General features: G+C 45.7%; 7 protein-coding genes across 9 annotated transcripts; 5 read left to right on the top strand and 2 right to left on the bottom strand.

The window, feature by feature from the left end:
- Positions 1 to 4,312: 4,312 nt before the first annotated feature.
- On the top strand, positions 4,313 to 9,160 carry LOC117374690 (keratin, type I cytoskeletal 13-like). Its single transcript, XM_055223423.1, has 9 exons — positions 4,313 to 4,463; positions 4,986 to 5,305; positions 5,538 to 5,620; positions 6,241 to 6,397; positions 6,650 to 6,811; positions 7,033 to 7,158; positions 7,240 to 7,314; positions 7,909 to 8,054; positions 8,874 to 9,160. The coding sequence occupies exons 1-9, from the start codon at positions 4,325 to 4,327 to the stop codon at positions 8,980 to 8,982; spliced, it is 1,317 nt and encodes a 438-aa protein (XP_055079398.1). The 5' UTR covers positions 4,313 to 4,324; the 3' UTR covers positions 8,983 to 9,160.
- Positions 9,161 to 9,468: 308 nt separating this feature from the next.
- On the bottom strand, positions 9,469 to 19,674 carry si:dkeyp-113d7.1 (uncharacterized protein LOC407709 homolog). Of its 3 annotated transcripts, XR_008648758.1 has the most exons (6): positions 19,526 to 19,666; positions 16,947 to 17,009; positions 15,419 to 15,723; positions 14,296 to 14,586; positions 12,896 to 13,666; positions 9,475 to 12,805 (listed from the first exon to the last, which is right to left on the bottom strand). XR_008648758.1 is itself a non-coding variant. In XM_033970486.2 (5 exons), exons 3-5 carry the CDS (start codon positions 15,713 to 15,715, stop codon positions 12,965 to 12,967), a joined length of 1,290 nt encoding a protein of 429 aa, XP_033826377.1. In that variant the 5' UTR covers positions 15,716 to 15,723; positions 16,947 to 17,009; positions 19,526 to 19,674; the 3' UTR covers positions 9,469 to 12,964. The 3 variants fall into 3 exon arrangements, 2 of the variants coding, with proteins under 2 accessions (XP_033826377.1, XP_055079400.1); XM_033970486.2 differs by having other exon boundaries at positions 9,469 to 13,666; positions 19,526 to 19,674; XM_055223425.1 differs by having other exon boundaries at positions 9,475 to 13,666; positions 19,429 to 19,538.
- An 11,690-nt stretch (positions 19,675 to 31,364) lies between these two features.
- On the bottom strand, positions 31,365 to 52,127 carry si:dkeyp-113d7.10 (uncharacterized). The gene is made up of 9 exons (XM_033970874.2): positions 52,032 to 52,127; positions 49,709 to 49,952; positions 48,384 to 48,908; positions 37,961 to 38,111; positions 36,877 to 37,010; positions 36,297 to 36,468; positions 35,696 to 35,868; positions 34,302 to 34,525; positions 31,365 to 33,227 (listed from the first exon to the last, which is right to left on the bottom strand). The coding sequence occupies exons 1-9, from the start codon at positions 52,125 to 52,127 to the stop codon at positions 32,988 to 32,990; spliced, it is 1,959 nt and encodes a 652-aa protein (XP_033826765.1). The 3' UTR covers positions 31,365 to 32,987.
- Positions 52,128 to 57,254: 5,127 nt separating this feature from the next.
- ube2m (ubiquitin conjugating enzyme E2 M) lies at positions 57,255 to 66,433 on the top strand. Its single transcript, XM_033970507.2, has 6 exons — positions 57,255 to 57,651; positions 58,602 to 58,696; positions 63,065 to 63,103; positions 63,289 to 63,392; positions 63,747 to 63,810; positions 65,161 to 66,433. The coding sequence occupies exons 1-6, from the start codon at positions 57,537 to 57,539 to the stop codon at positions 65,299 to 65,301; spliced, it is 558 nt and encodes a 185-aa protein (XP_033826398.1). The 5' UTR covers positions 57,255 to 57,536; the 3' UTR covers positions 65,302 to 66,433.
- Positions 66,434 to 68,250: 1,817 nt separating this feature from the next.
- LOC129456420 (uncharacterized) lies at positions 68,251 to 84,899 on the top strand. Its single transcript, XM_055223399.1, has 10 exons — positions 68,251 to 68,280; positions 70,013 to 70,159; positions 70,652 to 70,780; positions 71,528 to 71,610; positions 71,803 to 71,962; positions 72,744 to 72,893; positions 73,301 to 73,396; positions 75,639 to 75,982; positions 76,960 to 82,943; positions 83,272 to 84,899. Exons 2-10 carry the CDS (start codon positions 70,025 to 70,027, stop codon positions 83,343 to 83,345), a joined length of 7,155 nt encoding a protein of 2,384 aa, XP_055079374.1. The 5' UTR covers positions 68,251 to 68,280; positions 70,013 to 70,024; the 3' UTR covers positions 83,346 to 84,899.
- Positions 84,900 to 92,981: 8,082 nt separating this feature from the next.
- Positions 92,982 to 98,152, top strand: LOC117374390 (keratin, type I cytoskeletal 13-like). The gene is made up of 8 exons (XM_033970488.2): positions 92,982 to 93,460; positions 94,346 to 94,474; positions 95,764 to 95,846; positions 96,182 to 96,338; positions 96,630 to 96,791; positions 97,232 to 97,357; positions 97,477 to 97,697; positions 97,863 to 98,152. The coding sequence occupies exons 1-8, from the start codon at positions 93,224 to 93,226 to the stop codon at positions 97,966 to 97,968; spliced, it is 1,221 nt and encodes a 406-aa protein (XP_033826379.1). The 5' UTR covers positions 92,982 to 93,223; the 3' UTR covers positions 97,969 to 98,152.
- A 16,230-nt stretch (positions 98,153 to 114,382) lies between these two features.
- On the top strand, positions 114,383 to 118,533 carry LOC117374392 (keratin, type I cytoskeletal 13-like). The gene is made up of 9 exons (XM_033970490.2): positions 114,383 to 114,605; positions 114,946 to 115,141; positions 115,360 to 115,442; positions 115,509 to 115,665; positions 115,947 to 116,108; positions 116,715 to 116,840; positions 117,202 to 117,276; positions 117,992 to 118,131; positions 118,322 to 118,533. The coding sequence occupies exons 1-9, from the start codon at positions 114,424 to 114,426 to the stop codon at positions 118,440 to 118,442; spliced, it is 1,242 nt and encodes a 413-aa protein (XP_033826381.2). The 5' UTR covers positions 114,383 to 114,423; the 3' UTR covers positions 118,443 to 118,533.
- The last annotated feature ends 2,328 nt before the right edge of the window (positions 118,534 to 120,861 follow it).

Genomic DNA, 120,861 nt, shown 5'->3' with positions numbered 1-120,861 from the left:
ACCAATCACAGAGCAGCGTGAGCCCCTCCCGCCGCTCTCGTCCAAGCACGTGTCTCTGCTCAGACCTGTTCAGAGTTATATAAAAGTGTGGCGCTCCTCTGCCGCCGGCCCCCGTGCTCCGCTCACAAACCCAGCTGTCAATCAAACCTCTGCAGGGAAAATGTCAAGTAAAAAAAAATCAGATGCCCTTCCCCATGTGTTAGATGCCCTGCAGGTGTCTCCATGGGATCTTATTCTGTGTAAAAGACATGTTCTGAAATGTCCCTGTGTCTCCATGGGTTTTACTCTGTGTTTAGACTCTACAAACATATTCTGAAGTACTTGAGATTCTTGGATTAGTTTAAATTCTGATTAAAATTTGCATTGTGAACCAAATCTGAGCTCACTGGTCGACCACATTTCTCTGACCTCAGATGAGTTTAGTGCTTCACTGATTCTGCAGAAATCCTCCATGTTTGAATATGTCATATTTTTGTTCTTTCTTTATTCCTCATGAGCAGCCGTTTCGTTTTGATACATACGACACATCTCACAACATTGTTACACCTGGTGATGTCATCAGGTGGTATCCAGAAGTGCTCCTCTCTGTCCATTCACTTTTGCCTAATTTCAACTCAACTGTCATATTCACAGCTATTGCTCTGAACCTTATTTAAAGTGCCCCGGTCCTTGCGCCCTCTCACAGTGGTGTTTGTGTGCACAGAGGCACATTTACTTCTCCCGTTTTACAAACTCAGACATAAAGACGGCAGGAGGCTCAAGTGTCTGGCCCAAAGGCACAATGCACCTGCAGAGAAACTGTAACACAAGTCAGGACTCAAACCACAGCCTCTAGCACCTGATTCTACCGCTCCAAATCACTCACTGTGAGGGAGTCCACACGATAAGAATCTAACCAGCAACCTGCCACCGACAGGACAGGTGAAGAGTTCCTGTCACACACAGTGACAGGTGAAGAGTTCCTGTCACACACAAAGTGACAGGTAAAGCGCCCCTGTCACACACACAGTGACAGGTCAAGTGTCCCTGTCACACACACAGTGACAGGTGAAGTGTCCCTGTCACTGTGTGTGACAGGTGAAGTGTCCCTGTCACACACATGTACAGGTGAAGTGTCCCTGTCACACACAGTGACAGGTGAAGAGTTCCTGTCACACACAAAGTGACAGGTAAAGCGCCCCTGTCACACACACAGTGACAGGTCAAGTGTCCCTGTCACACACACAGTGACAGGTGAAGTGTCCCTGTCACACACACAGTGACAGGTGAAGTGTCCCTGTCACACACACCGTGACAGGTGAAGTGTCCCTGTCACACACATGTACAGGTGAAGTGTCCCTGTCACACACATGTACAGGTGAAGTGTCCCTGTCACACACATGTACAGGTGAAGTGTCCCTGTCACACACATGTACAGGTGAAGTGTCCCTGTCACACACATGTACAGGTGAAGTGTCCCTGTCACACACATGTACAGGTGAAGTGTCCCTGTCACACACAGTGACAGGTCAAGTGTCCCTGTCACACACATGTACAGGTCAAGTGTCCCTGTCACACACAGTGACAGGGTGAAGTGTCCCTGTCACACACAGTGACAGGTGAAGTGTCCCTGCCACACACATGTACAGGTCAAGTGTCCCTGTCACACACAGTGACAGATCAAGTGTCCCTGTCACACACAGTGACAGGTCAAGTGTCCCTGTCACACACATGTACAGGTCAAGTGTCCCTGTCACACACATGTACAGGTCAAGTGTCCCTGTCACACACATGTACAGGTCAAGTGTCACACACACAGTGACAGGTGAAGCATCCCTGCCACACACATGTACAGGTGAAGTGTCCCCGTCACACACACAGTGACAGGTCAAGTGTCCCTGTCACACACACAGTGACAGGTGAAGCGTCCCTGTCACACACATGTACAGGTGAAGCATCCCTGTCACACACACAGTGACAGGTCAAGTGTCCCTGTCACACACACAGTGACAGGTGAAGCATCCCCGTCACACACACAGTGACAGGTGAAGCATCCCTGTCACACACATGTACAGGTCAAGTGTCCCTGTCACACACACAGTGACAGGTGAAGCGTCCCTGTCACACACATGTACAGGTGAAGCGTCCCCGTCACATACAGTGACAGGTGAAGTGTCCCTGTCACACACATGTACAGGTGAAGCGTCCCCGTCACATACAGTGACAGGTGAAGTATCCCTGTCACACACATGTACAGGTGAAGTGTCCCTGTCACACACACAGTGACAGGTGAAGCGTCCCCATCACATACAGTGACAGGTGAAGCGTCCCCATCACATACAGTGACAGGTGAAGTGTCCCTGTCACACACATGTACAGGTGAAGCGTCCCCGTCACATACAATGACAGGCGAAGTGTCCCTGTCACACACACAGTGACAGGTGAAGCGTCCCTGTCACACACATGTACAGGTGAAGTGTCCCTGTCACACACAGTGACAGGTGAAGTGTCCCTGTCACACACACATGTACAGGTGAAGTGTCCCTGTCAAAACACAGTGACAGGTGAAGTATCCCTGTCACACACAGTGACAGGTGAAGTGTCCCTGTCACACACATGTACAGGTGAAGCGTCCCCGTCACATACAGTGACAGGTGAAGTGTCCCTGTCACACACACAGTGACAGGTGAAGTGTCCCTGTCACACACACAGTGACAGGTGAAGCGTCCCCATCACATACAGTGACAGGTGAAGTTTCCCTGTCACACACATGTACAGGTGAAGCGTCCCCGTCACATACAGTGACAGGTGAAGTGTCCCTGTCACACACAGTGACAGGTGAAGTGTCCCTGTCACACACATGTACAGGTGAAGCGTCCCCGTCACATACAGTGACAGGTGAAGCGTCCCTGTCACACACAGTGACAGGTGAAGTGTCCCTGTCACACACATGTACAGGTCAAGTGTCACTGTCACACACAGTGACAGGTGAAGTGTCCCTGTCACACACACAGTGACAGGTGAAGTGTCCCTGTCACACACACAGTGACAGGTGAAGCGTCCCTGTCACACACATGTACAGGTGAAGTGTCCCTGTCACACACACAGTGACAGGTGAAGCGTCCCTGTCACACACATGTACAGGTGAAGTGTCCCTGTCACACACACAGTGACAGGTGAAGTGTCCCTGTCACACACACATGTACAGGTGAAGTGTCCCTGTCACACACACAGTGACAGGTGAAGCACCCCGTCACACACACAGTGACAGGTGAAGCGTCCCTGTCACACACACAGTGACAGGTGAAGCGTCCCCATCACATACAGTGACAGGTGAAGCGTCCCTGTCACACACACAGTGACAGGTGCAGATCGTTTGCATATAAAGATGAATCTGATCTCTTGACAGCTTTTGGTTGGAGGTGTTTTGGAACAAATTTAAAACCTCAAATTATCACGTTCTCTTTTGATCCGCTCAAAAATCCATGTGAACATCAAGAATTTCCAGTTTTTTTGTCCCTCACAAAGCCTCTCTTCACCGGGTGTTGTGTCCTTGGGCAAGACACCTCCGCAGTGTAGAAGCCTGAAACATGAAGAATAATCCCCCAGCTAAGTACTCCAGACAAAAGCATCGAAAATCACATTCTAATTGATACTAAAACCGGTACCGAAACTAGATCCTCATGTTTCTCAGGTATCGATACTAAAAAAGTCCCATTGACAGAAATGAACCTTTCCTGAATATCTTTAGAATGATCTTGAGTTGAATCAGAACAAGTATAAGACACAGAGGGTTTACACAGATATAAGGCCACAGGGAAATAGAAAAGAAAGTACTACCTTTTAATGTGGAAAATCACAGTACATTGTCTAAAGAAAGAGTGTTGTTATTATCATTGTGGTATCGGTATTGAGTCTCGAGTCTATTCCTTAGTATCGAAATCGTGTTTAACTTTTAGTATTGTGAACACTGCAGAGAACACATTTCTCTGAAGACAACTATAAAATTACTTGACCTCTGGAAGATTTTGTTGCATAAAAGGCAGATGAAGCACCACCTGATGTCATCACAGGGTCGAAATAAGGAAATGACCCAAAGGAAGACAGAAAAGTGGGTCAAATGTGCTGTAAATGAGACCAACTGCAGAGCTGTCCCATAGGAGCACACGTACCACAGTTTGAGAATCTCCGCTTTAGGAGTTTTAGAGCAGATGTGATTTCTGTTCACCTGGGGCTGATGGGAGTGTCTCTGCCCCCCTCCCTGACCCCTCCCCCTCTCCTCCCTTTATAATGCGCTCATCCTTGTCTCCTGTCACACTTGTGGTGGCTCCCTGGTCCTGACACGATGTTGATGACTGCACGCAGCAGCTCTGGAGGCTTCAGTCTCGGAGGAGGAGGAGGACGGATGAGCGCCTTCAGTGTGAGTGGAGGAGCCGGCGGCAGCGGCGTGCGCGTCTCCTCCGCCTCCAGGTCCTTCTCTGCAGGTAGGTACTCCATTCCGGACTCAGACTGGGTTTAGAACCAGTTTAGTCCTGGTTTAGTCCTAGTTTAGTCCTGGTTTACACCAGGTCTGGGTCTGCGTTGGACCAGGTTTAGAGCTGGTTTAGACCTAGTTTAGACCCAGTTCACTCATAGATCAGACCTGGTTCAGACCTGCTTTAGTCCTGGTTCAGACCTGGTTCACACCTGGTTCAGACCTGGTTCAGACCTGGTTTAGTCCTGGTTTAGACCTGGTTCAGACCTGGTTCAGACCTGGTTTAGTCCTGGTTCAGACCTGGTTCACACCTGGTTCAGACCTGCTTCAGACCTGGTTTAGTCCTGGTTTAGTCCTGGTTCAGACCTGGTTCAGTCCTGGTTCAGACCTGGTTCAGACCTGGTTCAGACCTGGTTCAGACCTGGTTCAGACCTGGTTTAGTCCTGGTTCAGACCTGGTTCAGACCAGGTTCAGATCTAGTTCAGACCTGCTCTAATCCTGGTTTAGTCCTAACCTCTCTCTGTTCTTTCAGGAGGTGGTGCCGGGTTCGGTGCTGGTGGAGGTTTCGGTGCCGGAGCTGGATTCGGTGGCGGCGCAGGTTTTGGAGCTGGCGCTGGCTTTGGAGCAGGTGCAGGAGCCGGAATGGGGGATGGCGGCGTGATCGGAAATGAGAAGTTCACAATGCAGAACCTGAACGACCGTCTGGCTGCGTACCTCGCCAAAGTGTCATCTCTGGAGAAGGCCAACGCAGACCTGGAGCTCAAGATCAGACAGTTTGTGGAGAGCCGCGTGGGACCAGCCACACGGGACTACTCCGCATTCTACATCACCATCGCAGAACTGCAGGCCAAGGTGAGTAGGAGAGAGGGAGGAGAGGAGGAGAGAGGGAGAAAGGAGAAAGGGAGAAGAGGAGGAGAGAGGCACTCAGACTTTTTCAGTCCTTGTTTTAGCCCAGTTTGAGTCCAAACGTAGACTTGTTTTGGGCCTGGTTTAGTTCTGGTCTACTCCACATTTAGTATTGTCAGTATTAGTAGTAGTGTTCTTCAGCGTGTAACGCCCTCTGACCAGCCTGTCTCTGGTTCAGATCCTTGACGCCATCATCGCCAAAGGAGCCGTGGTCCTGAGCATTGACAACGCCCACCTCGCCCAGGACGACTTCAGAGCCAAGTGAGTACTTTGATACTGCGATACTACTAGTACTACCACTACTACTGCTACTGCTACTGCTACTGCTACTACTACTACTACTACTACTACTACTACTTATACTACTGCTGCTGCTACTACGACTTCTGCTACTAGTAATACTACTACTACTACTGCTGCTCCTACAACAACTACTACTACTGCATACTACTACTACACCCACACTGCAAGGTTTTTGACCCTTTCATCATTAAAAAATTTGAAACATACATTTGAGTAACCTGGCCAGTATGATGAGTTCTCTGATATTCAAGTCAAGCTCACCAGAATCCCTCCGGGTCCTGCTGCTGCGAATGGACATGGGCCACTAGGGGTTTGGACCAATCACAGAGCAGTATTGTGGTATGGGCGGAGTCAAGCGTGAAGTGCCCAAACGAACCCAAACAAACATGGCAGCACAGACAGACTTGAGCCTATTTTCACAGAAACACACTCTTTAGTTTGAACCAAACGCTTCCACCAATCAGATTCAAGTATTCCTCATGAGGTTCCGCCTTTTCCCGATCGCTTCCCCCAAGGTCATGAAGAGGTCAGGGTCTAGTCTCTGGTCTTGGGTCTCTAACCTGGATGCCCTCCCTCAGGTACGAGAACGAGCTGTCCATGCGTCAGTCAGTGGAGGCTGACATCGCCGGGCTGAAGATGATGCTGGGGGAGCTGGGAATGGCCAAAGCCGACATGAGTCTGCAGATCGATGCCCTGAAGGACGACCTGGTGTCTCTCAAGAAGAACCACGAGGAGGTACTGTACTACTACTACTGATACTACTACTACTGTTACTACTATGTTTTTACCTGGACTCTCACACCTGGAGTTGTGTTTCGTTTCATTTAGACGTTTAACTCAAACCTCACAAGAAGCCATTTTGTGTAAAATAAAACATCAAATGTCCCTGTCTTGCTTCTGTCTAGCTGCCCCTGCTAGTGCTCTCTCTGACCCTCGCTCTTACGCCTCCTGCTGGTTGTCTCTGAACCTCTCTTGTGCCCCCTACAGGACTTGCTGCTCATGCGCTCTCAGATGAGTGGTCAGGTGAACGTGGAGGTGGACGCTGCTCCTCAGGAAGATCTCACCAAAATCATGGCTGAGATCCGCGAGCACTACGAGGCCGTCGCCGCCAAGAACCAGAGGGAACTTGAGGGATGGTTCCAGGCCAAGGTACAGACCTGAATTTATTTCTGGTTTAAATATTGTTTAGACCTGGTTTAGTCCTGGGTAAGTCCTTATGTAGCCATTGTCTGCTTAGCTTATTCCTAGTTTTGACCTGGTTTCATTTTGTTATATCTGGTTCTTTAGTGCTAATTTAGTCCTAATTTAGTTCTGTTTTTGACTCATTTTTAACCAATTTTTAACCCACTTTTGACCCACTTTCTCCTCAGTCCGAGGTGCTGTCGAAGGAGGTGGCTACCACAGAGATGACCCTGAAGTCCTCCACATCAGAAGTCAAAGAAGTAAAGAGCACTCTGCAGGCCTTGGAGATTGAACTGCAGTCCATGCTCAGCATGGTGAGTCCTAGTTTAGTCCTAGTTTAGTCCTGGTTCAGTCCTGGTTTAGTCCTAGTTCATTCCTGTTTTTGTGTCTTGTAGAAAGCGTCTCTTGAAGCGACTTTGGCTGAGATCCAGGGCAGATACGCAATGCAGCTCAGTGGCTTCCAGATGAAGGTACCTGCCATGTCCTACCCCCTACCTGTTAACTCCTAACACCCAGACCATACTCTGTGTAAAGAAGTGGACTAAGTGATTGTGATGTCACCAACATCATTCAGCTCTAAATGAAGCTCAGAGTTCCATATTTGGAAGTCTTAGTATCATACCAAACAAACAGCCAATCCAGAGCGAGGCTGGTGAAGGTCCCCTCCCGCCTGCACTGTTGAGCAGGGAGTGGGCACTTAGCAACGTTGTCAATCAAACCTGTTGCTAACGCTAGCGGGAGCAGATAAACTTGTGAAATAAAAACAGACTTACCCAAGATCATGTAGAGGGTTCAAACCAACATTTTAAGTTTAGAATGACGAGCCTGACAGCAGCAGTTACAGAGAGGAGCCAGTTTTTACAGAGAAAGTGAATTGGAGCCAGAGCTCAAAGGAACCACTTTGCTACTGCCCATGCTCACTTCCTGTTTGGAACGCAGCAGTTAGCGGATTAGCTGTGTCCATTTATATATACAGACTATGGTCAGAACTGAAGACTGGTTGCTGTCCTCGGCCCGAGCTCCTTGTGTCAGATGCCCTCCCTCACCCTCCCCTCTGTGTGCAGGTAACGGGAATGGAGGAACAGCTGGTGTCGCTCAGAGCAGACTCCGAGCGACAGGGACAGGAGTACCAGATGCTCCTCGACATCAAGACCAGACTGGAGATGGAGATCGCAGAATACCGCCGCCTGCTGGACGGAGAGGGAGCCAGGTACTAACACCTTTCTTAAAACAACACTTCTGTTGATACTTTGCAGCTGATGTCCTCTGCATTCCCGGTAGATGATGCTAACTGTAGGCACTGCTCTATCTGAGACTTGTTAGACTTTAATCTGAGCTTTATTTTAACACAATCTGACCAGAGCTAGTTTAGCTGGAACTACAAGGCGAGCTGATTTTTGTGGCTAGACAAGTCCCTCTCAAATAACATTGGCTAGCTAGCATTAGCAAACAAACTCCTAAACAGGACTATTGCTAATGTGTGCATTGTGGAGTAAGAGAAGGATGGAGGAGGTGGATGTTGCGGAGGTGAAAGTGGGTGGAGCCTGTGATGTAATTGATGTGAGACGTGAAGGAGACGTCCAGAGTATTAACTTGCAGAAGGGAGAGATGGAGAAGCGTCAGTGGGACTGGAGAAAGGATTGATCTTGTTCAGGGTGAATTTGGTGCCTATAAGGAAAGGTTTGGTTTTATTGCTGTTGAGTTTGAGGAAGTTGGAGGTGAACCAGGATTTCACTTCATCAGGACAGCTGAGAAGGGAGGAGCGTTGGGGTGTGGAGTTTGGTTTGCTGGAGACGTAGAGCTGGTGTCCTCCATTTAGCAGTGGAAGCGGTGTTTTTGGAAAATTTGTGTGAAAGATTTGAGCTGAAGGACAGGAGTGGGAAGTACAGGAGGTTCAACGTGTGGTTCTGAAGTCTAGAGAGTTCTTTAAAAAAAAAAAAAAAGTGACATCCCATAGAGTTCTATCCACCCCTGAACAACATCTGAAACTATAACCTCTGTTTCTGACCCAAATGTGTTTCTTTTTCAGCTCTGTTAAGCTCTCCTCCTCCTCCGGTTTCTCCTCCTCCTCCTCCTCCTCAACTACAACCACCACCAAAGTTGTGACCACAGTGGTAGAAGAGGTCATCTCCTCATAAGGATGAACAAGAACCTCCACAGGATCTCCTCAGAACATCAGGAAAACATCAGAGAACACTGCAGAACATCTCCCATCTTGACGACCAAAGCCACGCCCAGAGGAAGCAGAGCGCCGCACTTCCACCAAATAACACCATCATGTTGAAAGTGTGAGCACCCCCTGTCTGTCTCTGAGAGGAATAAAAGTAAAAATGCAAAAGCTCAAGCGTCTGAGTTTGATTTGAATGAGCCCTGGTTGAGCCCTGGTTGAGCCCTGGTTTAGTCCTGGTTTAGTCCTGGTTTAGACCTGGTTTAGACCTGGTTCAGACCTTTTTTAGTCTTATTTAGCTCTTGTTTAGTCCTGGTTTAGTCCTAGTTCAGCCCTAGTTCTGTCCTGGTTTTGACCTTGTTTAGTTCTGGTTTAGGCCTGGTTTAGATCGTGTTTACTCCTGGTTCAGACAAACTAAAAAACACAAAGACGTCCGAGTTGTTTCTGTTGTTTTTTTATTAACTCTTTAGATACAAGTCGCTGCATCGTTTCCTCTTTTTTGCTTTTACTGTGAAAAGTGTGGAGTTATTGTAGCTCTTAAATTGAAAGGGTTTGTAAAGTCTTGACACAGTGAGCGATCTGCTTGTGCTGAGTTTGGTCCCACGAGTTTCCGGCTTCAAAATTCCAGATGAAAAACGAGGAATGTTCGTCAGAAAAAAACGTACAAATATAAAAACATTAAAAGAAAGAATCCAGAAACGAGCTCCACCCGGTCAGATCGTCCAGAGGCACTTTACACCACAACACCACAAACACGCTCAATACTCACCTTTTACTTCTATGGGGGTTTAAAGAGGGGGTATTTTACTTCTATGGGGTATTAAGGAGGAGGTATTAACTGTAACACATAACACATATTTTGCTCTCTGTGCTAAGTCACTCCCCTTTCAGCGCAGGCAACACATTACAACACAATCAGCTGCATCTCACTAATGAAACTACTGCACATCACATCAGGTTTGTCAAGCTGCTGTGTACAGTTTTTTATATTTATGGAGAACTGCTGCGTGAGAGCATGGGAGATGTAGGCTTGTGGGCAGAGCCTTGTACAGGGTTGTACTGCTAACTGTAAGGAGGTTTTGAATAGGGCAAATAGGGCAAAAATAGGACAAATCACTAGATTATTCAAACATGGATGACATCTAAAACCTCTTCATGTTTCTGATGAGGGAACAATATTAAACATGGAAGAAAGTTCAGAAAAGTCCATTTTGCAGAATACCCCCTCTTTAAACAATCATTTATGATAATACCCCCGCTTTAAACTCTCACTCATGATAATACCCCTTCTTTAACTTTAAAAAAAAAATCCTTTTGCAAAAAGTTACTGGAAATATAAAAACTCAGAACAGAATCAGAAACAGAAACGGAATCGTAATGAAACACCTCAAATGTCTACCGTGTAAAACTGATCTGAATTGAAATAAACCGTCCCTTTTGCAGCGATCAACGTGGAATGGTTTAAGTTGGTCCTATAGCGCCCCCTGCAGGTCAAACAGCAGAGGAGCAGACAGAAGCAGACAGGTGTAGACAGGAGCAGGAGCACAGGGCTAACCAGCTCTAAGTGTCCTGTGTGAGCTGCCAAGAAAGACAAGGCATTTCAACCACATTTACTCCTGTTTTAGACCTGGTTTAGTCCTGGTTCAGTTTTGGTTTAGGCCTGGTTTACTTCTGGTTCAGTCCTGGGTCTAGTTTAGTTCTAGTTTAGGCCTGGTTTAGTCCTGGTTTTCTCTGGGTTTTTGTGGTTGAATTCTCTGCTCCTCTGACCTCTGTTCTGCTTTATACAAAAACAGGTGTATAGCGCCACCTGCTGGTCAAACTTGAGCTCCCAAAAGTCCCATTAAAAATATCACATTAAACACAAAATGGTGGCATCTCTGAACATGAGTTTGGCTCAAACATCATCACTGATTCTGGTCTAAGAAATTTTCAAAAAAAACTTTTTGACCACATTAAAAATAAGTAGAAATATTGAGTAAAATGATGGAGAATATTTACAAATGAAATGTTTTTGATCAAACAGAAAGTGTTTGTTGTTTGTTTGTAGTGACAGCACCACACAGATAAAACTCCAGACTCTTCTTCATCTCTTTAAAGAGACGAGATTCGAGATTTTCATCTTTTAAAAACTTTTAACAGATTTAGCTTCAATACTTTGGAATTTTTACAGATATATCAATTTAAATCAGGACAATATTTGCTCTTTTTAGTGTATGGGATATCGCCCTTAAATCTCATAGAGGCCAATATTTAGTTTGGGCTGATTAGATGCCTGAAGAATCCACAGTGTAGCTTTAAATCAGCCCAGTGCTTACTCATCACAACAAAGCGCTGCATGCTGTCAGCGCCCCCTATGGATAGCTGCACATCACAATAGTGAGCAGCCCATTTTTTTTTCATTTGTACCAAAATTACTACGCAACGCTGGCAAATCCCACGTGTATTTTTTTAACCATGACTCAAGGGGCCTCACCAAACCAAACGTGGACGTATTATTTCTCTGGTTCAGACCTGGTTTTAGTCTGCAGTATTGTAACACACAGAGATGATACTCTTCTCATCTCGTTTCTTTCATGATCGAAGAGCCTCTGGATTAGAACAGACCAGTTTAACATGATTCTGGAGGAACTGTAGAAAAATACAAAAATAAAACTCAAATAAATCTGTAAAAGTGCTGGTCCTGGTGTAACAGCGCCCCCTGCTGGTCCTGGTGTGAGGTGTAACAGCGCCCCCTGCTGGTCCTGGTGTGAGGTGTAACAGCGCCCCCTGCTGGTTGTGCTCAGTTGAAAGTTCTTAGACGACACGACACAAACACTTGCATAAGTCTGGCCCTGGAGATACTGAGGGCCCCAAGATAAAAACAGGATATACTCAAAATACAAAAGAGAAGAATAATACTGCGCCACTCACAGGGAGCAGGGCATCATGGGCAAAACAGAGGGCATCATGGGTAAACTAGAGGGCATCAAGGGTAAAACAGAGGGCATCATGGGTAAAGCAGAGGGCATGATGGGACGTCCAAAGAACTCACCGGTCCAGGCACATTTTGTCCTCAAAGGGTTAATGTCCCGGATCAGATCTGAGACTCCGGGCTCACGCTGCATGTGGAGGTCCGGTCGGAGGTTGCGGTGGAGATCTCAGTGGAGGTCCCAGCAGATGCTCAGATGGAGGTTCCGTGGGATTTCGGCATCTCTCCTTTGAGTGTTATTTTGCCAAATTTCACTCTCTCAGATGTGAAGCTGTTTTTCAAACAGAAATCACAAATCTCCATCTTTTTAAAAATAGTGGAGCTGATTAAGCCAAATTGTGTTTTTTAAAACAAAAGCACATTATTACGGTTTTCTTTGCTCTTAGAACGGCAGTGGCTTAGCGGGAGAGTGTTCACCCTCTAACCTGAAGGTCAATGGTTCAATCCTGGCTCCTACAGGAGTTTTTGTACTCAGTCTGCTGCCCCCTGCTGTCAGACAGCATCCCCTGCAGGCGCTCTGAGGTAAGTCTGTGTCCTGGTTAAAGCTGTTGAGGCGTCACCGTGATTCCACGGTAAAACTGTAAACACTGAAACAAAGACCCTGTCTGTCCTGAAGGTTTGAGAAGTGAGTCTGGGTTAGGTTGTGCTGGCTTAGTTCACCCTCTGTATCAGATGACCTCTGACCCCTGGCCCTGGTTCAGATGACCTGTGACCCTCTGGCCCTGGTTCAGATGACCTCTGACCCTCTGGCCTTGGTTCAGATGACCTCTGCCCCTTTGGCCCTGGTTCAGATGACCTCTGACCCTTTGGCCCTGGTTCAGATGGCCTCTGACCCTTTGGCTGTGGTTCAGATGACCTCTGACCCTTTGGCTGTGGTTCAGATGACCTGTGACCCTCTGGCCCCGGTTCAGATGACATCTGACCCTGTGACCCTGTGAGTGGCCGCTCATGTCCGTATACTAAATGAGTATGACAGTGTTAGAGTCTAGCTGCTGTCGCTGCCCGCCGTGCCCCTCTTGTGGATTTGCTCGTGGGCGCGCAGATGCCCGCTCTGGCTGAACGTCTTGCCACACTGAGGACAGGCATAGGGCCTCTCTCCCGTGTGGATCTGCTGGTGAGCTTTGAGGTGCCCCAGGCGACCGAAGCTCTTGCCGCACTGGGTGCAGCCAAACGGGCGCTCACCGGAGTGGATCTTCTCGTGCGTCTTGAGCACGGCGGCATTGCTGAAAGACTTGCCACACTGCGAACAGGCGTAAGGCCTCTCTCCCGTGTGGATGTGGACGTGGTTACGGTAGCTGGTCTCCTTGGTGAAGCTCTTGCCGCAGTGGGCGCAGCAGTAGGGACGCTCACCCGTGTGGCTGAGCTGGTGAGCCTTCAGCTCTTTGGATTGGCCGAAGCTCTTCCCGCAGGTGGAGCAGAGGAAGGGTCTCTCTCCGGTGTGGAGGCGCTGGTGGGAGCGGAGGTCGTCGGCTTTGGTGAAGCCTTTGGGGCAGTGGGCGCAGACGTAGGGCTTCTGCCCCGTGTGAATGAGCTGGTGTCTCTTCAGGTTGCCCGCCTGGCCGAAGCTCTTTCCACACTGGGAACAGCAATACGGACGCTCGCCCGAGTGGATCCTCTGGTGAGTTTTCAGGTTCCCCAACGTGCTGAAGTTTTTCCCACACTGAGTGCACGAGAAAGGCTTCTCCCCCTAAGACACATAAACAAGCATTACTATCACACACACATGCATGTAACAGCCGAGTGCACGAGAACGCCACAGGTACTACTATCATTGGACTGAACGCACACATGTTAGAGCTGCGTTCGCCTGTGTGAGCTCATCTTTAGTGTAGCAGCTCCTTATGTTTAAGTACATCTAAGGTCTGAGACCACACAGTTATATCATTAGAATTAAGATTTCACAAAAATCTTGCCTGGTCTTTTCTAGTTTTGTACACAGCAGAAGATGTAGCCCACGTACAGGTAATGTATAGCAACTATAATGTAAACAAGGGCCCACACCTGTGTGAACAACCCACACCTGTCTGAATGACTCAATAGTTCTGATTAGACTCAAATAAAGACAACAGCTTCATTTAAATGCAGGTTTAAAGTGTCTCTTTGTTTGATGGTGGAGGTTTCTGTGTTGGTAACAGAGGCAGGGGGATTCTGTTTTACAGCTCACAAATACTTGTGTATTTTTGTACTTTTCTTCACAAACTGACAAACACTGAACTGAAGTAAAATTCTGATGAATATTTAGGTCAGGCTCTATCATCAAACCGGGTCAAACATGAATCTGTCAAATTGCTTCGTGTCTCTGTAGTGTAGTTTTACCTGCATGTTGCGGGGCTTCCTGGTGGTGGCGCTCTTCCCTGCGCGGCTGCTCTCCCCCTGGTTCTTGTTCGGAGGTTGTAGTTCATACAAACTGGCCTCGGAGCTACACTCTGGCTCCACCTTGAGGCCGTCGAGCAGCAGTGCATCGGGGCGGAGCTTGTGCAGTTCAGACCTCAGCTCCGCCATGTGGATCGACTCCAAACTCGGTTCAGAATAATCCGACCTCAGCTCGGCGTAGTAACACTGGAGGTCTACCTGCTCCGCCTTCAGGTAGTCCAGGGAGTCTGACACCTGAGGAGGGAGGCACATGTGAGACAGGTGTATAAAGGAGAAGGAGGAGGAGTCTCAGGACAGGGAGGAGGAGTTTGGGGAGCAGGAGGAGGAGTCTGGGAAGAGGGAGGGGGAGTCTGGGGCATAGACTCTGTAAAGAAGTGGACTGAGGGAGCGTTCGCTTCCACATGAAGCTTATCGAGGCGAGCAGTTACAGGGGCTAATCTGGAGCTGAGTTCCATATTTGATATTGTGACCTTGAGTATCATAGCCACCAAAGAGACAATCAGGAGGTAACGCCCCTTCCCGCCTTAGCAACACAGTCAATCAAACCTGTTGCTAACGCTAGCGGGAGCGACCTCGAGGATAGTGTCTGGTTGTTCTGCTATGAATGTTTATATCTTCACTTACGGACACAATAGTGAAATAAAAACACCAGGATTATTTAAAGCGCAGTAATATGAACATTTTAAAACCAAAATGACGAGCAGCATTTACAAAGAGAGGGGCCACAGTTTTTACAGAGAAAGTGAATTGGAGCCAGAATCAGTGGAGTTTGTCAAAAATATCGAAAATCTGATTCTAATCGATGCTAAAACAAGTATCGAAACTATATCCTCATGTTTGACAGGTATTGATATTAAAAAAAGTCTAACTGACAGAAATGAGTCTTTCGTGAATCTCTTTAGAATGATCTCGATCTGTATCAGAACAATTAGAAGACACATAGACTAAAGATTGTCACAGTATCAACATCAAGTATCGAGTTTAATCCTTAGTATCAAAATGGAGTTTTCAGTACAGTGACGACATTACTGAGGAGAGGAAGCGTCTGGGCAGGGGGAGGCTGTACCTGTGAGATGTAGTCGTACACGGAGCCGGTCTCGTAGTGGGACTTGAACTCATGATGCTCAGACTTGATGTAGTCCAGTCCACTGATCTCCATTCTGATTTGCTCGTGGGCCAGGTCAGCAGTGGACAGGGGCTGGATGGACGACAGGTCCACGGTCGAGTCCAGCTCCAGCTCCTCCGGCTCGGACTTTACACACGAGAGCAGCGCCAGCGAGCTCAGCGTGGGCGAGGGGTCAGAGGTCAGCAGGGCGTCCAGGGGAGGCGGGCCCGAGAGCAGGTCTGTGTCCAGGTCAGCCATCAGAGAAACTGTGAAGAGACAGAGAGATTGAACAGCTGAAGGAACGTGGAGATAATTTAACTGAGACGACAGAGGGAGAAAGAGATACAGAGAAAGAGAGGGAGAGAGGGAGAGAGAACAGCTGAAGGAACGCGGAGACAAGACAATTTAACTGAAACAACAGAGAGAGAAATACAGAGAAAGAGAAGGAGAGGGACGGGGAGTGAGAGGAAGGAATAGGGAGACAAAACAATTTAACTGAGACTCTATTGTCTTCCTCACAGAGAGATACATACAGAGAGACAGAGATAGATACAGAGAGAGAGAACAGCTAAAGGAACAGGGAGAGAAGACAATTTAACTGAGACAATAGAATGATAGAGAGATACAGACAGAGAGATAGAGAGATGAGAGACAGATACAGAGAGAGAGAAAAGCTGAAGGAATGGGGAGACAAGACAATTTAACAGAATGATAGAGCAAGATACAGAGAGAAAGAGATACAGAGAGAAATAACAGCTGAAGGAACGGAGAGACAAGACAGTTAAACTGAGACAGTAGAATGATAGAGGGGGGGGAGATACAGAGACAGAGAGATAAGAGACAGCTACAGAGAGAGAGGGGGAGAGAGATACAGAGGCAGAGAGATAAGAGACATATACATAGAAAGATACAGAGAGAGAACAGCTGAAGGAACGGGGAGACAAGGCAATTTAACTGAGACAACAGAACGATAGAGAGAGACAGAGAGAAAGAGATCCAGAGACAGAGAGAGAGAACAGCTGAAGGAACTGGGAGACAAGACAGTTAAACTGAGACAATAGAATGATAGAGAGGGGGGTACAGTGAGAGACAGATACAGAGAGAGAGAAGAGCTGAAGAAACATGGAGACAAGACAATTTAACTGAGAGTGATATAGAGAGATGAGAGATACAGAGAAAGATGAGAGTGAGAGAGAGCGAGAGAGAGAGAGAGAACAGGTGAAGGAAGAGGGAGAGGCCTGATTTGTCCATTATTAATGTTCATATTTTGATTTAGGGACAAAATAGTGAAATAAAAACACTAGGATCATGTAGAGTTAGTTAATACAAACATTTTAAGACCAAAATAACATGACATGACATGTTTGTACAGATCTGAGCTACAGGGTTAGATGTTTTTTTTATGGAGAATAAGACAGAGGATAGTTGTTGTTTGTGGAGGAAAGCCCCTCCCACTTTCACAGGTGTAGTGATGTAATCAGAATTGTACCTGTGAGGGGGCAGAGCCTGAAGGTCAAAGGTCAATCCAACAGCCTGAGGTCAGCACCGGAGCCTGAGGACAGAGAGACACTGAGCATGTGCAGACAGAGGTAGTAGAAAACAGAAGGGGGATGTGTTTGGATGTGACACATTAATATGGCTAAAGTATCTCTATGATCTGACTCAAAGTGCGCAACAAAGACCAAACGACATCCAAACCTCTTCGCTGATGTCCACAATCTGTACTTAATTTATTGTGACATTTTTGTGGAGGCTCAAACATTGCTAAAATATATAACTTTTTCCCTGTAAAATGCCTTGACAAGACTTTGGTTCTGTCATAATCCAAAGAACTAAGATTCAAAAGTGCTCAATAAGATAATTTATTCATTTAGTCTGCACTGAAACAGCAAAGCATCATGGTCTATGTAGTCCCCTGTTTTTTAGCATACTATACCAAAACAAAGCATTTACACAGAGACTAATAACTCAATGTATTAGTCCACAATGTTATTGTGAGACTTTCGATGATATAAGATCTCCATGTCATATATATCCATAACAGACAAAAATAACTATACAGTGAACAAAGAAACAGCATCTTCATCTGATTAAAGCCATGATTCACCCCCAAAACTCAAGTTGCCTTATCATCGAATAACAGCCAACTAATAAAAATGCAAACCAGGAGTGATAACATAAGATAATAATAAGATAAGAGCCTAATTTATCTGATGTAGTAACTGCTCCTGCTTCAACTACTACTACTACTACTACAACTGCTAATACTAACTATAATACTATTGTTTTTAATTTTACAAGTATGCAGGTTTGAGTAATGGCTAAAGGGTCAAGATAAAGCATGTACATGATAATCCAAAAATCAAACACATTAAAATTGTGATCCAAATGTCAGTTTATAAAGGTGTTGGTAGGTCCGTCAGAGCTGCAGATGCGCACAGCTGTTGTAATCCACTAAACCCCTGTCCCTCACCCGGGTATACAGCCCCGTGTGCCCGGCCTGTACCCCCCTCTCTCTCCGGTGTGTGGGCTCAGACTGATCCGGCCCCTGGAGCCGGACACGGGCCGCTCTGCTCGGTACAAAGACGGGGCAGGCTGCCATGTCTCTGGCTCCAGTACCAGCCGGTGGCCATCTTGTTTTACTGAAGCTAACGGGAGCTAGCCTCGGTGCTATCGGCCCGGGAGTGAAACATACGTGGCTAGAGAGAGGGGACACCCGGGGTACAGTGTCAGGGGGCGGCTGGGGGTCTGGCTGGAGAGTCAGAGCGGGTCAGAGAGGAGCCCAAACCCCGCGGCGAGGCTTTATCTGCGGGTTACTGCGGTGGAAAAGCGGGGAGATGCTAGCGGCGTTAGCGGGGAGCCCGGTGTTCTGGTGAAAGATGTACCCCGTGTGAAACAGAGCGCAAAGAGGAGAAAAACGCACTTTTACTGAAACAACACTGTCATTTATGTAATACACGCAGATTAAAGTTCACCTAAAGTCCACATTCTCTTTTTATAAACATTATTTTTTAAGTTTTGTGAGGTTCTGTGTGGATTCCAGTGCAGCACATCTGTGAAGCGTCCTCCACATCAGGGACAGAGACTGAGAGAAACTTATGTATATAATCAACAGTAAGATACATAATGTGATCAGAGAAGATGAAACCTGTCCTGTCCCGTGTGGAAGAATAGACATCATGAATGTATTAAAAGCTGTGATAAAAGCTGCATAAACACGTGATAAAACTTTCAAAATGGAGAAAAATCCTGTCTGCCGCACGTGATGCTTTTGTTTTACGTTAATAACTTACTTGAATTCAGTTTAAAGCACAAACTGTGTTCTTATAACGCTGTAGCGGATGTTCTAAAGTTGCACAGGTGTTGTAACGTTAAGCCGCGGGTTTCTTGCAGGGTCCGTCTCTTTGCACGTTTATAATACAGATGTGCCCACTCTGAGCAGGTCCAGGGCGCAGGACAGACACAGGCACGGGACACCGGGTTTGACCGGGTTTGACCGGGTCTGCTTCAGGTGATTCCCGGGTCCAGACTCGCGTAGGACCGAAGCGCACCCGCCTCTGGGCTCTACATCTCCGCTCCACATCTGGATCCTCATGCCCGCGCTCTCTACACACGCAGCGGTGATATAACGCGTTTGTTAGACTCTTCAGACGTGAGTGTCCGGTGCACGGGACACGGACACACGCGTAACACCTGGACACGGCCCCTGGATCAAAGACAGAGAGAGTGAGAGAGACAGAGAGAGGGGGGGGATTCTGCAGCGGCGCCGTTAGCTTTAGCTCCGGCTGCAGACCGCGGGGAGCAGGGCCGGTCAGCGCAGGCTCCAGCAGAGCTAACTGCACTTAGCATCGGCCACAGAGCGAAACAGACCCCGGGGAGCGGTAACAGTGGCGGTAGCTGCAGTTCAGCATCCGGTAAATGCGCGAGAGGCGCGGAGGCACGGACCCGTTAGCCCGCCGTGTTTACATTACCGAGGCTCGGAGCGGCGGGACGCGGGAGTCACGGGAGCGCACAGACCCGAGGCCCGGTGCATCAGCGCAGGTCTCGGTGATGACCGCGGGGTTTTACCTGGTGTTCCTCCGGTTCATGGCGCCTCTGCCCGCTGTTGTAGTCCGCCGGAGCCGCCACGTCCACCGGCCTGTCCGCTCCTCCTCCACGGCCCTGTCCGCTCCTCCTCCGCTCTCTCCTTCCTTCCTTGGGTCCTTCCCTCCTTCCTCGGTTCCTTCACTGAGGAAAGGTGCGTTTCCACGGTAACGGTGTGTCCACGTCGGTGACGCACGGGCACGCTCACGTACAGTCCGTGCACGGATCACGGGCGCGCGGATGGAGCGGTCTGAGCGCGCGCCTCTTTGTTCTGCTCGGACCAAAGTTCTGCAAAAAAACTGAACCCTCAGATCCACCCGAACTCAGGTCCACAGACACAGACCCGAGATCAGGTCCACAGACACAGACCCGAGATCAGGTCCACAGACACAGACCCGAACTCAGGTCCACAGACACAGACCCGAGATCAGGTCCACAGACACAGACCCGAGATCAGGTCCACAGACACAGACCCGAACTCAGGTCCACAGACACAGACCCGAGATCAGGTCCACAGACACAGACCTGAGATCAGGTCCACAGACCCAAAATCAGGTCCATAGACCTGAGATCAGGTCCACAGACACAGACCCGAGATCAGGTCCACAGACACAGACCCGAACTCAGGTCCACAGACACAGACCCGAGATCAGGTCCACAGACACAGACCCGAGATCAGGTCCACAGACACAGACCCGAGATCAGGTCCATAGACCTGAGATCAGGTCCAGGGATCAGAGCTTAAACATTCAGGAGACAAACCCTTTTAACCCAGAGACCCCCATTTTACCAGTGGATGTGCAGGTGACACCAACATCCCTGTCCCTCCTGTGGTGCTCCCTGTGATGCTCCCTGTGGTGCTCCCTGTGGTGCTCCCTGTGATGCTCCCTGTGGTGCTCCCTGTGATGCTCCCTGTGGTGCTCCCTGTGGTACTCCATGTGGTGCTCCCTGTGGTGCTCCCTGACAAACCTGTGTTATAAGGCAAATTAAATGGTTCATGGTTAATAAATGACAGTGATGTGATGACAGTGATCAATAAAACATTGTAACACTAACATTAATCATTTTGGACTTGAAGAGTGAGTGCTAACCAGGTCATCTGGGCCTTTCTGTGTGGAGTTTGCGTGTTCTCCCTGTGTGGAGTTTGCATGTTCTCCCTGTGTCTGTGTGGAGTTTGCGTGTTCTCCCTGTGTCTGTGTGGAGTTTGTGTGTTCTCACTGTGCCTGTGTGGCATTTGCGTGTTCTCTCTGTGCTTGTGTGGAGTTTGCATGTTCTCTTTGTGTGGAGTTTGCATGTTTTCCTTGTGACCAAAGTAGGAGCCGTAGTTTGAACTCCCACCATAACTATACTGTGGCTAATGGGGTTGTCTTGATCCCATCTCAAAAGTGTTGTATTGTGTCTTTGGGCAAGGCGCCTCACCTTATGTTTGAAATCGTCTGCCTTTGACCCATTCTTCAGTGTCTGTGGGTAAAGGAGGAGCAGAGCAGCACCTCCCATCTCCAGATCAGAGGTCTCAATTATAAAACTCGCTTATGTTGCATCTCTGAGCACAGATCTTCAGCTTCTCTGAAAGCACCACCACGAAAACTGATGAGATTTTGGACCAAACCGTGCATTTCCGGGTCAAATAAAGTCTTGTACTTGAGCTGTAGAATAAGGACTGAAGGCCGACTGGAGGAGGAGCCTATGGTGATGTTTTTAGATTTACATTTGTGTCTGTCCCTTTTGTAACAGGCTATTTGGATTTGGATATCATAACCGTATTACTACTGTTATTATATAAACTGATGAACAGGTGAGATTATTGAAAACATAATAAAATGACTTCCTCAGCAGCTGTCCCTCTTCTGGTGACTTTTTTTAGACTCACAACCTTCTAAGTTCAACACTTCACTACAACTAACACCTACATCTAATGTGACATTGGGTTTATGGGTCAAATCTTGTCCTCTCCTCCGCGGGTGGTCTTCTCCTTTTTTCAAGCTCGGGTCCAGGGAGCTTGAGGGTTCTACAGTACTTTCCTGTTCTGTACCCTATGGCTCCACTTGGTTATGCCACTCCATGTTTGCTTTCCCTGCACCATCTTACCCCCTACAGTAAGTACAGTCTCAGGGTGCTGGATTTGGAATGGAAACCCCCGTGCAGGATCAGGAGAACGTCTGTGGTCCCCATCTCCTCCTTTGGCCAGCTTATGATACCAGTTGTGTAACTGATTACTGGCAGGGCATAGCTGCTCATTGCCGGGGTGTTGCTCTTGCCACTGAGCTGCCTCCTTGGGACTTGCCTTACTTGTTGGAGGTATTTGGTTGTAGCCTCTTGTTGCCATTTCCTTGTGAGATAACAAGGTATTTGTAACTGTCTTCAGTGTCTGCTATTGTTCCTTCTGGGAGTGAGACCCCTTCTGTGTGGACTACCTTTCCCTCTCTTTTCACCATCCTCATTCTCCAGATCCCAGGCTTCAGATACAGACAGAATGGAGATGGACCAACCGGACACTGTGGAGGTGGATAAACAACAGAGCAAAGCCGTTATGGTGGACATCACAATACCAAGTGATGGGAACATCAGGAAAAAGTAACATGAAAAACTAGAGAAATAACAGGGCTCAGAGAAAAGCTGGAGAAGCCCATGGTCATCGGAGCACTCGGGGCAGTGACCCCTAAACTGGAGGAGCGGCTACAGCAGATCCCTGGAAAAACATCAGACATCTCAGTCTAAAAAAGTGCAGTACAAGGAACAGCAAAGATACTGAGCAGAACCCTGAGCTTGGAAAAAGGATAAGACCACCCACCGAGCGTGAGGATGAGAATATATAGATAGACAGATAAACAGATAGATAGATAGATAGATAGACAGATAGATAGACAGATAGATAGACACATATTCATATAGTGTGGCATATAGACTCAGAGACATGAGTGTAATTTTGAACATTTAATGTTTCATTTGAGTTTTTACATTTAAAAAGTACCAGTTTGATTCTTTATAAAAACACCATAGACTAATAATTGTTAGTTTGGCGAAATCTGAACATTCAGGCGCTCGGCACAAGACCATTGAAACGTCACTGAAACGACGAAACAGGGAAACTGAATCGGGAAAACTGTTCGTAAATGCGAATTCTGATGCAGCAAAAAGAGAGAATCAAATATAAAACTGACTTTTGAATTATGAGCTCTGATAAAACTGAAAGAAAACACCTTCCCTCCTCTATGGACACTGTGCTCCTCGCAGCAGCTGATGTCATCAACATTCCCTGGGGGCGTGATGCTAACTGTAGGCACTGCTCTGTATGAAGCTCTGTTAGAATTTTATCTGAGTTTTGTTTTAACACAATCTGACCATAAAGAACAGACTTATCTGAACTACAACAGGTGAGATGATTTGTGCTTTTAACATTACAGTCACCAGCTAGCTAGCATTATCCAAGAGTTTTTCAGTGAGTCACATTTTTTGTGTAAAATCAAACTCCTACACAGGACCACAGGAAAATTAAAATGTGCTCTGTAAATCACTTTGGGATTTTTCTTGAGTTGTCATTTTTAATCTTTTTTTTTTGTCAGCATTTGCTAATGTGTGTATTGTTTCTCCATGGTAACTGCTGAACATTCCACCATAAACATACATACTTCACCATATTGACCCATATTTTGAAATTAAACTTTTACTGCGTTTCCTTTGCATCAGAATTGTGCTGAATCGAATAATTTTCCCAGAGACTTGAATCTTTTGTGTGGCGTGTGAAACAACCCTGCACTTTGAATGGAGCCAACGCGTTTTTAGAGTGAAGGGCCTCCTTTTTTTTTATACAGTGCTGAAATACAAAAGGGCACGTTTCTATTCTCTATAAAAGTATTGCATCAAATCCAAAAATTACACTGAGATGAACACAGGAAGAGGCTTTGTACAGAAAATACAAAACATTCACCAAAATGAAACAGGAAACAAATATACAGTCAAAATGAAACTAAAATTGTACTTAAAAAAACACACAAAAAAATCCCCAAAGATGAGTCTGTCTCTGATGTTGAGACGAGACTCAAAATTATAAAAAAATTTTAACTCAATCTGACTTCAACATTTTGAGTTTTGGAGCCACTTCACGAAACAGCTCTACAGCGCCCTCCTCTGGTTCAGGCAAAGTCATTCATGAACTTTTATTTCAAGAGTTTGTATTGTAACTTTATAACATTGCAGTTCACCAAATTTCAGACGTAAAGCTACACTATATAACTTTCCTTATCTGCATGGAGACGTTATCGCTACATCTGGAATATTCACCAGTATGACATGATATGTTTAAAAAAAGTTTCCAAATAACTGATCAGTCTGAGCCATAGTTTGTAAAAAGAAATGTTCTGAGGGAGTGTGACGTCACCCACAGCGTTCGGCTCCAAATGAAGCTCATCGAGGCTAGCGGTTATAGCGGCTAACCCGAAGCCCAGTTCCATATTTGGAATTCTGACTGCAAGTATCATAGCAACCAAAGAGCCAATCCGGAGCGAGGCTGTCGAAGGTAACGCCTCCTCCCACCCGCACCGCTGGTTTAGCAACGCTGTCAATCAAACCTGTTGCTAACACAAGCTGGAGGAGCCTCAGAGGAAGAAGGCGCCTGATTGGTCTGTTATTAATGTTCATGTGTAAAGCTACTCACTAAATGTTCGGCGTTTTGTTACCGGGCGGGACGAGGGTTCCATGTCCCAAAGCCCTTAACTGTCCATAAACCAAACCCTAAATAAGAAACAATGTACAGATCAAAAATAAACATTTGCTTTAAAAAATGTGAACAGATTTAACATTTATCTGAAAATTTAGGCCATCCTGTATAAAAGCTTTTATTGTGAAGTGGCTCCTTTTCAAAATAAGGTCCCTCTTTGTGATTCCCTTCGTTTCCCCGCCGTTTCTATATTTATTTTATTCACTGAATCAAGTCACGGCCGTTTCATTTTTAATTATTATTTATTTTTTTCTTATATTTGTAACGACGTGTTTCAATGTTTTGTCTGAAGTGAGGAGTGGGTTTGGGTGCGTCTCTGTGGAATGTGCTACATACAGCGCCCCCTGCAGATGAAGAGTGCACCTGCTCCGTGATGCCCCCTGCAGGTTAAACAGAGTGCACCTGCTCCGTGACGCCCCCTGCAGGTTAAACAGAGTGCACCTGCTCCGTGACGCCCCCTGCAGGTTAAACAGAGTGTACTTGCTCCATGACGCCCCCTGCAGGCTTCTACCACACACGACATGAGGAGCACCTCCTTCTGAGTGAGGAGCCCGGGGACACAGCCTGTTACAAGCCTCAAAATATCAAAACGCTTCAGTTAAATAAATCTACAGAATCCTTTTTTTTTACTCTTCGGAAATAAACAGGTCTCATGGTTTTAAAGCTACAGTGTGGAGCTTTCTGGAGGTGGCCCGTCACCTGCCCGATCCCATGGAAATAAAGTTAAAACTACACTTCGGAACAGTCTCCGTGGAGATAGAGAAGTTTTACGCCATACTCTGGAATATTACAGAGCTCAACCCATGTCTCATTTTTCCCACAGACATTCAGAAAAAAATATATAAAAAATTTGAAATCTCAGGACAGATCAGATCTGTGGAGCTACTGACCACTAGACCTGTACTTGCATTTGAAGTCTCATTTCACAGAATCTTGTGTTTTAAACGTGCTTTTTGGACTTAAAAGTGTAAAGGAGCACGTTGCTGTTAGCATGTAGCTGGTTAGCCTCCACGATGCCTTTAAACCCTCGATATTAAATTTTTTCCAAAAGTCTGGGAAAAATGAATGGAAAATGTACTTCCAGAGTCTGAGCAGGTGGTCAACATTGGGCTCCACAGAAAAAGGGATATTTCCATGGAAAGAAACAGGAAGAGGCTAAATAAGAGTCAGGTTTGTGGAGATGTGAGCCCTTGCAGAGTAAGGGCGCAGGCTATATGAAAAAAAACAAAAAAAACAAAGATAAAAAACATGCTCTTCTCATCCATTTAGTCTATTTTGGCTAAAAAGTTACATACTATGGCTTTACACCTTTTGAGTTTTATTTTGTTGATTAGATTTTTTTTCTGTTTTGAGGCTGTGTCCCTCTGAGCTTTTGTAAACAGGAGGATTTGATGAGGTCACGAGACGAGGCGATAGTTTCAGAAATAAAACTTTAAAACTAAACTAATCTTAAATACAGTACTTTAAACGAGGAAATATAAAGTGTGTAACGCGAGAAATGTGCCGCAGACCAAAGAGCGGCGAGTCCAGAGCAAGTGTGCGTTTGTGCTTCTGAGGAGACAGACGAGGAAACAGACGAGGAGCCGAGGACGTTCCAGTTTTAAACAACCCGAGATCATACGAACCCCATCCAAATCCCACAACGGGGATTCTTCTTGAGCCGTTTTCATAGTAAAACATGTCTAAACGAACTGTCTGTAAGATTTAGATTTTAAACTCCACATGACCTCTCTGTGACCCCAGATATGAGGTAAACATGTTCACATCAAATGGAACTTTTACTGAGAACTATTGTAACACTGATTTACTCTAAATGACAAAAACACTGGACATGACGTCATTTATTTATGTCATAATTCGGTGTTTTGGTTCAAGACAATTATCCAATCAGAAAGCAGAATGAGCGTCACATGACTCTCTCATTTCGTTGCCAGTTTCAAAGCTGAAATCCAGTTGTTTTACACCTAAAATGCCTCTCTCTGATCTGAATCGTCACTACTTAAACCCCAGCACCTGCAGACAATCATGACTCAGTGCTAGTGCCGCCTCTGCAGCTCAGTGAGTGAATTCTGGAGGTTCTTTCACATGAGGTCTGTCCATAAACTGAGAATGAGACACACCTGTATGTGTCTCTGCAGGTCAAGGCTCAGATGGGGTTGTAATACTTTTTTAAACCTGTAGGAGGCAGGATACACGCAGCTCCTTTTCAAGATAATCTCTCCACACTGCAGAGAACGTCAGAACAAAAAAACGTTTCTAAAATCTTGTGTATAAATAAACGTCTACCCCGTGTTTGTCTAGAATCTGTCCTCGGCTCCCGTTTCTTTAAATAATTGTGAGGTTTTTAGTTCGAAGCCACTGAGACGCACCCAACGAGTCATTAAAACTAAAACATGTTCAAACTGAGGTAACGTGAAAAATGAGGTCCGACGTGATGCAACGAAGCTGAAGCAAAAGCAAACTGAAACAAGCCAAAAATATCTAAACATGAGCACGAGATCTGAGGAAACATCAAAGAAAACAACAATGGAAATGTACAAAAATCATCAGAATCAGAGAAATTAAAATGTAAAAAACAATGTAAATTATTCACAAAATCCACTTCATAAAAACAGGAAGTTAATGTTGATTTTCAAGTTTTCATTTCTTGAACAAAAAACGTATTTTTAGGTCAGATGTGGAACAATTCTGATGTTTTGTTTTTGAGCAGATTCAGATCGACAGAGTTTGAGGAAACATTTTAAAGAGGCGGTATTTGACTTCTGCGCGATATTAAAGAGGAGGTATTATAAGTTTCACATTCGTTTTGCTCTCTGCGCTAAGTTACTCCCCCCTTCAGAGCGCTATCACAACACAATCAGGTTTGTCAAGTTGTTGTGTACAGTTTTGCATCATGTTTTTGCATATTTATGGAGAATTGTCGTGGGTGATGTAGACTTGTGGGCGGAGCCTTGTACAGGGTCATACTGCTAACCGTAAGGAGGGTCTGAAAAGGGCCCAGGCGAGATCTCTAGATTACTCAAACATGGATGAGATCTAAAACCTCTTCATGTTTGTGATGAGGGGACACCGTGAGAACATTGAAGGAACAAAAATACCTCCACTTTAAATATTTTATTGTTACCGTCAATTCTTCAAAATTGACTTCATTAAAGCTGCACTGTGTGACTTTTTCTGGTGGGACCGGCGCTACCTGCTCTTCCCCATATAGGTCTTATTGTTCTGGAATGTTCCGCAGTATGGCATTAAACACGTCTAGGCTAAAGAAACGCCTTGATAATCTTGCTGTGAGCGGGTTCGCCTCTCCACAGACCGGACCTGTCACTTGGCCTTGCAGCTTCACCTGCTTGTCTACATGGAGATGGATACATTTAATGCCATACTGTGGAGCATTCCAAGCAAAGCAATGGCATCTCCATGGAAACAAGCATGTGATGGACCTTCAACCAGAAAAGTTCCTTAGTGTAGCTTTAAGAAAAAAGTCATTTATTTCAGGTTTCCTCAAACTCTGACAGTGTTTTGAGTTCTGGCTCGTGTCCGTTAGTGTCGGGTTTGTGATGACTTCAAACGGACGTAGGTAGAATATTGTTTTGCTGCAAGAGACTTTACAAAAACTCAAAATATCAAATGAACAAATGCGAAAAAACTTAAACTGTGTTTAACTCCAAAGAAAACTGGAACACGACCAAACACTGCACCTGGTTCAGTCCTGGTTCAGTCCTGGTTCAGTCCGGGTTCAGTCCGGGTTTAGTCCGGGTTTAGTCCTGGTACAGTCCTGGTTCAGTCCTGGTTTAGTCCTGGTTCAGTCCTGGTTCAGTCCTGGTTCAGCCCTGGTTCGGTCCTGGTTTAGACCTTTTTCAGTCCTGGTTCAGTCCGGGTTCAGTCCTGGTTTAGTCCTGGTTTAGTCTTGGTTTAGTCCTGGTTTAGTCCTGGTTTAGTCCTGATTCAGACCTGGTTTAGACCCGGTTTAGACCTGGTTCAGTACTGGTTCAGTCCTGGTTCAGTCCTGGTTCAGTCCTGGTTCAGACCTGGTTCAGACCTGGTTCAGTCTTGGTTTAGTCCTGGCTTAAGTCCTGGCTTAAGTCACATTAAGTAGCTCAAATCTCCAGGTTTCTGCAGCTGGTCATTATGACTATAATTATTTTCAACTATAATTTTAAAGTTTGTTAAAGATTTGAGACGAGAGAATAAGAGTGGCATTTTCACAATAAGAGCGTAGTTTTCAGAATAAGAGGGCGTGGTTGCTTTTGGCGGCGGAGGTATCTGTGTTTGAGGTCTGACAGGAAGTTGAACCCTTCTGATAAAAACTGTATAGAAACTACAAAATAAAAGTCACATGTTCACATTCAGAGTCTTTTCAAAGTAAAAGTATGACAAAGAAATCTCCAGACAAAAAGGCCACTTGAAGAAAATGTTCCGGTTGAAATATTTACAGCAGAATTTGTCCAGGTTTAGGAATCTTCAGCTTTTTAGAGATAATTCCTCAAATCCAAAAGTTAAAATCTGAACTGACAACAAAACAAAGATAAACTGAAAAAGAAGTAGTTCGCCATTTCTGAACATGTTTGTACAGATCTAAATTGCAGGGTTAGCTTGTTTTATTCATATTTTATTCAATCAAATTTCGTTTCGATTGACACTCGTCTCGTGGCTCCGTTTGTGGAACTTTGAGATATGCAGCATCAATCATGTTTTTTCCTTGTTGTTTTGTCGTCAGTTCAGCTTCAGACTCAATGAACCTCTTGCTCCGTCGTTATGAGTCGTGTTTTAAACGTTCACAGAAAAAAAAATACAAAATCCTGTCCACAACTCGGTTGATAACGGCAAAAATCCATCGATTCTTTGACAGTTTTACCTCAAAAACAAAAATCATTTCATTGAGTCGTTTAAAAATGTCCATTACAAACTTGTTTCAAAATAAATCCACAAAAATCGAACAAAACGTGTTCAGTTTGATGCCGTTTCCAGAAAAGACTTTTATTTTGAAATCCACAAAAACACAAAAGTTGTTTATTTTGAAAAAGGCTCAGGTTTGTTTTGTTCCTTCCTTGTATCCTTGTTTCCTATCCTCACATCCTTCCTTGTATCCTCGTTTCCTTTCCTTGCGTTTTCGATTAAAACAACGAGACGTGAAGGTCCATCTTTTGTCCAGAAAATTATAATTCCTAAAAAACATAAACGTGTCCTATGTTTCATGTTGTCGCTGAAGCGTGTTGTGGTTTGGTTTAAACACACGATATTTTATCTTTTGCGGGTTTGTCTGGACGTTTTGTAAATTATTAAGGCTTATATTTTTGGAAGAACAATTTGATTTTGACAATTCTCTTATTTTCGATATAAAGTTCAAATGTTTATCTTGTATTAACATGACGTGGTTTTAAGTTTAAAGGTCCTGTATCACACAAACTGACTCTTGTGAGCTTTAAGCCGTGTTAATGCTGTTAGCTCCTCAAAAACAGACCTGGAGTTGTTTTGTTGTAACCCTTTATTATTAGTCTGTAACATCTACAAACCTCAAAATGCTCTGTTCCAACTTGTGATGTCATGAAGTGGTCGTTTTCATGTTAACAGCTCCTTTTACCTTTAGTTCAGTCGAGATCGGCAAGTCCCGGTCTGAAATCATCCAAATGATTCTACTGAAGGTGTGTGGAGTTTAAAAACACAGCGGAGCACTTCCTGTATTACCACATGATGACATCACAAGGTGGAACAGAGCGTTTTCAGTTTGAGAGAAGAACTCGGCCTTTACGTGTTAAACATGTGTGAATGAAACAAAACACAACTCCAGGTCTGTTTGTGATGAGGAAACAACATTAGAACATAGATCAAAAAACAGCGTAATACGGCCCTTTAAATGTTTTTGTCTTGCTTTGGTCAAATGCTGTTCAAATGTTGAGTATGGACCAAAGAGTGAGAAAAATGCTTCTTACGGGATTATTTTAATTAAAGTTCGCTGTGCCCCGACCTTGTGCACAAAGCAGCAGACACAATCAGGCAAAAATAATCCAGCGGTAAGAAAATTTAAAGGTCCCGTATCACACAAACTGACCCCTATGAGCTTCATGTTATTATGCTCCTCCTCAAAAACAGACCTGGAGTTGTGTTTTGTTTCATTCGCACATGTTTGAGTAACACAAGTGGTAGTTTTCCAGCTCCTTTTACCTAAAATAACACAACTCCAGGTCTGTTTGTGATGAGGAAACAACGTTATAACATAGATCAGGACACAGTGTAATACAGGACCTTTAATAATTATAAAATGTAGATGTTTGTCCAGTTCTAAAGTCACATTACTTTAAGTTGGCCAGTAGGGGGCAGGAGTGAATCACATTTACCCAGTTACAGTTAAAGGAACTGTATGATAAGATGTAGATTTTAAATTCTATAGATATGAACAGGGTTAAAGCCCCACGCCATAACATTAACTCGCATTAGAGCAGGGTTAAAGTACCACTGCGGAACATGAACTCGCATTAGCGCAGGGTTACAGAGAGGGAGGGCGGTTTAACAGAGTAAGAGTTTACACTTGGGTTTAAGGGGTATTTATTGTTTGTGGGTTTGCACTTTATGGGATGCTCCAAATGCAATTTTGTTGTTCTTCTGTGAAAATGACTACAAATAAATTAAATTGAATTGAATTGAAGAGATTTTCGACATGATTGTTTTGGCAGCTCCAGTCACATCTGCACTTTGGTAAAAATACACAACATTGAAACATTCCTCAGTAAAACGATGGATTCTGAAGCATTTTTCCCACTTTTCGGCCATTCGAGATTCCTGGTGTTTTCCAGTGGCTCTGATTTGGAAGAACTGTCCCTTTAAAACATTTTTTTTTTTACAGAAACTCTACAATCTTCAGGGAAGTTCACGTTCCCTTAAAAGGTGCTTTGAAAATTATTTATGGCTTTTTTTATTTTTGCGTTTTGTGCAAAATCCCTTTTCTGTTGTGGACTCAATTTTGGTCCAATTTCGACCATTTTGAAAAATAAAAAAAATCCCTAAAACTCCTTAAATCTTTCCCTGTTTTCCAAAAAATAATGGCACAAGGAAATACTGTAAAAAAGAATTTGACTGTTTTAGCTTTAAAGCTCCACTGTGGGACTTTTCTGATACAAGGTCAGCCACCTGCTTGTCTCCATGGAGATGTTATTATTGCTTTGACTAGAATGTTTCACGGTATGGCATTAAATTTATCTATCTCCAGGTTACAGGTCGGCAGAGAGGCGAGTCCGCTCACAATAAGGATCCATGTTTTTCTAGGTCATTTTGAGCGATAAAAACACCTGTAACTGAATACATGCAAGATGGATAAATGCTCTACTGTGGAACATTCCAACATCTCCATGGAGACGAGCAGCACATGACAGAAAAGTTACAGTATAGCTTTAACATTCTTAACATTCGCTGTTTATTTTTGGCAGATTTTTTTCTTCTTTTGAGTTTTAATTATGTGTCTTGATTGTGCATTTTTGGGTTTTTGGGGTGAGTTTGGTCTTCAGGCCTGTTCAGGGAATCCTCACAGTCTTTATTTCCTATTTTCCTCTTTTATGTTTATCTCTTGTTTCAGGGTGTATCTCACCTTCACTGGTCGTTATCGCTTGTACCATTTTTCCCTGGGTTTGGTCTGACTCTGCCTCCTCTGGATTTAACGCTGTGTTTTCCCTTCAGGCTTGTTTTAACCAATGGATTCCACTTTGACGTCTATTCATCCCCATGTTACATCTGATCTGCTTTAACAGTAGAGTTTTGCCCATTTTCTTGTCTTCAGGCCTGTTTGCCCTCATGTTTTATATCTATATTTTGTTTCTCATCTTCAGGCTGTTTTGTCTTTACCTTTTGCCCACTTTCTTGTCTTCAGGTCCAATGTTTTTTTTACATTTCAAATCAGATTTCCTGTTGAGGCCCATTTAATCTTCTGTTGTATATTTCATCCACTATTTTCCCTTCAGACCTTGTTTTCAGTGTCTTTTTGCCTTTTAGTCCCATTTTGTTGTCTTGCCACACACTTGTGCATTATTTTGCCTATTTTCTTCACACTTGTGCGTTATTTTGCCTATTTTCTTGTCTTCAGGCCTGTTTGTCCCCATGTTTTATATCTTTATTTTGGTTCTCATCTTCAAGCTGTTTTGTATCTGGCCTTTACCCAATTTCTTGTCTTCAGGCCCGTCTGTACCTGGTTCAATTCCCTTCATCCATAAAATCCCATTGACTTTAGTCTTCAGGCTTTTTTCCCCCCATGTTTTGTATGTTTAATTATTTTAACCCATTCCTTTGTCTTCAGGCTTGTCATTGTATTGTATCGTATTTTTTTTAGCCCGTTTTCTTGTCTTGTGGCGTTGTGTCTGTGGTTGGATACTATGGTACATTTTAGCCCATTCTCTTGTCTTCAGGCCTGTTATAGTGGCTATGGATGGGTTTTAATGTATATTTTAGCACATTTTCTAAAATACAGGCCATTTTCTTCACATATTTTACATCTTATTTAGTTGTTTTAGCCCATTTCCTTGTCTTCAGGCCTGTGATTGTCGCTGTAATGGATCCCATTGTATTTTTTAGGCTGTTTTCTTGTCTTTAGATCTGTTTGTGAGCATTGCCGGTGTGTCTGTGGGTGTGTTATGGCCTGTTGGTGTTGGTGGGCGTGGTCGGGCCTGTTTGTGGGCGTGGTCTGGTCTGTTTGTGGGCGCGGTCGGGCCTGTTTGTGGGCGTGGTCTGGTCTGTTTACGGCCATGGTCAGGCGTGTTTGTGGGCATGGCTGGTCCGCACGTGGCTCTGGAGTCTCGTGTTGGATGAGAAACGTTTTCCGCAGTCGTCACAGCGGAGGGAAGCGGCCGGAGAATCGCCCGGAGGAGAGTCGTTGGGAGTAGGAGAGGATTCGGAAAGGTGCGTCTGACGATGAGCTTTGAGCAAAGACACACGACTGAATCTACGGCCACAGTCCTCACACTCGGTCCACACGCGACGCCGCTTCTTCTGTGGAAAAACAGGGAGAGATAAAAAGGTTTAGGTCAAGAAAAGAGGAGAGAAAAAGAGGCAGAGAGGGAAAAACAGAAAGGGTTTAAGTCACTGTCTGTATAAAGAAACGGACTAAGGAAGTGGATGTCACCCACAGTGTTCAGATGTTCTAAATGAAGCACATCGACGCTAGCAGTTATAGCGGCTAATCTAAAGCCCAGTTCCATATTTGTAATTGCGACTGCTAGTATCATAGCAACCAATGAGCCAATCAGGAGCGAGGCTGTTTTGACGTGCAGTGGACAGTTAGCATTGCTGTCAATCAAACCTGTTGCAAAGGCTAGTGGGAACAACTTCGGGGAAAGAAGGAGCCCGATTGGTCTGTTTTTAATGCTTGATTTAGAGACAAACTAGAGAAATAAAAATCCCGAGATCATGTAGAGCAGGTTGAAACCAACATTTTAAGTTCAGAATGACGAGCCTGACAGCAGCAGTTACAGAGAGGAGCCACAGTTTTTACATAGAAAATTAACTGCAACCAGCGCTCCAAGGAACCACTTTGCACACATCCTCACTTCCTGTTTAGAACGTGGCAGCTGATGTGTTAGCTATGTCCATTTATATATACACAGTCTATGGCTCCATCCTTCCCACAGCCCTCCTGGGGCGCACAGAGGGAGCCATAGGGGTGTGAAGGGAGCATCCTGACGACCCAATCCTCAGACACATGTGGAATACATTCAAATCATATTTACACTTAATATTTTGTAAAATCTAGGCTAATTCCTTAGTTTTCTCATTTTGGTGAATTTTATAATGTTACTTCCTGTATGGACACAGCAGCAGATGTGACACACCTAAAGGTAACTCCATAACTGTTACCTAGCAACCGTAATGTAAAGAAGGGCCTGCACCTGTCTGAATGACCTGCACCTGTCTGAACGACTCGCACCTGTCTGAACGACTTGCACCTGTCTGAACACACCTGCACCTGTCTGAACGACAGAATAGTTCTGATTAACCTCACACAAATAAAAGACAACAGTTTTATTTAGTGAAATGAAGGTTTAAAGTAGCAGTGTCTATGTATACCTTGCGTCTCTCCTCCTCCTCTTCCTCGTCATCCTCGTCTTCCTCGTCTCTGGTTGCCGCAGGTGATGCCAGGCCGCGGGCTGTTTCCGTGGCACCCGCCGCTGCCTCCGTTGCCATGGAGACGGCGATGCTCTCCATCTCGCTGTCGTCAGCATCCTCCTCCTCGAGCAGCTGAGAGGGGAGAGTGAGCAAACGGTGCAGCATGGAGGCGGAGGAGCGACGGCCTGCATGGAAGAGAAAGAGAGAGAGGGATGAAAGAGAGAGAGATGAAAGAAAGAGAGGGATGAAAGACAGAGAGGGATGAAAGACAGAGAGAAAGAGAGAGAGAAATAGAGGGATGAAAGAGAGCGAGACAGAGGAAGCAGAGGGGAAACAGAGAGACAAATTATGTGTAAAAGAGAGACAAGGGGAGTGAAGGAAAAAGTGAGCGACAGATGGTGAGAGAGAGAGCGAAAGTGAAGGAGAAAGTGAGAGACAGATTGTGAGAGAGGATGAGAAAGGAGAAAAGGTGAGGGAAGGAGGGAGAAATGATGAGAAGAGAGAGAGAAAGAGAAAAGAGAGGAAGAGAGAAAGAGAGGACAGTGAGAGCTTTGCAGAGTGAGGTGAGACTATTGTGTAGCCACAGCTGCCCAGGGACAGATGAACATTGCGATTCTGCTCCATCAGCCTCTGACCACAGTCACACACATATACACACAGAGGAGGGGTCTAACCCTATACTGTCGGATGCTATCGTCTACGATAGAGCGCGGTTGCAGACTTTCCATTACCGTAACTCCACAACCAATTGTGCTTCACGTAAATTCAAACGGCGTCTCAAAGCAGAGGCATGAGGCTCTTTAAATATGTTTCTGTCATTACAGTAATCTGCTTAAGTTGTCCCTCAAAGATGACAAATCAGAGTGCAGGTGTCACGGGGATTTTCCCAGTCAGTTATTCGATGCGTCAAAGAAAAAATACAGATGGATATGTAAAATAGAGGTAGCTGTGTGAAAAAATGCAGTACATTCTGATACTTCCTTTAACATGATTTTTATGGCTTAAAAAAGAATAAAAGTCTAGGCGAGCTATAATGGTCTATAATGCTATAGTGCTCAGTCCTTAAAGGGTTAATGAGGGCAGGGCAAATCATGATTCACTATTTTAGAGCCCTATACTCAAACACAGACACTTCTCCAATTGTTCAGCTTCTGTCAGGCTCTGAGTGACAATCACAGTGAAGTATGAACTCTCAAGAGGAAGAGGATGACAATAGTAAAATACAAAGTCTGCATGAACTGTTTTCAAATCAAAATGCAAACTCCAAACCGAAATACCCCACCCGGGAATCAAACCCGGGACCCTCTGGCTGTGAAGCTGAAGTGTCTTGTCTGAGGACACAGGGGCAGTAGTACCTTTGGGACTGGGGGCGGGGCCTAATACTGCTGTCGTCGTGGCAGTGGGCGGTGCTGATGCGGATGCCACGGTGGCGGAAGCATCCTCGTCCTCGTCGGGGGAGAACACCTCCATGTCCTCGAGTGGCGTCCATCTTGGGTCCTGCTGTGGCGAAGAGGGGCGAGGCTCCAGGCTGAGGGCGGAATAAGGCATTTACAACAGCAAACACACACAGCCTCAGTTAAACCACACACCAGGACACACAGCGAACGCTCATCACCTTATTTCACACAAACTGACTCTTCTGAGCTTTAAACCATGTTATAATTCTGTTACCTCTCCAAAAACATACCTGGAGTTGTGTTTTGTTTCATTCACACATGTTTAAGTAACCCCTTATTAGTCTGTCTAAATCTCCAAAACTCAAAATGCTGTTCCACCTTGTGATGATCAAGTGACATTTCTGTTTGAGAGAAGACCTCAGCCTAAATATGCAGGGTGTGTGTTAAACATGTGTGAATGAAACAAAACACAACTCCAAACAGCATTAGAACATAGATCAGAGAATAGTGTCATATTGGCCTTTAAACTGGAGACTTAGACTCAGATGATGTGATTTACCTGAGGGGTGGGGCCACAGCAGAGCTACGCCCACTTTCTCCTGTCTCCGTGGATACTCCTCCGTCCAGCTGGTCGGCGCTCCAGGCGTCGCCGCACCATCTCTGCCCAAACACTTTGTCGAGGATGGGAACCCAGTCCTGAGACGGGCCCAAGTCTGAGGGCCGAGGCTCTCCTGCAACCAGAGGATTAAACCTGATGCCCTGCCAGAAGAGGGTTAAACCTGATGCCCTGTCGTAAGAGGAGAGGGCTAAACCTGATGCCCTGCCAGAAGAGGAGAGTGCTAAACCTGATGCCCTGCCACCAGAGGGGTTAAACCTGATGCCCTGGCCGTAGTCCTACTTCCCTCTCTCCCTCTTTATTGTCCTCTGTTATGGGAAAGTGAAAGTGAAACCTAACCGAGCGTTTACTTGTGTAGTAGAGAGTAAATAACTTGTGAGTGATGCAGTTCTTTGTGTCTGAAAATCAAATGCTCAACATGAGTGAGATGAGGCTGATCTGCCTGAACCGGTGTCAGACTAAACTTTTCTCCTCCCTCCTCTCTCACCTTAGCTTTTCTTCTCTCCTCCCTCCTCTCTCTTACCTTGGCTGTTCTCCTTCTCTCCTCCCTCCTCTCTGTTGTCTTCACTCCCGCTCGGTGACACAGAATCGTTTTCAGATCCTCTCCTCCCTCGTTTGGAGCCTGTCCTGTCTCTGGCTCCTGAGCGCTCCATCGACCTGAGGACACAGTCAGAGTCAGACCAAACACACAGCCCTATTGTGCTTGTGTAAATGTAGAAAAATGTAGAAAACTGTGGTGCCCAATGGTAGATGACGTCGTCGTAAACGTCATCACAACAAAGCGCCACATACTGTCAGCGCTCCCTATGGACAGCTGCACATCACACTAGCGAGCAGCCCTTTTTTTTTTTCATTTGTACCAAAATGACTATGCGACGCTGCGAAATCCTATGAGTATCACCGATTAAGAAAATAAAACTGAAGAAGAAAGTGCGTATGTCACAGTGGCGTGCACCGGTGGAGGTGAAAACGGGAATAGATCAACAAAATGGCGTCTTGAAAATAGTCGCTTAAAGATTACTCAAATATGAATCACTCCAAATACAACTTCAGAGGCTCAATGAGAAGAAACAACTAGAACATGGTTAAACATTTGAAAAGAAAAGTTAGCAGAATAGAGACTCTGCAGTGACATTACGCTGGTCGTGTTCTACATGTATGTCTATGGTTGAATGTTGAGCAGTTACCATGGAGAAACGATGTACACACGCTGCAAATAAAAGTTTTAAGATGATCCGAAAACTCTTGAAAAAATACAAAAGTGACATTTGAGGAGTTTGATTTTCAACAAAAAGATGAGAATGGCTAACTGAAAAACTGTTGGCTAATGCTAGCTAGCTTTTGACTGTAATGTTATTTGGGAGGGACTTGTTTAACAGCACAAATCAGCTCATCTGTTGTAGTTCAGATAAGTCAGTTCTTTATGGTCAGATTGTGTTAAAACTAAACTCAGATTAACGTCTAACAAAACTTCACACAGAGCAGTGCATTCAGTTAGCATCACCCCCCCCAGGGAATGTTGATGACATAAGCTGCACAGTATCAATAGATCCGCTTTAAACCAAAGTTCCGGGAGCGTGAACACAAAGGTTTCCGCAGCGACGCACCTCTCCAGCCCCAGACGCTCCTCCAGACTCTGCTGCTCCCTCTCCATCTTGGTGATCTCCAACAGAAGGTCATCGAACGAGGCCTCCACGATCTTAGTGAGCTCTGCCACAGCAAAGTCCAGAACCCTCTGCATCACCGACTTCAACTGATCTGGAGACAAGGAGAAGACGAGAACATGAGTGAGGAGAGAGGAGGAGAGGAGACACGAGAGAGGAGAGAGAACCCTCTGCATCACCGACTTCAACTGATCTGGAGACAAGGAGAAGACGAGAACATGAGTGAGGAGAGAGGAGGAGAGGAGAGACGAGAGAGGAGAGAGGAGAGAGAACCCTCTGCATCACCGACTTCAACTGATCTGGAGACAAGGAGAAGACGAGAACATGAGTGAGGAGAGAGGAGGAGAGGAGAGACGAGAGAGGAGAGAGAACCCTCTGCATCACCTGAGTGAGGAGAGAGGAGGAGAGGAGAGACGAGAGAGGAGAGAGGAGAGAGAACCCTCTGCATCACCGACTTCAACTGATCTGGAGACAAGGAGAAGACGAGAACATGAGTGAGGAGAGAGGAGGAGAGGAGAGACGAGAGAGGAGAGAGAACCCTCTGCATCACCGACTTCAACTGATCTGGAGACAAGGAGAAGATGAGAACAAGAGTGAGGAGAGAGGAGAGAGGAGGAGAGAGGAAAGAGGAGGACAGAGGAGAGGAGGAGGATGAGGGGAGAGGAGAAAAGAGAACCCTCTGCATCACCAACTTTAACTGATCAGGAGAAAAGGAAACAAGAACATGAATGATGAGAGAGGAGGAGAGAGGAGGAGAGAGGAGGAGAGGAGAGACCCCTCTGCATCACCAACTTTAACTGATCTGGAGACAAAGAGAAGACGAGAACATGAATGAGGAGAGGAGGAGACCTGGTTTAGACCTGGTTTAGACCTGGTTTAGACCTGGTTTAGACCTGGTTTAGACCTGGTTTAGACCTGGTTTAGTCCTGGTTTAGTCCTGGTTCAGTCCTGGTTCAGTCCTGGTTCAGTCCTGGTTCAGTCCTGGTTTAATATATATTTTATATATGGTACAGTCATATTCATATTTCCCATAATACTTTGCCTTGACCCAAACAAACCCAATGAAATATTTAATGAGACTTTGTTCCGCCCGGCGACAGCAGCTGACTGGCCGGATTTTCAAAGAGAGGTAAAAAAGCAGAAATAAGTGAATAACAAAGAGGCGCCGTATACCCATCTGTCGGCCAATCAAACGAGGGCGCGGGGGTCATGTGATCAGCTGTTTCACCCAGGAATGACCCAGTTTGAGAGACGAGAGTTATGTAAGAGACAAAATAGACAGATGCTGCAACAGAGAGGAGAGAAGGATGAGAGGCAGAGGAAAGACAGAAAAAGAGATGAAAGGAGAGAGAGGGAGGAGGAAGAGAAGAGGCAGACACACGGGAGAGAGGGAGGAGAGAGGAGGGAACAGAGAGAAAGTGAAGAGGGAAGACGATGGATGAGAAGAGAGAAATGGTGGAGAAGAATGAGAGAGCGAGTGATTGGCGGGTGGAGGAGGATAGACAGGGAAAGAGCTTGAGGGAAGACAAACGGGAAAGAGTGGTGGGGAAGGAGAGAGACAGTGAAAGTGAAAAAGAGAGGGTGTTGTGATTGTTGATTAAAACAAACAAGTGAACAAAATAGTAATTTATTTTATTTTAAAAGATTTGTAAAAACAGGTTTTATTTTGACTAAAAATGTTTTCATCAGAGTTTAGTCTATGCAGACGGAATGATGAAAAACTGAAGAACAAAGAAATACTGATATGATTGAACCAGGAGGAAACCAGGGCTAAATCAGGTCTAAGCCAGGTCTAAACCAGGTCTAAGCCAGGTCTAAACCAGGACTGAACATGGACTAAACCAGGCCTAAACCAAGTAGGGCCTCTGTGGGCATCTGTGGGCCGGTGTCTGTGGGCCGGTGTCTGTGGGCCGGTGCCTGTGGGCCGGTGCCTGTGGGCCGGTGCCTGTGGGCCGGTGCCTGTGGGCCGGTGTCTGTGGGCCGGTGTCTGTGGGCCGGTGTCTGTGGGCCGGTGTCTGTGGGCCGGTGCCTGTGGGCCGGTGTCTGTGGGCCGGTGCCTGTGGGCCGGTGCCTGTGGGCCGGTGTCTGTGGGCCGGTGTCTGTGGGCCGGTGTCTGTGGGCCGGTGTCTGTGGGCCTCTGTGGGCGTGCGACACTTTACACTGAACAAACATTACTGATTAGAGCAATAATGGGATGGGACCAGGTCTTTCCATGTGTTTACTGTGGTGTTACTATGACAACAAAAACATCAAAGTAAATCAAAAAATGTGAGGCTTAAATTCTAAACTGTTTATAAATGTTGTGGAAATGTAGTCTCCCTAAAACATACTGAAATGGGAATAATGGGTCCTCCTCATTGGATCATGCCACGTCTGTGACTTAATCCTGTTAGCCACATAAGCTGAAACCAGGTCAACCGCCCCCCCACCCCCACCCCCCACACACACCCCTTGTCTCGGCGCTGTGACCTTTAACCTGGACGCGTTAGCAGAGTCATGTAACATTAACGTCGTTTGTTTTTTAAACTGACCCAAAAACACAGGATTAACCCTGAAAAGTTCCACAACAGAGGCCCCACCAGAGAGTCCTGGTTTAGTCCTGGTTTAGTCCTGATTTAGTCCTGGTTTAGACCTGGTTTAGTCCTGGTTTAGCCCTGGTTTAGTCCTGGTTTAGTCCTGGTTTAGTCCTGGTTTAGACCTGGTTTATTCCTGGTTTAGTCCTGGTTTAGTCTTGGTGTGGTCCTGGTTTTGACCTGGTTTAGTCCTGGTTTAGTCCTGGTTTAGACCTGGTTTAGTCCTGGTTTAGTCCTGGTTTAGTCCTGGTTTAGTCCTGGTTTAGTCCTGGTTTAGTCCTGGTTCGACAGGTTTTTCAAACCGCAGATTTCAGGTGGATCTAAAAATACAAATGATTATTTCACTTCAATGACAAGAACGAGCCCCAGGGCTGGACCAAGAGTAAACCAGGTATAAACCAGGAATCTTTCTCTCCCCCTCTCCCTCTATCTTCTCTCTTTTCATTTCTTTCCATGCTTCCTCCCTTTCTCCTCTCTGTTTCCTGTTATGCTTCCTCTCTCTCCCCGTCCTCCCTCTCCTCTCTCTCCTTTTCCTTCTATACTTCCTCTCTCCACTCTCTCTTCCCTCTCCCAATCTCCCCTCTCACTCCGTTTCCTTCTATACTTCCTCGCTCTCCCCCTTCTCCCTCCTCTCTCTTCAATATTTCCTCCCTCTCCCTCCGTTTCTCTCCATACTTCCTGTCTCTCTCCCCTCCTCCCTGTTTTCTGTTTCCTTCTATGCTTCCACTCTCTCTCCCCCTCTTCCCTCTTTCTCTCCTCCTCTCCATCACTGTTTCCTTCCATACTTTCTCCCTCTCTCCCCTTCCTCCATCTTTCCTCTCTTTACCTTTCCTTCCATAGTTCTTCTCTCCACTCTCTATCTCCTCTCTCTCCGTTTCCTTCCATACTTCCTCTCTCTCTCTCCCCTTCTCCCTCCCTGCTCTCCTTTAATTTCCTTCTATACTCCCTCCCTCTCTCCCCTTCTCTCTATATTTCCTTTCTCTCCCCCTCTTCCCTCTCTCTTCTGTTTCCTTCTATACTTCCTCTCCCCTCTCTCCTCCTCCCCCATACTCCCCCTCCCCCCTCTCTCTCTCTGTTTCCCTCCCTCTCCCTTTTCCTTCAATACTTCCTCTCTCGCTCCACTCTCTCCTCTCTCACGCCACTCTCCTCCCTCTGTCCTCTCTCTCTCTGTTTCCTTCCATGCTTCCTCTCTCCCCCTCCTCCCTCTTTCTCTCCTCCTCTCCCTCTGTCCTCTCTCTTTTTGTTTCCTTCAATACTTCCTCTCTCGCTCCCTTTCCCTTTTTTCCTTCAATACTCCCTCTCTCGCTCTACTCTCTCCTCGCTCACGCCACTCTCCTCCCTCTGTCCTCTCTCTCTCATTTCCTTCCATACTTTCTATCTCCCTCCCCCTCCTCTTCCCTATCTCCCCCTCCTCCCTCTCTTGCTGTTTCCTTCCATACTTTCTCTCTCTCTCCCCCTCCTGCATCTCTCCTCTCTCTCTCTCCGTTTCCTTCCATACTTCCTCTCTTTCGGGATCAGTTTCATGTTTTGCTGAAAACAATTAGATGTTTTTAAAACTCAACACAAAACACGCTCCTCTCACCAAACAGTGAAATGTATCTGGAAACGCGTCAGATGCCCTTCCTGTGTGTGTCAGATGCCCTTCCTGTGTGTGTCAGATGCCCTCCCTGTGTGTGTCAGATGCCCTCCCTGTGTGTGTCAGATGCCCTCCCTGTAGTTTCGATCTGTACAGACATGTTCAGAAATGAAATACAATCATTTTGCATTTTATCAACTTAAAGAGGAGCTATTCTATGAAATGGATGTATCTTTGTCCCATGTTCTAACGCTGTTCCCTCCCTTAGATGTCATCCATGTTTGAGTAATCTAGTGATCTCCCTCTCTCCTCTATCCCCCACAGACTGTATAAAGAAGTGGAATAAGTGTGTGTGAGGCTAGCACTTACAGCGGCAAATTTGGAGCCCAGTTCTATATTTGGAATTACGACCACAAGTATCATAGCAACAAAAGAGCCAATCCAGAGTGAAGCTGTTGAAGGTAACGCCACTTCCCGTCCGCACAGCTGGTTTAGCAGGGAGCGAGCGCTTAGCAATACTGTCAATAAAACCTGTTGCTAACACTAGAGATGCAGTTTTTCAATGTAAAGTGAATTAGAGCCAGAGTCGATGGAGCCAGAAGCGACCTACGCTCAGTTCCTGTTTGTAACGCGGTGGCTAGCAGGTTAGCTATGTCCATTTATATAAACAGTGTATGATGATCCCTCAGTGTCCAGGTAAGTTCCATAGTGGTCCATGGGCTTATACTAGTCTATGTGTCTTATACTTGTTCTGATACAGCTCAAGATCATTCTAAAAATACAGTTGAAACCAAAAGTTTACATACACTACATAAAAAGACACATTAGAATCACAAAAATTATTTATCTTTGCCAAATGTCAGAATAACGAAGGAAGGATTTTTTTTGACAATATTTCTTGACTTGACAGAAGTTTAAATACAAATGATGTCATGTCTTTGGAAGCTTCTGATAGGTTTACTGACAATATCTGAGTTAATTAGAGACACACCTGTGGATGTGTTTGAAGCTCACCTGAAACATTCTGCTTCTTTGTGTAACATCATGGGAAAGTCAAAAGAAATCAGCCAAAATATCAGGAAGAGAATTGTGGACTTGTACAAGTCTGGTTCATCCCTGGTGCAATTTCCAGATGCCTGAAGGTGCCACGTTCATCTGTTCAAACAATTATACACAAGTATAAACACCATGGGACTGTCCAGCATCACACAGCTCAGGAAGGAGACGGATTCTGTGTCACAGAGATGAGCTTTGGCCTGAAATGTGCAGATCAACCCAAGAACAAAAACAAGAGACCTTGTGAAGATGTTGCTGAAGCTGGTGAGAGTGTGTCATTATCCACAGTGAAATAAGAACTGTGCCAACATGAGCTGAAAGGACACTCTGCAGGAAGAAGCCATTACTCCAAAAGAAACATAAAAAAGCCAGATTCAAGTTTGCAAATGCATTTTTGAGACATGTCCTGTGGACTGACCAAACTAAAGTAATGAGCATCGTTACGTTTGAAGGAAAAAGGGGGAACTTTGCAAATCTGAGAAGACCATCCCATCTGTGAAGTACAGGGGTGGCAGCATTATGTTGTGGGGTTATTTTGCTGCAGGAGGGACTGGTGCACTTCACAAAATAGTTGGCATCAGGAGGAAATAACAATATGTGGAAATACTGAAGCAACATCTCAAGACATCAGCAGGAAGTTAAAGCTTGGGCACAAATGGGACTTCCAAATGGACAATGACCTGAAGCATACAGCTAAAATGACAAATGACAAAGTGACTTAAAGATAACAAAGTCTTTTTTTTTCCAGTGGCCATCACAAAGTCCTGATCTCAATCCTATTGAAAATGTATGGACAGACCTGAAAGGCATGTGCGAACAAGACGGCCTACAGACTTCGCCCAGTTACACCAGTTCAGTCGAGAGGAATGGGCCAAAATTCCTGCCAATTATTCTGAGAAGCCTGTGGGACATTATCCAAAAGGTTTTACCCAAGTCCTGCAGTTTAAAGGCGATAGTACCAAATATTAATGAAATGTATGTAAACTTCTGACTTTGAAGAAGTCAGGAAAAATTGTCTAAAAAAATCCATCGCTCATTATTCTGGCATTTAACAAATATAAATAATTTTGGTAATCCTAACTGACATAAATCAGGAAAAGTTTAGTCTGATTTCATGTCAGAAAGTGAGAAAAAAAAGCTATTTTATTTAGTTTATGTACATTTTTTGGTTTCAACTGTATTCAGGAAAGGTTAATTTCTGTCAATGGGACTTTTTAAGTATCGATACTGGAGGATCTAGTTTCATTACCAGTTTTAGGATCTGATTTTTGATACTTTTGAAAAACCAAACGTGACAGAAGTATTAATTTGAACATTTCATTGAGGAGCAGATGTTTGTGGAGGAATTTGCCTGAGGTAAAAGCGTCTGGGTTTGATGTGATTGTGACGTGATCTGACTGAGATCTGTGAGATTTCTATGAGATTTCCACATGATTTCACTTCATTTTTCAAACTTCGTCAGACATCAGACTGATTTAGGTGTGACTCTGATGAGCCTTTGTGAGAACAGGTTTGTGAAGGCTCCAACGAACTGAAGCATTTACTCAACTTAAAGCATATGCAACAACAACAACCAGGACCAGGACTAAACCAGGACTAAAGCAGGACTAAACCAGAACTGAACCAGGACTAAACCAGGACTAAACCAGGACTAAACCAGGACTAAACCAGAACTGAACCAGGACTAAACCAGGACTAAACCAGGACTAAACCAGGACTAAACCAGGACTAAACCAGGACTAAACCAGGACTAAACCAGGACTAAACCAGGACTAAACCAGAACTGAACCAGGACTAAACCAGGACTAAACCAGGACTAAACCAGAACTGAACCAGGACTAAACCAGGACTAAACCAGGACTAAACCAGAACTGAACCAGGACTAAACCAGGACTAAACCAGAACTGAACCAGGACTGAACCAGGTCTAAACCAGGCCTAAACCAGGACTAAACCAGGACTAAACCAGGACTAAACCAGAACTGAACCAGAACTGAACCAGGCCTAAACCAGGACTAAACCAGGACTAAACCAGGACTGAACCAGGACTGAACCAGGACTAAACCAGGTCTAAACCAGGACTAAACCAGGACTAAACCAGAACTGAACCAGGACTGAACCAGGTCTAAACCAGGACTAAACCAGGTTTAAACTAGGTCTAAACCAGGCCTAAACCAGGCCTAAACCAGGACTAAACCAGGTCTCTCCCATACAGTCATATAATGTTGTATGGCGTTCTATAGCGTCCTATAGACGTCTATAGGCTCCTGCGCAGCATCTGAGTCTATGACATATTCTAGAACATGAATGCAACCTATGCTGACCCCTGACCTCTGTCATATCAGTCAGCCACAGGCGGAGGCAGTTGGGGTTCAACTCCCTCCAACTTTAGGCCTGAGCAGTCCATACACTACAGACACAGCAAAATAATGTCCCTGTGTGTCAGATGCCCTCCCTGTACATACACACCCATGACCCCGCCTCCTCATTCATAATGACATCAGTATCTGATTGTTTCTAGCCCCGAACTGGAACCACAGGGGGGCGTTTGTGCCGTTACTGTTGACCTGAGGCGCGGCTGAAGGACTAAACCAGGGCTAAACCAGGCCTGAACCAGGTCTGAACCAGGACTAAACCAGGACTAAATTAAGACTAAACCAGGCCTGAACCAGGTCTGAACCAGGACTAAACCAGGACTAAATTAAGACTAAACCAGGCCTGAACCAGGTCTGAACCAGGACTAAACCAGGATTTCTCTCCTTGCAGTTTTTAACTTTGTCACTGCAGCTTTGTCTCTGCTGCACACTTCCTCCTCGTGCACATTCAGGCAGAGACATGTGCACGCTCCTCCACACAGCGCCTAGACACACGTGCACACTCTCAGACACACAGAGACACGTGCACAGTCCTCTATACACCGCTCAGACACACAAGCACGCTCACACACACGCAGACACACATGCACGCTCCCCCATACGTCGCTCAGACACACGTGCACGCTCCTCCATACACTGCTCAGAGTTACTCAGACTTATGTAACATGTGGCGCTAAAACAAGAGGCCAAACACCAGGACCAGTTGTGTAATGTACAGGCACTTACAACAGCTCTAGACCAGGTTTAGACTGGGTTTAGTCCAGGCTTAGTCCTGGTTTAGCCCTTAGTCCTGAGTTACAACAACTTAAAACATTGTCTAGTCCCTCATTTTGTCCTGGTTTGGACCTGGTTCAATCCTAGTTTGGACCGGTTTAGTCCTGGAAATGGAACTAGTTTAGACCTGGTCTTAATTTAGAGCTGACTTAGTCCCTATTTAGTTCTATTTAAAACCTGTCCTGGTTTAGTCCTGGTTTAGTCCTGGTTTGGTCCTGGTTTGGTCCCGGTTCAGAGCTGGTTTAGTTCTGGTTTAGTCCTGGTTTAGACCTGGTTTAGTCCTGGTTTAGTTCTGGTTTAGACTTGGTTTAGTCCTGGTTTAGACTTGGTTTAGTCCTGGTTTAGACTTGGTTTAGTCCTGGTTTAGTCCTGGTTTAGTCCTGGTTTAGACCTGGTTTAGACCTGGTTTAGTCCTGGTTTAGTCCTGGTTTAGTCCTGGTTTAGTCCTGGTTTAGTCCTGGTTCAGACCTGGTTTAGTCCTGGTTTAGTCCTGGTTCAGACCTGGTTCAGACCTGGTTCAGTCCTTGTTTAGTCCTGGTTTTAGTTTCAGATTTAGTCCTTATTTAGTCCTGGTTTAGTCCTTATTTAGTCCTGGTTTAGTCCTTATTTAGTCCTGATTTAGTCCTTATTTAGTCCTGATTTAGTCCTGGTTTAGTCCTGGTTTAGTCCCAGGTTTAGTCCTGGTTTTAGTTTCAGATTTAGTCCTGGTTTAGTCCTTATTTAGTCCTGGTTTAGTCCTTATTTAGTCCTGGTTTAGTCCTGGTTTGGTCCTTATTTAATCCTGGTTTAGTCCTAGTTTTAGTTTCAGATTTAGTCCTGGTTTAGTCCTTATTTAGTCCTGGTTTAGTCCTGGTTTAGTCCTTATTTAGTCCTTATTTAGTCCTGGTTTAGTCCTTATTTAGTCCTGGTTTAGTCCTGGTTCAGTCCTGGTTTAGTCCTGGTTTAGTCCTTATTTAGTCCTTATTTAGTCCTGGTTTAGTCCTGGTTTAGTCCTGGTTTAGTCCTGGTTTGGTCCTTATTTAGTCCTGGTTTAGTCCTTATTTAGTCCTGGTTTAGTCCTGGTTTAGTCCTGGTTTAGTCCTGGTTCAGTCCTGGTTCAGTCCTGGTTCAGTCCTGGTTTAGTCCTGGTTTAGTCCTGGTTCAGTCCTGGTTTAGTCCTGGTTCAGTCCTGGTTTAGTCCTGGTTCAGTCCTGGTTTAGTCCTGGTTTAGTCCTGGTTTGGTCCTTATTTAGTCCTGGTTTAGTCCTGGTTTAGTCCTTGTTTAGTCCTGGTTTAGTCCTGGTTTAGTCCTGGTTCAGTCCTGGTTTAGTCCTGGTTCAGTCCTGGTTCAGTCCTGGTTCAGTCCTGGTTTAGTCCTGGTTTAGTCCTGGTTTAGTCCTGGTTTAGTCCTGGTTCAGTCCTGGTTCAGTCCTGGTTTAGTCCTGGTTTAGTCCTTATTTAGTCCTGGTTTAGTCCTTATTTAGTCCTGGTTTAGTCCTTATTTAGTCCTGGTTTAGTCCTGGTTCAGTCCTGGTTCAGTCCTGGTTTAGTCCTGGTTTAGTCCTGGTTTAGTCCTGGTTCAGTCCTGGTTTAGTCCTGGTTTAGTCCTGGTTTAGTCCTTATTTAGTCCTGGTTTAGTCCTTATTTAGTCCTGGTTTAGTCCTTATTTAGTCCTGGTTTAGTCCTGGTTCAGTCCTGGTTTAGTCATGTTTAATAGCTGTTATGTCTGTAATAAGCGGGTCTTTGGTTTATTCATAGATTCTTTTGTCTGACTCGAGGCTTTTCCCGCCGCAGTTTCTCCATTTTGAGCCATGTTCAGAGCCTAAAAACCCGTAATTACACTTTAAATGTTCCGTAATAACAGAGGCACTGATCCCGTCTGTTAGCCCTGGATTAGTCCTGGTTGAGTCCTGGTTTAGACCTGGTTTAGACCTGGTTTAGACCAGTTTAAGTCCTTGTTTAGACTTGGTTTATTGCTGTTTCTCCTCTGTTTTGTCCCTTTCTGTCATAGCTCCACATTAATAACAGACTCACCCACGACCCGTCCGCGCTGCTCCAGGCGGCGTGTGTCGCTGAGGAGGCCGCGTTCGGAGCTTTGTCCTCCGGGCCCGTGTGTCTGCGCCCAGCCGCCCTCCTGTCTCTCCTCTCCGGACTTGGTCTTGGCCGGGCCCCCGTCTTCGGTCTCGGCCTGGATCTGCAGCCGGAGCCGGCGGTTCTCCTGCTCCTTCACGGCCGTCTCCAGGAGCATGGCGTTCAGGCTGGAGCCCACCGTTTTGCTGATTTCCTGAACGGCGAGCTGCACCACCTGCTCCAACACCGACTCGAGCTGCCCCTGGAAAAACGAGATATACACGGCTCCGTTCATGGTCACGCTCGCATTCTGGAGGCGAGCCCCAGCCCCGCGGTATACTGTCGGAAGAGGCCGGCGCTGCTCGCTGCGGTGGCCGCCTTCGGGCTGCTCTTCTCCCGCTGCTGTTCGATATGCGGCCCGCTCCGGACAATACCGTAGTGTCGGGAGGAGAGGCGCAGCTGCTCTCACGCCCACATGTGTCTGATGATCTGTTGTGGCAATGAGGCCACGCCATTTTGGCTTTCTTTCCCAAAAGTCAGACAGCACGACGGACCCACGAGGCTTTGGACCCGGTGTTGTCCTGCCTTAGTCCTGGTTTAGTCCTGTTTTAGTCCTGGTTTAGTCCTGGTTAAGTCCCAGGTTTAGTCTCAGGTTTAGTCCTGGTTCAATCCTGTTTTAGTCCTGGTTTAGTCCTGGTTTAGTCCCAGGTTTAACCCTGGTTTAGCCCTGGTTCAATTCTGTTTTAGTCCTGGTTTAGTCCTGGTTAAGTCCCAGGTTTAGTCCCAGGTTTAGTCCTGGTTTAGTCCTGGTTTTATCCCAGGTTTAGTCCCAGGTTTAGTCCTGGTTTTAGTTTCAGGTTTACTCCTTATTTAGTCCTGGTTTAGTCATGTTTTAGTCCTGGCTCATTCCTGATTTAGTCCAGGTTTAGTCCCAGTTTTACTCCCAGGTTTAGTCCTGGTTCAATCCTGGTTTAGTCCTTGTTTAGTCCCAGGTTTAATCCTGGTCGTATTTCTTCTGTTTTTCTCTTGTTATTTGTTTGAAAAACCTTGAAGATTATGTCAGCTCCATATTAAACTCACCAGGATTAAACTGGGACTAAACCACATCTGAACCAGGACTAAACCAGGACTAAACCAGGACTAAACCAGGACTAAACCAGTCCAAATGTGGCCTCAGTGTTTGTGGTCAAGTCTGAAGGGTCTGAAATACTGAGTCAGCACAGAAACTGCTGCTTCATGAAAATACTAAAGTTTCTCTTTCACCACACGCTCTCCACAGCTCTGTTTACAGTGAGGGTGGAGAGCTTTGACCTCCACCAGGGATGTGGGACGGTGGAAGGAATACTTTGAGGATCTCTTCAATCCCACGGTCACGTCTTCAGAGGAGGTGGACTTGTCACTGAGGTGCTTAAAGCTCCTCCAGGCTCCAGGGGATGAGATCTGTCCTGAATATCTGAAGTCTCTGGATGTTGTGGGCCTTGGCACATCTCTGTAACATGGCGTGGGCTGGTGGTGACCTGGGTGGTGGTCCCTCTGTTTAAGATGGGGGACCAGAGATACTCCAGGAGAATCCGATTCATAGTCTAACCTCAGATTCAGGAGGAGCAGTGTGGTTTTTGTCCTGGTTGAGCAACACTGGACCAGCTCTACACTTTCCATGGGGTGCTTGAGGGTTCATGTGAGTTTGCACAGTCTACATGTGCTTTGTGGATCTGGAGAAGGCATTCGACTGTGCCCCTCCTGGTGTTCCGTAGGGGGCGCTCTAGGAGCGTGGGGTTCGGGGCCCTTAAGGGCTGATGAGTCCCTATAGGACCCAAGCAGCAGCTGTGTTGTCTGCAGTAAGTCAGACATGTTCAGAGCACCATGGACTCTGCCCTTTGGCACTGGTTCAGTTCATTGTTTTTATGGACAGAAGTTTTAGGTGCAGTCAGGGGCCGGAGGGGGTCTGGTTCGGTGACCACAGGCTCTGCTGTTTGCAGATGATGTCATCTTGATGCTTCATAGAACCAGGACCAGCATGCACTGGGGCGCTCTGAGCCGACTGAAGCGGCTGGGATGAGAAGCAGCTCCTCCAAATCCGAGGCCATGGTTCTCGACCGGAAAAAGGTGGCGCCCTCGCCACCTCTTGGTGGAAAGTCCCAGCCTCAAGTGGAGAAGTTGAAGCGTCTCTTGTCTTGTTCTCGAGTGAGGGGAGGATGGAGTAAGACTGACAGTTGGATCAGTGTTTGCAGTGATGAGTTTGCTGTATCAGACTGATGTGAAGAAGCAGCTGAGTCCAAAGACACAGCTCTACCCTCACCTATGGTCCTGGTTTGGACGATGTTTAGACCAGATTTAGACCTGGTTTAGTCCAGTTTAGTCCTGGTTTAATTTGTGGTGAAACCAGGACTAAAGCAGGCCTAAACCAGGATTAAACCTGGACTAAACCAAGAATACTGTTAGTAGTAGTACTACTACTAATAGTAGTAGTAAGAGTAGTAGTTGTAGTATCAGTTGTAGTAGTAGTAATATCAGTATATTTTTGGCCCTGTGCAGTATCCGTAGTACACTTCCAGGCGTATTCCTCATAGAGTCCCTCTTATATAACTGTGTTTGTTTTGGGCTCAGTCTCTTTCTGTTCAGTCACATATTTACATTAAAGTCCCTATAGGACTATGGAGCGGGGTTTGGAGCAGGTTTGGACCTGGTCTAGACCCTGGTCCAGTGAAGTCATTAATTTAGTCCTGATTTAGTCCATTTTTAGTTATGTTTAAGTTCACTTATAGTCCTGGTTTATTCTCTGATGTAGTCCTGCTTTGGTCTTGTTTTAGTTTCCATTTAGGTTGAGTTCACACATGTGGGACTAAAAAGGAACTAAAGTGGAATTAAAGTGGAACTAAACTGGGACTAAAGTGAGGCTAAAGTGGGACTAAAGTGAGGCTAAAGTGGGACTAAAGTGATGCTAAAGTGAGGCTAAAGTGGGACTAAAGTGAGGCTAAAGTGGGACTAAAGTGAGGCTAAAGTGAGACTAAAGTGAGGCTAAAGTGAGACTAAAGTGGGACTAAAGTGAGGCTAAAGTGGGACTAAAGTGAGGCTAAAATGAGACTAAAGTGAGGCTAAGGTTAGGCTAAAGTGGGACTAAAATGAGGCTAAAGTGAAGCTAAAGTGAGACTAAAGTGAGGCTAAAGTGGGACTAAACTTGGACTAAACTGGGGCTAAAGTGGGACTAAACTGGGGCTAAAGTGGGACTAAACTGGGGCTACAGTGGGACTAACCCCAACCAGGACTAGACCAAAATTCACAAACAGGAATTTGTTTTGAATGTACAGAGCAAAATGAAAGTTAAAGAGTGAATAATAATAGTCCTGGTTTAAACCTGGTTTGTCCTATTTTAGCCCCAGTTTTAGTTCTGGTTTAGTCCTATTTTAGCCCCAGTTTTAGTTCTGGTTTAGTCCTATTTTAGCCCCGGTTTTAGTTCTGGTTTAGTCCTAATTTAGCCCCAGTTTTAGTCTTTTTTTTTTTTTTTTTTTAGCGTTTAGCTTTTAGTCCTCGTTTAGTCTGTTTTAGTTCAGACCCTCCCTCCCGGCCTTGGTCCGGATTGGCCCGCTTAGATCCATGGTGCGCGTGGATTACCGTAACTGAGCGTGTAGTGCGCGAGGTTTTTTGGGGGGAGTGGCACGAGGCGCAGCTCAAGGCCTCCACGCGCTGCGCTGTTGTCACTGACGTCATGGCCCTTAAAGAAACATGCGCAGTTTGTTTTCTTTATTTATGTTTGTGTATTTTTGATGCGTAATGAGCAGAGAGCGCTGTGTTAGCTCATAGACGCTATTTATTTTGCCGAAATGAACCTCTGTGTTTCAGTTCAACACAAACAAAGAGACTTTAAAGAGATTTGAGCCGTTTCAAATCTTTTAAAGGCCCATATGACAATTTTCTCTGATCTGTTGCAATGTTCTCTCAACACAAACAAAGCTGCAGTTGTGTTTTGTTTCATTCACACATGTTTAACACACATACATATTTAGGCTGAGTTCTGAGTGCTCCACCATGTTTTTAAACTGTATACACCTTCACTAGAATCACTTGGAAGATTTCATCCCTGGAACTGCTCAACACTGAAGTTACAGCTATTGTTTTAACTTCATTTACTGCTTCACTCCTCAGTGCACCCGCAGGTATAGCGACAAAAGGTAAAACAAAAATACAGACAACTAGCGTAAAGCAGTTCAAATGAGGCTAAAACAGCTAAATCCACCACTACATGACATCACATGGTGGAACAGAGCATTTTAAGCTTTGGAGTGAGGTACGTCTGTGTTTTAACAGGAGTCAGGTTTCAGACTCATGAAAATAAGGCAGTAATTATATTTATCTGCTCTGCTGCTCTGATCTGATATTATATATAAAAATACACCCTATGTAGAAATAAATACACAAACACACACACATAGTGTTGTTATTGCACTGAAAACCATGTGTCTTTGAGTGGGCTCGCATCTCCAGAGACTTAACTCATATTTGGCCTCCTGGTTGTTTCCATGGAAATGTTGCTCCTTTGGCTACAATATTCCACAGTATGGTATTAAACGTATCTCAATGGAGAATGTCCAACATGCAGGTCTATTCCAGTGGATGTTTGTCTTGTTGTTCTTGTGACACAGTGAGGTCTCCAGTGAGGTCTCCACTGAGGTCTCAGGTCGAGTCATGAACCTGATCATTTCTCTCATAGAAATGATCAGGTTCAACATGTGTGAATTCACCTTTTGGAGATTTCACATTAAAGTGTAAAGTGTAAAGTAAATAAAAGTGGAGAATGACACCATCACGTTCTAGAGTCTGAGTCAATCCGTTCGCCGCTTCAGGCTCCACATTCACAAGTTTTGGTCCAGTTTAATTTCCTCTTCCCTGAATCCTCTTAAGCCTCAAACCAGAATCTGAAGCTCATTTTGGGTCCCCTCCTCCTCCCCATCTCCCTTCTTCCTCTTTCTCCTCTCCTCTCCCTCATCCTCCTCTTTCTCTCTTTTCTCCTCCCCATCTCCCTGAATTCTCTTTCTCCTCTCCCTCATCCTCCTCTTTCTCTCTTTTCTCCTTGTCATCTCCCTTCCTCCTCTTCCTCCTTTCTCCTCTTCCCCTTTACGTTTTCTCTCCTCCTCTCTCATCTCTCCCTCTCTCTATCTCGCTCTCTCCTCCTCCTCCTCCTCTCTCTATCTCCTCTCTTCATCTATCTCCTCTCCCGTCCTCCCTTTCTCTCTCATCCTTTCTCTTCTCTTCCTCCTCTCTTTCCTCTTCTCCTCTCTCTCCCCTCTTCCTCCTCATCCTTCTCCTCCACTTACTCTCCCCTCCTCCTCTCTCCGTTTTACTCCTCTTCCTCAGGTCCTGGTGCAGTGCGCGCTCCCGTGTCCTCCTGTGGGCGCACCCGTCAGGCTCGTTCACAGCAGCAGGGCGCTCTCTGGTGGACACAGACACAAACTGCAGCTCCGCACTTCAGTGTAAAAATAAACGTCAGTTATTATTTTAAATTATTAAGAAGGAGAAGCCATTGTTTTAAAATTCAATATAATGTTTTTAATGTAGCTTATTAAATTATAGCAAAAACAAAACATGTTTTTCAAAAGTCAGAAAAAGAGGTTTTGTATTTTATATTTTTGCGAAATACCAAAAATAAGATAAAGAATAGTTTTAGAATTCAACATAATCCCGTTAAATGAACTGAAGCTGAGCTCACCTCAAACACAGGATATAAGGTGGTATATACGTGCTATAAAGTGGTATATATTAGGTGGTATATGGTGGATAAACCTCCCTCTGACCCTTGAGCGGCTCTGGCCCTGCAGTCTTGAACTTTATCTGCAAATGGATGTACATTAATCCTGGACACATCTGCAGCTCTACCCGTCCATGGGAGTGAATCTCTCCTTCACTGTGGTTCTCCTTGAGGTTTCCCTTTTTCCCACTGGGTTTTTTTTTTAGTTTATCCTTTCTGAGAAGGAGGGTCTAAGGAGAGAGGGCACTCTGGGACAGTGGTTTCTGCAGGAGGAGGGTCTAAGGACAGGGGGCGCTCTGGGACACTTCTCCATTTGTTTTTTGTTGATTTATTTGCTTGTCTGTTTCTCTTTAATTGTTGATTTTCTAACTTTCTGTTGGTTAAATCAATTCTCATGTTTAGCCCTAAGAGGCATCTATAGAGATAGATAAATAGACAGATATATATATATATATATATATATATATATATATATATATATATATATATATATATATATATATATATATATATATATATATATATATATATATATATATATATATATATATATATATATATATATATATATATATATATATATATATATATATATATATGTATATATATACATAGATAGATAGATAGATAGATAGATAGATAGATAGATAGATAGATAGATAGATAGATAGATGTAAAGAGGTGTATATGGCAGTATATAAAGTGGTATATATAATGTAATGCATATAAGGTTGTATATGAATGGTGTCTTGCACACAAATATGCTGGGGCTTATGTGACACTATTGACAAAATACAGTAAAATACAACAGGCCAGTTGCCAGACGTGTTACAAACACCAATGGACTCATTTAAACAAACTCATTCGCTGCTTCTTCCAGCCTTTACAGAGAAATGATGCCAACTTATAAACATTAGAATTAAACAACCGCTTCATCTTGTTGTCGTCATTACACCAGAACATCTCAGGGCATTGGGTGAACATTTCATCAAATAAACGATTTATAAATTCATTATAAAATGGGCAATGCAACAAAAAATGAGCTTCTCTTTCCACTTTTCCCAACTCCCACCAACCACAGAGTCTTACTTCTTAAGGGGTTTGAGAAAACCTCCCAGGTTCTAGAGCCAGGGGAAGAATTCTTGTGTGCAGCTGTGAAATAAACGATCTTTGATTCCTGCTCAAATTTGCTCTGACATAAAATTCAGGCTTAAATGTATCTTTTAATTGAATATATGTTCGCAACTTGAGTTTAGCTAAGATCCCATTCAGCCACTGCTCTTCACAATTGGACATCAGTTTTGCTCTTATTCCACTGACACTGCGTGGCAAATTGTTATGGAATACATACTGAAGTTGTGCTTCTGCAAAAACAGCCCTACTGCGCAAGGTGACTTGGGTTTACTCCACTCAAAGACCTTTTTAGGTACTCTATTATCACCCAGATTAATAATCCGATTCCACAGTCTGACCATGTCACACTTTCTTTGGATTAAGCCAGGGACCCAGCCCATATCACCCTGCGCTACCAAAACTGGGACAAACCTGTGGACTCCCAAGAAATAGAGGATGGCTCTGTTTTCCACAGCATCCAAGGCTGAACTCTGTCTGGCCCCACAAGAGACAGAACTAGAGACACACAGGCCTCATACAACTACAGTATGTTTCAGCTGATATCTTTACACGTTTTCATCTTGTTAATCACAGAACATAGAGGTGGGCAGTTAAGGTGGTATATATAAGGTGGTATATATGGTGGTATATATAAGGTGGTACATATATAAGGTGGTATATATAAGGTGGTACGTATATAAGGTGATATATATGGTGGTACGTATATAAGGTGGTATATATATATATATATATATATATATATATATATATATATATATATATATATATATATATATATATATATATAAGATGATATATATGGTGGTATATATAAGATGTTATAAATATTGGTATATATAAGGTGGTACATATATAAAGTGGTATATATAAGATGGTATATATGGTGGTAATAACAATAATAATAATACATTTTATTTATAGGGCGCCTTTCTGGGCACTCAAGGTCACTTTACAATACAATACAATTTACAATTTACAGACAGTTAAAAGCGTTCAGATAAAAACAAACATATATAGTGGCATATGTGGTATATATAGTGGTGTATATATAAGGTGGTACATATGGTGGTATATATAAGGTGGTACTTATGGTGGTATATATAGTGGTGTATATATAAGGTGGTTCATATATATATAAGATGATATATATGGGGGTATATATAAGATGTTATATATGTTGGTATATATAAGGTGGTATATATAAGATGGTATATATGGTGGTATGTATAGTGGTGTATATATAAGGTGGTACATATATAAGGTGGTATATATAAGGTGGTATATATAAGGTGGTACATATATAAGGTGGTATATATAAGGTGGTACATATATAAGGTGGTATATATAAGGTGGTCACTGCTTTAGAGATTTAAGTAGAACAACCATAACAGTGTTTGTGTTTCAGACTGGGCCCCTGCAGTGGGAGATAAAAGTCATATTTCATGAACCAGGCTGAATTAACCCTGAGTTTAATTCCTGACTCAGACTTGTCCTATCCCACAGGGCCAACTCAGATTAACAAATGAATCCATCAATTTGCCTGACATCAGCTGATGAACTTGATCAAACTAATTTAAGAAGTTATAATGAGCAGTGAGCTGAGTGCAACTATAATAAAGGAATCAGTTACCATGGCGACAGACTCAGGGTTTAGGTTCACTCTCTGTCAAACTGAAAACTCTGAGCTCTTTTCAGGATTAACAAAGTCTGAGTTTGGATTAAACCTGCTTCTCTAAACAGGGACAATGTCTGTGTTTCGTCTGTTAGCCATTTACATTTTAATTTTATGTCATTTATATGTTTTCTTTTATCTTGTTGTAATATATTTATATTTGTAAGGCGCATTGAGTTATTTTTGTTATGAAATAGACTGTACATAAATTCTTTACATCTCTCATATCTCTCTCATATCTCTCTTTTTTCCTCTGATTATTCCCAGTTTTTCCTCTGATTTGTCTGTGATGTTGTTGTTGGACCGAAGTGGAGCAGTGTCCCAGCATGCACCTCGACTGCGGCTAACAGCTAACGGCTAACTCCAGAGCTCAGTGCTTCAGCGGGCTCCATCTGAGAGAAGCCCCGGCTCCAGAGCTGCAGTCCCGGTACACACTCCTCCTGACCGCCTCCTGACGCCTCCGGACCACAAACTCTCCCCCCGGGCACTGACGGGCACACAGCGGGCACACACACGGGCACACACGGGCACACAGCGGCAGGAGCCCAGTCCTCCAGAAGAGCCGAAGATGATTAAGCTGTTCTCCCTGAAGCAGCAGAAAAAGGACGAGGACCTCGCCGGAGCGAACAGGACCGGGGCCGGGGGAAAGAAACCCAGCGCGGCCCAGCTGCGGATCCAGAAAGGTGGGTACAGTCCGGGCCAGGGGTCTGTGTGGGCCCTGAGTCCCGGGGATCCGCTCCGGGACCGTCCGCGGAGCCGATCTCAGCCCCGGAACCCGGCTCCAGACCCGGGCTCCGCGCTAACCCGCTAGCCTAGCATGCTAACAGCGCTAGCTCCGAGCTGCGACTGAAAACAAAACACCAGGGGCTCCAGTCCGGAGTTTGTTTGGGTTTTTTAGTCCGATCATAGGCGAACTGCCCCGGCAGGAGGCTGCGGGCCTCCGGGGTAGAGCCAGAGTTATGTTTTTATGCTCCTAAAAACACAGAAATATCAGGGACATGAATCAAAACAACAGAGCAGCTTATATAGGGAAATAAGGACACAGACAGGACTCCTGACCCTCTGCTCCTCTGACCCTCTGCTCCTCTGACCCTCTGCTCCTCTGACCCTCCTCTCCTCTGACCCTCCGCTCCTCTGACCCTCCGCTCCTCTGACCCTCCGCTCCTCTGACCCTCTGATCTTCTGACCCTCTGATCTTCTGACCCTCTGCTCCTCTGACCCTCCGCTCTTGTGACCCTCTGATCTTCTGACCCTCTGCTCCTCTGACCCTCTGCTCTTCTGACCCTCTGACCCTCCGCTCCTCTGACCCTCCGCTCCTCTGACCCTCCGCTCCTCTGACACTCTGCTCCTCTGACACTCTGCTCCTCCGCTGTCTCTCTCCTCTTCCCGCTCCTTTCCTCTTCCTGCTCCTCTCCTTCCTCCTCTTCTCCTCTCCTCCTCCTCCTCTACTCTTCCTGCTCCTATCCGCCTCCTCTTCTCTTCCTCCTCCTCTTCTCTTCCTCCTCCTCTTCTGTTCTTCCTCCTTCTCTGTTACTCTTCCTGCTCCTTTTCTCTTCCTCCTCTTCCTCTCCTCTTCCTGCTCTTCTCTTCCTCCTCTCCTCTTCCTCCTCTCAACTCTCTTGTTGTTTTTCAGACATAAATGAGCTGAATTTGCCGAAGACGTGTGAGATAAACTTCCCAGATGACGATGATCTGCTCAACTTCAGACTTATCATTTGTCCAGACGAGGTTTGACCCACCTTCACTTTTATTACTTATGTTTTTTTAACTAATATCTAGAGATGCACCTGTCCAGCTTTTTCAGCTCCGATACTAATGCTGATCCTTTGTCTTTACATATATGCTGATCCCTGATATGAACCGATACCAGGGACAGAGAACACAGTGAGCTCATAACAGAACAGAGCCGGTGTGTTATGCAACTGTTATGGTAAAAGGCCACGCTGAAATGAGACAGGTGCTGCTCCTGTCCCCCAGCAACCAAGACACGCTGCTAACACTAATGCTAATTACAATAACAATCACCACACATATTACGCACATGGGTCAATTAAAAAGATTGAGCTCTAGTGATCAAATAGTCAGACCATGAGCCCAAGATATTATAAAAAGTCTGATCCAAATCTTATGACTAAAACACAAAAATGAAAACTAGTAAGTGTAATGTCTGGAAATATAACCAATTTGACAATGCTCTTGTAATAAACTAGCCTAAATGATCTTAAAGCTTCAACTAAATTATTTGAATTGTTAAGTAAGACATTGATATTGATATATATCAATATATATATATATATATATATATATATATATATATATATATATATATATATATATATATATATATATATATATATATATATATATATATATATATATATATATATATAGAGAGAGAGAGAGATATTATTATGGTAAAGGTGCATTAGGTGAGTTTATTAAAAAAAAATGTCTTTGAGTAAAGATGGTTTATTTTACAATTTGAAGTAACTTCTTGAAGTACTTTGTCAATAATGTGAGTAGTCAAACATTAAACCCTTTACACACATATAATAATGTACAAACATAATGTTAGTACAAAAAAAATGTCAGTATACTCTCAGATTGTGTTCACATTTTACTGAATCACATGACAGTCCAAAAAAATGTGAGCAGGTGGATTACTATGGCTTAAACATTCTTTAGTACATGTACATGAATTAATTATTGTCAAAAGAGACATCAAGTAACTGTCACATCTCACAGTGAATCAAAAGTCAGTATAGACAGAAACATCAACAAACTAATTATCAAGTGGTGAATATGGACAATTGGTATTTTGGTCTTTAAAACATTCTTCTTGTCACAGACTTCAAATGTCAAGTACAAATCTATTTTATGTTAAGTAAAAGTCTGTTTTCTGTAACTGAAACATTACCATGGCCCACTTCCTCAAAAATAAAACCGTTTAGGTGTTCTTCAGCTAAGATTAAAATAAACTACCTCAACTCTACATTTAAATTAAATATTTTTAACTTTAATTAGAAGTTAAACTTTACACACATGTTGCACTATTAGGGTACATAAGGCACAGCAGCACACAACATGGGCCTTGATGGAACCATAGATGTCTGGTCTTCTGCAGGACCACCTCCTCCTCAGTGACTCTGGACGAAGGACAGTAGAGACATGACCCAACGCACTTAGACCACTCTGTATGATGCATCCCTTGTCTTCCAGATGAGGAGGACTCTGTTAGCTCTGTCCGCTGCACAGTGGGATAATGAGCCTTATGTTTAGTCAGTTCAAAGTCCTGCAGAGTCAAAACCAGTAGTGACAAACGTATTAAGAAAGTTATAAAACTATTACAAGTTAAGCTGAAATTAGGTTCACACTGCATGTCATAAATATTATTCATATTATTATATATAAACACAAACAGCTAACCTGCTAGCCACTGCGTTCCAAACAGGAAGTGATCATGGGCACGCTTCTAGCTCCATCGACTCTGACTCCAATTCACTCTCTATTGAGAAACTGTGTCCTCTCTCTGTAACTGCTCCTGTCAGACTCGTCATTTTGGTCTTAAAATGTTCGTATTAACCGACTCTACATGATCCTGGGGTTTTTATTTCTCTATTCTGTCAAGATATATACATTAATAACGGACAAATCAAGCGTCTTCTTTCCCCAAGGTTGCTCCCTTTACTCTTAGCAACAGGTTTGATTGACAGCGTTGGCCAGCACCGGCTCCCTGCTAAACCAGCTGTGCGGCCGAGAAGGAGTGTTACCTTCAACAGCCTTGCTCCGGATTGGCTCTTTGGCTGCTATGATACTCAGTCAGAATTCCAAATATGGAACTCTGCTCTATATTGATCCTATAACTGCTCTAGCCTCGATGAGCTTCATTTGGCTGGAGTCAAACGCTGTGGGTGACGTCACAATCACTTAGTCCACTTCTTTACATAGACTGTGGCTCCGACCGTACTGCAGGTCTGAGGAGACATCCCACACACATCTCAGACGCCAAACTGCAGGAAACATAAGGCCCCTTAATATGTTTGTTTTTAAGGATCAGTTGAGCCAAAATGCAGTTTAACTTTTATAGTTTGGCGTGCATTGAAGCCTGGTTTTTGCCTGCTCATTGGTGTTACTCGTGTATTTTTATTGAAGAGAAAATAACTTCCACTGATCTGAGTTAACAAAATTTTAATTCATAGTTTTGCAAATTTCTTTTACAGAAGTAATCAAAAATAAACAATACTACAGTAAGAAAGCCATTTGATTATGTATTTTTGCAACTAAGCAGTTTCCAAAGCTTATGCTTTTTCTCTTAAAGTGACAGAAACATATTTATGTAAAGCTTCAATAATAACTATTCTGAGATATTTTCTAGAATCAACATTAATGCATGTATAAAAAATAAATGTAGCCTATTTATATAAATCAAATATTAAATCCCTAAATATGAAATTATTCATATAAACATAAAATAGCATTTATAACAAAATATGAACACTCTGTGAATTTGCTGCATTATTATATGAATTAAACTTGGCTCCCACAAAGCCTAAAAGACCAGTGTAACTTTGGACCTTTGGACATCCGTCCTCCGTGTGCTGGTTCCAGACGTGGGGACCAGGCCTGGTGTGAGCGGTTCTGTCCTGCCTTTTTGCACCTGGTTCTGAGGTCCAAGAATCTGGAAGTGAATATGTACAAATAAACAGAACTCCCTCAAAAAAACTTTGATCCAGTTGATAGAATTGAGTTTGAGTTTTACTATGGATCAGCCCTACATGACTGAGGAATTACACAGACAAATATACACCAGAACATACAGCCTTTTCACCACAGTGTTGGTAAATGACGTCCTGTGTGCCTGTGTCTACATAGTTATAATCTCTAACACCTGTGTATCATTATGTTAGAATTTACACATTTTAAATCACAATATTCATCTAAAACAACTTAATAAAAGAAACATGTCCGCTGACTTTCATGTTAGAAAACTGCGGTGCTCAATGGGAGCTGACTGTAAACATTATCACAAGGCTCTGCATGCACTTGGCGCCCCCTATGGACAGCTACATCACACTAGCAATCAGCCCATTTTTTTCATTTGTACCAAAAAAGAAAATAAGAAAGAAAGAGGGAAGTGTGTAAGTCACAGTGGGCGTGTACCGGTGGAGGTGAAAACGGGGTTGGATCGGGGTGTCTTGAAAATAAGAGATTAAATATTACTCAAACATGAATCACTCTAAATGCAACTTCAGAGGCTCAATGAGAAGAAACAACTAGAACATAGTAAAAGATCTGAACAGAACAGTTGGAAGAACAGGTCTGATTTTAAACCTCACCAGGTTAAACTTCTGATCAGACCGAAGGATCAGACAGACCCAGGAGATGCATTCATTTGCAATAAACTTGTAAAATTTTGTGCATGAAGTCACTTTTCTGGTTTCTGAGCTGAATGGTCACTACCTAAACCCCAGCGCCTACAGCCAATCATGACTCTGTGCTAGTGCCGCCTCTGCACTGAATTGTGGAGGTTCTTTCACATAAGGCCTCCCCTTATACTGAGAATGAGACACTTGTATGTGTCTCTGTGGTCTCTCTCTCTGTAACTGCTGCTCTCAGGCTCGTCAGCTTTGGTCTTAAAATGTTTGTATTAGTTGATCCTGGGGTTTTATTTTAACTATTGCGTCCGTAAATCAAGATAAAACCATTAATAACAGACTGAGCTTGCTCCTGCTAGCGTTTGCAACAGGTTTGATTGACAGCGTTGCCAAATGCCTGCTCCCTGCTAAACCAGCGTAGGGGGCATTACCTTCAACAGTCTCACTCCACATTGGTTCTTTGGTTGCTCTGATAACCATGGTTGGAATTCCAAATATGCTCGTCTCGATGAGCTTCATTTGGAGCTGAACGCTGGGGGGGACGTCACACTCACTTAGTCCATTTCTTTATACGGACTATGGGGATTACACAGGTTTAGTCACGGCTTTAGTACCTTTTTTAAAGAGTAGAAGGCAGGACACATACTTTTGATGTAAATGTGTAGTTTTAAACGTGTTCTCAGTGGTTGGATGCTGATATCTGCCTCTGTTTCTGTTTCAGGGTTTTTACAAAGGAGGAAAGTTTGTGTTCAGTTTTAAGGTGAGTCTGATACAGTCTGGGTGCCTTCCGCCCTTCTGTAACTCTGCCCCTCTGTATGTGTTACAGTTAATACCTCATAGACGTAAAATACCTCCTCTTTAAACAGACCTCATAATCTGAACTAATCTGTAGAAAATGTACTTTTGTAACTCAACATGATTCTCTCTCTGACCTCTGACCCTCAGGTAGGGCCGGGTTACCCCCACGACCCACCCAAAGTGAAGTGTGAGACCATGGTTTACCACCCCAACATCGACCTGGAGGGAAACGTGTGCCTCAACATCCTACGGTGAGTGAACGCACCACCTCATGTACGTCTATATACAGTATGAGGCACACAGACTCACTGTACAGAATAATAACGCACTTATATATGAGAGGATGGGAACATCCTACAGTCAGTGAACAGTTCACCAGGAAGACTCAGGGCCAATTTTACTGAGCTCTGCCCATCTTCACCTGGTCCCGGTTTGGCACTGGTCTGACCCTGGTCTGGGTCTGGTATGGCCCTGGTCTGATTCTGGTCTGGATCTGGGACTGGATCTAGTCTGGTATGTTCTGGACTAGGTCTGGGTCTGGTCTGGCCTCTGGTCCTGGTTCTGTTTCTGGTCTTGTTTACTAATTTTTGTTTGTTTATTTTCAGGGAGGACTGGAAACCTGTGCTTACGATAAACTCCATCATCTATGGCCTTCAGTACCTCTTCCTCGTGAGTCACACTCCCCGCTGCAGCTGCAGGGGGGCGCTACACTGTCACACTGCAGCCACAGGGGGGCGCTACACTGTCACACTGCAGCCACAGGGGGGCGCTACACTGTCACACTGCAGCCGCAGGGGGGCGCTACACTGTCACACTGCAGCCACAGGGGGGCGCTACACTGTCACACTGCAGCCGCAGGGGGGCGCTACACTGTCACACTGCAGCCACAGGGGGGCGCTACACTGTCACACTGCAGCCGCAGGGGGGCGCTACACTGTCACACTGCAGCCGCAGGGGGGCGCTACACTGTCACACTGCAGCCGCAGGGGGGCGCTACACTGTCACACTGCAGCTGCAGGGGGGCGCTACACTGTCACACTGCAGCCACCCAGAGAAATATAAACGTGTCAGTTGCCGGTTCTAAAATAAAGCCCCTCAGGACAGACTCCAAACACATGGGACTCTATGAGAGCCAGTTACAGCTCAATACAATAAAGGCTTTATCAGTTTATATCGTTTTAGTGGTTTTAGAGTAAAAGAGAGTACTGAAATTGTTTATCTGAGACTGAAAGGTATTTCACACAAAGGCGCCTGTGTGAAAAGTGTCAGCTCTAAGTCTGTGAGGTACTGTCCTCAGCCTCAAGAGGGCGCCACACTGCTGTAATTGAGCTTAATCATAAACTCAGATTCAAATGTTTAAAATGTTTTTAATTTTAAAATGATCAGATTCTGTTTATTTCACTTTTACATGAGCTGAAAAACATGACTACTGAAAGAATTGATAATCATGACCTTCTCTCTCTCTCCCCATCTCTCTTCCTTCTCTCCTCTTTCTGTTTCCTCCTCTTCCTTCTTGTTCCCCCCTCCCTCACCCTCTTTCTCTCTCCCCCCTCTCTTTTCTTTTTCCCCACCTAACTTTTTCTCACTCCTGTAACCCCTTCCTCTTTCTTTCCCCCTTTTTCCTTCCCCCCGTCTCTTTTACCCCCCTCACTTTTCTTTTCTCTCTCTCTTTCTCTCTCTCTCTCCCTCTGTCTCCCTTTCTCTCTCTTTGGTCCTTTCTCCTTTCCCTTTATCTCCTTTCTCTTTTCCTCCTCTCCCCTCTCCTTTTATACCCCCATCTCTTGTCCTTGTTTCTCCCTCTCCTTTGACCTTTTTCTTCCTCTCTTTTTATCTCCCCTCCCACTCCTTCTCATCCATTTCTCCTCCTTCTCTCTCCTCTCTGTTTTGTTATCTCTCTTCCACCCTCCTCTCTCTCCCTCCTTCTCCCTCCCTACTTCCATTCTCTCTATCTCCTTCTCCCTCCCTCCTTCTTCTCTCTTTCACTCCCTCCTACCTCTCCCCCTCTCTCTCCGTCCACAGGAGCCTAACCCTGAGGATCCTCTGAACAAAGAGGCGGCCGAGGTTTTACAAACAAACCGTCGTCTCTTCGAGCAGAACGTTCATCGCTCCATGAGGGGCGGCTACATCGGCGCCACCTACTTCGAACGCTGCCTCAAATAACACGCCCACGGCCCCTCCCCCGCCCCCTGTCTCCCATCCCCGCCCCCTTACCACCTGGCCCCATCTCTGCCCGCTGTCCCCTATCCCCACCCACTCACCTCCTGATCTTATCCCCTATCCACGCCCACTTGCCCTTTGCCCCTCCCATTTGGTCTCTCCCCAGTTTGGACCAGACTTTTTGGCCTCCATTTTGAGCCCACCTGACGCTTGACCAGCGCTGACCTCATCATAACACACTCTGACCATTCTGACGTCTGTCCAAAGTCTGAAAATGCCATCAGACTTGAGAAAAAATGTTTCTTTTTGGCGTTAGCTCTTGTTGATCAATTTTATATTCTCTTTTCAAAAACAAAATGGCTGCAGGTTTAGATTTCACGAACACAACTTTTCCTTTCAAAATGGTCCAGTTTCTTGTGAACGCCAAACCTCCTGAGGATCGGCTGATCTCTGACCATTAGACCGGACCGAGTCTTTATTCAAATGTGCTAAAATGTGACTTTAAAGACGACGAGAAAATAAGACTCATTATAATGTGCAAGTTGAACCTTAAAATTAATATTCGCTTGACCCAATAGCAGCAGCAGCAGAGCCAAAGGTCCAAACCAGGGACTGACCCATTATCCCCTCCTCATCTCTTCTCCTCCCTCCCTCCCTCCCTCCTGTCTGCCCCCCTTTCCCTCACTGACTCTCCCTCCTCTCCTCTCCTCTTTCCTCCTCCCTCCCCTCCCCCTTTCACACCGGATTCTCCACTGTCGGATTCGCGCAGGACACCACCACACGGCGGCGCGCTTTTATTTAAGCCCACGTCTCTTCAAACTGGACTTCATTTCCCACAATGCCTCTCTCTCTCTCTCTTGCCTGACCCCTCTCCTCCTCTAGCCTGACCCCGCCCCCTCGCCTGACCTCGCCCCTGAATACAGACGTGTTGAACAGAACAGTGGAGCGACACATCCGCCCCATGCTTTACTTTGGAACGGACTTCATTTCCCATGATGCTTTGTGGCAAAATGGCTTCTTTCTAAAACAGCAAAAGTCATAAGTTTTTTCTTTTTATTAAATGCTTAAATTTATGTGGAAAACTTGTATGAGCCCGGAACACAAGGCGTTATTAAAATTAGTGACAAAAATATTACCTCATCTTGTAGTGTTTCTTTGTTACAGAATGAGCGATGTCAGAGTCTGCCTAAATGATGCATTTATTTAACAGGAGAGATTATGATCAACTAGAGCTGACAAAAGTATCGAAAATCTGATTCTAATCGATACTGAAACTGGTATCGAAACTAGATCCTCAGGTTTCACAGGTATCGGTACTAAAAAAGTCCCATTAACCTTTCCTGAATATCTTCGAGTATCGAGTTTGTTCTTTAGTATTGAAATCGAGTTTGAAAAGTTTATATATAGATAAAATAGTCTCTTCATCCTAGAAATTCCCTGAAAATTCAAAATGATATTCTATTTTTGTTGCAATGTAAAAGATCTGTTAATAGACATAAATGGACGTAGCTAACGTGCTAGCCACCACGTTCCAAACAGGAAGTGCTCATGGGCGCTACTTCAGGCTCCATTGACTCTGGCTTCAATTCACTTTACATTGAAAAACTGGCGTTACCTTCATCAGCCTCGCTCTAGATTGGTTCTTTGGTTGCTATGATACACTTGGTCAGAATTCCCAATATGGAACTATGCTCCTAAATGTCCCCCTTAACTGCTAGCCTCGATGAGCTTCATTTGACTGGAGCCGAACGCTGTGGGTAACGTCCACTTCTTTATACAGTCTGTGGTTGTGAGAGGAGAAAGAAAATTTGTCATTAGGCGAAGGTCAGTTTTACTCTCCCTGTAGAGAAATGTATCCTGCATTTGACCCATCCTTCAGTGTCTCTTGAGTTAAACCTCTCTGGAGCCAGGACCCATCTCCAGATCTTGAGCTAGTCTTTACCAGGACGTCAGCTGGAGGATTTGACGTGTTTAGACCTGGTTTGGACCCGGATCTGGTCTCAGTCAGGTCTACTGTAGCTGGAGGATTTGACCTATATAAAATATGTGTAATGGAAAAGATGAAACATGTTTAAACGGCTCCAACTCGACATGTGATTGACACTGATTACACCTGTCACAAACAGGACTGAACCAGGTCTGAACCAGGACTAAACGAGGACAAAATCAGATGTGGACCAGGACTGAACCAGGACTAAACCAGAACGGTACAACATATTACTCTAAGAGTAATATAAGTACACTGACAGATTCCTTTAAAAAAGTTACTCAAGTAAATGTAACTGAGTACTTCCACCTCTGTAGGTCTGGAGCTGGATCCTGGCTCAGGTCCTGGCTCACATCTTGACTTACGTCCAGGTTCAGGTCCTGATTCAGGTCCTGGCTCATCTCCTGGCTCCTGGTGCACGTCCTCAAGCACGTCCTGGTTCAGGTCCTGGCTCAGGTCCTGGTTCAGGTCCTGGCTCATGTCCTGGCTCAGGTCCTGGTTCAGGTCCTGGTTCAGGTCCTGGCTCAGGTCCTGGCTCATGTCCTGGCTCATGTCCTGGTTCAGGTCCTGGCTCATGTCCTGGCTCATGTCCTGGTTCAGGTCCTGGCTCAGGTCCTGGTTCAGGTCCTGGCTCATGTCCTGGCTCAGGTCCTGGCTCATGTCCTGGCTGACATCCTTGCGCACATCCTGGCTCAAATCTGGGGCTGGCTCTAGTCGCCCTGGGGCAGACCGTTTGATTTGTGGCTGCTGTTCTGTGGTTCTGCTCTCACCACAAACTATTTGTATATTTAGCTGTGGTGTCTTGCTCAAGGGCACGATGTCAGTATCAGATCCCGGGGAGCCTGAGGCCTAACTGTAGACTGGGTCTGGACCAGGACCAGGACTGAAACAGGTCTGGACCGGTTCAGAGCCACGGGCGACTTTAAAGACGCAATAATAATTCAGTGAGAGATCAGAGCTTCAGTCTGAGATGTGAGCGGCGCCGACCAGCAACCGTGAGTCTGCTCTGTTATATGTGTCAGGTGCTCTCCTGTACCACTGCAGCTGGATCATGGGCTTATAATTTAGTCCTAGTTTAGTCCTGCTTTGGTCCTGCTTTAGTCTTGCTTTAGTCCTGGTTTAGTCCTGGTTTAGTCCTGGTTTAGTCTTGGTTTAGTCTTGGTTTAGTCTTGGTTTAGTCCTGTTTTAGTCCTGGTTTAGTCTTGCTTTAGTCCTGCTTTAGTCCTCCTTTAGTCTTGGTTTAGTCCTGCTTTAGTCCTGCTTTAGTCTTGGTTTAGTCCTGCTTTAGTCCTCCTTTAGTCTTGGTTTAGTCCTGCTTTAGTCCTCCTTTAGTCTTGGTTTAGTTGTGCTTTAATTTTGGTTTAGTCCTGCTTTAGTCTTGCTTTAGTCCTGCTTTAGTCCTCCTTTAGTCTTGGTTTAGTCCTGCTTTAGTCTTGGTTTAGTCTTGGTTTAGTCCTGCTGTAGTCCTCCTTTAGTCTTGGTTTAGTCCTGCTTTAGCCCTGCTTTAGTCCACATTTAGTCCACATTTAGTCCAGATTTAGTCCCAGTTTAAGTATAGTTATAGTCCAATAGTACATTTGACTAAAGTTTTGCTGTTCTGTCGTTTAAACTGTCAGGTGGTTTTGACTCATGTCAGTGGCTCTGTGGAGCGCCCCCCGGTGGCTCTAGATTTAGTTTTGTTCACTTTACTTTTGGATCGGTCTTGTTCACATACACCGCACATCGTTTACCCAAACACTGTGAGTGACATGAGAGTCCATCAGCTGATCAAAGGACCTATCTCCATGACAACGAGCATTAAGAGACATGAACACACACACACGCACACACACGCTCACTTTCCCTTTACGCAGAGGTCATTCACCTGTGGCTAAATACACTGTGAGGACTGTACGTGGAGGTGAAAGAGAAAAAGACACATGGACAGACTTGAGCTTGCCTGCGCAGACACCGGGGCTCACCTGCGCAGACAGAGGCAGGAGGAGAGAATGCTCTTTCACGTCGACCCGAGGCAGTGTGAAAACGACCTGATTTGTATCTTTGTGATTCAAACTAAACTAACTTGGGCCTAACCCCGCTGTGCAAACTTTCCACCCGATTTAATGAGCTAATAGTCCGTGCTCTGATCCGGTTTGTCTGGACTCGTTCTCATCTACATAAAAACGCGAGTGATTTATGCTTTATGATTTATGTTTTATGATTTGTTTTATGAGCGCTGTGTGGAAATAAAGATGAAATGATGAGATAAGCTCTGACTCCATGCGAGCCCAAAAACTGAACAGCTGTGTATGTTTTAAAGTCCTACACAAACTGACCCCTGTGTGACCCCTGTGAGCTCCATGTTATAATGCTCCTCCTCAAAAACAGACCTGGAGTTGTGTTTTCATTCCAACATGTTTGAGTAACACTTTATTATTAGTCTGTCTACATCTCCAAAACTCAAAATGCTCGGTTACAACTTGTTGACAGCTCCTTTTACATTTTGTTCAGTAGAGATTTGCAATTCCAGGTCTGAAATCATCCAAATTATTCTAGTGAAGGTGCGTGGAGTTTAAAAACACAGTGGAGCACTTCCTGTATTAGCTCATGACATCACAAGGTGGAAGAGAGTGTTTTCTGTCTGAGTTAAGAACTGAATATGCAGGGTTTGTGTGTTAAACCTGTGTGAATGAAACAAAACTCCAGGTCTGTTAAAGAGATGACCTCACACACTCTGATGTCACACAGGGGGGCGGAGCCATGTGGCCGTACAAAGTCCCAGGGCCCGGTCTGGACCTGAACCTGAACCAGATCCTGGACCAGACTCTGGACATGAACCGGAACAAGTCCATGCTCCAAAACCTCAATGCCAGACTATCCTCCTACATTCACCAGGTCTCATCTCCTCGTCTCCTCTCTCCTCATCTCCTCTCTCCCCGTCTCATCTCCTCGTCTCCTCTTCCTTTCCTCTTCGTTTCCTCTTCGTCTCCTCTCTGTCTCCTCTCTGTCTCCTCTCTCCTCGTCACCTCCTCTCCTTGTCTCATTGTCTCCTCTCCTCTCTCCTTGTCTCCTCTCTTCTTGTTTCCTCGCCTCCTCTCTCCTCCTCTCCCTTTGTCTCCTCCTCGCCTCTCTCCTTGTTTCCTCCCTCCTTCTCTCCTTCTCCTCTCCTCGTCTCCTCTTTCCTCCTCTCCACTCTCCTTGTTTCCTCATCTCCTCGTCTTCTCTCCTCATCTCTTTGTCTCCTCATCTCCTCTCCACCTCTCCTCCTCTCTTCGTCTTCTCTCCTCGTCTCCTTGTCTCCCTGTCTCCTCGTATCCTCTCTCCTCGACTCCTCTCTCTTCCTCTTCTCTCCTCATCTCCTCATTTCGTCATGCCCTTATTTGGCAGGTGGGGCGTCTGGAGTCGTCCAATCAGGAGCTGGAGCATCAGATCGAGGTGGAGCTCCGGCAGAGGTCACCTGGAGACCTCAAACACCTGGACTCAAAGCTGAGGATCGCCACCGACCTGCAGGACCAGGTACAGACCGGGGCTAAACCAGAACTAGTCCAATCACAGCCTCAGATTAGTGTCACGTGTCTCTCAGACTCTATTGTGATCATTATTCACCTTATTGATCCTTTGCAGCTGATGTCATCAACATTCTCTTTGGGTGTGATGCTAACTGTAGGCACTGCTCTGTCTGAAGCTCTGTTAGACTTTAGTTTGAGCTTTGTTTTAACACAATCTGACCATAAAGAGCTGATTTGTGCTGCTAAACAAGTCCCTCAAAGTCAACAAGTCCCTCTCAAATAACATTACACTCACAATCTAGCTAGCGTTAGCCAACAGTTTTTCAGTCAGTCACTCGCACCTTTTTGTGTAAAATCAAACTCCTAAATGGGACCATGAACTGAAAGGATTTTTCAAGAGTTTTCAGACTTAATCTTAAAACGTTTTTGGCAGTGTTTGCTAATGTGCACATTGTGTCTCTGGTAACTGCTGAACATTCTGCCATAGAGATGCATGTAGAATACCCCCAAAGTGATGGCCCTGGGAGATGGGCGTGGCCATGGTCACTGGGGTTGTTTGATGTCACGCAGTGGGACTCATCACTGCAACTCTGCATTTTACATAAATCTGACTTTACATTTGATTTGTGTTTGATTTCTTTATGTAGAGTTTATTTTATGTAGTTTATTTTATGCAGTAGTAACAGTAGTATGTGTACTATTTCCTTGTGTGTGTAGTAGTAGTAGTATGTGTAATAATTCTCTCTCTTCACAGATCAGTGTGTGTATTCGGGAGTGTGCGTTCCTGAAGCTGCAGAGTCTCGGAGCTGAACTCTCCATGTTCGACCTCAAGTCCAGGTTTGATGTTTTTATGAATTTAACACGATGACATCACTAGAGTTTACTCTTTAAAGGTCCTGTATTACACAACAGTGACCCCTGTGTGACCCCTGTGTGACCCCTGTGAGCTCTATGTTATAATGTTCCTCCTCAAAAACATACCTGGAGTTGTGTTTTGTTTCATTCACACATGTTTGCGTTGCTCTGCAGGTGTGAGGAAGTGGCGGCGGAGCGAGAGCAGCTGGGGGCGGAGATTAGAGATCTGCAGCTGGTGTGGGTGGAGATGCAGGAGCGTCACCTGACCGACCTGAACCAGGAAGTGTTTCAGAAGGAGGCGGAGCTACAGGGGCTACAGACTCAACACCAAAAGGTAAAGAGGAATCTCACAGTCTCATGATCTCTGAGATAAAACCAACGAACAAACACCTCCTTTGGAAAAAAATTTACTGGAGAAGAATCCTCAAAAGTGTAAACAGTGCCAGAGAGTTCACAAACTCTTAAGAATCCGTTTTGTTCAGCTCCAAATGAAGCTCATCGACGCTAGCAGTTACAGCGGCTAATCTGGGGCACAGTTCCATATTTGGAATTCCGACTCCAAGTATCATAGCAACCAAAGAGCCAATCAGGAGAGAGGCTGTTGAAGGTAACGCCCCTATCCACCCGCACCGCTGGTTTAGCAGGGAGCGGGCACTTAGCGACGCTGTCAATCAAACCTATTGCTAACACAAGCGGGAGGCAGCTGATTTGTCTGTTATTGATGTTCATATCTTGATTTATGGACACAATAATGAAATATTATGCATAGAAAGTGTGTCAGATGCCCTCCCTATGTGTCAGATGCCCTCCCTGTGTGTCAGATGCCCTCCATATGTGTCAGATGCCCTCCCTGTGTGTCAGACGCCCTCCTTGTGCCTCCATGGGGTCTTATTCTGTGTAAAAGCTTCTATAACCATGTAGTTTAGATCTGTACAAACATGTTGTGAAATACTTGAGATTCCCATCTGAATGTCAGAAAAATCACATATTTGACCTAAATCAGCCCCAGTCTCAGAAGAGCTCAGACCTGCCTCGGGGCTTCAGAACAGTCACATTTGAGATCTGTCTGTTTATCAGTTTGTTTATTTGTTTGTTTATTTGTTTGTTTGTCTCAGGATGTACAGGGTCTCCAGTTGCGACGCGCAGGGATCTCGGTGCAGCTTAGGAGTCGAACCTCCAACCCTGACCTGGCTCTACAGCTGCAGGACAGGAGCTGGAGCGGCCTCACACTGCCCCCACTGGACTGGAGTCTGCAGGTGCCACAGGTGAGAGATGATGGTTCTATTCCCCCAGTGCACACTGCTGTGGTGTCTCTGAGCAAGACACTCGATGCCAAAGCACAGTCTAAGTCTGCAGCATACGTTTGGACAAAGGATCTGCAGAAATCTGTGAAACAATTAAATTAACCTTTTAAGTTCAATTCTGATTCTGAAAAAGTTTAAACTGGTTTATTTACGACATAGATACACACACATACACACCCCGACACACACAGACACACACAGACACACACATGTCCAGACAGTCCAGACAGAGTCTGTATTGACATGTGCATATCTGGGATCAGTGTGAAAGTGTTTCACACAGAAACACATTATTATCATTATCACAGATTAACAACATCATCGCAGTTCTGAAGAATCCATCCCACTGTAATACTGTCTGTGTCCAGGTGGAGGCGTGCGCTCCCCCTGAAGACTCTGAGCTGCTGGAGCTGAAGAACACGGCCTCTGGTCTCCAGCGTGAACTCGATCTGCTACGACAAGAGGTCAGAGGTCAGGGGTGTGATCGGGTTTGAATATGGACAACCAAAATAAATTTAAGTCATTCATTAATGAGACCTGGTTCAGTCCTGGTTTAGACCTGGTTTAGACCTGGTTTAGACCTGGTTTAGTCCTGGTTTAGTCCTGGTTTAGTCCTGGTTTAGTCCTGGTTTAGACCTGGTTTAGTCCTGGTTTAGTCCTGGTTTAGTCCTGGTTTAGTCCTGGTTTAGTCCTGGTTTAGTCCTGGTTTAGACCTGGTTTAGTCCTGGTTTAGTCCTGGTTTAGTCCTGGTTTAGACCTGGTTTAGTCCTGGTTTAGTCCTGGTTTAGACCTGGTTTAGACCTGGTTTAGTCCTGGTTTAGTCCTGAGACCAGGTGAGGGTGCGGTGTGGGGGTGATACATGTTGTGTGTTTTGCCTTACGGCCAGCAGGGGCACTATGGCCTCTCTGTCTTTTTTTTTAGCAGCGTTTTCACTCATGTGACTCTCATTATTAAAGGTAGAATAAAATAAAGCACAGACAAGGTACACACATTTAATCTAAATAAACACAGAGGTCTGTGGGTGCAGAGGTCACGTTATGAGAGGGTCGGGCCATTAGGAGTGTACACACAAATATCAATACATACTGCCCGGGGTCCTGCACACTGCCCGGATGTCCCACACACTGAGACCCCAGGTCTGTGCTCTGTGGTCTGAGGTGTGTGCTCTGTGTTCTCTGCTCTTTATCCTCTGTGGTCCTGTCTTTGGTCTGTGGTGTGGTCTGTGCTCTCTGTGGTCTATGGTCTGTGGTGTGGTCTGTGGTCTATGGTCTGTGGTGTGTGCTCTCTGTGCTCTCTGGTGTGGTCTGTGCTCTGTGGTCTGTTCTGTGCTCTGTGGTCTGTGGTGTGGTCTGTGGTGTGCTCTGTTGGTCTGGTCTGTGGTCTGGTCTATGGTGTGGGGCGTGCTCTGTGGTCCTGTCTGTGGTGTGTTGTGCTCTGTGGTCCTGTCTGTGGTGTGTTGTGCTCTGTGGTCTGGTCTGTGGTGTGTTGTGCTCTGTGCTCTGTGGTCTGTGCTCTCTGTGGTCTGTGGTGTGGTCTGTGTTCTCTGTGGTCTGTGCTCTCTGTGGTCTGTGGTCTGGTCTGTGGTCTGGTCTGTGGTGTGATGTGTGCTCTGTGGTCTGTGCTCTCTGTGGTCTGTGCTCTCTGTGGTCTGTGGTCTGGTCTGTGGTCTGGTCTGTGGTGTGATGTGTGCTCTGTGGTCTGTGCTCTCTGTGGTCTGTGGTCTGGTCTGTGGTGTGATGTGTGCTCTGTGGTGTGTGCCCTGTGGTCTGTGGTCTGGTCTGTTGTGTGATGTGTGCTCTGTGGTGTGTGCCCTGTGGTCTGGGTGGTGTCAGTATTAGGTGATACACTGCTCTCTGGAGTGGGTGGAGTTCTGGGTAGTGTCAGTATGAGATTACACAGTACACACGGTATACTTGTGTGAACTATGTCATTAGTATATATCTACTTGTATATACCTGTTTGTGTTTCAGGCCCACTCTGTGGCTTCTGCTCTGGTTTGTGCATAGACTGTATAAAAATGGACATAGTGAACCTGCTAGCCACGTTTCAAACAGGACGTGATCATGGGCGGTCTCTCTGTAACTGCTGCTGTCAGACTCGTCATTTTGATCTTAAAATGTTCATATTAACCCACTCTATGTGATCCTGAGGTTTTTGTTTCACTGTTCTGTCTGTAAATCAAGATATGAACATTAATAACAGACAAATCAGGTGCCGTATTTCCCCGAAGTCGCTTCCGCTAGTGATAGCAACAGGTTTGATTGACTTGAAGTGACTGCTCCCTGCTTGTTACCTTCAACAGCCTCACTCCGGATTGGCTCTTTGGTTGCTATGATACTCATAGTTGGAATTCCAAATATGGAAGTCGGCTTCAAATTTGCCCCTATAAATGCTCTAGCTTCAATGAGCTTCATGAACGCTGTGGGCGACGTCACACTCACTTAGTCCACTTCTTTATACAGTCTGTGGGTTTGTGTCAGTTTTAGGTGATAGACACAGTTACACACAGTATATATGTGTGTATTGTGTCATTAGTATATTTCTACTTCCTACTACTGTTCTGTGGCATCTGGTCTGGTCATACATACATCACATACACTATAGTTGTGTGTACTGTTATCCATCAGTACATCACATACACTATACTTGTGTTTACTGTTATCCATCAGTACATCACATACACATAGTCCTTTATGTGTATTTCAGACCCGCTCTCTGGAGTCTGCAGCAGTCGACCACATGGGGGCGCTGGAGCAGCACCTCTCTGTCTCTCAGCTCAGAGCATCGAGTCTCTGTGACGAGCTCGAGACGACGCTCGACGCCACAGAACAGCAAAACCAACGCAACCAGAACCTGCAGGGGCGGGTCAAAGCGTTGAGGGCAGAACTGCACCGCTACCAAGAGCTGCTGCGGGAGGCCAATCAGGACGAAGAGCTGCTCATCAGGACCAATCAGAGCGGCGCGGGAGCCATTCAGGGGGGACAGTTGATCATGAGGACCAATCCGAGCAGAGACCAGCTACCAACAGCCAATCAGAGGAGAGAACACAGGTGAGGCGGTCATAGTCACAGGTCGTTTAAATCGAGCTGGTTCCTCATTAGTCGTGGCCTTGACAACACTGCTCTTCCTGACGCCTGATGGCCGACCAGGTTGAGAGAGTGGTCTTAGTGGATTTATTACATAAAACCCATGAACAGAGATGATCAGCTCAGCGTCAAAACGAAAGGGAAACTTATAAAACATATTAATATGCTGTTCTGGGCGAATATAGCATTTTCAAAACAATAAAAGGAAACATGATGATCTAAATATGTTATGTGTTACAGTTCCCCATAGAAGTAGAATACCCCCTCTTTAAAACCCCATAAAAGTAAAATACCCCCTCTTTAAATCCATTCATATTTGCAGTGTTCATTGAATAGTTTTGTGTTTTGTTGCCAGGCTGCGGTTTGTTTATTAGTTTATTTATATACGCCTGATGGCCCTGGAGTAGTCCCAGTGTAATCCCAGTGTAGTCCGGGTGTAGTCCCGGAGAGAGTGCCAGGGACACGTCTGCCAATCGCTTCATTTTCATAAACATAAAACGGTTTCAGGTCTGGACTCATGCCAAACCCGCCCTGGGCTCAAACTTTTCACAGTCTACTTCAGATTTGAGGTTTCAGGTCTGGACTTGCCTGAAACTCTCTGCTTCAGGTTTGATGTTTCAGGTCTGGACTCGCCTGAAACTCGCCTCGAGCTCAGACGCTTCACAATTTGCCTGTTTTTCACAAATGATTATTTCTCACAGACAAAAGAGCCGCAGGGAACTTTTTAAACTTGAGCAATGTTTTTATAGAGATGAATCTAACTCTGGAGCTTCTCATAGCTCTGAATTCCTGGTATTAGTCCTGATTTAGTTCTGGTTTAGTCCTGGTTTATTCCTGGTTCAGTTCTGGTGCAGTCCTGGTTTTAGTCCTGGTTTAGTCCTTAATTATTTTCCATAAAATTACTGTTTTTAATTAAAGTGAAAAACCTTTTTGTGTTCCAGAGTCCTCAGTCCTGGTCCAATCAAAAGCCCATCTTCTCCATTAAAGTGGCCCACCCCCATGACCCAAATCCCTTCTCCCAAAAGTCAAAGGTCGGTCCAGGCCGGGCAGTCGGTCCAGAGAAAGATCGGGTTTGAACCGGACCCGAGAGTGGCGGCGGCCATTTTGTCTGATTCAAAACACAACACAACACTGAAAACTGCAGCAAAAAACAGCCCAAACGAGATTCAAAATGTGAATATAAATGTGAACGCTTCAGAGAGGGTTAGTTTTGGTTTGAACAAAGAAGAAACTAAACCAAACAAGTCCTCTGCCAAATCTGCCACAGAAATAAAACTTACAGATGCAAAAACTCTTCAAAATTTGAATTTAAAAACTGCACAAGTCGAAACTGGAGTAAAACTCGACAAAAACGTTAATGTAACCTCTGTTCACAAAATGGAGTCTAAAATGGAGAGATCAGATGGAGGACTGGCCCCAGTGAAAAGCAAAGAGGATGCTAACGTTTCTAGCACAAAAACAAAAACAGAGGTGAGTCAAAATAGGCTTCAGAATACAAATATAAACGTGAACGCTTCAGAAGGAGTTGGTTTTGGATTGAAAAAAGAAGTTAAAGAAGAGAAAAAAGAAGAAGCTAAACCAAACATGTCCTCTGCCACATCTGCCGCAGAAATGAAAGTTATAGAGTCAAAAACTCTTCAGAATTTAAATTTGAAAACTGCACAAGTCGAAACTGAAGCAAAACTTGCCAAAGACATTAATTTAACCTCTGTTGACAAAATGGAGAGATCAGATGGAGGACTGGCCTCAATGAAAAGCAAAGAAGATGCTAATGTGCTGGCTAACGTTTCTAGCACAAAAACAAAAACAGAGGTGAGTCAAAATAAGCTTCAAAATGCAAATACAAATGTGAACGCCTCAGAAAAAGTTAGTTTTGGTTTGGAAAAAGAAGTTAAAGGAGAAAAAAAAGAAGAAGCTAAACCAAACATGTCCTCTGCCACATCTGCAACGGAAATGAAAGTTATAGAGTCAAAAACTCTTCAAAATTTAAATTTGAATTTAAAAAACGCACAAGTCGAAACTGGAGTAAAACTTGATAAAGACGTTAATGTAACCTCTGTTCACAAAATGGAGTCTAAAATGGAGGGATCAGATGGAGGACTGGCCCCAGTGAAAAGCAAAGAAGATGCTAATGTGCAGGCTAACGTTTCTCGCTCAAAAACAGAAACAGAAATAATTAGTCAAAATAGATTTCAAAATGCAAATATAAACGTGAACGCTTCAGAAGGAGTTGGTTTTGGATTGAAAAAAGAAGTTAAAGAAGAGAAAAAAGAAGAAGCTAAACCAAACATGTCCTCTGCCAAATCTGCAACGGAAATTAAAGTTATAGAGTCAAAAACTCTTCAGAATTTAAATTTGAAAACGGCACAAGTCGAAACTGGACCAAAACTCGGCAAAGACGTTAATGTAACCTCTGTTCACAAAATGGAGTCTAAAATGGAGAGATCAGATGGAGGACTGCCCCCAGTGAAAAGCAAAGAAGATGCTAACACTCAGGCTAACATTTCTAGCGCTAAAACAGAGACAGCAGAAATATGTGGAAAAGTAGAAATAAAGTCAGGGGTTTGTGCCCAAAATGGCAGCAGCGTCAAACTCAAAGACAAAATGGAGGATGTAAAGACAGGAATGATTTTAAATGCACAGATTTTGAAAGGACAGAATCTCAAAATGGAGGAGAAAATTCCCAGTGAAAACCAAGACAGTATTTCAATGACCACAGAAATTCAGAATTCCACAAATGTTTCAAACTTTGGCGTGAAAAATTTGGAAATTTCAAAATTAGAAGTTGTTGATACCCAGGCATCTCAAAGTGAGCAAAGTACGAGCAAAATATTGGCAAAAACAGACCAAACTTTGACACAAACAAAAATGACCCAGCAAGAAGAAAGTAAAGACGTTGTCAGACCACAACTTCTAAAGAGTCTAAACTCTCAAAAACGCATGTCAAATTCTGAAGAAAACACTGAAATTTTACAAAAAAGTGCTGTGGAAGGAAGGAAAGAAGAATCGTCTCAGAGTTTGATAAATGTGGAAAATCAAATCCCAAAAAAAGAGGAACTTGAAATTGAAAATGAGCCAAAAATGTCTCCAGAACACGCTGGTGACAACATTGGAAAATTACACACAGAGAGTAATATTATTGTTGTGAAAATTACAGAAGAAAGCCAACAAAGTCTCACAAAATCCAAAGACACATCGCTGGAACTGACCAAAGATATCACTGTGAAGAATCATTCTGGGGAAGAATTTCAGAATTTTGAAGTTGGAAATTTGCTCGAAAGTTCTCCAAAGTCTGAGTCAGTCGACTCGGAAAAGAGACGCTCTGAAAGTAACATTGTTATTGTGAAAATAATCGAAGAAGTCCAGGACAGTCTGAGCAAAACCAATGCATACAATGAGGATGGATTTGGTTTGGAAGACAACGTTTTCATCACGGAAAGTCGGGACCAAAATGCACCAAAAAACCAAGACACGGCTGTACAGATATTGGGAGATTTGAAGGATTCCTCGACTCACAATCTTACCGCAAAACAAGACAAGGAAACTGGAGGAGACATGGCCAAAATTCAGAATTTGGAAGTTGGAATTGTCTTGGAAAATTCTGCAAAACAAATCATTGGAAATTTTGGAACTGTTGGAACAGAAATGAACATTGAACATTCAAAAACAGCAGAACTCACAGATAGCAAAATGGACACCAAGAAACAAGAAGTAGTAAACACTGATTTAACTTCAAAACTGTCCAAAGAAATTGAAACAGAAAACCACGGCATGACAGTGGAGTTACAGGGAGGACTGATGGATTCCTCTGCTATGAAAAATGATCCAAACGTGACAGATTTTAAGATGGAAACTCGGAATTTTGAATTAGAAAAAGGCTCTGAATTTTCCCTCAAATCAAACTTGGTAAATTTTGAAACAATTTGTACTAGAAATGTCATTGTAGAGCCAAAAACTGCTACAGATTCTGGTGTCAACTTCACTCAAATGTGTGAATCCGAGAAGCTGAAAATAAAGGATTCTAAAACTGAGGGAGCACCAGAGAAGTTAGGCACAAAAATGGACCAAATTTTGACCGGAAATGTTTTCGAAATTCAAGCTAAAATGTCACAGGACGAACAGATCAAAGACGTCACAGTTGAACTAAAAAACACTCAAAAAATTCAAGTTTCAGAGAGACAAGAGACGGAAATTTCACAGAATCTGTTGCCACCGGAGCCGGAAAGAGCACTGCCCAAAAGTGAAACTGAAAAACCTAAAATTCTGGCAAAGTTTACAAATGATGAAACCAAAATATCAACTAGTGTTGCCGATTATGAGATGCTCTGTCCAAATTTTCCAACCACAAATCTTGAGTTTGAACAAAACCTAGAATTCCCGCAGAATCCTGAGATTGAGGCGGAGTTTTTGAAGCTAAACGAAGACGCATTCTGTCCTCAAGATCTGGAACACTTTGTTGAAACTCAAATGGACCTGAGTGTAGATGCAGATTTCGACGAGGACCTGACAGAAGCCAACGTGCGCGTGCGACCAGTGGAGCGCTTCGTCTTAAAGGAGAGCCCTTCGTTCAGCGACTCTTTCTCTGATCTCGAGGAAAACGCCACGATCCATGAAAGTTTGGCATCTTTTGGAGAAGACGGGAGAGGTGTTTCTATTTGTGCGAGCGTCCCGGGAAGTCTGCAGATTTACGGACCAGAACGAGTGATTGCGGAGAAGGAGAGAGAAAGTGGGTTTGGAGGTTTGTATCGAGCGAAAGCAACCGGAACGTGCAAAGAGAGAGAGAATCTTGTTTTTAGCAATGAAGGAAAAGTGAACGTGGAACAGGCCAAAGGAACGTGGGTGGATGACTTTACCACCAAAACTGTGCGCGGATATATTCAGGGAAGTTCGGAAAGAGATTTGATTAAAACACGGAGCAAAGAGGAGCGTGAAGGAGGGGGGATAATGGTTCAAAATGTGTCCAAACTTGAAGGAATTGCAGATGGGAATGCTGTGGAAATTGGAGTTTGTGGAGCGTCTTCAGAGCGCCGCTTATCGATGGAAAAGGAACGTGAGAAGGACAGAAGTTTGACAGATGTGAGGCGTAAAGATGAAAGGATGAGAGCTGAAGAAGAGAAGGGAGGAGAGAACGTGACTAAACGTGAAGGTAGTTTGGACATTCCTCTGAGTCCCCCGGCAAGCGCCAAAGTGGGCAGCGAGTGGCGCGTTTATGGCCGGAGCACTGGCAGGATGAGCACCAGTCCACCCCAGAACCAAAACCTAAGTCCGACAAAGATCCAGGGTTTAAGTCCGATTGAAACCCAAAGTCCAAAATCTCAGGGTTCAGATCTGAGTCCGACCAAAAGCCAGTCCGGTTTGGTCTTGAGTCCAAGGGGTTCAGGGCGGATCGACGGTCTTTACGGCGGGAAAATGGCGAGCAGAGAGAGAGATTTGTCTCCACGAGCATTGAGTCCCGGACGCTTCGGAAAAGCGGACAGCGGAGAGTGGTTTGTTTATGGGAACAGAGAAAGGATCAGCCGCCGTGCCTCCGAAAGCGATGAGCAGTTTGGGTCTCCAGGGCATCTGAGTCCCAGCCCCTTGAGTCCCGCCAGACCCATCAGTCCCTCAGACCTGGGTCGGTTTGGGAGGGCGAACAGCGGCGAGTGGAGAGTCTATGGACAAAGCCAAGACCGAATCAGCTGCAGCACAGAAAGAGGGAGAATGCTGAGTCCCCCAGGCCACCCCAGGAGTCCAACCTCCCGCGCCCTGAGTCCCCTAGGCCGCCCCATGAGTCCAACCTCCCGTGCCCTGAGTCCCCTAGGCCGCCCCATGAGTCCCTCAGGCCGCCCCATGAGTCCCTCAGGCCGCCCCATGAGTCCCTCAGGCCGCCCCATGAGTCCCTCAGGCCGCCCCATGAGTCCCTCAGGCCGCCCCATGAGTCCCTCAGGCCACCCCATAAGGCCCACCTCCCGCACCATGAGTCCCCTGGGCCGCCCCATGAGTCCTTCAGGCCGCCCCATGAGTCCCTCAGGCCACCCCATGAGCCCCACCTCCCGCACCCTGAGTCCCCTAGGACGCTTCGGGGCCGGCAGTGCAGAGTTCTACGTTTACGGAAACAGAGAGCGAATCAGCCATGCAAATCGAGAGAATTCACAGTTGGGGTCACGGGGATTGAGCCCCGGTCGCCCTCGGAGTCCAGAATTTTTTGGTCGCTTCAGTCCCGATGGGTTCAGTCCGAATGGATTCAGTCCCGATGGATTCAGTCCTGATGGCTCTTACATGTCGCCGCTGTCACCGCTGTCGCCCTACAGCAGGTTCAGCCCCAGAGCCTTGAGCCCGGGAGGTTCTGGTCTGAGGGACCGGTCTCTGAGTCCGGACTTGGGTCGGGGGGATTGGCTCGTCTATCGTAGTCTGAGCCCGAGGAGAGGAGATGTGGATGGCGGCCATTTTGACCTGAGGGCGCGACACCTGAGTCCTCCGAGCACCGGGCGCCTCGGGAAGCCTGATGGGAAAGACTGGCATGTTTATAAAACTCTGAGTGCAACAGACGAGAAGCAGAGGAAGAGAGCACTCAGTCCCCCCGAGGTCCAGAGGAAACTGTTCTTCATCCGCTCCAGTGACAAGAGCAAAGGCGGCATGGTCAGGAGGAGCGGAAGCCTGGAGGGTAGGGCAAATACCACTCGCATCAGCGGCACCGGGGGCAGGAGCCTCGTCAGCTCCATCGGGAAGTTTATGAGCTCAGAATGGAGGCTCGGTCGCAGCAAGATCAAAGGAGGCAAGGACGTAGGAAACAAGGAGCTAGGAGGGACCGGGGGGCGGGTCATCACCAGCAGCGATGGGCCAATCAAAAGCTCTGGCAGCGGCACTGGCGCCAAGAAGGAACGAATCAGTGTCTGCAAGATGGCTGCCATGTCCCTGTCCAAAGACAAAGCCAAGAAAAACACAGGTACTCCTTGTCTGCTCCTCTGACTCTCTTCCTCTCTCCTCTGACCCTCTGCTCCTCTGACCCTCTCCTCTACTCCTCTGACCCTCTCCTCTACTCCTGTCACTCTCTTCCCCTCTCCTCTGACCCTCTGTTCTGACCCTTTGATCCTCTCCTCTGCTCCTCTGACCTTCTCCTCTGCTCCTCTGACCCTCTCCTCTACTCTTGTGACTCTCTTCCCCTTTCCTCTTCCCCTCTCCTCTGACCCTCTGACTCTCTCCTCTGCTCCTCTGACCTTCTCCTCTGCTCCTCTGACCCTCTGACCTCCGGTTTCTCCCCTTTCTCTTCTCAGTGACCTCTCCCTCCATCCAGCTCTGGTTATCCACAAGTGACTCCACCGTGGGACCTGAGGACTCTAAACCCTGATTGGTCCATTCTGAGAGGCGAGGGCTGTGATTGATCCTTTCTCAGAGGCGAGGGCTGTGATTGGTCGGTTTGAAGAGGCTGTGATTATAGTATTTGGACACAGCCGATGGAGCGTGACAGAACAACATTTACATAAAGTGGTTTGAGCCTGAAGCCATTTTTGTTCTAAAGATGAAATTGAAGACATGTTTTTCTTCATTCATCTCACCGCTGTGTTCAGTCTGAGTCTAGACCTGGTTTAGACCAGGTTTAGTCTTGGTTTAGACCTAGTTTAGTCCTGGTGTATAACTGGTTTAGTCCTAGTTTAGTCCTGGTGTAGCCTTGGTTTAGTCCTGGTTTAGTCCTGGTTTAGTCCTGCTTTAGTTTATTGATTGGTCTTGATTTAGTCTTGGTTTAGACCTGGTTTAGTCCTGGTTTAGTCCTGGTGTAGTCCTGGTGTAGACCTGGTTTAATCTTGGTTTAGTCCTGGTTTAGTCCTGCTTTAGTTTTGATTAGTCCTGGTGTAGACCTGGTTTAGTCTTGGTTTAGTCCTTGTATAGACCTGGTTTAATCATGGTTTAGTCCTGGTTTAGTCCTGGTGTAGACCTGGTTTAATCTTGGTTTAGTCCTGGTTTAGTCCTGCTTTAGTTTTGATTAGTCCTGGTTTAGTCCTGGTGTAGACCTGGTTTAGTCTTGGTTTAGTCCTTGTATAGACCTGGTTTAATCATGGTTTAGTCCTGGTTTAGTCCTGCTTTAGTTTTGATTAGTCCTGGTTTAGTCCTGGTGTAGACTTGGTTTAGTCTTGATTTAGTCCTTGTATAGACCTGGTTTAATCATGGTTTAGTCCTGGTTTAGTCCTGGTGTAGACCTGGTTTAATCTTGGTTTAGTCCTGGTTTAGTCCTGCTTTAGTTTTGATTAGTCCTGGTTTAGTCCTGGTGTAGACCTGGTTTAGTCTTGGTTTAGTCCTTGTATAGACCTGGTTTAATCATGGTTTAGTCCTGGTTTAGTCCTAGTTTAGTCCTGGTGTAGACCTGGTTTAATCTTGGTTTAGTCCTGGTTTAGTCCTGCTTTAGTTTTGATTAGTCCTGGTTTAGTCCTTGTATAAACCTGATTTAACTAGTCTTGGTTTAGTCCTGCTTTAGTTTTTGATTAGTCCTGGTTTAGTCCTGGTGTAGACCTGGTTTAGGCCTGGTTTAGTCCTGGTTTAGTCCTGGTTTAGTCCTGGTTTAGTCCTTGTATAGACCTGGTTTAGTCCTGGTTTAGTCCTGGCTTAGTCCTAGTTTGGTCCTAGTTTAGTCCTGGTTTAGATCTGGTTTAGTCTTGGTTTAGTTAAACGAGTGGGACTTGTTGTTTTCAGTTTTACCACTAGATGGAGTCGTTTCTTTGTAATCAACAGATTGTTCTGTGTTTAAGCTGCAGTTTGCGTTGTAACCACCAGAGGGAGGCACATCTTTAACATCTGAATGTTTTAAATCTGTTAAACTGTGTGTTTTTGGTTTTCGAGGTTTTTACATCTGTTTTTGATCAGATCTGTGTTTGAAGTTAATATAATAAAGCTAATATTTGTACTTATTAACTTTTGGAATTCAGAACAGATTTTTACTATTCTTCAAGACGTGGACCAGATCTGAGCCTGGTCCTGGTCCAGTACTGGTTCAGTCCTGGTTTTGTCCTTCTGTGGTCCTGGTTTAAACCTGGTTTAGACCTGGTTTAGACCTGGTTTAGACCTGGTTTAGACCTGGTTTAGTCCTGGTTAAGTCCTGGTTTATTCCTGGTTTATTCCTGTTTCAGTCCTGGTTTAGTCTAGGTTTAGTCCAGGTTTAGTCATGTTTGAGTCCAGACCTGGTCCTCAAAGGCAGGTCTCAGCTCACACCGCCTCAGGACAGAGGGATCAAAACTTCTGTCTTTCTTTGACATGTCATTTGTGCATTCCTCCTCTCCTCTTCCTTATCCATCCCTCTCTCTTTCTCTCTCTCTCCTCTCCCTTTCTCTTCTCCCCCTCGCCTCCTCTCTCTGACTTTCTCTTCTTTCACATTCTTTTGTGGTTCTGTCTGTTTATACAGTTTCACATCACTCAGTTTGAGTCAGAGTCACAGTTATGTAATGGAGCTCAGGACAAGAATGGAAATAAAACCTAAATGAAAAACAAAAAAATGAATATATAAAGCTTCACCGTGTGACTTTTCCTGCTTGTCTCCATGGAGATAGATGAGCTCAATTCCATGCCGTGGAACATTCTTGCCAATTTTCTCCATTATCTCCATTTAAGAAGAGTTAGGAAAACATTATGTTAGAATTTGCATATTTTAAATCACTATATTCGTCTAAAACGACTTAATAAAAGAAAGAAACAAATCCGCTGACTTCCGTGTTATAAAACTGCAGAGCCCAATATGAGCTAACGTCGGCGCCCCCTATGGATAGCTGCACATCACACTAACGAGCAGCTCTTTTTTGTTTTTTTTCTTCATTTGTACAAACATGACGACACGATGCTGCTGAATCCTACAAGTATCACCGATTAAGAAAATAAAATTGGAAAAGGAAGTGTGTACGTCACAGTGAGTGTATCAGCAGAGGTGGCAACAGGGCAGATTCACAAAATGGGTTTTGAGAATAAGCAATTAAATATTACTCAAACATAATTCACTACAAATACAACTTCAGAGGCTAAATGAGAAGAAACAACTGGAACATGGTTTAAAATCTGAACAGAACAGTTTGATCAGGGCTAAACTCTGTATTTTAGTGATCGCTGGATTTATGATGGTTTTAAGAACAAAAAAAGTCTTTGTCTTTTGTCCCTGTAAATTTGACTAACAGCTTCTATAACTGCTCCTCCTCTGGACGACCAGACATGCTCACCTCCCTCTTCTCGGCCAATCAGAGCGCAGCTGCTCTCACCTGAGGCACAGGTACAGAGGTTACATAACTCCTGTCAAAATGTCAGAGAAATGAGCTGAGGAAAGACAAAAAGAATGAAGGAGGAGGAGGAGAGAGGAGGAGGAGGAAAAAGGAGGAGAGGAAGAGGAGGAGGAGTAAAGAAAAGGAAGCAAAGGTGAAAAGAGGAGGATAAAAGAAAAGAGGAAAGAGGAAAAAAGGAGTAGGAGCAGGAGGAGGAGATGGAGAAAATAGGAGGGGAAGGAGGAGAAAAGGGGAGGAGGAGAAGAGAAGATGAGAAAAAAGAGCAGGAGGAGGAGAAAAGGAGAAGAGGAGAAAATAGGAGGAGGAGGAAGTGGAGAAGAAAGGAGGAGGGGAAAAGAGGAGGAGAAAAGAAAAGTTGAGCATGTTTGAGCTGCTGTCACCAAACTGAAACTCCAAACTGGATTTTGATACTGAGTCGATACTCGATACTCGATACTCAATACTCGATACTCGATACCACAATGATGATAAAAAACACATTTTCTTCAGACAATATACTGTGATTCTCTACATGGCCCTTCGTGTTCATGTCCTACCAGGAGCAGGTCCCAGAGGAGACCCAGGAGAAGCTGGTGAGACTATGTCTCTCGACCGGCCTGGGGGCCCACCGGAGGAGCTGGAGGAAATGTCTGGGGTGGGGAAGTCTAGGAGTCTCTACTTAGACTGCTGCCCCCGTGACTCGCCCTGGATAAGCAGAAGAAAATGGATAGATGATGTAATGCCAGACATAATCATCTGTTTGAACATTGAACAGGAGTCCCACAGGGGTCAGTGCACGGTCCACTACTTTTCTCACTCTGGCAATGACTCACCAAACACCTGTCCTGATGTATGCAGACAATGCAGTGTGTGTGTGTGGGTGTGTGTGTGTGTGTGTGTGTGAGAGAGAGAGAGAGAGAGAGAGAGAGAGAGAGTGTGTGTGTACCTGTGGGTGTGTGTGTGTGTGTGTCTGAAGACAGTGAGGAACAGATCTTAGCCAGAGAAAAGAAATGATTTTAGAGTGAAGTTAAAGAAGCTATTTTTGTTAGGAAAGACAATCCTTCCTTGAACAAGAATGGGGGCCTGGGACATCATCCATCCCCTATCTATAACTCCATCTTCAGACCCAAGGGAAACAAATGAAACAAAGAGAACAATAGAGGGAGTTAGTAGGGCCATTAAAGGTTGAATGGAGGCTATTAAGTTTCAGTTGCTGGTCACAACAGCTGAAACAGTGAAGCCCTTGAAGACGATCCAGAACACGACCGTCATAATATTAGACATAAACCTGTTAGAACCATAGACTGTATATATAAATGGACATCGCTAACCTGCTAGCCGCCATGTTCCAAACAGGAAGTGAGCATGGGCGCTTCTGGGTCCATTGACTTTCTTTCTATTTCTCTCTCCATCCTCTTACTCTCCTTCTGTCTCTTAGTCTCTCCTCTTTTTCTCTCCCTCTATCTTTTTCCCTCTTCCCTCTCCCCTTTTCTTTCTCTCTTCATTGTCTCCGTCCCCTCCCTCTGTCTTTCTGTCTTTCTTTTTCTGTCTTGTTTCTCTCCACTCCCTCTCTCTTCTTCCTCTCGCTTCTCTCTCTATCCATCCCTACCGTCCCTCTTGCCCACCTTTTACCCTCATCCCTCTCACCTTCTCTTTCTTCCCTCCATTCTCCTTCTTTTCCCCTCTCTCTCTTTCTCTCTCATCCCTCTGCCCCTCCTTCTCTTGTACATCTCTTTCATCCCTCTCCATCCCTTTGCCCCTCCCTCTCTCGCTCTCAAGCCTCCTTCTTTCCCTCTGATTTTCTCAGACATTTTCACGATGTTCTTTTGACTTATTTGTTTTCACATTAAACTCAGAGGAGGTCAGAGCGCCAAAGGTCAAAGGTCACAACCAAAATCTGATGCCTTTTTATGAGAAAAAACCCCCAAAAAATTTCAATAAACTAGTGTAAATCTTTATCCTTTATTCTCCTCAGTAGCCCTGTTTACTGTGAGGAAATATTCCACAGTGGGGCTTTAACCCTGTTCTAATGTCTGTCTTTACAGCTCACTACTCTCTGTTCCACTTTGTGATGTCATCAGGTGGTGCTCCTCTGGGTTTTTAAAATCCATCACCAGACTCATCTCAGTCCAAATTAACATCAAGGATTTCAGGGAAATGTGTCCTCTGCATTTGACCCATCCTTCAGTGTCTCGGGGTTAAACCTGCATTTGACCCATCCCTCAGTGTCTCGGGGTTAAACCTGCATTTGACCCATCCTTCAGTGTCTCTGGGTTAAACCTGCATTTGACCCATCCTTCAGTGTCTGTCAGACCTGTCAGAACCAGTGTGACCCATTTCCTTAAGCTAATTTTGGTCAGGACCTCAGCTGGAGCATTTGACCTGTTGTATCCCCAGACACAGAGAGAACATGCAAACTCCACACTGAAAGACCCGGGAGTCCAACCAAGGACCTTCTGGCCCCTCCCCTCTTTAAGCTCCTTTGTGCAGATGACAGGCTCAGATTAAGTCGTGTCAGATGCCCTCCCCTGACAGATAAACCTGTTCTGAAGTGCAGAGGGTGAGCGCCTGCGGCTCCCTCCACCAGTGTCATTAAAGATTATTAACGTTTTTATATAGTTATCTCCACAGCTCCGCCCTTTCCACCCGCACTGCCCCCTCCACCTACTCCACCGCACATAAAGGCTGTGGGTTAAACTCTGGGGCACTTCACCTGGTGCAAGGCACGTCCTGCATTGCCTCCTGAGTCTCTACAGGGTCTACAGAGTCTACAGAGTCCACAGGGTCCACAGGGTCTACAGAGTCTACAGGGTCTACAGGGTCCACAGGGTCTACAGAGTCTACAGGGTCTACAGGGTCTACAGGGTCTACAGGGTCTACAGAGTCTACAGAGTCTACAGGGTCCACAGGGTCTACAGAGTCCACAGGGTCTACAGAGTCTACAGGGTCTACAGGGTCCACAGGGTCTACAGAGTCTACAGGGTCTACAGGGTCTACAGGGTCTACAGGGTCTACAGAGTCTACAGAGTCTACAGAGTCCACAGGGTCCACAGGGTCTACAGAGTCTACAGAGTCTACAGGGTCCACAGGGTCTACAGAGTCTACAGGGTCTACAGAGTCTACAGGGTCTACAGAATCTACAGGGTCTACAGGGTCTACAGAGTCTCCAGGGTCTACAGGGTCTACAGGGTCTACAGGGTCCTGCATGACGGGCCACAGCTGCAGGTGAATATACATATACATACATTGTTTTTCTTTTGGTCTGGTACTGATACCACTACTACTACTACTACTACTACTACTACTACTGATATTACTGCTAATACTATTACTGAAACAACAACAACTACTACTACTACTTCTCATAATAATAATAATGATAATAATAATAATAATAATAATAATAATAATAATAATAATAATAATAATAATAATAATAATAATAATAATAATAATAATAATAATAATAATAATAATAATAATAATAATAATAATAATAAAGAACCCAGTGCTTTTCCTCAGATGCAGAACCTGAGCAGAGAAGGGGCTCTGGACAGTGAGACGGGCCCTGGACAGTGACACGGGCTCCGGACAGTGACACGGGCTATGAACAGTGAGACGGGCTCTGAACAGTGAGACAGGCTCTGAACAGTGAGACAGGCCCTGGACAGTAAGAAGGGCCTTGGACAGTGAGACAGGCCCTGGATAGTAAGACGGGCCTTGGACAGTGAGACGGGCCCTGGACTGTGAGACGGGCCCTGGACAGTGAGACAGGCCCTGGACTGTGAGAAGGGCTCTGGACTGTGAGACAGGCTCTAAACAGTTAGACAAACTTGTTCGTGCCGCGGTCCATAACATGTACTAACATGGACTGTGCAGATGTGTGACTATATACTGTCCACTTCTTCTTGTCTTATTTATTTATTTATTTATTTATATATTTATTTGACAGGGACAATGCAATCTGACATAGTTACAACATGAACATTGCAGCTGATGTGATGCATATAGAGTTTGTAGCAAAAGCTAATTCTCAACTCCCGTCCCTGGTTGAGCTTCTCCACAATCTTCTGTTCTGCATATGAGGGCCGTTCAGACAGGTGTGGGTCAGACAGACAGGTGCAGGTTGTTCAGACAGGTGCATGTGAGGGTCGTTCAGAGAGGTGCGGGTCAGTCAGACAGGTGTGGGTCAGTCAGACAGGTGCAGGTTGTTCAAACAGGTGCATGTGAGGGTCAGTCAGACAGGTGTGGGTCAGTCAGACAGATGCAGGTCAGTCAGACAGGTCTGGGTAAGTCAGACAGGTGCAGGTCGTTCAGACAGGTGCAGGTCAGTCAGACAGGTGGAGGTTGTTCAGACAGGTGCAGGTCAGTCAGACAGGTGGTGTGGGGCCTTGTTTACGTTATGGTTGCTAAGTAACAGTTGGTGGTGTTACCTACGTGTGTCATATCTACTGCTGTGTCCAACCAGGAAGTAACATCATAAACAGACTGGGCTGAAACACTCTCACCATGTTTAAATACACAGAGCCACAGACAGGGGGCGCATGGAACGCACCACACACACAAGCATCAACGTGCACGAGCCTAAACACGCACGAGCCGGAACGTGCACATGCAGTAGCCCGTGGTTTGACTGTGGTTAATGTTTGATTTTGTGTTTTTACAACTGAAACTGGGAGGGGCGGAGAGATCCCTCCCACCCCCCCACCCCCCTCTCTCCCTCTTTCTTTCTTCCTCTCCCTCCCCCCTCTCTCTCTCCCTCTCTCTCTCCCCTCTCTCTCTCTCCCTCCCTCTCCCCTCTCTCTCCCTCCCCCTCTCCCTTTCTCTCTCTCCCTCTCTCTCTCCCTCTCTCTCTCCCTTCCTCTCTCTCTCTCTCTCTCCCTTCCTCTCTCTCTCTCTCCCCTCTCTCTCCCTCCCTCTCCCCTCTCTCTCCCTCCCTCTCTCCTCTCTCCCTCTCTCCTCTCTCCCTCTCCCTCTCTCTCTCTTTCCTTCTGTTTATGATGTTTACAAAGGGACGGGTGCCACAGACCTGCTGTTGGTTTATTTCCATAACATAAACTATAAAGAAGTGACTGAGTGTAACGTCCTCCACAGTGTTCAGCTCTGCTCATGTAGAGTGTCATGTATTTAATATGAACATTTTAAGACCAAAATGACGAGTCTGACAGCAGCAGTTACAATAAAAAGGGCCACAGTTTGGAGTGGATGGAGCAGAAGTGCTCACTTCATATTTGGAACGCAGCAGATCGCAGGTTATGTGCGTTTATATATACAATCTATGCTCCAGAACACTTCCTCTTCTTTTTGGTGGATCAGGTGGATCAGCCAATCAAAGACAGATCAAACATGGCTCCTCACATTGGTTCACTTTGGACCGGAGTACTTGTACTTTTACTTTATGAGAAGTATTTTGTCCAAACAATCTGATGTACTTTCACTTCAGTTTATAGAACAGAACTACAAACCTCAGATGTTTGTGTGGAGGTCTCAAAAATGTGAGACGAGACAAGACATGACCAGGAATCTGAGACACGCAGAAAAGACCCCCCCCCCCCCCCCCCCCCAAACACCCACACACATATACACACAAACACACACAAATACACACAATCACACACATAATTTAATATTTTAATCACCATCATAATTGTATATTTAATACTAGTATTATTATCATTGTTACTATGTGTATATTTTTATTCTTTGTGTGTGTGTGTGGGGGTGTGTGTGTGTGTGTGTGGGGGTGTGTGGGATCTCGGAAAAATGCAATCAAACTGTAACACTTAAAACATTTTATCACAAAGTCAAACACACACCTACACACAGAAACACACACACATATTAAAAGCTAAAAGCACTCACACCAACACACACACAAACAAACCCCAACACACAGAGAAACACACACACCCATCTACTTCCCCCAGAGGCAGAGTTCTGATTCTGACGATAAACCTGAAATCTGTGTCTTCATCAAAGTGAGTCAGAGCTCAAGCATCTCCTCCTCTCTTTCTCCTCCCCCTCTCCTCCTCTCTTCCTCCTCCCCCTCTCCTCCTCTCTTCCTCCTCCTCCACCTTCTCTCCTCCGCTCCTCATCCTCCATCTCTCTCCTCCGTTTCTCCCTCTCTATTCTATCCCTCTTCCTCTCTCTCTCCCCTCTGGACCTCAGACATGTCCAGACTGTGGTCTCCGAGCCACAATTTGGACACGTCTGAGGTCAGCACAGGTTTAAGGGTCAAGGGTCAAGGGGGAGGAGCCACACAGGGTCAGAGAAGTGAGATAGTGTCAATGTGTGCCAGATGCCCTCCCATGTGTCAGTGCACATAAATATCACTGATGCTAGAGAGTCCACCATAAGCATCACATTGGCTTTTACTCCAGATGCCCTCCCTCTCACTCAGAACTTCATCTTTGCCCCATGCCCCTTTCCTCTTCTCTTTCTCCTCATCCCTGTGTTTCTCTCTTTTGTGTTGCGTTGTGTTCCGTATCATGTTTCTGTTTGCTTTTGCTGCGGGCGTGTTTGGGCAAACATCCTCCACCTGGAAAAAGAGGAGGGGGTGATGCAGGTGGAGAGGGAAAGAGAGATAGACAACGGAGGGAGAGAGGGGGAGGAGAGGGCTGTGAAGTCATCCAGGTGAAGAGGGGAAGACAAAGAGAGGGACAGAAAGAGGAGGGGGCTGTGAAGACATCCAGGTGAAGAGGGGAAGGAGGAGAGGGGAAGAGAGTGAGTCACCAGGTGGATAGGAAGGAGGGGACGGGGAGGAGAGAGGGGAGAAGAAAGGAGAGAGAGGAGGGGGCCATGCAGTCAGGTGGGATGGTCTTTGTTCTGTCACAGGGAGGTGGGTGACACAGGGGGTGGGCGGTCTCTCTGCCCTCCAGGCGGCTCCAGGGGGAGGTCCGGTGTGTGTGTCCCCGGGGGAGGGCTTCGACCTGGGCTTTATAAGTGTCCTGTGCCCCCGCTCCTCACTCTGCTCCAGCTTCTCCACGGCTCCAAGATGACCTCCTTTTACCGCTCCTCCTCATCCTCCTCTCGTCTGGGCTCCATGCGGGCACCCAGCGTGTACGGAGGGGCAGGGGGCTCGGGGATACGCGTGTCCAGTGTGAGCGCCCCCCGCAGCTTCTCCTCTGCAGGCATGGGAGGCTTCAACCTCTCCGATGCTCTCGATGTGACTGACAACAAGAAGGCCACCATGCAGAACCTGAACGACCGGCTCGCCAGCTACTTGGACAAGGTACTACTACTACTATGACTACTACTACTGCTATTACTACTACTGCAGAAGCTGAACGACCTGCTCAAAGTTACTCCTGTACTCGCTGGACTAGATGCACAAAGTAAATACAGGTCAAACCCAGTAGCAGTAATATCACTAAAGTACAAGTGCAGTAGTTGCAGTAGTCATCTGAAGTGGGCGTGGTCAGTACGTCCACGAGCAGGTGCAGTCAGAGGTTCCACTCCTTGATTCAACAAAAAAACTGCATGCGTGGCAGAGTGGTTAGCCCTGTTGCCTCGCAGCCAGAGGGTCCGAGATTCAACTCCCAGACTGGGTGTGGTCTTTCTGTGGAGTTTGCATGTTCTCCCTGTGTATCCTCAGGTCTCATTCAACTACTTTTAAAAATGTATAAAAACTACTCCAGTGAGGTACTCCTGACCAGGATTAGGCTCAGACCTGGTCCACTGCTCCCAGGTTTAACCCAGATGCCCTGGAGGATGGGCCAGATGCAGAGGCACTTTTTTAAAAAAAAACAAGAGATGATTTATATGAGAAATAGAGCTGCACTAACCCAGGTCTAGCCCAGGACTAACTCAGGACTAACCCAGGACTAACTCAGGACTAACCCAGGTCTAGCCCAGGACTAACTCAGGACTAACCCAGGACTAACTCAGACCTAACCCAGGTCTAGCCCAGGACTAACTCAGGACAAACCCTGGACTAACTCAGGACTAACTCAGGACTAACCCAGGACTAACTCAGGACTAACCCAGGACTAACTCAGGACTAACCCAGGACTAACCGTTCACTTTTCCTGTCATGTACTTTGTGTAGTATATCTCATGTGCTGTGTGTACTTTGTGTACTTGATGTAGTAATATCTCATGCACTCTGTGTACTTAGGTGCGATCTCTGGAGAAAGCCAATGCAGATCTGGAGCTCAAGATTCGGATGTTTCTAGAAAATAAAACCAAACCAGAGGAACGTGACCATGAGGGGTTCAATGGAATCATCAGAGACCTGCAGGACCAGGTACTACTAGTACTACTACTACTACTAGTACTACTACTACTACTAGTACTACTACTACTACTACTACTACTAGTACTACTACTACTACTACTACTACTACTACTACTACTACTACTACGACTAATACTGCTACTGCTACTACTACTACTACTACTACTACTACTACTACTACTACTACTGCTACGACTACTACTGCTACGACTACTGCTGCTGCTGCTGCTACGACCATGAGCTGTTCAAAGAAACCATCAGAGAGATGCAGAACCAGGTACAACTGCTACTACTACTACAACTACTATTACTACTCCTGCAGCTTTATTTAGTACACACAGGAAACAGGAATAATCAAGATTCTCAGAACTAAAGAAGGAAAGACTGTGAAGCACTGTAGTACTGATACTATGAAGTACTGTAGTACTGATACTATGAGGTCAGTGAAACTCCCATTACACACTGAGAGTGAAACCTGAAATCCCATCACTCAGAGGAGGGAGGCGCTTTTATTGTGAAAATCTGGGGCACGCGGCTCAGGGGCCTTTTATTGTGAAAGGGGACACCTCCGTGTGAGGGCCACCTGTGGGACTGAGAGGAGGGACAGCACCCATGGGTGTTCACACATATATGTACATTGTGTTCACATGAGAAGAGGCCCCGGGGCCCCTGTGTCACATGTGAGACCTACAGACTGTAAAGAAGTGACTGAGGGAGTCACTCAGGACGTCGAGGCTTCCAAGTTCGGAATTCCGACCGCGAGTATCATAGCAACCAAAGAGCCCATGAGGAGAGAGGCTGTTGCAGGTTATGCCCTTCCCGCCTGCACCACTGGTTTAGCAGGGAGCGGGTGCTTAGCGGGAGCCTGATTCGTCTGTTATTAATTTTTATATCTTAATTTAGGAACAAAATAGTGAATTAAAAACCCAGAATCATGTAGAGCAAGTTAATATGAACACTTAAATGTGATGAGCCTGACAGCAGCAGATACAGAGAGAAGGACCACAGTTTTTAAGGAGAAAGTGAACTGGAACCTATGGAGTCGATGGAGCCGGAAGTGCACTGATCACTTCCTGTTTGGAACGTTGTGACTAGCAGGTTAGCTATGTCCATTTACATATCAGTGTATGGTGAGCTCCAAGCACCTCACAGGGGCCTCAGAAAGGCCTCACAGGGCCCTCAGAGGGGCCTCACAAAGGCGTCACAGGGGCTTCCCAGGTGCCTCACAGGGACATCAGAGCCTCTGTCTTAGGCTCTTCTTTTATCTTTACAATTTTATTCAAACTTTTATTTTTCAGATTCTCGATGCCACCCGGAATAACGGCGCCCTCTTCCTGGCTGTCGACAATGCCAAACTGGCCGCCGATGACTTCAAGACCAAGTGAGTAGCACAGCAGCTAAGCCCCAACCCCTAGGGTATAAGCCCCGCCCCCATGGGGCTAAGCCCCACCTCACAGCAGGAGGGTCCTTAGACTGAGCCTTGCTTTGTCCCTCTGAGAGAACAGAAGTCACAAACCAACTTTAACACTGAGTGCGGGGAGTGAACTATACACCACAGTTTGAATCACAGCCAGAGCCTTGGCCATCAGGAGATTATTTTTAACCCAGATACCCTCCCATAGGTATGAAAACAAACAGTCCCTGCCTCAGTCTGTGTAGGCTCTGATCTTATCTCTGGTCTCTGGTCCAGTCTCTAACCCAGATGCCCTCCCGCAGGTATGAGAACGAGCTGTCCCTACGTCAGTCTGTGGAGGCGGACATCGCGGGGCTGAAGAGAGTTCTGGATGAGCTGACTCTGGCGCGCTCAGACCTGGAGATGCAGATCGAGGCTCTGAAGGAGGAACTCATCATGCTCAAGAAGAACCATGAGGAGGTATCACATTGTACTACTACTACTACTGCTACTGCTACTACTGTACAGTACTTCTTGTCCCTCCTATAGGACCTTCAGATGATGCCCTCTCAGATCTCTTGTCTCCTTATTTTTCATGTCATGTTGTGTTGTCTCATATTTTCTCCTCTCTGTCTCTAAGATCTCTGGTCACCTCGCTTATCTCGTCTCATGTTCTTGTATCTCTTGTAGGACCTCCAGACCATGTGCTCTCAGATCTCTTGTGTTCTTGTTGTGGTATCTCCCCTAATCTTCTCGTCTCTTCTCTTGTAGGACCTCCAGACCATACGCTCTCAGGTCTCGGGCAATGTGAATGTGGAGGTGGACGCCGTTCCTCAGCAGGACCTCGCCGCCACCATGGCGTCCATCAGAGAACACTACGAGACCGTGGCCGCCAAAAACCGCAAGGAGCTGGAGAACTGGTTCCAGGCTAAGGTACGACCTGTGAGGGGTCAGAGGTCGGGGGAGGGGAAGACAGATAATGATTTTTTCTATTACACTCTCTAATGGCAGTACTTGGTCCTAGTCTTTTTGTCAGTTTCAGTCCAGACTTTGTGTTCAGGTGTTTCTGATACAAACACCTGACGGCAGGGGCGGAGTTAGAAGTGTGGATACCTGTTAGACCAATCACACTGTTCCTTATACCACCAGGCCCCACCCCTCACTCTCCCCTTTATTCCTCCAGGCTCCACCTCTCCTCTCACCTTTAGTCCTCCAGGCCCCTCCTCCCCCTCACTCTCCCCTTTAATCCTCTGTTTTTAATGTTCATAACTTGATTTACAGATGCAATAGTGAAATAAAAATATGAACATTTTAAGACCAAAATGACGAGCCTCAGGATACGGCCTGAGCCTTGATATTACGTGACCTTTCAGAGCGAGCACCTGAGTCGGGAGGTGGCGGTCAGCACAGAGACGCTACAGTCGTCCAAGTCAGAGATCACCGAGGTCAAACGCACACTGCAGGGACTGGAGATCGAACTGCAGTCACAACTCAGCATGGTACAAATACTACTACTGAACATATTAATATTACTACTACTACTACTACTGTAATCACTACTACTGCAAATACTACAAGGACAACTACTACTATAATACTGATACTTTTGCTCTGACAGAAACAGTCTCTGGAGGACACGCTGGCCGACACGCAGCAGCGGTACGGCGCCATGTTGGCCGGGTACCAGCGACAGGTGATGTCACTAGAGCAGCAACTGAGCGCGCTCAGAAGCGACCTGGAGCGACAGGGGCAGGAGTACCAAGTCCTCCTCGATACCAAGACCCGGCTCGAGCTGGAGATACAAGAGTACAGGCGACTGCTGGAGGGAGAGATGGGAGGGTGAGTCCTGGTTTAGTCCTGGTTTAGTCCTGGTTTAGTCCTGGTGTAGATCTGGTTTAGACCTGGTTTAGACCTGGTTTAGACCTGGTTTAGACCTGGTTTAGACCTGGTTTAGCCTGGTTTAGTCCTGGTTTAGACCCGGTTTTCACTGTGTTTCTGTTTTAGTCCGGTTCATAGTTCCAGTACCACTCGGACTCAGAAAGTCCTGATCGTGACCAAAGAGGTGGAAGAAGACGAAGACGAAGAGGAGGTCAACGAGACAGAAGACTAAACCAGGACCAGACCACAACTAGACCAGAACCAGACTATGACCTGAGCCACATCCAGAGTCCACAGCACTTCAGACCCGGAGAAGAGCCAAGAGTCCAGCCCCAGAACAAGGACCCAAAACATGTTCCAGTCCGAGCTGAACCAATCCTGAGCCGTTCACAGAAACAATAAAATCTGATGAACTGAAACATGTCTCTTTTATTTTCATTTCAAACATTAAGAAACTGATCAACAACAAAGAACAAAACCCCGAGACACAAAGTAATGTGGTTTACTCCATTCAGTGTGGTGAAGACTGCAGGGAGCTTTGTACTCGAGAAACTTAACAGCCACTCCATAAGGGAATGTACCAACACCGTCACAAGAACAGCTCAGGACCACAATCTGCCGTACATCTCCGTCTCAGATGAAAGTATGCTAGTAGTCGGTGTGCTAATGCAAGTATGCTAATAGCCAGTATGATAATAGCCAGTATGCTAATAGTGTCATTAGGGGCTTTAATGACTGTGCTAAGTAAGTAAGTAAGTAAGTAGTGCTTAGACTCACAGTGGCACAGTGCACACTTGGGGTAGCACGATAGACCTAGCCTACAAACAGTAATAGTAAACAAGCAGGTGTGTTAGCTTCAGTGTAATTAGCCCCTCCCTTCAGACAGATATAAGGTAGTGTCCACAAATAATCTGACCAGAACTGAAGAAGCGGCTTGGATGACCTGGTTTATGGTTAATATCTGTGTAATTACTGGGCCTATCCACACGAAATGGACCTAGTTTAGACCTGGTTTAGACCTGGTTTAGACCTGGTTTAGACCTGGTTTAGACCTGGATTAGACCTGGTTTAGCCTTGGTTTAGATCTGGTTTAGCCCCGGTTTAAACCTGGTTTAGTCCAGATTTAGTCCTGTTTAGTCCTGGTTTAGACCTGGTTTAGACCTGGTTTTCCTTCCTGGTCTTCTTTTAAATAAAGGTCAGATAATTTGTGTTGTCTCCTCAGAGTGGATTTGCACAGGCACCATTTTTATTTTCATATTTTCTCATAGAGGAGCAGAGCCAGAGGAGCAGAGAGCAGATAGGAGCAGAGGATTAGGACACAGAGACTTCATTGGTGAATACGACAGGTTCATTTCAAAGTAATAATTTAGTATTATTAAGAGAGAGAGAGAGAGAGAGAGAGAGAGAGAGAGAGAGAGAGAGAGAGAGTGCAGTGCACAGCGCCCCCATGTGGCCCTGCTCAGGTACACACCAAACTCCTCAAACTAGAAAAACATTTACAGAATTTACATAACTGACCTGTTCTGAGGAAGACTTTATCAGAGCTGTTCTCACACTCCACTTCCTCCACACCTTCAGAGTGAAGGTTTCATAAGTGTGAGGTTTCATTTTTCATTGTTCTCAAACACACAGAACAAACAGAACAGTCTGGTCCAGTCCAGGCTGATCCATTCTGACTCAGTCTCATCCAGTCTGGTCCAGTCCAGGTTGGTCCAGGTTAGTCCATGCAGTTCTGACACAAACAGGTCTGTGCATGAGAACCTGTCATCAATTATAATTATTATTATCATTAGTTACTTTGGTTGTGCCAAAACCTGGCTCAGACTGAAAGTATGCAAAACAACATGTGTTTTGCATATACTCAGAGTATTCTGTGTACTCTGGGTGTAATTGTGTATGTGTGTGTCTCTGCGCGTCTGTATGTGGTTGTCTGTGCATGCGCGCGTGTGTGTGTGTGTGTGTGTAATAACATTGATAAAGTGTCTGATGTTTTGTAGAATGTGGTCGGTTCAGTTTGAATTTTCTGTTTCCATAAAATGAGGCTCCAGGAAACTACAGAAACATGTAGTGAGAAACAAGAGAGACTCTGTGGGACAGGGCTAAGGACAGGGCCACCCCTGTCACTGGGACAGGGCCAAGGACAGGGTCACCCCTGTCACTGGGACAGGGCTAAGGACAGGGCCACCCCTGTCACTGGGACAGGGCCAAGGACAGGGTCACCCCTGTCACTGGGACAGGGCCAAGGACAGGGTCACCCCTGTCACTGGGACAGGGCTAAGGACAGGGCCGCCATTGTCACTGCCACTGATGCATGAGTTTCTGTTACTCTAAAATAATATTACAGTTACAATATAAGGTCCAGGTTTAGTCCTAGTTCGGTCCAGTTTTAGTCCTGTTTCAGTCCTGTTTCAGTCCACTACATTTAATTATACTGAAAACAGTTGAGGTCTGCTGACAACACTATTACAAATAAACTATATTAAATCTGATTTTAGGGGTTTCTCTCAAACCCCTGATGCCTGCAACATAAAGAAACATGGGGGATATGAGAAACACAATGAAACATGATGAGCAAGAGGAAAAGTGAGGAAACATGAAAAACATGAAGAAACGTGATGAACATGAAAAAACCTGAGGAAACAGAAAGACCACGATTAAAGATGAAGAACATGGAGAACATGAGGAAACATAAGGAACACTTTGAAACATGAAGAACATCAGGAAACATGAGGGACTCAAGGAAACATGAGGAACCACAAACACAAGGAAATATGAGGAAACATAAGGAACATGAGGAATCACGAGGAACATGAGGAACAGGAGGAAACAGAAGTAGCATGAGGAAACAAAAATACATGAGGAAACATGAGGAGTATGATTAAACACGAGGAAATATTAGGAAACCTGAGAAACATGAAGAACATGGGGAAAAATGAGGAACAAAATTTAGCATGAGGAAACATGAGGAATATGATTAAACGTGACGAACATGAGGAAGATGAGGAATATGAGGAAACATGAGAAATATGAAGAACATGAGGAAACATGATGGACACAATTTAACATGAGAAAAAATGAGGAATATGATTAAACATAAGGAAACATGAGGAACACGAGGAAACCTGGGGAACATGAAGAACATGAGGAAACATGAGGAATATGATTAAACATGAGGAACATGATGAAACATGAGAAACATGAAAAAACATGAGGAAAAACAATGACATGAGGAAACATGAAGACCATGAGGAAACATGAGGAACATCAGAAAACTTGAGGAACATGAGGAAACATGAGGAACATAAGGAACATGAGAAAACATGAGGAAACAGAAGTAACATGAGCAACATGAGGAAACCTGGGGAACATGAGCAACATGAAGAAAAATTAGGAAACCAGATGCAGGGGGTCAACAGGGATGAGGACAGGTCTGTGTGGTGAGTCTGTGGAATGAGCTGTCATTACAAAACTGAATGATTTTAATAAACATCAGACTCATAAACTGAAATCCTGAACCTCAGGCTCCTCAGGCTTTTTTCTGTGTGAACAGCACCGTGCACCTGTCCATCGACAACGCTGACCATGCCGCAGATGACTTCAAGATGAAGTAAGAATACTTTAATACTGTTACTGCACAGTATTGCTGCTGTAGTACTGCTGCTGTCTAACCCGGATGCTCTCCCGCAGTTACGAGAACGAGCAGTCTGTGGAGGCGGACATCGCGGGGCCCAAGAGAGTTCTGGATGAGCTGACTCTGGCGTGCTCAAACCTGGAGATGGAGATCAAAGGTCTCAAGCAGGAACTCGTCTTAGTCAAGAAGAACCACGAGGAGGTACTGCACTGTACTTATACTTATACTGCTACTGCTATTTGTATAATTACTTCAACTACTACTACTACTCCTGTCACTGATGTTTATCTAGAAGAGCCACAAGGGAGCTTCTCCCTTTCTCTGTCTCTGCTGCCACATTGCTGTGCCATGTCTTTGTAACCTTTTCCAGACTTAGACATGTCTATTACTTTTCTTCATATTTGCTCTTGAATTTCTTGGGTCACGGGATGATGTTTTGGATTCAACATGGCAGACTTCACCTTGTCAGACAGGTTCTATTTAAGTGATCTCTTGATTTGAAAGGTCTGGCAGCAATCAGGCCTGGGTGTGGCTATGAAACTGAACTCAGATTTCCACAATAATATGTTTAATCATAGTTACCTCATCATTTAACAAAGGGTACAGTTATTTTTTCACACAGGATCATATAGGTTTGAATAGTATTTTTCTCTTAACAAAAAAAAAATCATCACAGAAAAACTGCATTTTATGTTTACTTGGGTTATCTTTGTTTAATATTTAAATTTGTTTGAGGATCGGAAGCAGTTAAGTGTGACACAGGTGCAAAAACGTACAAAATCAGAAACGGGGCAAATACATTTTTCAAGCACTGTACGTCCATTTATATATACAGTCTATGGATGTAATATGAGTCTAATGATTATAGAGATGATGTCATATGATTCTGATTGGACAGATATTTTAAATGACCTTTGACCCTCCCACAGACCGAGGTCCTGAACAAAGAGGTGGTCACTCAGACGGTGTCGTTCCAAACGTCTCGGTCTGAGGCCACTGAAACTGAACGCACCCTGCAGAGCCTGGAGATCGAACTGCAGTCCATGCTCAGTATGGTGAGTACACCTGTACACAAGTAATGCAGTACTGTGTACTACAGCAATACTACAAATACTGTAAATACACAGTGTAGTGATGCCGCTGTGCACGGCTGGTCCCAGTTTAACCCTTCAGTTTCCTCCCATAGACACTGGGGTCATAAGGGGTCATTAGGGATCATTAGGGGTCACTTAGCTCAATGGGTACCAGAGCCAGGTAAGGACCAGAACCAGGTCAGAACCAGAACCTGGGCCCAGGTTTGGACCTTGTCTAGTACTTAGACAGGCTTAATACTAAAGAGCGAATGATATGTTTTTTTCATGGCTGATGCTGATTGTTTAGAATCCAGAGAAACGAAGGGCAATAAGATCTGCCCATATTTTTCTCGCCCACAGACCCTCTTTACCCCACACTTTTACTACAACCCCCCCACACGCCCTCTTTACCCCATTTACTACAACCCCCCCACACGCCCTCTTTAACCCACACCTTTACGAGGAGTGTGTGGTGTGTTTAGTGCTGAAGAGTTCAAATAAAGCTCTGTGCGCACTCCTAAGGCTGCAATGAAACATCGCCCTCTGCTGGACACTTAACACAGCTCCTGGTCAGAGCTTTATTCAAGTTTGCAATATTTAAGTGTGTCAGATTGCCTCAGATGCCCTCCCATGTGTGTGTAGATGACGTCGGTGGAGGAGCAGTCGGTGGCACTCAGAGCAGACTTGGAGCATCAGGGGTCCGAGTACAGCATGCTCCTCGACATCAAGACCAGACTGGAGCTGGAGATTGCAGAGTTCAGGAGACTGCTGGATGGAGAGAGGTATGTGTGTCCCCTACTCCTCCTACATGTGTGAGATGTCCTCCTCCCTGTGTGGCAGATGCCCTCCCTGTGTGCTAGATACTCTCTCTATTTGTCAGATGCCCTCTCCCCATGTCATGTGACTAAAAGGTGGTCTGATTGGTCCGCAGCCTGACCTCCTCCTCGAATATCATATCACCATAAGGACGTGCGTCGTAGCCATGGTCGAGGAAGTGGTTGATGGACAGGTGACAACCAGCTCCACCTCATCCACCTCTTCCATCCAGGCCTCCTAAAGCCCGTCCAGGGCACCACAGCAGCCAATCAGAGGACTTCCTCATGAGCAGTGGCCGATCAGAGGATGGACTATCACACAGCTGCTTCCTCATGTGATGATTAGAGAATGAAAAGTAAAAATAAAGCATTAAACGTTCTTTGGTTGTGGTTTGTCTTTTCAAGGTGCAGGTTCAGCTGGAAATCAGGTCCCATCATTGTGTTTCAGACAAGTATAGAGATACAAATACTCAAGTAAAAATATCACATGAAAAAATCTACTTGCATAAAAGTACTGAAGTAAGTTTCAAAAGTCTTCCTATGGGCCACTATTTCAGTTCATATTAAAGTCCCTCATGACATAAATGTCCAGTCATAAAAACAGCTGTAAAATGATCATAGATTCATTTTTTTTTTTACTTTTTTGGACTAAATCCACAGGTCGGCCCTGCTCTGATCAAATACCCACACACTTAACCCTTTAAAGTTTGAAAACAGATTCCACATGTAGAAGAAAAAGACTCTAAAGATTTCCCATAAACTGAAGCCAGATTATATGAACAGCTTTATAACAGACTATATAAGTATAAAAGTATAACAGACTACATAGCTATATAAGTACAACAGACTATATAAGTGATATATAATGTGTCTAAGGAAAAGTCAAGCTTGTCTAAAATGTGATGTTTGTTGTAGTTTTTGTGTAGAATCAGGTCTGAGGCATTTCTGTTTCTGTTGTTTATAATGGAGCCTCACAATGAAAACCCTGACCTTTATGATGAGCCATTCTCACACTCCAAGGTTTCATAAGTGCAAGGTTTCATATAACAAACAGAACAGACAAAACGCACAGAAGAAACAGAACAAACAAAACACACATAACAGATAAAATACACATAACAGACAGAACAAACAGAACAGACAAAACAAACAGAACAAACAGAACACACAACAAACAGAACAGACAGAACAGACAAAACACAAAGAACAAACAGAACACTGGTGAACCATCGAATAGTAACACATCGCAAATACAAGAGTTCTTTTTCTCTTTTCATAAATCTTAAAGCTCCACATCACTCTGACCTCTGACCTCTGACCTAATGTCTCTTCATCACAAACAGACCTGGAGTTTGTTTTGTTTTGTTCACACATGTTTAACACACAAACCCTGGATATTTAGGCTGAGTTCTTCCACCTTGTGATGTCATGTGGTAATACAGGAAGTGCTCCTCTTTGTTTTTAAACTTCAGCCCATTTTTTTCGTTTGTACCAAAATGACTTCGTGATGATGCCAAATCCTACGAATATCACTAAGGAAAATAAAAACTGGAGAAGGAAGTGCATACATCACAGTGTATGTGTCTGGTCCAGTCCAATCTGCTTTAGACTGGTTCAAGCTACGCCAGTCTTGCCCAGTCTGGTCCAGTCCAGGCTGGTGCAGCCAAATCCAGTCTTATCCAGTCTGGGCCTGTCCATACTGGTCCAGGTTAGTCCAGTTGGGTCTAGTCTAGTCTGGTGCAGTCTTGTCTAGTCCAGTTTGCCCCAGTCCAGGCTGATCCACTCTGAGTCAGTCTCATCCAGTCTTGTCCAGTCCAGTCATGTCTGTTCCAGTCTGGTCTAGTCCAATCTGTTCCATTCAGGTCCAGTCTGGTCCAGCCCAGGCTGGTCCATCTGGTCCAGACCAGGCTTGTCCTGTCTGGTCCAGGCTGGTCCAGTGTGGTCCAGGCTGCGCCATTCTGGTCCAGTCAACTCTGGTGAAGTGCGGTCTGGTCCAGTCCCTTCTGGTCCAGTGAGACTCAGTCTCATCCAATCTGGTCTCAGTCCACTCTGGTCCAGTCCAGGCAGTTCCAGTTCAGTCTGGTACAGTTCAAGCTGATCCACTCTGACTCTGTCTCATCCAGTCTGGTCCAGTCAAGTCTTGTCCAGTCTGATCCAGTCCAGATTGGTGCAGTCTGTTCCAGCTGGTCCAGTCTGGTCCAGTTTGGTCCAATCCTGTATGATTTAGCCCACTCTGGTCCAGTCTGGTGCAGCTGTAGGGAGTACTATACCTCTGATGAGATCACAGAAGATGAGCTGTGAGAGCAGCAGTGTCTCTGGAGCAGTACAATGACACTGCCATCTGCAGCCACACTTCAGAACTATTGGATCAGCAGTGAAACGTCTTCACTCCTACAACTTTTTGTCCATTTGACAAACTTAAATTTGGCTTTTATCATGGATCAAATCTGGATGAATGAGGAATTACAAAGACAACTCCAGACATGTTTCTGAGCAGTACACCACATTAAAACAGGATTAAAGCCACACTGTGGGACATTTCCTCACAGTATAACAGTGTTAAAGGCCCACTGTGGAACATTTGTTCATAGTAGAACAGGGTTAAAGCCCCAATATGGAACATTTATTCACAGTAGGCTGACAAGCTCGACAAAGTAACGTCCAGGTTGATCCAGTGTGGTCCAGTCCAACCTGGTCCAGTCCAATCTGATCCAGTCTGGCTCAGTGGTTCAGGCTGGGTCAGTCTGATCCAGGCTGGTCCAGTCTGGTCCAGTCCAGTCTGGTGCAGTCCAAGCTTTTCCAGTCCAGTCTGGTCCAGTCTCTGGTCCAGTCCAGGATGGTCCAGTCTGGTCCATTCTACGCTGGTCCAGGCTGGTCTAGTTCAGTCTGATTCAGATTGGCTCAGTCTGTTCCAGTCTGTTCCAGTCCGGTCCAAACCATGCTGGTCTAGTCTGGTCTAGTCTGGTCCAGTCCAGGCTGATCCAGTCTGGTCCAGTCTGGTCCAGTCGAGTCTGGTTCAAGCTGTGCCAGTCTGGTCCGGGCTGGTCCAATTCTGAATGGTCCAGTTCACTCTGGTCCAGTCTGGTCTGTAGAGAGTATTATACCTCTGATGAGATCACAGAGGCTGAGCTGTGAGCAGTGTCTGGTGTCTGATTCATTACTTGGAGCAGTACAATGACAATCTCATCTGCAGCCGGACTTCAGCACTGTGTCTGAGGTTAGAGTCAGTACAGAAGGAGACACCTGATGACATCGCCAGGTGTGACAGAGTGTTTCTAACTAAATGAGCAGAATTACTGAAACGTGTGAAAGAAAACACAACAAGGAGGACACCACATTAGAACAGGGTAAATGCCCCACTGTGGGACATTTCCTCACAGTAGAACAGGATTGTTCCCTCCTTGAACCCCACCTTAACATGGGTTATCCATGGCAAAAAGGTCCGGGAGGACGGGTCAGAAGCCCTTTCTGATGAGTGAAAAGGCAAGGCCAGCTACGTCATACTGGTGTTACTGGGGCCCCACCCTGGAGCCAGGCCTGAGGTAGGTGCTTGACAGCTGGCACCTGGAGGCCGGGCCTTTCCCCACAAGGCCCGGCCAGGCACAGCCCGAAGAAGCGATGTGGGGCCGTCCTCCCCTGGACCCACCACCTGCGGGAAGATCCGTAAGGGGCCGGTGCAGGGGGATCTAAGCGCCAGTCGATGGCAGGGGCCTTGACAACCAGATCTCCGGACATGGAGAGGGAACGTCGGCCTTCAACTCACATCTCCAGGGGAGCTTCTCCTACATCCCAGGGGAGGCTGGGGACATGGATTACAAGTGGCCCATGTTCTCTGCCTCTATTGTTGATGCAGCTGCTGCGGCAAACCCCAAACGCGGAGGTGGACACCAGAAGGAAGGCTGAAGAAGGAGTCCTATCAAGCCTGCTAGCTTGTGGGACTCCTTAGGCAGCTGATGTGTACCGGGGGGCTTGTGCTGTCTCAGACACAAAAACTCAGCGTTTCATGGAGGGAGGGTATGGAGGAGGATTATCAGTCAGCCTCAAAGAGATACTGGCAAACCATCTGACACCTCAGGAGGGGAAAGCAGTGCTTCACCAACACTGTTTACAGTGCGGGTGGAAGGCTGTCGTGGAACAAGGAACCAGCTCTATAATCTCCATCGAGTCCCTGAGGGTTCATGGGAGTTTGACCAACCAGTCCACATGTGTTTTGTGAATATGGAGAAGGCATTCAACCATGTCCCTTGTGGTGTCCTTTGGGGAGTGCTCCGGGAGTATGGGGTACGGGGCTCTTTGCTGAGGGCTGTCCGGTCCCTGTATGGCCGGAGCAGGAGCTGTGTTCATTGCCGGCAGTAAATCAGACCTGTTCCCGGTGCATGTTGGACTCCGCCAGGGCTGCTTTTGTCACCGGTTCTGTTCATTGTATTTATGGACAGAATTTCTAGGCACAGCCAAGGGCCAGAGGGGGTCTGGTTTGGGAACCACAGGATCTCATCTGTGTTGTTTGCAGATGATGTTGTCCTGATGGCTTCATCAAGCCAGGACCTGCAGCAGGCACAGGGTCGGTTTGCCGCCGAGTGTCAAGCTGCTGGGATGAGAATCAGCTCCTCCAAATCTGAGGCCATGGTTATTGATTGGAGGAAGGTGGGTTGCCCTCTCCGAGTGGGTGTCAAGTCCTTGCCTCAAGAGGAGGGGTTCAAGTATCTCGGGGTCTTGTTCACAAGTGAGGGAAGGATGGAGCGTGAGATTGACAGGCGGATAAGTGCAGTGTCCGCAGGGATGTGGTCGCTGTATCGGACCATTGTGGTAACGAAGGAGATGAACTGAAAGGCAAAGCTCTCGATTTACCGGTCAATCTATGTTCCTACCCTCACCTATGATCATGAGCTGTGGGTAATAACTGAAAGGACAGGATCACAGATACAAGCGGTCAAAATGAGTTTCCTCTGCAGGGTGGCTGGGTGCTCCCTGAGATATAGGATGAGGATTTCAGTCACACAGGAGGAGCTCGGAGTAGAGCCGCTGCACCTCTACGTCGAGAGGAGCAGCTGAGGTGGCTTGGACAGTTCCCTAGGGAGGTGTTCCAGGCATGTCCCACCAGGAGGAGGCCACGGGGAAGACCCAGGACACGCTGGAGTGACTATATCTCTCGGCTGGGAATGGCTTGGGGTCCCACCCGAGGAGCTGGAGGACATGTCTGGGGAGAGGGAAATCTGGGAGTCCCTGCTCAGACTGCTGCCCCTGTGACCTGGCCCTGGATAAGAGGAAGAATGGATGGATAGAAGAGGATTATGCTGTATAGCACACTATATAGTGTGTGTGTGCATTGGTGTATGTGTATGTATCTGTATGTGTGTGTCCATCCATCCATTTTCTTCCGATTATCCGCTTACCCCGAGATACTTGAACTCCTCCACTTGAGACAGAGACTCACCACCCACCCGGAGAGGGCAAACCATCTTTTTCCGGTCGAGAACCATGGCCTCGGATTTGCAGGAGCTGATTCTCATCCCAGCCGCTTCACACTCGACTGTAAACTGCCGCAGTGCCTGCTGCAGGTCCTGGCTCGTTATGGACAAACTGTGACTAGCACAGAAGTCCAATAACAAAACACCACTCGGGTTCAGATCGGGGAGGCCGTTCCTCCCAATCACGCCCCTCCAAGTGTCACTGTCATTACCCACATGGGCATTGAAGTCCCCCAGGAGAACAACGGAGTCCCCGGTTGGTGCACTGTCTAGTACCCCTCCCAGGGACTCCAAGAAGGCCGGGTACTCCGCACTGCTGTTTGGCCCGTAGGCCGACACAACAGTGAGAGACTTGTCCCCGACCCGAAGGCGCAGGGACGCGACCCTCTCGTTCACCGGGGTGAACTCCAACACGTGGCAGCTGAGCTGTGGGGCAATGAGCAAGCCCACACCAGCTCCCCGCCGCTCCCCGCGGGCAATGCCAGAGAAATGGAGAGTCCAACCCCTCTCAAGGAGTTGGGTTCCAGAGCCCAAGCTGTGCGTGGAGGTGAGGCCGACTATATCTAGCCGGTAACGCTCAACCTCCCGCACAAGCTCAGGCTCCTTCCCCCCCAGCACGGTGACCTTCCATGTCCCCAGAGCTAGTCTCCATGTCCGGTCGTCGAGGTCCCCGCCTTCGACTGTCGCTCAGATCTCTTTGCACCCGCCCCCATGGCTCCTCCCGCAGGTGGTGGGTCCACGGGAGGACGGCCCCACGTCGTTCCACCAGGCGCTCGCTGCCGAGCACCCACCCCAGGCCTGGCTCCAGGGTGGGGCCCCGGTAACGCCGGTCCGGGCGACGTAGCTGGCCTTGATTTAACTCTTTTCATAAGGGGCTTCTGTATGTGTGTGTGTATGCAAATGTTTGTGTGTACATGAATGCATTTGTGTATTTTTGTATGTGTATGCAAATGTGTGTGTATGCAAATGTGTGTATGCAAATGTGTGTATGCAAATGTATGTATGCAAATGTGTGTATGCAAATGTGTGTGTATGCAAATGTGTGTGTGTGTCGGGGTGCACGGGGGGGTGTGTGTGTGTGTGTGTAGGGGTGTGTATGTGTATGTGTGTGTGTGTGCGCACGCATGTGTAATAACATTGATAAAGTGTCTGATGTTTTGTAGAATGTGGTCGGTTCAGTTTGAATTTTCTGTTTCCATAAAATGAGGCTCCAGGAAACTACAGAAACATGTAGTGAGAAACAAGAGAGACTCTGTGGGACAGGGCCAAGGACAGGGCCACCCCTGTCACTGGGACAGGGCTAAGGACAGGGCCACCTATGCCGCTGGAACAGGGCCAAAGACAGGGCCACTGATGCGTGAGTTTCTGTTACTCTAAAATAATATACTACGCAGGTATGCAGTACTATTGTATGTACTCTGTGTACTCTGTGTACTCTGAGTGACCTGTTTTAGTTTTTAGGTTTATCATTTCAAAGTCTCTCTCCCAAACTTACTTTTGTTCTCTCTTCTAATGTGACAAAATGTTCTGCAATGGGGCTTTAATGCAGATTAAGTCTAGTTTTAGTCATGATTTGGTCCAGTTTTTGTTTAGTTTTAATCCTGGTTTGGTCTGGTCTTTAGTCCAGTTTTAGTCCTGGTTCAGTCCTGTTTCAGTCCACTACATTTAATTAAACTGAAAACAGTTGAGGTCTGGTGACAACACTATTTCAAACCCCTGATGCCCTGCACCTGCCCTGTATCTGCTCTGTGCATGAACCTGCTCTGCTCCTGCTCTGCTCCTGCTCTGCTCCTGCTCTGCTCCTGCTCTGCTCCTGCTCTGCTCCTGCTCTGCTCTGCTCCTGCTCTGCTCCTGCTCTGCTCCTCCTCTGCTCTGCTCCTGCTCTGCTCCTGCTCTGCTCCTGCTCTGCTCTGCTCCTGCTCTGCTCCTGCTCTGCTCCTCCTCTGCTCTGCTCCTGCTCTGCTCCTGCTCTGCTCCGCTCCTCCTCTGCTCCTCCTCTGCTCTGCTCCTGCTCTGCTCCTGCTCTGCTCCTCCTCTGCTCCTGCTCTGCTCCTCCTCTGCTCTGCTCCTGCTCTGCTCCTGCTCTGCTCCGCTCCTCCTCTGCTCCTCCTCTGCTCTGCTCCTGCTCTGCTCCTGCTCTGCTCCTGCTCTGCTCCTCCTCTGCTCCTGCTCTGCTCCTCCTCTGCTCCTGCTCTGCTCCTCCTCTGCTCCTGCTCTGTTCCTTCTCTGCTCCTCCTCTGATCTGCTCCTCCTCTGCTCCTGCTCTGCTCCTCCTCTGCTGCTGCTCTGCTCCTGCTCTGCTCCTCCTCTGCTCTGCTCCTGCTCTTCTCCTCCTCTGCTCCTCCTCTGCTCCTCCTCTGCTCCTGCTCTACTCCTGCTCTGCTCCTCCTCTGCTCTGCTCCTGCTCTGCTCCTCCTCTGCTCCTCCTCTGCTCTGCTCCTGCTCTGCTCCTGCTCTGCTCCTCCTCTGCTCCTGCTCTGCTCCTGCTCTGCTCCTGCTCTGCTCCTCCTCTGCTGTGCTCTGCTCCTGCTCTGCTCCTCCTCTGCTCCTGCTCTTCTCCTCCTCTGCTCCTGCTCTGCTCCTCCTCTGCTCTGCTCCTGCTCTGCTCCTCCTCTGCTCTGCTCCTGACTCCTGCTGTGTGAGTCTGTTACATATTTGCACTTGAAGTATTTACAGTATTTGTACACAGAGTTTCTGTCGTACTCTGAGAGCTGCTGACAGTTTCACTTAATCAAAAGAGTCAGGAATTTAACTACCAACCCCCAGTCCATCCTCTGCACCTCCTCTTTATCTCCTTCTCCTCTGCACCTCCTCCTCTAAAAGTATTAAAGTACCTATTTAAAAATATGCTTAGACTTAAAAGTAAGAGTATTTTGTGCAGATTTTTTTTTTCATCTAATAAATCTTCAAATGTAGTGATTTTGATTAAGCTTTGAGCTGAATTTTGCTCAACACAAACAACTGAATCAATGTTTTTTTCTATTTGTTTTTATTTGTATATTTTTGTTTGCTCAAATTATGAACGTGTTAAAAATAAATCTTCAGCCTTACCGCAGGTCTCAGAAAATAAAAATAAAAAAACAACTTTTACCTCTCTGTCTAGTTAAACATTGTAGTGGAGAAAGTACAGATATTGCTCTCACATGTAATGAAGTAAATGTAAAAAGTATACACTGAATCGTTTCAGTTTCAGATCAGTCCAATTTGTGCTGAACTCAGAAACAGCTATTTGAACTCTGTAGAAACGAATGAAAGTAACATGAGAAACATGAGGAAACATGGGGAAGCTTGAGGGAACATGAGGACCATGAAGAAACATGGGGAACATGAGGAAATGTCTGAATCAGCCACATGTTCATGAAGAGCTCGTCCTGTGATGGAACTGTGATGTGTTGTTTTAGTGTGCACCTGCCGAGGGGCCGTTCCTGTCCAGGGACCACACATGTCCAGGGACTGCAGAGGGAAAGGAGCAGGAGCTAAATGTGCCAGAGTTGTGCTTTTGTGCAGGTTCCTGACACAGGGAGAATAAATAAACAGAGCTGCAGTGTCACTGGGTGGTCTGGTGGTGGCGCTTTATGACATGTGGGTTTGCCCTGAGAGCCGGAGGGCATCTGGGTCTTTCATTGGTGTTTGATAGATGCTTGGCATCCATCAGCAATGTGGAGTGAAGCAAACCATGACCGCAGAGCCAGTTCTGCCGCTGTTACGTAACTCCACCTCCCCCACGAGTCAAAGGTCAAGCATACTCAGCACTCAGAGAAAAATGTGACACGCCCCAAAGGTGAAAATATTCTGAGCCAAAAGAGCGAGACATCAGAGCAAGACCGGCCTCTGAGGACAAATGAGTGACAATCAGATACTAATCAATACTAAAACTAGTATCCAAACAATACTCATCTGAGCAGGTATTGATACTCAAAAAACTTTCACTCCAAAGAAAAGATTTGGCTTTACAAGTACCACCAGATCCAGGTCTAATCCAGGACTAAACCAAATCTAAACCAGGTCTACAGGACTATTGGACTATTCCATGTCTAGTATAAGTCCATGGACCACTATAGAACCTACCTGGACGACTTAGAGATTACACAGATATAAGACCACATGAATAGAAAAGAAAGTACTACCATTTAATGTGGAAAATCACATACTATTGTCTAAAGAAAGAGTGTTTTTATCATCATTGTGGAATCAGAATCAAGTCTATTCCTTTGTGTCAAAATCGAGTTTGGAGTTTTAGTTTCATGCTGACATTGGCGGGGGCAGGTAGCAGTGGTACAAGGGGTAGATGGGGCAGATTTTCAGAACACATATGACTCTGTTCTCTGATCTGTGTGCTAATGCCGTTTCTTCATCACAAACAACCAGAGTTGTGTTTTATTTCTCTGGAGTTGTGTTTTGTTTCTCTGCAGATTTAGGCTGAGCTTTTCTTTCATCCCTCTCTTTTTCTCACCACATTCTTTTCTGACATTTATGAACTTTCCCTTTGCCCTGACACTCTGACACGCAACCACTCCCCTGACTTCTGCACCTACCCCACCTGCCCCACCCGTCCCACCTGCCCCAGACCTTCTCCACGAGGCCATTTGATCACACAGTGTAATCTCAGTGAAAACAAACTGAGCTCTTATAGTGAGAGAAAGAAAGAACAAAACTAAAGATATTAAAAATGCATTTTCAGTTGGAGATGAGCCTCATTTGTGTTGTTCTCTCTACTGTATTTAAAAATCTTTAATAAAACATCTACATTTATACAACAAAAATGTAATCCTGAAGTAAAGTAATGTTACTTTATTCAGGCAGTAACTAAATAGAGTAATAGATTTTGAACGTGTAACCAGTAATGAGAAAATATTTTTCTTCCCCAACACTGAAAGTAATGTAACTCTGTGTAAAAGTATTAAGAGTATTCAGAGTATTCAGTGTAATCAGAATAATCAGAGTATTCAGAGTATTCAGAAGTACTCTGACCGGACCTTGTATCAGAACACATTATAAAAAACAGTTAATGCAGGTTTATTCTTGCTGCACCTGCCTGACCCCTGACCTCTGCACCTGTCTGTCTTCCCTAAATTGTTCTTGAGTTTTGTTTTGATTCCCACTCATCTGCATCTGTGTGTCCTTGGGCAAGACACTTGTCCCTCCTGTCTGTGTGAATGGTGCGAAGATCAGGGGGTCAATGGCGCAGCCTCATCGGGTTGAGTGAGAAGATGAGTGAGAAGCGAAGATAAAGTCACGGCCCTCACACCTACACAAACACCTGTCAACACTTCACCTGTCTCACCTGTCACAGCCTGAGGTGTGCCATCTCAAGTTATCACGAAGGTGAGGAGGAGGAGGGGCTGGGAGTGTGTGTGTGTGCAGGGAGTGTAGGTGTGTGTGTTTATAGAGGTGAGGTTGGAGGGAGGAGAAGGTGTTAGGAGGAGAATGGGGGGTGTAGGAGGGGGAGAGTGTGGGTGTGTGAGGAGGAGGGGGAAGGGGTGACAATATAGAGATTGACAGCTCTGGTGAAAGTTGGCTTTCACTGTGAATACCTGAATACCTGAGCGTCCGCACTGGTCCGGGCGGTCGCACCTGTCCGTAGCCTCGCCCCTCCAGATGATTGACAGCCGGGCTCGCAGCGGGCGGGGCCTGGTGCATAAAAGGCGCGCGGTCCTCGGGTCTTCACTCTCCTCCTCTGAGTCTGCACAGAGATCAAAGATGGCCCTGACATACCGCTCCTCCTCGCGCTCCGTGCGCTCCTCCTCCGGGAACCTCGGCTCCGGGATGATGCGCTCCGGCTCCGTGTACGGCGGTGCTGGTGGCTCCGGGATCCGAATCTCCTCCGTGGGCGGCAGCTCCGCTGCAGCGCTCAGCTTCGCTGCAGGAGGCGCTGAAGACAGGTGAGAGACAGGGGATGGGGGGACACAATGGACAGGTGCACGGGAGAAAGGTGCATGGGGGACAGGAGGGAAAGGTGGAACAGGTGCAGGGGATGAGGATGGAGAGACAGGTGTGTGTGGTGAGTCTGGGGAATGAGCTGTCATTACAAAACTGAATGATTTTAATAAACATAAGGCATAAACTAAAAAATCCTGAGCCTCAGGCGCGCACCCTCGGCCTTCTCACGGAGCTGTGTGATTCCTTTCATTCTTCACACTTGATTATTTTTCACGGGTTTCATGTTGCGCGTGTAAGTGACATGTGTGATTTGCGCGATGACGTTCCTCCTCGTGTGTGCAGTTTGATCGGAAACGAGAAGTTCATGATGCAGAACCTGAACGACCGTCTGGCCACGTACCTCGCCAAAGTGGCGTCTCTGGAGAAGGCCAACGCAGACCTGGAGCTCAAGATCAGACAGTTTTTGGAGAGCCGCGTGGGACCGAGTGCACGAGACTATACCGGATTCTACGCCACCATCAGTGACATCACGGGCAAGGTACGTCACAGGCAACTACCGCTACTACTAGTACTACTGCTGTTACTACTACTACCACTACTACTGCCACACTGCAGGACCAGCTGTGACATCACCAACAGGGAAATACTCCCACAGACAAATAATAGTACTACTGACATACTGTACTAAGCACCACTGTTGAACCATAGTACTACTACATATGCAGTATAAGTACTGCAGTGACCGTGTGTGTGCAGATCCAGGACGCCATCCGTGTGAACGGCGCCGTGCACCTGTCCATCGACAACGCTCGCCTCGCCGCAGACGACTTCAAGATGAAGTAAGAATACTTCAGTACTGTTACTGCACAGTACTGCTGCTGTCTAACCCGCATGCCCTCCCACAGGTACGAGAACGAGCTGTCCATGCGTCAGTCTGTGGAGGCGGACATCGCGGGGCTCAAGAGAGTTCTGGATGAGCTGACTCTGGCGCGCTCAGATCTGGAGATGCAGATCGAAGGTCTCAAGGAGGAACTCATCTTCCTCAAGAAGAACCACGAGGAGGTACTGCACTGTACTTATACTGCTACTGCTATTTGTATAATTACTTCAACTACTACTCCTGTCTTCCTCTTCTCCTGGTCTTCTCCTCTCTCCTCCTCTCTAGCCCTCCTCCTCTCTCTTCCTTCCTCCTCTTTCTTCCTCACCTCCTCGTCTTCTCCTCTGCTCCTCTTCTCCTCTCTCTTCCTTCCTCCTCTTCTCTCCTCTTTCCTCCTCTCCTCCTCCTCTTCTCCTCTGGTCTCTCAGGTCCTCTACTGTAGATAACTGTTCCCCATGTTCTGTAGGAGCTTCTGGCCCTCAGGTCTCAGATGAGTGGTCAGGTCCATGTGGAGGTGGACGCTGCTCCTCAAGAGGACCTCTCCAAAATCATGGCTGATATTCGCGAGCACTATGAGGCCGTGACCGCCAAGAACCAGAGGGAGCTGGAAGGATGGTTCCAGGCCAAGGTACGTGGTACAGGGCGTAGAGATGATGGAGCTTTTCGACATAGACTGGATAAAGAGGTGTTCTGAGTGTGACGTCAGCCACAGCGTTCAGCTCCACATGAAGCTCATTAAAACTAGCAGTTATAGCGGCCAGTTCCATATTTGGAATTTTGACCACAAGTGTCATAGCAACCAAAGAGCCAATCAGAAGCGAGGTCTGTTGAAGGTAATGCCCCTTCACACCAACACTGCTGGTTTAGCAGGGAGCAGGCACTTAGCAACGCTGTCAATCAAACCTGTTGAGTGTGACCCCAAGGAAAGAAGGCATCTGATGTGCCTTGAATTAATGTTCATATCTTGATTTAAGGACAAAATAGTCATGTAGAGCAGGTTAATATGAACATTTTAAGGCCAAAATGATGACCCCAACAGCAGCAGTTACAGAAAGTAACTAGAAAGTGCATTGGAACGATGGAGCTTCCTGTTTGGAACGCGGTGGCTAGCAGGTTAGCTACGTCCATTTATATATACAGTCTATGGATGTAATACGAGTCTAATGATTATAGAGATGATGTCATATGATTCTGATTGGACAGATGTTTTAAATGACCTTTGACCCTCCCACAGACCGAGGCCCTGAACAAAGAGGTGGTCACTCAGACGGTGTCGCTCCAAACGTCTCGGTCTGAAATCACCGAAACCAAACGCACCCTGCAGAGCCTGGAGATCGAACTGCAGTCCATGCTCAGTATGGTGAGTACACCTGTACACAAGTAATGCAGTACTGCAATACTGTGTACAAATACTGTAAATGCATAGTACAGTGATGCTGCTGTGCACGGCTGATCCCTTATCAGAGGAGCCAGTTTAACCCTTCAGTTTCTTCCCATAGACATACACTGAGGTCATAAAGGGTTATTAGGGGTCATTTTGGGTGATTAGGGGTCATCGGGGGTCAGTTTTGACAGTTTAAACTTTGCGTTCCTCTCTTCACACTTACTCTCACGGTCATCAGGGATCATCAGGGGATCATCAGGGGGTCATAGGAGTCAGTTCTCTCTTCAGCCTGTCGTCATTTGTAGACCGTTTAAAGTTTGTGTTTTGTGTTTTTCAGAAATCGTCTCTGGAGATGACGTTGGCCGAGACCCAGAACCGCTACGCCATGAAGCTCAATGGGTACCAGAGCCAGGTAATGACCAGAACCAGGTCAGAACCAGAACCTGGGCCTGGGTTTAGACCTTGCCTTACCTTATTTAGACAGGGCTTAATACTAAAGATCGACAGATATGTTTTTTTTCATGGCCGATACCAAGTTTTTAGAAGCCAACAAAATTATGGGCTATAAGAAAAAAAAAAGCCAACATTTTGGGGTGATTTTGGTCTTTTTTTTTTTTTTTTGCCAAAATCTGTCATTTAAATTTACTAGAAACTCTCCCACAGGCCCTCTTTACCCCACACTTTTACTACAAACTCCCCCACAGGCCCTCTTTACCCCACACCTTTACTACAGCCCTCCACAGGCCCTCTTTAACCCACACCTTTACTACAGCCCCCCACAGCCCCTCTTTACCCCACACCTTTACTACAGCCCCCCACAGGCCCTCTTTACCCCACACCTTTACTACAGCCCCCCACAGGGCCTCTTTAACCCACACCTTTACTACAGCCCCCCACAGGCCCTCTTTACCCCACACCTTTACTACAGCCCCCCACAGGGCCTCTTTAACCCACACCTTTACTACAGCCCCCCACAGGCCCTCTTTAAATAAAGCTCTGTGTGCATTCTTAAGGCCACAATGATCATCGCCCTCTGCTGGACATTTAACACAGCAGCTTTAGTCCTGGTTAGAACTTTATTCAGGTTTGTGTCAGATTGGCTCAGATGCCCTCCCCTGTGTGTGTAGGTGACGTCGATGGAGGAGCAGTTGGTGGCACTCAGAGCAGACTTGGAGCGTCAGGGGTACGAGTACAGCATGCTCCTCGACATCAAGACCAGACTGGAGCTGGAGATTGCAGAGTACAGGAGACTGCTGGAGGGAGAGAGGTACGTGTGCACCAGATGCCCTCCCCTACTCCACCTATGTGTGTGAGATGCCCTCCTTCCCTGTGTGTGAGAGGCCCTTCTCCCTCTGTGGCAAATGCTCTCCTCCCTGTGTGTCAGATGCCCTCCCTGTGTGCTAGATGCCCTCTTCACATGTCATGTGACTAAAACATGTGCTCTGATTGGTCCACAGCCTGACCTCCTCCTCCTCCACCACCACAAAGACTCGCGTCATAACCGTCGTCGAGGAAGTGGTTGATGGAAAAGTGACAACCAGCTCCACCTCCTCCAGCTCTTCCATCCTGACCTCCTAAAGCCTGCCCCGGCACCACAGCGGCCAATCATAGAATGGCCTCGCGGGCAGCGGCCAATCACACAGCTTCCTCATGCAATGATCAAAGCGTGAAAAATAAAATAAAGGAGAGCATTAAACTTTCTTTGTGGTTTGTCATTTCGAGGATGAGCTGAAGTATACAGAGGTTTTGTTACTCGAGTATTTGCTCCAGTATCTGTACTTTTACTTAAGTAAAAGTATCACATGAAAAAATCTACCCACATAAAAGTACTGAAGTAACTGTTTCAAAAGTCTTCCTATGGCCCACTATTTCAGTTCATGGTGTTCAGACACCACATTTTAAGTTTTTAGTCCCCAAACTGGAACACTCGTCCGTCAGGAAATAAATGTCCACTCACAAAAACAGCTGTAAAATTATCAGAGATTCATATATTTTGTACTTTTTGGACTAAATCCACAGGTCTGTCCTACTCTGATCAAATACCCACACCCTTTAAAGTTTGAGAAATCAGATTCCACATATAGAGGAAAATGTACTCTTACGATCTTCCATAAACTGAAGCCAGATTATATGAACATCTTTAAAACAGACTATATAGGTATATAAATACAATAGACTATATAAGTTTATAAGTATGTGAGTATATATGTGTATAATGTGACTGAGGAAGGTGAACGTTTGTCTAAAATGTGAAGTCTGTAGCAGTTTAAGTTTTTGTGTAAAATCAGGTCTGAGGCGTTTCTGTTATTTATAATGGACCCTCACTGACAGACCCCTCTGTTCTAAGGTTTCCTCATCACAAACATACCTGGAGTTTTTCATTCACACATGTTTTACACACAAACCCTGCATATATAGGCTTAGTTCTTCTCAGAAAACACTGTTCCACCTTGTGATGTCATGTGGTAATACAGAAAGTGCTCCACTGTGCTTTTAAACTCCATATACCTTCACTAGAATCATTTGGATCATTTCATGCCTGGAATTGCCAATCTCTTCTGAACTAAAGGTAAAAGGAGATGGTAACTTGAAAACTACCACTAGACAGACTAATAATAAAGGGTTACTCACCCTAACCCTAACCCTAACTCCTTTTGAGGAGGTAACAGCATAACTTTTGTGTATTCGAGGAGCTTTAAATGGCTCATTTCTTAATTCGTGTCCTCTGAAGCAGACTTGTGCTGGGGCAAAGGTTGTTGCTGGTTTGGAAATGAACATAGATACTTTTTTTTTTTTTTTTTTTACATTTAATCAAAGAAATGAATTACTCCCACAGTTTTATAAATCCTCTTCGGCCACAGGGAGTTGGACCGCAGCCTCGTGGGGTCAAGATGGAAACCAAGTGTGAGAGTGAACTTGATCATTGCATTTGTGAAGCTCGTGCTGCGTTAAGGACCCGCGGGCAGTGGGAACTTTTATAGCCACTCTGTTTAATCTGAGTCGTACTAATAGAACTGTGTGACACTGTCGCTCCAGCCCAATCTACAGAGAAGTGTCTCAGTCAGTACTGTTTGTCCACTGATCTGGAGGTTGGCGGTTTAATCTAGCTCCCATCATCATTAGTACAGCAGTCAGATTCAGCTCCCACAAATGAATGCTGCCATTGTGTCCTTGTGCAAGACACTTAATCCACCTCACCCCCAGTGTCTATGTATGAATGTGTGTGGATGGGTGGTTCTCGATGTAAAGCTTGAGCCTTGAAGGTGGAAAAGTGCTGTATAAAAATGTGATTATTAACCATTATGGATAATAGAGCTAGCATCTCCCCGCACATCCTCACATTCACACATCCTCACATCAAAACATCAAAACAACAGAGCAACATCAGAACTCTATATGAACTTAAATACAACTCAGATATAATTATGGAGATCACAGACTGTTCACAAATGACTGACTTGTGAAAACTCTGATCTTTGTTGGGACACTAAATAAAATCATCTCACAGAGCAACATGGGTACACGATCAGACAATGACAACTAAAAAACTGATGAGGTGGAATCCGAAAGATGAAGGTCGGTAACTATGGTAACTATGGTATGATATAAATGACGGCTAACCTGTCCCGTGCAATAAATCAAACACTGGGAACAAACCAAACAAAAAGCATTTTGTGTAATTACGACAGTGTTATATGACCCAGCCTGTCCACGTTTTTACAAACCTTAGGCAGGTCAGTGACATAAAGTGAGAAGAGTCTGGGCCTAAAATTGACCCCTGAGGGAACCCTGCTGTATATCGAACTTTACTTTAAGATATTGCTGTTCATCTGATGGATATGGCTGTACTCACAGTTAGCAGTGTTTATCACCTGGTTTGTAGATGGGTGTAACTTTAACCACCTTCCATTTGACTGAAAATGCTGCCTGAGTGATTCATAAATGGAATTTGAGTCACAGGAAACATCACGGTCATAAGTAATAATAAGCACAGATG

Source organism: Periophthalmus magnuspinnatus, chromosome 8 (genome assembly GCF_009829125.3).
Source record: "Periophthalmus magnuspinnatus isolate fPerMag1 chromosome 8, fPerMag1.2.pri, whole genome shotgun sequence".
Classification (NCBI taxonomy): domain Eukaryota; kingdom Metazoa; phylum Chordata; class Actinopteri; order Gobiiformes; family Gobiidae; genus Periophthalmus; species Periophthalmus magnuspinnatus.
The sequence above is the reverse complement of the archived record's forward strand: the minus strand, read 5'-3'. Positions and strand labels throughout refer to the sequence as shown.

What these genes read in the sequence shown, in the direction of transcription:
- LOC117374690 (XM_055223423.1), top strand. Translation starts at nt 4,325, where the DNA reads ATGTTGATGACTGCACGCAGCAGCTCTGGAGGCTTCAGTCTCGGAGGA. An exon ending in CTCCAGGTCCTTCTCTGCAG is followed by an intron (nt 4,464 to 4,985) that starts GTAGGTACTCCA and finishes CTGTTCTTTCAG; the next exon opens with GAGGTGGTGCCGGGTTCGGT. An exon ending in TCAAGAAGAACCACGAGGAG is followed by an intron (nt 6,398 to 6,649) that starts GTACTGTACTAC and finishes TGCCCCCTACAG; the next exon opens with GACTTGCTGCTCATGCGCTC.
- si:dkeyp-113d7.1 (XM_033970486.2), bottom strand. Translation starts at nt 15,715, where the DNA reads ATGGCTGACCTGGACACAGACCTGCTCTCGGGCCCGCCTCCCCTGGAC. An exon ending in TGTACGACTACATCTCACAG is followed by an intron (nt 14,587 to 15,418) that starts GTACAGCCTCCC and finishes CTCCCTCCTCAG; the next exon opens with GTGTCAGACTCCCTGGACTA. An exon ending in GGAAGCCCCGCAACATGCAG is followed by an intron (nt 13,667 to 14,295) that starts GTAAAACTACAC and finishes TATGTGTCTTAG; the next exon opens with GGGGAGAAGCCTTTCTCGTG.
- si:dkeyp-113d7.10 (XM_033970874.2), bottom strand. Translation starts at nt 52,127, where the DNA reads ATGACGTCAGTGACAACAGCGCAGCGCGTGGAGGCCTTGAGCTGCGCC. An exon ending in CAAAGCTCTCCACCCTCACT is followed by an intron (nt 48,909 to 49,708) that starts GTAAACAGAGCT and finishes TTGCCACAACAG; the next exon opens with ATCATCAGACACATGTGGGC. An exon ending in CCCCGCCCCCAGTCCCAAAG is followed by an intron (nt 34,526 to 35,695) that starts GTACTACTGCCC and finishes TCTTCCATGCAG; the next exon opens with GCCGTCGCTCCTCCGCCTCC.
- ube2m (XM_033970507.2), top strand. Translation starts at nt 57,537, where the DNA reads ATGATTAAGCTGTTCTCCCTGAAGCAGCAGAAAAAGGACGAGGACCTC. An exon ending in TTATCATTTGTCCAGACGAG is followed by an intron (nt 58,697 to 63,064) that starts GTTTGACCCACC and finishes TTTCTGTTTCAG; the next exon opens with GGTTTTTACAAAGGAGGAAA. An exon ending in AGTTTGTGTTCAGTTTTAAG is followed by an intron (nt 63,104 to 63,288) that starts GTGAGTCTGATA and finishes TCTGACCCTCAG; the next exon opens with GTAGGGCCGGGTTACCCCCA.
- LOC129456420 (XM_055223399.1), top strand. Translation starts at nt 70,025, where the DNA reads ATGTGGCCGTACAAAGTCCCAGGGCCCGGTCTGGACCTGAACCTGAAC. An exon ending in TATCCTCCTACATTCACCAG is followed by an intron (nt 70,160 to 70,651) that starts GTCTCATCTCCT and finishes CTTATTTGGCAG; the next exon opens with GTGGGGCGTCTGGAGTCGTC. An exon ending in TCGATCTGCTACGACAAGAG is followed by an intron (nt 73,397 to 75,638) that starts GTCAGAGGTCAG and finishes TGTGTATTTCAG; the next exon opens with ACCCGCTCTCTGGAGTCTGC.
- LOC117374390 (XM_033970488.2), top strand. Translation starts at nt 93,224, where the DNA reads ATGACCTCCTTTTACCGCTCCTCCTCATCCTCCTCTCGTCTGGGCTCC. An exon ending in GCCGATGACTTCAAGACCAA is followed by an intron (nt 95,847 to 96,181) that starts GTGAGTAGCACA and finishes GCCCTCCCGCAG; the next exon opens with GTATGAGAACGAGCTGTCCC. An exon ending in TCAAGAAGAACCATGAGGAG is followed by an intron (nt 96,339 to 96,629) that starts GTATCACATTGT and finishes CTTCTCTTGTAG; the next exon opens with GACCTCCAGACCATACGCTC.
- LOC117374392 (XM_033970490.2), top strand. Translation starts at nt 114,424, where the DNA reads ATGGCCCTGACATACCGCTCCTCCTCGCGCTCCGTGCGCTCCTCCTCC. An exon ending in TCAAGAAGAACCACGAGGAG is followed by an intron (nt 115,666 to 115,946) that starts GTACTGCACTGT and finishes CATGTTCTGTAG; the next exon opens with GAGCTTCTGGCCCTCAGGTC. An exon ending in TCAATGGGTACCAGAGCCAG is followed by an intron (nt 117,277 to 117,991) that starts GTAATGACCAGA and finishes CTGTGTGTGTAG; the next exon opens with GTGACGTCGATGGAGGAGCA.